Source organism: Ambystoma mexicanum, chromosome 12 (assembly GCF_040938575.1).
Source record: "Ambystoma mexicanum isolate Mex_15411 chromosome 12, UKY_AmexF1_1, whole genome shotgun sequence".
Classification (NCBI taxonomy): domain Eukaryota; kingdom Metazoa; phylum Chordata; class Amphibia; order Caudata; family Ambystomatidae; genus Ambystoma; species Ambystoma mexicanum.
The window spans coordinates 32,966,751-33,110,929 of record NC_090936.1 but is presented as its reverse complement, the minus strand read 5'-3'; the positions used below and the strand labels follow the sequence as shown (position 1 = coordinate 33,110,929).

Genomic DNA, 144,179 nt, shown 5'->3' with positions numbered 1-144,179 from the left:
TAGTTTTAATCTCGTCCCAAAATCTAAAATCTGTGCACTTCCGGGCAAGTCCAGAGCATGTGTAGCAGCCCCGCTTCCACCTCCCCACACCTGGGACATTTCTGCGTAGCCGAGCCTCCAAACCTTGCAATTTTCCGGGGAGTCAAATAAGCCCTCTGAGTGACATACAATTGGAGTTGTTGGAGTCTCGCATCCCGGGATACCTTTTTATGGTAACTTTGGGCTCTCTCCCATTGCCCATCTGTCATGGGTCCTCCTACTTCCCCCTCCCAGTCCCGCCTCAATTGAAGCAGCTCCTTCCCTACCTTTGCTCTTAGAAGCTCGTATATTCTAGATATCTCGTGCCCGCCCTCTGAAACATCATTCATCGTTTCCAGGGAGGCATCAGGGTCATCCGCTAGCACTGTCTCCGGCCATCTCTCCCTTACCCGTTTCATGAGCTAAGCGTGGGTTATATTCGGGCCTCTATGCACCCCTGTCTCTTCTTGCAACCTCTGAAATTCCAATGCCTCCCCTTCCTGCCATATGTCCCGAAGGGTGGCCAGGCCCACCGGTTCCCAATATCTACGGACCGCTTCGAACAGTTGTGAGTCGTTCCCGCATAGTGCCACCAGCGGGGCCTGCTGAGAGAACGGCTCTATGTCACCCATCATTCTCCACATTCTGCGCCAAACCTCCCAGCCCAGCCTCAACAGCCGCCCTCTTCCCACCAGTTTGTTCTTTTGTAACCACACCACTTCATTCAAAAAGTATGGGGCCGAGTCTTCCCGCAGAAGCCTAGCTTCCGCCGAGTCTTCAGTCGATAGCCACCTGGCCACATACAGCAGCTGCCCCGCCAGATAACGCATGGGATACCCTTATGGCACCCATGGGTGGGGGTACAACCCTGTGCCCCTAGTGTATGTTTTTTGGGCACCTGTGTGTGGCCCACAAAGCAGGGTATGGGCTGGTGGCAGCCCCATGCTGAATTTGACAGGTGCTCTGAGTATCCTCCATGAGATACCCAGGCCCTCCCATTGGAATCAGTTGATTCCTGATGGGAAACAAGATGGCCCCTGTGGACTCTTGCTTTCTATTGCCTGTTACCTTGTTTTCCCAAAGTCCTGGGAAGCCCTGACTCTGTCCCTTCCCCCTGACCGGTTGTTGGGTGGAAGTTCCATATATGGTGTTGTTGTGAATTGCTGGCCAGACTGGCTGGAGCCTTCCCAATGATTGTATGTTGTGGGTACGCCTGTGGGTGGGACCTGGGTGAATGGAGTGTGTGACAAATAAGCATTCTGTGTTGTGGGTGTCTAGTATCTGGTGTTTGACACAATGACTGAGACAGCCCTGCCCGAAACTGGTATGAATGCAGTGTGGAGTGGTGAATGGCTGGGTACTTGTCCCAATACACATAACTTGTTGTGAGTGTCTGGAGAGAAGTGAATGGCCTGAATACACTATGCACCTGATTGGCTGCCTGCCTGCATGAATGCCCTTCTGACGGATTGGTTGCCTGAGTGTGACGCAGCAAAATGAATGGGAGATCAACTAGTATATCTGGGGGCCTCTCACTGCTAGAATTCGTGTTCAGAAGCTGAAGTCCACTATGACGAGTAACTGGAGTAACTAAAGCTTGACCTTGAAGCCCTGCTGGAAGAGAAGAATTGCTGTTGCTTTCCTTCATCAATCTGAAAGCTACTGTGTCTCCAAGGACTGACCCAGAGAGCACCTGGTAAGGCACCCTCTTCCCGAGCTATGAGGGACCATCATGCACCAGCTGATCTTTGCCAAAGCTCCCTGGTAGACAGACTTTTGAAAGGCTGCCGACCCGAGATGGGGACTGCCGCAGAATCACAAGGAGAAGCGCCTGGACTGTTGTCTGCCACCGTCGACGACCGCCGTCGACAACCGGAGCCGCAGCCGCAGCGCTCCCGTTTGCCTAAGAACTGCATTTGCTCCAAGGACGCTCTATCTTGCAGGACATTTACGCTTCCCCGTCAACGAGCACCGCTAGAAACGAAGCTGCCACTTCACCGTCGTAGCTCACCCTGTTCTCCATCGGACGTTCGACAACCCGTGACTCCTGCCTTAACCCTTTAAGTGCCATGGGTATTTCCCCCCAGGGCCAGGGCCTTTTTTGATGATTTCGGTATGTGGCCATTCAAAGCCTTGTAACATTTTTGTTACATGAGATATCTTGGCCATATTTGGCTCCTTTTTTTCCCACATGTAGGCGGTCATAAAGCCACCCATGATTCCTAGGTTGCTGTAGGGGGGTGAGACAAAATAAGCAAAAAGGGCAAACATGTTGTGTTTTTTCAAAAAATGCAAAAAAAATGATGTACAAATAAGCCTGTGGTTTTTTCTTGTAATAGCTAGGAACAAATGGTTTGCTGTGCTGAATTCCCCAATTTCCTGGCTTTCAAGAACAGGTTGAGTGGAAGCGGAAAAACATTATTTTTATGTGGTTATCAACCGTTTTGTGAGAGGTAGGCGATTTTGGCGATTTTGGCCAATTGGACATGCATGGACGGAATAGAAGAAAAGGGTAGGAAAGCCGAATTGGAGGACAGAAAGGCATATATTTCTGAAAAGTAGAAAAAATTCCAAGTTTAGGCAGGGGTGATTTGCATAGGTCAGGCAACAACTAGGTAGGGGAAAATGCCGTAGATTGGGAGAAAAGCGGGAAAATGACCGAAAAAAGGTATGTGTTGGACATGGTTTGCTTGGTTCGGCAATGGCTTCTATGAATTTTGAGAAATGCAATGCTCCGCTACATTCCCCCAACTCTTGCAGTTAGGAAAGCACACATTTTTTGTAGTGTTTTACAAAACAAGCAATACCACAAGCCAAACGCTGAGCCATGGTACACAGGAGTTTTACGCTCATGGCCTGAACAGACGCACTTAGCATGTGTAAATCGGGAAAACCAATGTGGTGAGGAACAGCAAGCATACATTATTTGAAAGAGCACATGCAGACCTTTTCAAGGGTAGGTGACTTGTACAGGTTACAAAAGTGTATGGTGCCTAAAGCACCAACTAAATGTAGGTCACATTTGGGAAATGAAAGGGTTGTGTGACAAAGGGCACCAGCAAATGGGCCAAAATGTTATGAAAACCACACAAACACAACAAATGTTATACCTTCCCGCGTTCCCACAGGTGTTCCGATGGAAACAGTACCTCACATGTGTGGGTGCACCTACCTGGGCGCCAAGGGGAAAGCCTAAAACACAAGTAACCCCAAGTCTGTTTTCACACCTGAATTTCAGACTCTCCGCCGACTAGCACACCATACAGATATGAGCCTCGGATGTCCAAGCCACCAAAGAAAACAGGGAACCCTATGCATTTCTGAAAAGGGGTCACCCGCAGTGGTCGAAGTGTACGAAAAGAAGTAGTGGAGCTATGTTCCCTGCCAGCCTGCCCCACTCTCCACAAACCCCCTCCCACACATAGTCCAAACCCCTAAACAAAAACACACCTATTATTTAAGGGAATGTTCAGTGCAGTGCACTGAAGTGCAAGCTTCAACTTCTTCCTACACTTTTATTTTAAAACGTTTTTAAAATAAAAGTATAGGAACAGTGAAACTGAAAAATAAAAAGTATAGGAGCACCGCTCCTGATCGCTCCCGCCCACTTTGACCTCAGGTCACCCGTGGGAATCAGCAGAGGTATGATTTGCGCAAATCGGCCCAGAATTTATTACCCAGACACCCCGCAAAGTCCGAAATGTGGGGAAAAAAATGCATTTCCGCACATTTCACTCGGCTCACCCATCGAAGCACGCCCTCAACAACACATGCCCTACCGTCATGTGTTCCCACATGTGTCCCGATGAAAACGGTACCTCACATGTGTGGGTAGACCTACCTGGGCGCCAAGGGGAAAGCCTAAAACACAAGTAACCCCAAGTCTGTTTTGAAACCTGAATTTCAGACTCTCTGCCGACCGGCACACCATACAGATATGGGCCTCGGGTGTCCAAGCCACCAAAGAAAACAGAGAACCCCATGCATTTCTGAAAAGAGGACACCGGTGGGAATCCGCAGAGGTATGATTTGCACAAATCGGCCTAAAATGTATTACCCAGAGACCCCCGCAAAGTCCAAAATGTGGGGAAAAAATGCATTTTCCGCACATTTCGCTCGGCTCACCCATCGAAACACGCCCCCAACAACACATGGCCTACCGTCCCGCGTTACCACGGGTGTCCCGATGAAAACGGTACCTCACATGTGTGGGTGCACCTACCTGGGCGCCAAGGGGAAAGCCAAAAACACAAGTAACCCCAAGTCTGTTTTGACACCTGAATTTCAAACTCTCTGCCGACCGGCACACCATACAGATATGGGCCTCGGGTGTCCAAGCCACCAAGGCAGTATATCACATACAGGGGTAGCCGCCTGACGATAATTAATGATTATTTTTAATGCTATATGCCGTTATTCAAAACACAAGGGGATTAGTTGGTGTTTACAAAGATCACCACTATTCTGAACTTGTGTCAAAGTCTAAAGGATCCCAACAGGGAAAGGAGTACAATGCATATTCATTCGTACATGTAGACACAAAATTTGTACATGGTGTAAGTTTATTACAACAAATATATTCACCAGGGTTTAATTAAGGTAAAAGAATTGGATTCTTACAAGAGTAATCAAGTAACATTTTCTAGGAACAAAAAGCCCTACAAAACCTTCTGCAGCGAAAAGTTTACAGAAGTATAGGTTGTTCACAGATATATATATTCCATCAAAACATCATATTAGTTGTAAACTGATGAGTATAAATGCAAAATAGAAAAAACAAACAATTAAATACAAAAGAAAACATAAAATTCATTTACAAAAAGTTAAGTGCAGTGAAGTATGGTGATAGACTGTAGTAAAGCAAGAACATGTCTAATGGGCGCTTTTCTTTAGTGCAAGCGCAAGCATGTAGAAAAGGTGCTTGTCCTTATATAATCAGGGCAAAACCTTTATGTATCTGGATATTAGTCTATTGGCTGTAGGTGACCAATCCTTGGTCTACGTCGGGAACAGAAGAAATTCCCAAAGGTGTACTTGGGGCAACACGATTGAAGATGGACCCATGGACGTTTCGGCTTCCAGGATTTGGTGCCTTCTTCTGGGCCAAAGGATTGTGTCTCCCTTTGGGTGGTAAACACAAGGTGAGGGAGTGTTAGACTTAGCACAAAGTGCGAGGGTGTCACAGGAAGTGTCAAATGCACAGACATGTGTAGTTAAAAGCAATCAATTGTCAACTTTAGAACAGAAAAGCAAGCCAACCTTGAGCTTGTGTCCAGGCAAACAGGGAACCCCATGCATTTCTGAAAAGAGGACACCCGTGGGAATCTGCAGAGGTATGATTTGCGTAAATCGGCCCAGAATTTATTACCCAGACACCCCCGCAGAGTCTGAAATGTGAGAAAAAAACACATTTCTTGCACATTTCGCTCGTCTCACCCATCGAAACACGCCCCCAACAACACATGGCCTACTGTCCCGCGTTCCCACAGATGTCCCCATGAAAACGGTACCTCACATGTGTGGGTGCACCTACCTGGGCGCCAAGGGGAAAGCCTAAAAAACAAGTAACCCCAAGTCTGTTATGAAACCTGAATTTTAGACTCTCTGCCGACCGGCACACCATACAGATATGGGCCTCGGGTGTCCAAGCCACCAAAGAAAACAGAGAACCCCATGCATTTCTGAAAAGAGGACACCGGTGGGAATCCGCAGAGGTATGATTTGCGCAAATCGGCCCAGAAGGTATTACCCAGTCAGCCCCGCAAAGTCCAAAATGTGGGGAAAAAAACGCATTACTCCAGCATGGGGTCTGGCATGGATTCACATGCTCATGAATATTCCCTGTCATCAGGCTGGGAATCCTTGGTAAAGAAAAAATCAGTATCAGTTTCGTTTCTTATCTGTCTTTCTTAGTAGTAACCAATCACTGGTCCCTGGGTCATACTGTCCCCAGCCAATGACTGCCCTCTCTCTAAGCCCCGTCCTGGCAGCCATCCTCAGATTTTTACCGCACGTTCAAGTGTTTGGAGCTATAGCTCTCGAGCTTTTACTGCGTTTTGCGCTTTTTCTAAGAGATTTATCTCATTTTTCGGTTTAATCGAGCCTCAAGCTCTACCGTTTCTACTTCCGATCAACGGGGACCCGTTTCGGATTTATCTATGCCCCTCAAAGGTGAAGTTTTCATCGAGTTACGTTTCTTGGAGGGTTCCAGAAGTTTCTGAGGCCTACCTCGCGGACGAGAAGAACATGGCCCAGGAGAAGGGAAGCTCGACTCCCGGCAAACCGTTGAGGATCTGCCCTCGATGCAACCTACAGAATGTGTTCAAGGAGGACGAGCATTCGAAATGCCTTTACTGCCTCCATGAGGAAAAAACGCACGTGGAGAAGGACTGCGTTTTTGCATGAACATGTCGGACTGGATTATGAGGGATCGTCAGACCGACTCTCCAACTGGCTGGAAGGCAAGAGCCCAGCAGGTGAGAAGAAGAAGTCTGAGCGGTCTTCTAAGTTCTGTGAGGGCGCCCCGGCGACGGGGGCCCAACAGAAAGCAAAGCAAGTCCGAGTCCGTGGGCAACGGGAGCGCCGAACAGTCGGGCTCCTCGGCTGCCAGGCAGGGTGCTCCTTCACCGACGCCATCAACCACGAGCCAACGCTCTGGCTTGGGGAAGAGAAAATCCGAGAAACCGGCTAAGCTTCTGGAGAGGCCCCGGTCGATCTCGAAGGAACCGGCCGAAGGGGAGAGAGGTGGTGACCCTCCCCCTAAGGTGAAGGCCTCAAGCGTGCCCAAGGTGGTAAAGGCCTTCATTCACCCGGCTAAGGCCTCTATCGAGGGAGTCGCTGCGGCCCTGGTGAAGCCTGTGGAGGCTATACCAGTGGAGGCGACCTCGGGGCCCAGAGATTCCCTGCCTCCGCGCAGGGAATCCTCTTTTAAGCCCATCCAGAAGATCCCCATGAAGACCCCGGTGGAAAAAGAGGGGGAGAGGGCGCATCCGAAGCTTGCACAGGCGCACCAGATAGATGCAAGAGAACATCATCCCGAGAAGGGACTTGATGGACCTCACTCTGGCCACGTCAGTGGCCAGCAGACGTTGTACCTTTCTCAGGATGGCCTGCGTTCTTTCCTCTGACGCCGAGGCCAGTCGCGCCAATGTATCGAGCTTCGCTCCCAGAAACAGCGCGACCTGCGATGGAATCAGGTATGATTTGGGGAAGTTGATGGCGAATCCCTGGTCCGTGAGCAGCCGGACGGTCTTTGCTGTGTGTTCGACGGCGAGTTCCCTTGTCCCTGCTCGGATGAGCCAGTCATCCAGGTAGGGGTAGACGTGGATCCCCTGCAGGCGCTGCTGCGCCGTCACTGGTGCCAGGCACTTGGTGAACTCCCTGGGTGCCGACTTCAATCCGAATGGGAGGGCCTTGAACTGGTAGTGCCGCCCTTGGACTACGAACCTGAGAAACTTTCGGTGTCCTTTTAAGATGGGGATGTGAAAGTAGGCATCCTCCAAATCCAACGACGATAGGAAGTCGCCTTCCTCCAGCTGGCCCAGCACGTGCTGGAGGGTGACCATCCGGAACTTCTGTGCCTTGATGTATTTGTTTAGCCGACGCAAGTCCAGGATGGGACACCAACCTCCTGTCTTCTTCCTGACGAGGAAGTATCTTGAGTATACTCCGAGCCCCGGAGCCTCTTTGGGACGAGCTTGATGGCCCCTTTCTTGAGCATCGCCCTTACCTCTAACAGCACTTGAGGGATGTGGTTTTCCTTCCTGGCCACTGGAGGAATTCGGGGGCACTTCTTTAGAAATTCCAGAGTGTGTCCGTGGGCCAGGGCATCCAGCACCCAACGGTCAGTGGAGATGGACTCCCACACGCTGATGAACTGCGCCATCCGGCCTCCCACCGGGTTGCTTCGGTGGGGGCCCGACGCAACGGCCGGTTCAGTCTTGCTTGGAAGGGGGTGGGAGTGGAGAGGGCCCTCAAAAATGGTGGGACAGGCCCCCCAGTGGGTGGGGTAGTAAGGTTTGGGCACCCCAGGCCAGATTGGCACACCAATGTGCCCCTCTGCGCCAAGAAAAGTTTTGTAAACAAAGAAAAAAATGGAAAAGGTACTGTAAACTTTAGGGCGGGCTGAGGGGCACCCTAAACCGCCAGGTAATTTTCTAATGTAATGGGGGGTGACCCTCTACCCCCCACACCAAATGCGGGGGGGGGCATCTCATTCAGCCCTCCCTGGGGGCAGATAAGAGGGGGTCATCTCATGCAGCCCTCCCTGGGGTCAGATGCCCCTTCCTTAGGAGCAGATATCTGCCCCCAGGGAGGGCTATAAGGGGTGCCTCCATTTCCCCTTGGGGTGAGGGGGAGAGGGCCACCCCCCCTTTTCTGTAAAATATATCTCTGGTGGCTAGTGGCCCCCCACTCCCACCCAAAATTCCCCTTTTGTTTTTGTGCTTTTTGTTTTTTATTTTTTTATTTTGCCCCCTTCCCTGGGGACAGATGATCAGCCATCTGCCCCAAGGGTTGTACACATATGTGCCCCCATTACTGTAAGCAGCCCCCACCTCCCCCCGCATTCAAAGAAATCCCTGGTGTCAGGTGTGGGTCATTATATATGTGCCCCCATGCTTTGGGGCCCAGGGGGAGAGGGCTGCTTACTGTAAGCAGCCCCCACCTCCCCTCGCATTCAAAGACATCCCTGGTGTCTAGTGGCCATTGCTGCCTGCGCATCGAGTGCCCTGCGCCCGATCCGCGGGCAGCAATGCTGTCACACAGAGTGTCCTTGGAAAGGGGAGAATCTCCCCTTTCCAAGGACACCCTTTTCGAAAAAATCCCTGGTGGCTAGGGCCCCCAAAACCCCCTCCCCCTCCCATCACTTTTTTTTTCTTCCCGATTTTTTTTTTAATGCCCCCACCCCTGGGGGCAGATGGTCCCCTGTCTGCCCCCAGGGGTCTTTATATATGGGCCCCCATGCTTTGGGGGCTGGGGGGAGGTGGCCGCTTACCTAGTAAGCAGCCCTCCCTCCCCCTGCATCACAAACGGATTTCTATTGATCCTGTGAAATTGCTGCTCAAGGATCGAGCGCCCCGCGCCCGATCCGTGAGCAGAAATGCCACACAATGGGTATCGTTGGAAAGGAGAGAATATCCCGCTTGAAATACAGCCGGAGATCGAGGCGGAGAAATGTGAATACTCACCTTCTGTTTTCACTGCAGCAGCCCGAAATGGCTGCTGCGGTGAAAATTACTTTCACTTTCACGTCGGCGTGCTTTACGCACGCCGACGTGAAACTGAAGGTAATTCAGCCCCCTGGCAGTGAGGGAGGACCTCCCCCTCACATAGCCCAGGAGTTGGATTACTGTTTTGTGCGATAACTGCTTTGCAGGGATCACACAAAACAAGGTGCTGTCATGTCCAATCACTCACCTACTACTGTTCCTTGTTCTCCCACACATTCACCTGCTACTGTCCCCCGTTCCCACATGCACTCCCAACGGCAGCGACAGCGGCAGCAGTGCAGTCGGAGGGGTTTTCCGGCTGGTGGACCAGTGTCTTTGCGCCCCTTTCCACGGTGGTGGTTGCCATGGCGACTCCTTCACGCTCCGCAGCGAAACAAGGGATACTGGATACTGGACTTGGTACTTGGATTTCCCTGTCTCCAGTTCTGACTTTTTGGCTCCTGATCTCGGATTGTGTTTTGGATTGATCACGGATTACATTCTTGTTCCCTACCGAACTCAGGTGTCTCCCGGAGTGTCTTCAGAACACCTCAGCCTGCTGCTGCTGTCAGCATTACTACCTGCCTACGCCTACAGCTTCCCATCTGCCCACTATAGGTAAGCTGCTGCTGCCTTGTCACTACTGTCCCTATCATTGTTGCCAATTAACACTGCTAAACATAACCCTTCATTGCCTTACAGTGGTCAGGGGGTTCTTCCGGCGTTCCCGGTTCCAGGCTGACGACACTCTACACCTCTTGCCTCAAAGATTGCTCGAGTAGTGTTTTTGCTCTTACTCGTGTGGTACTTGGGGACGGAGGTATTATTTATCTACACGACCATCAAGTCAGGACAGACTGTGAAGCCTTGCGGTCGTCCAGATAATGGATACCTCAGCCAGGGACCCTGTGACTGCTCTAATGCAAGCAGTTACAACACTCAGGACTGACATGGCCGCCGCCACCACTGCACACAGGACTGACATGGCCGCCGCTACTACTGCTATACATAACCGCCTTGACACCCTACAAAGCTCCCATCATGCTCTGCCTGCAGATTCCGAATTTGGGGATCCTTCCCTGTCTCAGAACCCGACTCCTGCCACGCCACGCCCTACATCAGATGCCCCTGTGGTTATTCCAACGCCATTTCCTCTTGCAGCCCCCGAAAGATACCAGGGAGACCCCAGAAAGTATTGCACTTTTCTAAACCAATGTAAACTCCACTTTTTGTGTCGACCTCAGGCATTTCCTGACTGAGTAACGAAGGCTGCATTTCTGCTTTCCCACTTATCAGGTGTGGCAGCCACCTGGGCTAACCCTATGTTAGAGAGTGATCACCCTGCCCTTTACGATTTCGATCTATCAGTCAGCGAAATGGCCAAGGTTTTCAATACTAGGTACAAGGCACAGTCCCGGGATATGGAATTGTTGGATCTCACTCAGGGCAGACAGTCGCTCATAGAATACATTACTCGGTTTAACCAACTCTCTGCTGAAACCTCTTGGCCCGAAAACAAAAAGGCAGTAGTGTTTTATCGGGGTCTGTGTAACTCCATGAAAGACGCATTGTCAGTTGTACCATCTCTCCCCGCCATCTATGCCGACCTGGTTGACTTGGCATTACAGTTGGACGCGAGACGGATCAAACGCAGGGCGGAAACAGGGTTGTCACACCTCCCACCACCACCCACACCAGACCCTACTTGTGAACCCATGAAGATAGGTGGGAAACGCAGTCCCATCACCCAGGCCGAACGAGAACGTAGGAGAACAGACAATGCCTCTTTCTACTGCGGTCTCAACGGTAATTTCGTTAAGGAGTGTCTCCGTCGCCCAAAAAATAAGACTCCGGGTTTTCAGAAGACTTGCCCTTGAGATCAGGGGTTGGGGCGAGTCCTTCACAAAATCCCTCTGACTCTGCCTTTGGTCCTGACCGGCCCGTGGTGGTACGGGTTCATTGAATCCTACTACAGGCAACACGCATCCAGTGCACATAGTGATTGATTCAGGGGCTACAGGATGCTTCGTAGACATCGCACTAGCCAACTCGCTAAATCTACCACTGATATCCAAAAGACATCCGGAGCCGGTTCAGGCGGTTGATGGGACGTCTCTCGCTTCAAGTCCGATTAGGCAAAAAACACCCCCGCTGGAGGTCGTAATCCAAGAAGTTCACAAGGAAACTCTGTCTTTTGACCTCATTGCTATTCCCCAGTTTGGGATTATCCTAGGCATTCCATGGTTAAAGAACCACAACCCTTTAATCAACTGAGGCACAGGCCAGGTTTTCTTTGAGTCTGAGATATGGCAACACTATTGTCTAATAGAGTCCCCTCTGATCTCCAACCCGGCGAATGCACTTGGGGCAGTAGCTTCTATGGTCCTGGAGGATGATCCTGTGTCTTTGGGCCCACATGTGGTAGGAGCGGTCATGGCAGGAATCCCCTCGATGTACCATGACTTTCAAGCTGTGTTCAACAAGGGTTCCGCGGAAGGCCTTCCTCCACGTAGACCACACGACTGCCCCATTGATCTGGTCCCCGAGGCCCCTGTTCCAAAAGGCCGGATGTACTCTTTAACACAGGCAGAAGAACGAGCCCTACAGGAATACATTCAGCAGGCTTTACGTTTGGGCCACATCCGCCCTTTGACTTCGCCAGTGGCGAGTCCAATCTTCTTCATCCCAAAGAAAGAGGGGGACCTCTGTCCCTGTGTGAACTACAGGCAGTTGAATTCCATCACTGTAAAAAACCGTTACCCCATCCCTCTCATCTCCACGCTGCTAGATAAAATCACCCATGTTTCTATTTACACTAAACTAGACCTCTGGGGGGCATATAACCTGATTCGCATGTGTAGTGGGGATGAGTGGAAAACGGCAGGGATTGTTCGAATATACAGTGATGCCATTTGGCCTCTGCAACGCCCCAGCCACTTTTCAACGTTTCATAGATGACATTTTCAGTGACATCCTGAATGTCTACGTGGTGGTCTATTTAGACGACATATTAATCTTTTCCTCTTCTTTGGAGGAACACATTATACATGTCAACAAAGTGCTGTCCCGACTCCAAAAAAACGCGTTGTTTGCCAAACCCGAAAAATTTATTTTCCACACCAGTCAGGTCGAGTTCTTGGGGTTTCACATATCACCTGGGGTCTGTCCATGAATAAAGCCAAAGTCCGAGCGATCAGCGATTGGCCGGTTCCAGCGAACCTGAAACAATTGCAATCATTTTTGGGGTTCGCCAATTTTTATCGGCGACTCATTGCTGGTTTCTCTTCTATTGTTGCCCCTCTCACTGCCCTGACCAGCCCTCTAGTCCCTCATTCCTGTTCCGCAGAACAGCAAAGTGCTTTCGATTCCCTTAAGGCAATGTTCACTACAGCACCAGTGCTTCAACACCCTGACCCAGAGCTCCCATTTGTCTTGGAAGCGGATGCTTCTTCGTACGCATTGGGTGCTGTGCTCTCACAACCTTGTCCAACTACAGGCCGACTGCACCCCGTGGCATACCACTCACAGAAGTTCACGTCAACCGAACTGCACTATGCAGTCACAGAGAAGGAGCTTTTAGCCATTAAAGATGCATTAGAGGTCTGGAGGCACCACCTTCTGGGCGCAAAACACCAGACTGTGGTGTTCTCAGATCACAAAAACCTACAAGATCTTGCCTCCCTCAAGTGCACGAACAGTCGACAAGTGCGTTGGCATATTTTCTTTGCTGCATTCGATTTCGGGATTAAGCATAGACCCGTAGAGGTTCACGAGAAGGCGGATGCCCTGTCTCGCTCCCCTGTGGGGAGGCCCTCCCGTCTTTTCCTGATACCCTACTGGGAAAGGGGCATGTTTTTTGCACCTGTACACCATCGCGTTCCATGTTGTCCACCATACGTCAATGGGTCTCTCAATAGCCGCACACGGTAGCAGACTGGGATCCGGTTATGCAAGACGGGCTACCTTTCGTACAAGGGAAGCTCTATTTACCCACGACTGAGACACGAAATCAGGCACTAGACTGGTCCCATGATGCTGCCATTAACGGTCATCCCGGACAACAACGTACCCTAGACCTCCTCAAACGTTGGTGCTGGTGGCCAACCATGAAACGCGATGTGGAGAACTATGTAAACACCTGTTCTGTTTGTGCTCAGGGTAAATCCCGTAGGGGTCTCCCTGTAGGTCTTCTTCAACCTCTCCCCATTCCCCCAGGACCCTGGCATACTGTTTCAATGGATCTGATCACCGACCTACCCCGTACTCAGGGTTATGACACCATCTGGGTGGTGGTTGACTCCTATACGAAGATGGCACGCTTTATACCATGTATAGGGATACCCTCAGCTCCAATGTTGGCCAAGCTATTCTTCAAGTCCGTGTTTTGCCTTTTTGGGTTACCCCATGTCTTGGTATCCGATCGTGGAACGCAATTCACGTCCCGATTCTGGCGGGCCCTCACCAGACTACTTGGCATCGATGCTCGATTTTCCTCCGCCTACCACCCAGAGAGTGATGGACAGACAGAAAGGGTTAACCAGGCATTGGAACAGTATCTACGCTGTCTGTCTCTCCAATTCTAAGACACCTGACCCAATCTGTTGCATCTTGCTGAATTCGCATACAATAACACGCTACATTCCTCCACTGGTTTTTCTCCCTTCTTCGCCCTCCATAGTCAACATCCCCGTACCCTTCCTTTTCCAGATTTTTCTTCCTCCGATACCCCTGCGGCCACGGCTTGTGCCCGTGATCTGGTTTCAGTCCATGCCCAGATGCTAGTCCATCTGCACGAGGCACAGGCGTCCATGAAAACAGCGGCCGACAGAAAACGGGTGGATGCCCCTAGCTACCGGGTGGGGGATCGGGTTTGGCTTTCTTCTCGCCACTTGCATATCGCTGGTTGTCGCAAGTTGCTCCCTCGTTTTTGTGGGTCCTTATCGGGTTTCAAGATCCTGAACCCGGTGGCCCTACGCCTGGCGGTTCCCTCCTCCTGGTGGATCCATCCAGTCTTCCATACCTCATTGATCAAACCTTGTTTGGGGCCCACCCGACTGGTTGCTCCTCCCGCTCCTGTCTCTGTCTCCTCTACGATGTGTTTGAGGTATGCGCCATACTGGGTTCCCGTGTCTTCAGGGGTGGCCTGCAATACCTGGTGGACTGGGTGGGCTACGGTCCCGAGGACCGCTCATGGGTTCCCTCACGGCATGTCCACGCCCCTCGTTTGCTGGCCCGCTTTCACTGTGACCATCCTTCCTGCCCACTGGGCCTTTGGGGAGGGGCTCTGTCATGTCCAATCCCTCACCTACTACTGTTCCTTGTTCTCCAACACATTCACCTGCTACTGTCCCCGACTCCCACATGCACACCCAACGGCAGCGGCAGCGGCAGCAGTTCAGTCGGAGGGGTTTTCCAGCTGGTGGACCAGTGTCTTTGCGCCCCTTTCCACGGTGGAGGTTGCCATGGCGACTCCTTCACGCTCCGCGGCGAAACAAGGGCGTATGGAAACCCACGCGTCACATGCCCAGAAGACGCCTGCAACACCAATCCCTGTCTGCGTTGCGTTCCACGTAACACGCAGCTGCGGTCACATGACCGCGTCACATTACCACGCTTGTATTTGAAAAAGGGCGAGCAAACGCGGAAACATTGCTTCACAGCTTCTTCACGGAGAACTGCTTGGCGTTTTGGTTACTCTTGTTATTCTCGTACTACCTCGATCACGGAACGTTTGCTTGGACTGTCTTTTGGATTTTCCCTACCTGGATTTTGGCGCGCTCTCTGAATACCTGGATTATTGACCACTGGCTTGGATACTGGACTTGGTACTTGGATTTCCCTGTCTCCAGTTCTGACTTTTTGACTCCTGACCTCCGATTGTGTTTTGGATTGATCACGGATTACGTTCTTGTTCCCTACCGAACTCAGGTGTCTCCCGGAGTGCCTTCAGAACACCTCAGCCTGCTGCTGCTGTCAGCGTTACTACCTGCCTACGCCTACAGCTTCCCATCTGCCCACTATAGGTAAGCTGCTGCTGCATTGTCACTACTGTCCCTATCATTGTTGCTAATTATCACTGCTTAACATAACCCTTCATTGCCTTACCCTGGTCAGGGGGTTCTTCCGGCGTTCCCGGTTCCAGGCTGACGACACTCTACACCTGTGGCCTCAAAGATTGCTCGAGTAGTGTTTTTGCTCTTACTAGTGTGGTACTTGGGGACGGAGGTATTATTTATCTACACGAACATCAAGTCAGGACAGGTGCCAAAAAGGACGAGCTATCTCATCCTTGGCACTGTGCATGCACTTCCAAGGACGAGCTATCGCGTCTTAAAGGGTTAAAGGGAGGGCACTCAAGAAGGGCCGTCGATTCCCTGATGAGGAACGCTACAACGCCAGGTACTTTGGGGTTGCAGAACTATTGGGAAGTCTCTTGTGAACAATATATGGACTGGGCTTCTGATATATCTTTATTCCACAGGTTGCCCAGGTGGGGGGATCTCCACACAGACCCGTGTCTCGGTAGCAGGGCCAGTATTCTGCCAATTGTTCTCACCAACTGCTTTCTCTTACCTCTATTGTTGGTTTCCGTTACGAACTGATTTGTGTGCCATTTAACTGTCCAGTTCATGCACTTTAAAGAGATCTAATAGTAACTGTGGTGCCACGTAGAACTGTATATTTGCCATATAGATAACCGAGTACAAATTGAGTTATCGTGATATTGTACATAACTTTGAATATTAATTATATAAAGACTGTGTTTCAACTAATACAGTGTGCGGACATTCCTTTGTGGGTGCTTGGGGACTACACTGTAGTTAAGAACCAGCCCGCATCACCTCCTGAGAAGCTAGGCCTTGACTGCTCGACTATGTTAGCAATAATAGAGAATCTTGGCTGGGGTCCTCTGTGCCTCTCCTCTACCATATAGAGAGCAGAAGTACAAACCCCCCCCTCCAGTCCTTTACACGCTCTCCTTCACTCTTATAGAACTTCACAATCTCAAAGGCATGTGTCTTCTTTGAGATTCTTTTTCCTTCTATACACACTTTAGCCTTTACACACACTTGACTCTGCTTGGTATACTCTCCTGCCAGGACTTTCACAAAGTTACTTTTTGTTGTTGTTGTTACTTGTTAATACTTATCTTCACCTGCTATACTCTTCTGGCAGGACTTTCACACAATTACTTTTAAACACTTCTCTTCACCTGGTGTACTCTCCTGCCACGACTTTCACACAACTTCCTTTCCCTTTTATCCATGAAACAATATTAGCCCAACGCTGTTCCTTGCTTAACAATGTTCGTTTCAATAATAGCCCTCTTTTTTACACAATGGGCATTTGCCCCTTTTCCAAGTCCATTCGTTTTTGTTTGACTTCTTTTTCAATTCTGTCTCTTTCGGGATATGGGCTCAGCGAACCATTCATTGCACCGCTTACAGGTATGAAATCCTCTTACGTTGTTCCGGTCTTGTTTCTATAAAGCTGTGCACACTTTTAGGCAACCCGGTAACTCTTCCCTGGGCTTACCAGGTGCTTGTAGTGTCCCTTGAGCTTCTCTGCTTCATTTTCCTCTGTGTTGCTGGCTGGGCATGTGCCGATGCGTCTTTGCCATGTCCTTCTCTGCTATATGTGGTTCCTGTTGCCTTGCACTCTTGGGCGATGAGCCTACTGCATCCTGGTTTCCTCTTCCGCTGTTTGGATCAGCCTTAATACCGTTTCCCATGGCGTCCTCTTCACCAGCGTACTGGTCGGTATCCATACAAGTCACTGTGCAGCCCAGCGTCTGCAGCTCTCTCTGCTTGCTGTCAGCTGTGCTGGTTTTAAGCTGTGCTGGTTCTACACTTCCCAGCATGACTGAATTATCTCCCAAGACTAGACTGCTGTGTAGGCTTACTGGTCTTGTTGGTCTTCATTATTCTGTCCCTCTTCCTCGTCTGAGTGGTTGGAATGAGATCTTATTGGGAGTGATCATTACTGCTCCCTGTCTCTTCCTCATCTAAGTAATTGATATACTGGCCTTTGTGTCAGGTTATGGAATGCTAAGAGTGGGTATGGTAAGTGATTGAGGGAGAGTGTTACAGTATTCCATTAAGGCATGAGCAATGAAAGGAACACCTGCACACAGGAATGGGGGGCATGTGATTTCCTCCACTGATGTCATGTCATTCCCCTGAGGGTCACCTCCCCCCCACGTGGTCTTCCCTCACATAGCCACCCCTAGAGTCTGGATCAGGTAGCGGCTGCCCTCCCCATGCCACATAGGGAGAGGCTACCTCTGGGAAAGGAGTGATGATATCATCGGATTCATCACAGTTCCAAAACAAAACAAGATTGGGAAGGCGTCTTCCTTCCCCAAGCGTTATTGTTGACCCTTCTGCCAAAGGATATATCTTCCTTCCTCTGGTCTTCTAGTAACCTTTGCCAAAGGATCTCTTCCCCTTGACTTCTCATGACTTGTTCCAAATGATCTCTTTCCCTGAACTTCTTGTGACTTGTGCCAAAGGTTCTCTCCTCCCTTGGGCTTTTCATGACTTGTGCCAAAGGATCTCTTCCCCTGGACTTCTCGTTACTTGTGCCAAACAATCTCTTCCCCTGTACATCTCGTGACTTGTGCCAAAGATCTCTTCCCCTGGACTTCTCGTGACTTGTTTGTGGGTCCCGGACCCCTTTCTCAACTCAGTAAGGTATATTTCTTAAGCCTTGTTCACTAACCTGCCAGGCGTTATCTTTCATGTACAATTCTCTTGGTTTCGCAAGGTTCGAGTCCCAGGCCCCTCTTTCAGGTCTGTGATGTCTCTTAACTAGGCCTTGGTCACTATCCTGCCAGGCCTCTCTCCAAGTCTCTTTGGGGTGCTCTCTCACCTCATGCGTTCTGAACTGGTCTCTCTCTTTGATCCCACTGGGACGAGGAAGATGATTCTGCACTTCCAATCACAGCCTCTAGTATCTTCCTGTGCCTTCCCGGTCCCCGTCCACATACTTTTCCACTTGGTCCGCAAGGGTTCAGTTCCTTGGCAGTACCAGTAAGCTTCTGTGGCTTCCCCAGGGCTCCTGCGGTCTTTCTGCTTTCGGCAGCTATACCACGCTGGTCTCTCCCTGCAGCTCTGGTTTTGTCTGGACCCCTCGAATGGCTGTCTTTTTGCCACCAGACGTCAGTTTTTCCAACAACCAGGTGGGTTGTGGCATTTCTCTGCTTTCTCAATCCCCGCCTTCCTACTCGAGGAGTCAGGTCTGCAGCGCATCCTCTTCGTGCGGCTCTAGTCCTCAGTGTGATGCTGCTCTAGGGCAGTACTGACCTCGAGCAATGTCCCTCATTAGTTTTCATGGCGGATTGTTTTTCGAGCTTCCAATAACTGGTGTGTTCACATCGGTTCCAACCGGGAAATACAGGGCCATTACAACCCTGGTGGACCCTGTATTTTCCCATTGCCAGGGGCCAAAAACTTTTACTCCCCATTCCCATTGAGCCCTACAGGGCTCAATGGGAATGGGGAGGTTGGATGCACTGGCACCATTCAGAATGGTGCCGGTGCATCCAACATGCTCTGCTCGCGGGTACCGTTCCACCCAGCAGGCCAGTGTTGGTGGGTGAGAAGGCACTTGCGAGCAGAACTCGTAGTTTGCCGGTCCGGTAACTACAGTACCAGCAAGCTTACCGGTACCGTAGTTACCGGACCGGCAGACTTGTAATGAGGCCCATTGTACCAGACTTTTCTACAAAGCACTTCCATCACCTGCACTGGTAAGCAGTGACTTATTATAATGTTCCCTCACCTCTTGCCTAGACACTCTCACTATCTTCACCACTACTGCGCACCCTCGCCCTTTAGCCATTGATATATGCAGCTCAACCACAACCTTTATTACCACGAGGATTGCATGCCCCAGAGTACTGTTATGTATATGAAGCATCTAGGTGTTCTTTAAACACTGCTAACTTTTTGTTCCCATGCCCTAGAAGGCTTTATGAAAAACTCCCACTAAGCTGTTCCTTGACCTGTATAATCATCCCACTTCTAGCTCCTACTGTGCCTTGGGTAATAATGTATTAATGGTTTGTTGGGACTATATTAACATTCTTGTATTAACCCCACCTCAACATGAGGTGCAGCTTTACCATACCTTATCTGACTCTCATGCTGCCTGATGTAGCCCCCCATAACATGAGGTGAGGCCTTGCCTGTCCATGAAACCATACCTATCTGACTCTCATGCTGCCTGATGTAGCCCCCCATAACATGAGGTGAGGCCTTGCCTGTCCATGAAACCATACCTATCTGACTCTCATGCTGCCTGATGTAGCACACTGTAACACGAGTTGAGGCTTTGCCAGTCTGTGTACAGGTACCTTTATATGAATGTAACAATATGCTTTAGTCATGCACTTCTTATGATTGGACTTCTCTTCCTTATTCAAGAGGGATAGACCCGAATACCCTATGAAGACATCAGATGTCTTCCTTACCTCCTGTTATCCTAATCAGACACCGCGTCTCGCCTGAGTGTCTGCTGGATTTATTACCCTGGACTCCCCTACCCAGGTGATCTTCCCTCGCTTGCCATCCCCAGGGTTGGGATCCAAAAGCAATGGCCCTCCCCTGTCCACCTGAATAGAGGAATCTCTGGGCTTGCCTGGCAGAATACCCACAGGTTTCTCGCAGTGGGCATGAGTCTAATGTTGATGGGTATGAGGTTCAACCGGCTAGGGGCTGAGGTGGATCAGAAAAAGAACAGACTGATTTTCCATCTCACTACTGATGTTTATTAAATGAAAGGTGAAAACTCCCATCTTTCCCTATACTAAGCATGTTCCCTACCTCACAAAGCTAACTTAGGTGCTCATTAGTTGTCATTTAGAGTCCAAATCAAGTTCGGCCCACTGTCCAAACTAACCTATCCTAACCCTACCACTTATAGAACAATTAAAGCACAGAAAAAAGATTCCCTTCTCCTGTGAGGTGGTTTTTCACCAATTTCAGTTCGATAAAGTATCCTTAGATTGTTCTTGGTAACTACTTTTCTCAAGTCATACAGTTCGCATACTGTTTTTTCAAGGTCTTATCTGTCTCTTTCGCTCGATTTCTTTTTCTTTCTTTCTTTCTTTCTTTCTTTCTTTCTTTCTTTCTATCTTGTTCTCTTCTTGTCTTATTCTACTTCGGATTATCCCTTTTCTTCAACGGGACAAGTTTATTCCTTTCTCTTCATTCAGATTTAGGATTTTCCTTTTACTCAACGCCCACTCTTTATCTTGACTGGGATGAGTATTAGCATTTCAGTAATTATTCTCACTCTCCTCATGTACTCTTGACAGTTTATCTCAAATGGGGCGAGTTAGAGCATCCAGTAATGATTCTCACTCTCGCCATATACTCTTGATACTTGGTCACAACTGGGACGAGTATGAACGTTCCAGTAATGATTTTCTATCTCCTCAGGTAATCCTGATACTTTGTCTCGACTGGGACAGGTATGAACATTCCAATAATGGTTCTCACTCTTCCCTGGTACTCTTGATACTTTATCTTGACTTGGACCAGTATGAGCATTCCAGTAATAATCTTCTGTTCCCCTCCCGGGCCTCCCCCTTTCCCCGTTACCTTGGGTGTTCATTGATAATGTCACCAGGGTTTCTAACAGGCTGGCACACTCTCCTTCGCTTTTCAGGTTGGCTTCTCGTTTCTTTGTTCCTTCTTCAGTCAATGCGCTCTGTGATACATTGATGGAAGTGGTATCAGTGTTGTTCACAGACCTTCAGGTGCACCACGATTTGCTTTCGGTCATGCCATCACTTAACTCTCGCTCAGGCGTTTTCTTCTGTGTTCCCCTGCCAGCTGATTTGAAATTTGAAACTTGCAGGTTCTCTCCCTGTCAATGTCTCTGCCGCTCCATTTTATGAGGCTGCTGTGTGACTTCCCTGGCGTAGTGTCAAAGTCCTTCTTCTCTGTTTGATTTATATTCTGTATTCTTCCAGTAGTTTTCTTCATCTCAGTACCATATAAGGGTTCCTTCCTAGGTACACTGAGAGTCCATGGCTGACAACAGAATTTAGTTTGTTCTTCATATCTTCTTTCACTAGATGTTTTTGAAGGTGGGTTAGTGATATGTTGCTTAGGGTGTTCCTCATAAGAACAGGTGTCCTTGTCCCCAAAGGAGAAGTGTCTCCTGCGGAGGTACCGCTTGCCTCTTCCCTTAGTGACGGCATTGCATAGCGGGCTGACCTCCCTAGCCTCTCAGGGAAAGGCTTCCTCATGCGGAGAAGTGACAAAATCCTGCGATTTGTCGCTGGGTGTAGATCGAGAATGCGTGTTTCCTGTTTTTTTCTTTTTTATATTTTTCACCACGAATCTGGCCATATCCTAGCTTCTTGTGGAGTGTGGGCTCCAGAGATGGTGATCTTGTCAGCTAGGAGGACGGCTTATTCAAGGTGATGCCTTTTTAAATGGTGCAGCTTATCCTGAAGGCAACTCATATTTGCAGGGCAGCCAATGTTGTTTGAAGAGTGTGGGCACAATGTGGTCAAATTTGTGGAGGCCTTTAATGAGGCAGCCAATGGCATGAAGGATGCGTCACATTGGCCCCAGCTTGGAATTGGTTAGGCCGGTGAGCAGGGCATTTCAACCATCCAGGTGAGAGAGGGTGAATGGAAGTCTATGTGGGAGTGAATGGGTTAAGTTGAGCTTGCATCTTGTCAGAGAAGAAGGCATCCGAACGAACGAACGTGCAGCCTTTTATGATAGGGTATGGGTAACCCAAACTGGTTGCAGGCCAAACCAAAGAGTAATGGGAAGCGAAAGTGCTTCCTTGCCACAAACGATTGCAAACATTTTCTGATCTTGAAAAGAATGTAGCAAATGTTCATCCAGATGATATGTGAACAGTTTCCATGCTAAGAAAGGCAAACGATGGCCCAAATTCTACAAGGCCGAGGCTGCATTCCAACTGTAGTGCCTGACTGCAGTGGACACACCGAAGCCGTAGAGGTTGAGTGTAATCAAGCAAAGGCAAAATAAAACTGACTTACTGCTCCTTTCTTTCCCATTGCTGCTTCGTTTGTTTCCTTGCTGAGCAGACCAATGCTGCTCCTTTGTTTCCTTGCTGAGCAGACCATTGCTGATCCTTAGTTTCCTTGCTGAGCAGACCATTGCTGCTTCCTTTGTTTCCTTGCGTAGCAGACCATTGCTGCTCCTTTGTTTCCTTGCTGAGCAGACCATTGCCGATCCTCTTTTCCCCTTGCTGAGCAGACCATTGCTGCTCCTTTGTTTCCTTGCTGAGCAGACCGTTGCTGCTCCTTTGTTTTCTTGCTGAGCAGACCATTGCTGCTCCTTTGTTTTCTTGCTGAGCAGACCATTGCTGCTCCTTTATTTCCTTGCTGAGCAGACCATTGCTGCTTCCTTTGTTTCCTTGCGTAGCAGACCATTGCTGCTCCTTTGTTTTCTTGCTGGGCAGACCATTGCTGATCCTCTTTTCCCCTTGCTGAGCAGACCATTGCTGCTCCTTTGTTTCCTTGCTGAGCAGACCGTTGCTGCTCCTTTGTTTCCTTGCTGAGCAGACCATTGCTGCTACTTTGCTTTCTTGCTGAGCAGACCATTGCTGCTCCTTTATTTCCTTGCTGAGCAGACCTTTGCTACTTCCTTTGTCTCCTTGCGTAGCAGACCATTGCTGCTCCTTTGTTTTCTTGCTGAGCAGACCGTTGCTGCTTCTTTGTTTTCTTGCTGAGCAGACCATTGCTGCTCCTTTATTTCCTTGCTGAGCAGACCTTTGCTACTTCCTTTGTCTCCTTGCGTAGCAGACCATTGCTGCTCCTTTGTTTTCTTGCTGAGCAGACCATTGCTGCTTCTTTGTTTTCTTGCTGAGCAGACCATTGCTGCTTCCTTTGCTCTGCATCTCTGCAAACCTCTCAAAGAAATGTATTCTTTGTGGGCTGCATATGCGCCAACTCTTAGGGAGATGTCCAGGGCCTAGAGAAGTATTGTTTTAAGGCCACTATCATACATGTGATTCGAAAGAGTAGCATCACTGGTTGCTAAAATAGCTCAGCTGAGAAACTTCCCTGTAAGGAGACCGCCTTTACTATAGTATGAAGTTCAGTATCAAAGCTCTCGAGAGGAAGGTGCTGCCTGACCTAAAACCTTGTCAATGACATCTAGTAAAATCTTAACTTTTCTCATTATGGCAGGCAAACTAGCATAACGAAGAGGCAGGGAGTCAGAATCCAGAAAGTAATATCAGCAGCACACTTCATTACAACTGGGTGAAAAAAGAGGAACGTGGATGTACCCAATAGGGTCTCCTTGACACATTCTCTCTCTCTCTCTCTCTCATCTTTGGATTCATGGAACTATGATGCTTCAGAAAGTAAAGAGCTTGAAGGTTAATATTCCAGTATCTTCAGCGGGATAAAGGCTTCCATGGCGTCCTCATCTTTGGCTAGAGCTGAAACAATAGAATACATAAATGTTTGAATCAGGTATTGATGGAAAAAGTTGGAGCGGGGCTTTGGGCTGATATGCTCCCCGAGCTATTGGACTGCAGGAGCTCAGGATGATGTCGCCAGCATGATTATAATAGTGCTGGCTTGGAACAGCATCTTCCATCATGGGGTTGTGAGGTAGATAACCTATCTGCCACTGTGATGCATACAGAAGTATCAGCCAGTGCAGCAACATTGAGTAACCTGCAGTATGACCAGGGGGCAGCTCACCAGCCTGCCTTCCTCACTTTTTCCGGACACCAGCTCATAGAAAGCACTGTATTGGAGACACTAGTTTATATATGATATGGCATTTGTAACACGCCTATACACAAATGTTTCAAGGCGCGACGAGGCAAGGAAGGGGGAACAGAGGGAGGACAGAGACAACAATCTTACTAGGCCAAGTGACATTTAGATCGCGCAAGTGCAGGGGAGGGGGGAGGGGGAAAGTGCCAGGGGAAAGGGGAGGGGGCAGTGATGTACATGGGATCAAAACAATAACAGGAAGTGCGGCCAGCAGGTGGCAGGTGCAAGGGTAAGTGCAGACAGCAGGTGTCCAAAAGTGCAGGTAGGGGGACTGTAGAGTTACAGATACAGACCCAAGTGCAATGATTGCCTGGAGGTAGTGCGGGTGTGCACCTGGGCGGTTAGGGACCTGGGCCTGAAATCGGAGGGTAGCCAGGTGACCAGTGCAGTATCAGACAGGAAATCAGCATGGGGAGGAAGAGAGAAGGTAGAAGCAAAGAGGAAGCTCTTGAGGTGCTTCCAAACCAGAGATGGTTCTCCTCAAGTTTCAGAGAGGCAGGGAGGCTGTTCTAGAGGGAGGCCCCAGCCGAAGAAAGAGATCTACCACCAACTCATTGCTTGGAGAAGCGACTGACCCTGAGGGAGTTGGAGGTGGAGGAGAGAGGAGCTCAAGTAGGAAGGTATTTACGAAGGGAGAATTGGAGGTTATTGAGGACCCAGGTCCCAGAAGGCCTTGTGGACAATGCAGAGGGTCTTGAACTTAATCCTTACAGCCACTGGGAGCCAATGCGGAGATATCAGTGCTGGAGAGATACGATCCCTGGGCTTGAGGCCAAGGACAAGTCTCGCAGTCCTGTTCTGGATGAGTTGCAGAGGGCGGAGAGTAGAAGCAGGCAGATTTAGAAATATGCTTTTGCAGTAATCCACCTAGAGAGAACCAGAGCTCCAGAGACAGTGAGATTCTGGGGGAAGGAGAGGAAAGGAAGAATACCTCTGAGGTGCAGTTGGTAGTTTGACTTCTTAGAGACATCATACATGTGAGGAGAAAAGAAGAGTGTGGAGTCAAAGATGACCCAAGGTTCTTAGCCTCACAGATGGGAGCAGGAAGATGGCCAAGGGAGGCCGGCCAGAAAGTGACAGGAAAGGAGGGTGTAGGTGTGCTGATGAGGAGAATCTCTGCCTTATTGGTATTAAGGCAGAGATCGTTGCCGGCACACCACTCCTGGATAGTAGATAGACAGTCAGAGATGAGAGGAGAAGAGGTGGCAGAGGGGAGCCTAAAAACGAGCTGAGTGAAAGAGTTCGGACAAGTTGTTAGATGCTTCAGAGACGCAGGCTTGGATGTGGGCTCTCTTCTTAGTGCGGACAGAGAGCCGGTATTGCCTTTGGAGGAGGCGGCAGGCCAGTTTGTCAGAGGATGCGCAAGAAGCTAGCTATTTCCTCTCTGCCACCCTGCACTTGCGTTTAAGGGTGACGAGGTCAGAGTCATACCAGGAGTTGCACTTGGCTTTGGGCTTCACGCGGATCCTCATGACAGGAGCACGAACATCAAGAGTATCAGAGATAGAAGAGTGGACCATGAAAAGGGCTGTGTCAGGATGTGAGTCAGCCAGAGGAGGAGGAGGGGGAGAGAAAGTAGTGGTGAAAGCCTCAACTGACACAGGCTTCATGGGTCAGATGACCTAGAAGGTAGGTGGCAGTGCTGGAGTTGGCTTGCCCTGAGAGGGAGAGATGGGAAGAAAGGAGAAAGTGATCACTCCAGGAGAGAGGAGTAGTGAGGGGGATACAGGGGGGGTCTGAGGAGATCAGAACATCCAGAGTGTGCCTGCAGAGTGAGTTGGACCAGAGGGGAGAATAGAAAGAGAGAGAGTCACAGAGGTTGTGAAAGAGTCCAGAGGAGGGACAGGAAGCATCCAGGTGGATGTTAAAGTCTCAAAAGAGGAATAGTTCAGTGGTCGAGGCCAGGAGAGAGGAGGAGAGGTCCGCCCACTCAGAAAGGAAGGAGGTGATCTGACCAGGTGGCCGATAGACAGTAGCCACGGTAAGAGAGTGGCCAGGAGAGAGAGCCTGCAGACAAGACATTCAAAAGAGGAGTAGGCCTACATAGGAATGACAGAGGCACTCTGAGAAGATCAAGGCTACACCCCTTTCAGAACGGCTGGATCTGGGCGCAGAGAGGATCTTGAAACATTCAGGGAGAAGAGTGTCAAAGCTTGTGCCAGAGCTGACCATGATCTATGTCTTGGTGAGACCGAGGACATCGAGACCAAGTACTTTCAGGGGGCGGCAGATGTCAGAGGAGTGTTTGACAGCTGAGCAAGAGTTGAGAGTGGCGATATGGAGCAGGTTGCCAACCTTGAAAGACTTCCGGGGAAGGGTACAAATCAGAGGTATGTCCTGCAGAGGTGTAGAAGGAGCCTGGGGGCTGAGGGGGCAGAAGAGGAAGGAGGAGAGGGCAAGGTAGCCAAGGAGGAGGCAGAGGGGGTAGGCCAGATAGCCGAATTAGGGAGAAAGGGACATCAGGAGGAGAAAGGAAATTGATGAGGCGCCGGAAGCGTCTATCAAAGAGGAGACGGTTAGCCTGAGTGCCTTGGACCAAGACAGTGCCATTCAGGTAAACATTAATGATGACCTTAGAGGAGTGGAAGGGGACCCGGAGGGCCACCCATCGGGTGCCACCATTAATGTGAGAAGAAAAGAAAGGAGAGAGATCTCAGAGACCATATGAAGAGTCCCTAGGTCTGGCGAGGGAACGACATAGAGGATGCCGGTGAGCGTCTGTCTGGAGGAAGCACTGGTATAGGTGTCAGCGATAAGGAGGCCTGGGTTAGAGGCCAGGATATCCTTTTTGAACTTCTTCCTACCAGACTTAGTGAGGAGAGCAGGATTGTCGATAGAGAAGCAGTTAGAAAAGATAGGAGAGACAGAGAGCACCATAGAGTAGGTCAGGGAAGAGGAGAGATGAAGAGGGGTGGACGGGAAACGGGGGGGATACACTAGGGGAGGATACAAGGAGGGGTTCAATCAGACAAGACAGAAAGGGACAAGACAATAGTAGTCGATTGACTAAGTAGACAAGAACTCAGATGGAAGAGCAGGCAGAAAACAAGGCAGTCCGGTAAGCAAATCAGATTACCGGGGTATCAGGAACAGAGCAGTCATCAAAAAGAAAACCTAGAGGAGGGTGGAGCACAGCAGAAAACAGAACAACATACCAAAGAACAAAGCAGTTGACAACTGTAAACCTAGAAGAAGGGAGAATGCAGCAGATCACAAAGCAATACAATGCCATCTTTTGAAGTTGGACTATTTTACACCCTACATTGATTTTTTAGAGAGTAAAAATTGTACTGTATTTTTAGGAGGACAAAATAATAAAACAGGTCGCTTTATGTAATCCACGGGTGATCAATGGCTGGACAGTACCCAGCGACTGCATTTGAGCTAATTTACATACCCACAATGCAGTGCATATATGGCTCTGAACTGGAGCTGAACTTCGTGGTTTGGGTACTGGGTGGCACTGTGCTGTGTGGTGTGCCACTTGGCTAAAATGGACAATTCTGCTTTCACATTGCACGTGGAAGAGGTTTTCTCAGGCCCTTGAATCCCACCATAACTTTGCTGGCGAAGGCCCAGAATGCAAACAGTTGTTGGTTTAAATCCCAGGAGTGAGTCAAGGTTGCCCAGTTTGCAGCATTGATGGCAATTCGCCGTATTTCTGCTACAAATGTACGGGTTTTGGTATTGTGACAAGATAAGTGTCGCTATATATTTAGAACTCTGCAAAATCCCCAAAAAAGAAACCGAGAATTCTGCACAAGTGTGATAAGTTTTGGAGTAAACCTTTAAAATGATGTCTATGTGCATACAGCGAATGCAGAAATGTAGGCAGGAGCAACAGGCACCAACAAGGATGTGTGCAGGAGAAAGGCTTTGCAAGCAGTCAGCACTGATATTATTTTTATAATCGAAAGAGAAAAGGACACATTCAGTAAGCACGTTAAACGTTTGCTAGGTATGTGAAACAAAGTCATGCATGCATTGAGGTGTGATGAACAAATGACACTGGCCTAAGGAGCATACAATTATGATGTTCTGGCTGATAACATCAACATGGTTCCAACAGTTGCCCTTGTATGGGCAATGTATAATTAAACAGTTCCAAGCAGTCTACCCCAACAAATGAACATTGGAGGTTTTTGAAGTTGAAACGAGTTGTAGGAAGGCATTGCTTTTCAATGAATTGGCTCATGGCACACTTGATTAAGACGTTTTTGTTACAAAAGAAGCTGGTTTACAGATGCAATTAAGCCATTACCTTTCAGAAGATTGCTTAAAAATAACAACGCCAGCTCCATAACAGCACATGGTTTGAGGTTACTGCAAGACCGAGGAAGCTCAAAGGGATCCTAGGGAGTATTTAACGCCGGTAACGAGCAGGAAGTTGGTTGGAAATGGGAATAGAGTGTTCTAGTGGTCAATGGGTGGACCGCACCCATAGGCTGCGGACCCCTCATTCCATCTCCCTCATTTACCAATGGTTTTGGATCATAGGTGGCACCTGCAGCGCCACCTAATAACCATAAATAAAAAAAAGGTTACTGTCAAAAATAGTTCTTGCAGAGCTCACTTACACACCACTTTTTGCACGCGGAAGTGTGTGTCTTGTTATGCAGTGCAAAATCAGGCCATCAAAAATTGGCAAAGGTGGACAACCTTACATGCTTTGCAACGCTGCAATGTGCGTTATTTTGCATGACGCAGGCTTTGCGCTGTTGCAAAGCTACTATGAATCTGGCATAAAGTACACAACTAGTTGTAACAAGGGAATCATTTGAAGGTAATTATGTTTGTTTCAATGCCTCTTAATTTTAATGTTTTTTTACATATGTTGTGTGTTATCTTCTGTGAATTAGTTTTAGTTGCTTTTTGGTATTTTTCTTCCTTTTTAAGGGTCCTTCCTTTTTTAACTTGCATAGTAAATGTTTTCTTTTTAACCTTGGTAGTGTAAAAAGTTAATGCATATGCTATGGACATTCTCAAGGGTATCCGGCTTTTGGAGTGAAGTCTTACATAGATCAGACATTGTACTGGGAGTGTCACTCCCACGCTCTTCCTATTCCACGATCTTGTTATCGAACACAGAGAGAGGGGTTAAGGCCAGAGTGAGAACAGACTGGATTAATAAGGTTTTGGTAATGGCGGCTGAAAAAATACTAAAAGTATGGAAATCAAGAAAAAAGCCAAATGTAGATGAGTGGCTGTTAGGACATCTAACAGCCACTCATCTACATTTGGTTTTGTATTTGGCACCATGTAAAACTACGAGAAAGTAAAGTTAACAAAACAAGGACGAGAGGGGCATTCTTTTCGAATTTGGGGTTCTTTTAATGAATTATACAGCTGAAGCTCATTAGCCACATGTATTGTTTTCTGTATACAGTAGTTGGGGGATTATTGTAATCGTTATACGCGTTGTGTGTTGTTTTTTGTTGATGTTGTATTGTCTATTATAGTTAGATGTTTAAAATTTGATTGTGAAATAGAGGTTTGTAGTATTTGATTAAGGTCTTACTTTTATGAATTTCTAGACTGTAATATTTGATTAATTAGCTGATTTACGTATTTTGCAATCTGGGTGCAAATCCATGACGTTATGGATATGTTGATGTTACTGTTCTTTGTATGTTTCATTCTGAAATAATAAATAAAGTGATTAAAAAAAGTTTTTTTCAACTGCATGCACTCAAATAAAGAAAAAATAGAATAAAATAATAAAGTACACAAACTTGTACAGTTCCCCCCCCTTTAAGGTACAACAAAAATACAAAAACATTTTGCTCTGCAGCACATACTTTATTGAATTATGTTAGAATGTATACATATAATTATAGTAAATATAGGTTCTTAAGACAATGACGACACCATTCAGGGATGCCTATATGTTGGAGGTATAGTACTAACGCTGCATAGCTTGAAGAAAGTTTACAGTCCTGGCAAAGGTCAAATTTACATCTCCTATACTTAATCTGAAATGTCATGCACTTCCCCAGCCTGTCCCTTGGGCAGAACTGCAATACCACATCTTTGGTATTCCTACTTAGTCCAGACTTTGGGAAAGTGTCCTACCTTTGCCCTGGCTCACAGTGAACATTCACTGCCCAGGCTGTGACATTTCTACACGGATCTGGCTTAGGGGAAACTACTTTGCACTGACATGACCCAGGTTACACAATAGGGCAAGTGCTCTGGCACAACACACCAACACAGGATGAAATTCACTATGCCATGGGACACTACACTGTTCCACCCCAGGTCAAGAACCACAGCTGCAGAATAGGACAGCATGTTCACAGCCCTCAAAGGTACATCAACAAATCAAACTCAACATTTTATAACATTATATCGAAAATGTTTCGCTTGTTTTCGTTACTACAAGCTTGCACACAAAAAAAAAGTACACATAGCACATTTCACTCCAACATTTAGAAATGTCGGTTAGCTTGTAGTACACCCTGCCCGCATAGAGAACAGCGATAATGAAAGCAGTGGCAAACATCATTAAGATTTGGCTAGCAAACTACAGCCTTTGATTGTATAGGAACAGTCTGTGTTATTGTGCCATCTGCACCACAACAGCTTTCCACGCTTTTTCTTTGTCAAAATCCCTCATAGTGCCGTTGGATGCCTGTAGACAAATAGTTTTGAGAATGTTAGTTTGCATTGTTTTGGACTTAATGTAATTATTACATTTTAAAATTATACTTATACACACTAAACATTGCAACAATCCATAGGAATTCTGAAGAGATGTGTCTATCAGTTATACCCAACAAGGTCATACTTGTTACAATTATTATTAGATGTCATTTAAACGTTTACAATGCAGTGTTTTCTTTGAGTGTGTGTGCTAGTGGAAAGTCAGTGCAGTGCAACATTGCAAAATATTGATCAGATTTCTAAATTTTGGCTGATTTGTGGGACAGCCACCAATGGCAAACGTTTATGGCCAATACTGTTTTTTGTTGTTTTCTTTTTGCTTGATTCACAACTACTTTATTCAATGTACCATCATACAAACATATAAAAAAATACAAGCCAGTGATAACATCCTAACCATATGTCTTAGAAAACATTTGAAACAAGAGAGTATGGCCAATATGTGTTAATGCATGTCTAGAGGGCTTGCAGATAGACTGGACTGAGTGCTATACTTGAAGCTTTACTTGCTGACGCGTTTTCACAGAGAGAGAGATCAATGCGTTCCAAGGGTCTTATTTAGGACAACCTAAGGCTAAACGGTAGAGTGGACTGGGGTGACTGGGCGATTGTTCAACAGAAACACGAAAATCAAATTCTCTATTGGCCTGTCGTCCATCAGTCCTTCCCTTTCTCCCTTAGTGTCCGCCTTCCTGGTGGCCTGCAAGATTCAGTCACGCGTTTTGGAATTCTAAGTACCCATGTACTTCTTTCTTGTACACTCACTCTTTTCTGGTCAGGATTTTGTTTGTCTGCTTCTCATCCTCATTACTGTGGTGCAAGGCCAAATGCCACGCGCATAAAGCCTGCTAGCAGGGATTGGGGCATTAAAACTTCTCGGGCAGCTAGAAGTCTCCTCGACTCATCCTCCTCCACCATTAACCAGTTTCTCTACAACTCCGGTCCTGTCTCCGCCCTCTCTCTTTCCCTCACTGCACTCATCCTCTCAACCTTTGTCCTGGTTACCTCCCCTTTTCTCTGGCCCGACTGTTTTTCTCCTCCGCACACTACCTGTCTTGTGACTCCACCACTTGCCCTTTCGTCTCCTCCTCTCTTCTTCTTTCTTCTCCTCCATAATGCTTCTCTGCTCATCTATTTTCAATGCAACTTTTACCACCTCTCACTTCCTCCACTTTATTTCACTATCATTTTGTCTCCTTCTTTCTCCATGGTTCTGCTTTTCACCTGCTCTCCTCCCCTTTCTTGTAGGCTCCTCTCCCCTCGATCGTACCGTTCCTCATCTCTTTCGTTCCCCTTGCTTTCCCTGTCACCACCTCCTTTCCTCCTCTCTCTCGTCTTCTCCTTCTCTCCAACCCTAGGATTATCTCCCAGTGCTTCCTCTTCCCCTTTCCATCCTTCTTCTTCCTTCGCCACTGCTCTGATGCACCCTGCCCCAATCATTCAAACTCCAACTCCTGACTCCCACCCAATGCTTGACTCCCTGCCTCCTTTTATAGTCACCATAAAGGGCCGTTTGATCAGGCAATCGCATGATTTCAGTCAGATGCAGGTTTGATGAAAGTGATCCTCACGACTGATTGGCTCATCAAGTGACTACTATTTCGCCAGAAGTACTTCTTTTGTTTACACATTCTGGCACAGGCCCAATGCCTGAGCCTTTAATAAGGCCAGCTGGAATCTTAGATTCATTTTGTTGTGGTCCGCTGATTCATCTGCTCGTCTTTTGATTGCTGACATCCCCACACATTGTATAGATTAGTTGTGAGAGCAAGAATAGGTTTTGGACACAGACCGATTCTTCATTCTAACTCTTTGACTCAGACTTTCCTTAGTTTTATTTAGGTTGGGAAAATCTACCTTAGCATAGGACAAGTTGGGCTTTTTTCCATCCTGACATTTACGTTAATAAAATGATTTGTTTTGAATTCTGAAGCTGTTGTCTGTGTGCTTCTTCATGATGCCTTCACAATGCCTAGCACAATCTATAATGCAGTGGCCCAGTAGGACTATTACCTACTGTGTGTACGTTTATGTAGAGGATGGGCCGAGGAGCGTAAAATGTAGAGTAATCCACCAAGTTCAAGAAGTTTTATACGCCCACTCCGAATGGAACGAGGACATAAAAACACCCGAAGAAAACATCTACCACGAACACTGTACCAGGACAAAACGAGAGCGCAACTAGGATGTAGGAGAGTAAATCCGAAAACGGTTCCAATACCAGGAGGCTGAATTAAAGGGTCCAATCCTATAAGGAATTGATATGTTAATGCTGTCCTTCCCTTTAATCCAGAACCACATTTTGTGTTGATACCTTCTGTGGATTGCTGTCTACAATTATACCATGAACTGCTTTCTCAAAAACTTATATCAGTGTTGTCAGGCCTCTGGCAACGAGACTGTAGTTGATGGGTCTTACTCCATTGATGGGATCTTTGCTGTTGATAAGCCTGCCAATGAAAGAGCTGTAGTGGACGGGGCCACTGATGGGAAAGGAGACAGTCAACTGATTGCTTTGGAATGCCTAAGTAGAAGGTGCCTCACTCAATGATGAGAGAATAATCCTTATCCATAGAAAAGGGCTTGCTAGTCGATGGTACAGTCTTGTTCAGAAGACTGATGAGAGGTCAGGCCCAATTTTAACAGTCTTTTTATGACTCTTGGATTTTGAACATGTATGTGCAGAAGATGTCTGAGATTGAGGGCAGAGCTAGCGGGTCAGGGAGAGCTTGATAGTGGTATGTGCTTGGGTCAGATCCAAGCCTTCCCCCCATTTCTCCTCTGGAGATGTTTGCCCTGAGTGACTCTTCTCTTCTGATGAGTTTGCTTTTTTTTGGATCCCGTCCTTGTCCTGGATCGAGGGGCTGTTCTTGTAGATTCATCCACAGAAGAGGGAATCTTAACTTCATTGAGATATAGCAGGGGGTACCTGCATGTGTCAGCAGGTGTCTCAGAGGAGAAGAAGTTACAACTCTCACACTCTTAAGTGTCAGAAAGATGAAGGTAGCAAATGCAATCTTTATAAAGATTCTTGAGAAAAACGTTCTTCTTCCCCGCTTACTGTTTTTTATAAAGAGACATCTTCACGTTGAAAGGTCGCCCTGTCCTACCTTGAGATCCAGATGGAGTGGAGAGGTGTGAAGGCAGACCTCAGCTTTGTTTGCACAACAACTAAATTATACAATAAAGATATCAAATTAGCGGAGAGAAAAAGTAGCTTCTTGAGAGAGAACCTACCATGCACATGATCTGTGGTAAAGCATCTGCAGATGGCTTCCAGGAGCAGAGCCAAAGCCTCTCTCCCCAACTGGACAGGGCAAAGGCATTCAATGATGCCACGGAGTCCCCATCTAGCGAGAGGGGGGTCTTCAAAGCATGTGCATCTATTAGAGGTTCAATGGTGGGGCAGCTCTGGTAATGGACAGGTTCCAGGAAAAACCCACTGCCCATATAATGCCTATGCAAAAGCAAGACAATATTGTTGTGGCCAATGTTTGTTTGTAAACAGTTGCTAATACAATATGTGCCATTTGGTAGTGCCCAGTGTACTGGTACTCAGTTTCTCAGTCTCTGAAGATGAATGGTTCACTAGTCCCTGCCAAGACTCAAGGCCTTAGCCTGCTGCTCGACCAGATGTCACAGCCGCTTGCGCTTAACTCACAGAGCTACCTGGTCTTTCACTGACATTGGTCTCCGGAACCTTGAGAGGGTGCAAGCAATGTCTTAGATGTCTTGCGGTTCTGTGTGGCACAGGTATGTGAAATTGACAAAAACATGATTGAGAACAAAAATACATGAAACAGCTACTTATGCAAATTGATTTAAAGGCAACAATTACTGTTCTGTTAAACACTAACCTCCATGGTTCTATAATCCAGTTGGCTGATGTGTGACATGTCCCACGATGCGCTGTGTGCTTTCATGTGTGATTTGTAGCTTACACAGTGGATGACTGTTGCCAGGGTAAGGGAGGCCTGCGTCAGCAGCATCAGCATAAGCAGTAAAAGAAGAATGTCATAGGACTGCTAAAAAGAAAGAAGAGAAATAATGTTACGTAACCAGACGTTTGCTTCTTTGCTACACACTGTATGGGGTAAATGCCATTTTTTAGTTTTAGCTAATGGGTGTGTTTCTGCTAGCATGGGTGGGTGTGTGTGATTGTAAATGGCAGGTGTATGTATGCATGAACAGAAGAGTGGAAGCGAGTGTGTTGCTGTTTTGCAGGAGCGCATGTGTGCCTGTGCATGTGTGTATTGCCTGCGTGAGGGCATGTGTTGCATAACAGCATGAGGACACCACAGAGGACTGTGATACCTGTAGTTCAGCATGAGGCTTTACCTAGGTATGTGATGTGTCAATGTATGGACATATGAGGCCTTTCCTGGCCCTCCATCTTCACCTTCCCTCCTCTTCTCCACTGTGCCCTCCTCTGCCCCCTCAAGTGTCCCCCACGCTAGCCTTACAGAAACCGCCCACAGACAAAAGTTCAGCTGCCTTATTTTTTTATATTTTGTATTTGTTTATTATTTGTATCGCGCACCAAACCTTGAGGTAACTGGGCGCTTGAGAAACTTATGGGCAATGTACAAAGGTGTAGGCATAATTCAAACATTAAAGATAACGATGAAGGACCCTGGTTACAGGTGGGTCGGTGCTTGAGAAAGGAGGCATAGAGTCAAATACGAATATGAGGAACACAAGATGAGTAAATTCTTAAATACAGTTCTTAAATACACAATGGCACGTATGCAGGGTAGCGTTCTACTGAAGAAGAGACTTGCTGCTCAGCCAATTCTTTATATTGGCTTTGAAGGTGAGGAATTAGGGTTCCTGTCTGAAAAGGATGGGAATGGAATTCCAACATTTGGCAGCCTGTACTGGAAAGCTGGCTCCTCCAGCTGTTTTTAGCTTGTATCTAAGTACTATCGGATTATGTGAGTGGGCTGATCTGGTAGTACGAGTGGGAAGGTGTTTGCAAAACTTATCAGCCAGATATTTTGGGGCAGAATTGGTTAGGCATTTGTGCGTGATGGCTAGGGTGCGTAACGTGATTCTATCCCGGATGGGTAGCCAGTTGACATTCTGTCTGTGATGGGAGATGTGGCAGGCTCTAGGGAGGCTGAGTGCTGCTCTCAAAGAGTTATTCTGAAGTACCTGGAGTTTGCTTAGGTTTTGTTCAGAAGAGCCCAGGAAAAGGGTGTTACAGTAATCGAGTTTGGAGAGAGCCAGTGTTAGGCAGCTACTTGTTGACAGGTAGGCTTTACAACTGTAGATCAGTTTGTTGGTGTAGGCAGTGGAGGATACTAGGCAGTTTACCTGTTTTTTGAGGGAGAGAGTTGAATGAAGGTAGACCCCCAATGTTTTTATTTCTCTGGAAACCCTAATAGTGTTGCCATCAATGGCGAAGGAGGAGTAGTTGGAGTCGAGTTTGTTCAGGCGTGCCTGAGTTCCCACGATCATCAGCTCTGTCTTATCGTCATTGAGACACCAGACCATTGGTTGCCATCCAGGCCTGAATTTCGTGGTAGATAGTGTTTAAAAGTGTGGAATCATGGTCATCGCAGCCAGTGAGGGGGATGAGGACTTGGGTGTCATCTGCATAGTTGGTGTAGATGACACCCAAGTTATCCAGACGGTCAAAGAGTAGCTTTGTAAATATATTATACAGTGTGGGCGACACACAAGAGCCCTGAGGGACGCCACATAGGATTGGTGTAGGGTCAGCTGAAGCTGATGAGGAGGAGACTCTGGTAGTCATGTTAGATAAGAAATATTTTATCCAGTCAGAAGCATTAGTGGAGAAAGCTGCTGCTGTGATCAGATGTTTGGTCAGGATCTGATGGTCGACGAGGTCGAAGGCTGTGGAAAGGTCTAGGAGTAGGAGGATAGAGAGCTTACCCTTGTCCTTTGCCTCGTCCATTTGGATCTTTAGGTCTAGAAGGGCAGTCTCAGTTCCATGTCTGGGTCTGAAACCTGATTGTCTGAGACCAAGGAGTTTGTTATCCTCGAGGTGTTTCTGTATTTGCAGATAAGCCACCCGATCCAGATTTTTTAGAAGGAAAGGGACAGTGGTGATTGGTCTGTAGTTCATGGGAACATTTGGGTCGAGATTGTTTTTTTAGAAGGGGCATAACCCATGCTTCTTTGAGGTTGTTGGGAACTTGATTGGTGGCGAAGGAGGAGTTTATTAGTGCAGCGATGAAGGGGGCAAGGTTTTTGGCACCTTCTTTGATTAGTGTAGCTGGACAAATGTCACCTTGGCAGTGAGAGGGTTTCAGGCTTTTAATAATGTCCTCTACTTCCTTCGGGGTGACTTGAGAGAAGCTGAAGGGGATGCATGTGAGTGAGGATTTCTTAGGGTCCATGGGATGCTGGGCATTACAAGTGAGGCTTGCCTTCTTGGCCTTGATCTTATTTTGGAGCAGAGTGATTTTATCAGCAAGTGCTTGCTGAATTTTGCTGCACCACTCTGCATCTTTGATGCAGTCTTGTGAAGGTGGTGCAGGGGATTCAAGCTCTTTTAGGATACTGAAGAGTTCCTTTGTACTGGAGTTTGCATACTGGATTCTGGAGTTGTAGTTATCTTTTTTTCGCTGAGAGGATAGTCTCTTTGTAGATAGCAGAAGCTGACGAGAATGCTGTTTTATTATTGGGGGACAGGGATTTGCGGCAGGTGGATTCGGCTACTTTTCTTATGTTTCTGAGACTTTTTAGTTCTGGGGTGAACCATTTGTTAAGGTGAGCCTGGGGTTTGGCTTTTCTGAGTTTGAGAGGGGCTACAATATCCAGAGCAGATTTGAGAGTATTGTTGTATAAGTCGACCAAATTAGATGGGTCACGGGTGCTGAAATTGTTCTTGTTGAGGATGTCGCTAATGAGAGGCTGGATCCTGTCTATGGTTATGTTGCGACAGTTCCTGGAAAGCGAAGGAGGTGCTAAAGAGGTTTTGGTGGGGGAAGGGCCTGGGATGGAGAATAAGATGAGATGGTGATCTGACCAGGGTACAGGTTCATTTTGGGTAATGGATATGGAACAATTTAGATCTGCGATCTAGTCTAGCGTTTTACCTTTGGAATGGGTGGGTGCGGAGATTCTATGTAAGAAACCCAAGTTGGAGATGGTATTGTCCACTGCTAGGGTGTGCGGATCATTGGAGACTAGGAGGCCAAGGTTCATGTCTCCTAGGAGGATAGTTTGAGATCTTAATTTAGTATGCGTGGAGAGGAGGTTCAGGATATCCTCCTCAAAGGAGAGAGGTGGGCCGGGAGGCCGGTAGATAAGGTGTAAGATTATGGTTTGGGTGGGTGAGAGGGTTAGTTTCACCGAAAGAAGTTCTGCAGATGGGAAGCTAGCAGATGGGGTGGCTCTGAGGCCTAGCTGGGTTTTGGCAATGAAGGCTAATCCTCCACCTCTGCCGACAGTTATATCTGCCTTGATGATAGTATAGTCTTCAGGTAGGGCAAGGGAGAGTGCGGGTCCGGCTGCCTGGCGTAGCCAGGTTTCTGTGACTGCCAAGAAGTCTAGGCTATTTGCAACGATTAGGTCGGCGATCTCTGCGGCATGGGTTACCAGGGATCGAGCGTTGATAAGGGCTGTTTTAATAATGGGTGGTTGTGGCGCAGTGCTGGGGGATATCGACGTCAAGGTAGAGGGGGTGGGGGTTATATTGTGCAGTGTGGGGTTGCAGTGTTGGGATTTGTAATGCGATTTTTTGAGCAGTACATTGTCATTGTGTTTGAGGCATCGGGATCTTGTCTTTGGTTCCTGACGTGGACTGAGAGAGGGATGAGTGGTGTATGGGGTGTGGCAAAGCGGTGTAGCCATTTGAGTGGGCTCAGTGATTCACTCGAGGCAGTGTTTGCAGACATGCTGGTTGGTATAAGAAGAGAAGTAGGAAGCAGAGGTGATGGGGGGCGGTATGGGGTGGCTGGGTGTATTAAGGGAAGTAGTGAGGCTAGGGCCAGGGTGGCTCTGTGGAATGAGGACATGGTGAGTTGTCTGTAGAGAGGATAGAGTGCGTTAGGGAGATGATCCAGGCAGACATGTACTGGTTCGACGTGAGCTAGAGTGTACACAGAGGGCAGGTTCAGAATTTACCCAGAGGCTAACAAAAGGCACACAGTAGGTGGGTTCGAGATTAGCTAGGGTGCACACAGTGGGCAGGTTCAACATTAGCTAGGATGCACACACTAGGCAGAATCAAAATTTAGCTAAGGTGCACAGATTCAACATTAGCTAAGATGCACACAGTAGGCAGGTTCAGCATTAGCTAGGATACATACAATAGTCAGATTCACAATTTAGCTAAGATGCACAGATTCATCATTAGCTAAGATGCACCCAGTAGGCAGGTTCAGCATTAGCTAAGATACATACAATAGTCAGATTCACAATTTAGCTAAGGTGCACAGATTCATCATTAGCTAAGATGCACACAGTAGGCAGGTTCAGCATTAGCTAGGATACATACAATGGGCAGATTCACAATTTAGCTAAGTTGCACAGATTCATCATTAGCTAAGATGCACACAGTAGGCAGGTTCAGCATTAGCTAGGATACATACAATAGTCAGATTCACAATTTAGCTAAGATGCACAGATTCATCATTAGCTAAGATGCACACAGTAGGCAGGTTCAGCATTAGCTAGGATACATACAATAGTCAGATTCACAATTTAGCTAAGATGCACAGATTCATCATTAGCTAAGATGCACACAGTAGGCAGGTTCAGCATTAGCTAGGATACATACAATGGGCAGATTCAAAAATAGCCCAGAGGCTAAAATGCACACAGTAGGCAGGTTCAACATTAGCTAGGTACACACAATAGGCAGGTTTAAAATAGTCCAGAGGCTAAGAAGCAAACGGTGGGCAGATTCAACATTAACTAGGGTGCACACAATAGGCAGGTTCAAAATAGCCCAGAGGCTAAAATGCGCACAGTAGGCAGATTCAACATTAACTAGGGTGCACACAATAGGCAGGTTCAAAATAGCCCAGAGGCTAAAATGCACACAGTAGGCAGATTCAACATTAACTAGGGTGCACACAATAGGCAGGTTCAAAATAGCCCAGAGGCTAAAATGCACACAGTAGGCAGATTCAGCATTAGCACAATAGCTACAATGAACAAAGTAGGCAGATCCAACATTAGCTAGGGTGCAGATTCAACAATAGCTGGGTGTACACAGTAGCTAAAATGCACACAGTAGGCAGATTCAACATTAACTAGGGTGCACACAATAGGCAGATTCAAAAATAGCCCAGTGGCTAAAATGCACACAGTGGGCAGATTCAACATTAGCTAGGGTGCACACAGTTAGGATGCACACCGTAGTCAGAATTAGCTGGGATACACATAGTGGACAGGTTTGAGATTAGTTATAGTGGGTACAGGGCTATGATTTAGCTTATGCATCGATATTTACCTGAATGTTGAATACCTGAAAACCTGAGTATGTTCAAATAATGGCATTATGGACTGGCATAGCCTTTTCAAATATTAGTGGTTATTTGCTAAAATAATTGAAAGCCAATAGTTCAGCTGCCTTATACAGAGTATGTACAAATAATGGCATTATGGACTGGCGTAGGCTTTTCAAATATTAGGGGTTATTTGCTCAATAAAATTGAAAGCCAATATCGCCAGACTCTACTTGATGTATAGTCATCCCTTTTTAAGCATGCCTAGGCCCTAGGGAGAGCTTTAGCTCATATCCAGAGCTCACAAAAATGCATATTATAGAAGGTCTCTGGTGCTACTCCGCTGCCCTGTAAAAGAAAATAACTGTATTCTGGTGAAAGCTCTGTTATAGCAGTGGCTTTTTTCTTGGGGTGAGCTTAGAGTTCAAGAATTAATGTGAATTGCACTTTTAAACTGCATTACACTGTGTTTGTCTTTGCTTCTCGTTATGTTGCAATTTGTTTACAAACATAGTATTACTGATAGACATCGGAAAAAGACACTGGCCCTTATTACGACCCTTGCGGAAAGCGACTGACCGGACCGCCACAGCGTAAATAGCGTTTCCGCCATTGCACGAAGGAGCAAAGTGCGGCCCATTCCGACCCATCGAGCACGAGCACCACGGCATGGCGGAAGTGCAAAGTCCGCGATGGCGGAAATGACCCCAAAACGGCCCACACCGCCGCCGTACGGCGCCCCAGGTGCAATACCGCCACCCCTCTTAGCGGTCACCGCAGTGTGCGCCTACCGGAAAGTACGGTGGCCGGAAATATACGGAAACGGAAGTTAAAACACGGGGCCGGAACGGGAAACATCCCGGCGTACACCTATAAATACACTAAAACCACACAACCACTAAAAACACTACCCTGAGACACACCCCACCCCGTCAACCACCCTAGCGAAACCAAGAAAAATGGGAAAAGTAGCGAAGAAAGCGTGCGACCGCAAGCGGCAGGTCCACTTCTCCCGTGAGGAACTCACCGTGCTAACAGAGACCCTCCAGGAGAATGCTGCCGTCGTCTTCTCCACGCAAATGACCAGGACGGCACTTGCAAACAAGAAGGCCATATGGGCTCTGGTGGCACAGCGGGTAAGTGCGGTGGGGACCGCACCCCGCACCCCACAGCAATGCCGCAAACGATGGGACGACCTGCGGATACGCGTCCGCAGCATACTCTCTGCCAACCGCAACATTGCCACAGCCACCGGGGGAGGTCCTGAATCACCCATCAAGTTGACCCCCTGGGAAGAAATCTGTGCCTCCACCATCGGAATGGAGAGCATAGAGGGAGTCGGAGGGATGGAGAAAGGAGTGCAGACATCCGAAGATTCAGGTAGGTGGGCCAGATATAACAATCCACACAGTCCATCCATGTGAAGTACCATGCGTCCACATAGTGCAACAGAAACACATGTCCAGGAGAACGTCCACACACATCGGCCTGATAGCGCACGTTAAAAACCACAATAAATAAATAAATAATTAAAAACCCCTAAAACACGCACTACACGTGCAGCAGGCACCCCCTAACTGCAGGCTGCCAAACAACTGCACCCTCACTCCACACACAAATCAAAGCACCTCCAAGGCCCCGACCCAAATCACCCTCAGGTACCACCCCAATGCATGTGATACAATGCCATTCCAATTCCCACAGATCCATCAATAACACTCGCCCTCCTTTACTCCACCACAGGGTCCGATCCAAACGACGAGCTACAGGACACCCCTACCAGCACACCTGCAAAGAGGGCCAAGACCAACGGCCAGAGACCCTCCACCTCAGCTGCACGCATCAAGACACGGCAGCAGCACAAATCAGGTGGCAGCACAGAGGAGGGAACATCAACAGGCACCCCAGCAGCCAGCATGCCCACAACACCACCACCACAGGTCCCCCCAATGGATGCCACAGAAGGCACTGCCTCTGGTGGCAGCAGCACCATAGGTGACACCCCATTGATGGCAGCATGCTCGGACACAGAAAACGGGGATGCCGAAGTCAGATCCATCCATGACCTGTCCCAATCCCCCTGTCTGTCCCATCCCGTACAACATGAGGATACCACGCAGGGGCACCCACAAGGCGACGACTGGCCATCCCCCCCAAGCCCTGTGGCAAGGCAACATGAGGACAACAGCCCCTCTGCGACACCCCCGCAAATGGCCATGGCCCAGCAGAGGCAACAGTCCCTCGACCAGTTGATCGAACAACAGCAGCAACTGGCCACACTCCTCAAGGACCATGCCGATGAATGTGGGGGCACCAAGGCAGACATAGAAACATCAACTGAGACACTTAGGGCAGAAATGGAGAGAGGCACAGAGACGCTAAGGTCACAAATTGAGAGAAGCACCGAGAGCCTGAGGGGGGAACTGCATGCGACGTCCAAAGACGTATGTGCCGAACTTGCCGCAGTGCGCCGTGTGCTCACTGAGCTCTCGCAAACCCTTAGGGACATGCATGGACGTGAGCAGGCAGACACATCATCCGTTGCAAGTTCCGTCCAGGGCAGCCCCCAACGTAGATCTGGGAGGACCCGGCGCTCCACAGGCAGGGGTGCCCCTGATACCCGCAGAGGGGGCATGCAATAGCGACAGCCCACTGACAATGAGCATCTTTGGACACTGGTGTTCGGGGGGGAGGTAGGAGGGTGGAGGGGGTGTGTTGGGCTCACTTGGGTGGCGGGTCGATAGGGTGTTCAACATGATATCACATATGCCATAAACATTGCACGATCAACCAATGAGATGTGTGGACATTGATCTTTGTGTACTAGGCCATCATAGGCGTACAGTCCATATTGTGCATGTCCCAGACACACACAGTGCCACGTGTCCCGTGTCCATGTATCAGCCACCAGGCATGAGTGCTAGAAGCATACATCAATGAGATGCTGACGAATGTCACGGCCCTCCGGTGCCTCGCAGACTCCTTGAGGTGCTGCCACATCCCCACCCTCATCATGACCATCATCCGGTGCTTGCAGTTCTGCGTCAGGGGGCATGGGCACATTTCTACGTACGCACATGTTGTGGAGCATGACACATGCCATCACCATCTTTGCAACCTTCTCATGGCGGTACAGGAGTGCCCCGCCAGACCTGCTGAGGCAGCGGAAACGAGTCTTCAGTAGGCCGAATGCCTGTTCTATGACTACACGGGTACGTGAGTGGGCATGGTTGTAGTCCTCCTCATGCTGGTCCCGTGGGTTCCGGACTGGTGTGAGGAGCCATCTCTTCAGTGGATATCCAGCATCACCTGTATGTGGACGAGAAACGTAGGATGTGGAATGCCATTGATACGTACGCACACCCCCCCCCTTCCTGCCAGTACATTGCCAAATCACATACCCCACATCATCATGCATGCAATGAGACTCACCGAGTAGCCAGGATCTGTTCCCTGCGTGTCGCTCCATGTAGCGTGGTATGGTAGAGTTCCTCAAGACCATGGAATCATGGGTTGATCCAGGGAATCGGGCACAACAATGCGTAATGATCCTGTTGGAGTCACACACCATTTGTACATTCAGGGAATGAAATTGTTTTCGGTTGCGGTACTGGGCCTCCATGGCATGTGGGACGACCAATTCAACATGGGTGCAGTCGATGGCACCAATGCAACCCGGTATGCCGGCAAGTGCATGGAATCCCACTTTTGTGTTGGTAATTTCCTGCTCCGAGCGTGGTAGAGAGATGTAGTCGTCTGCGTGCTGCAGGAGGGCATCGAGCACTTGGAATAGTGTCCGTGAGAACAGTGGCTGAGAAATGCCATGCAACTGTCCGACTGTGTGCTGGTAGGTGCCTGTGGCCAGGAAGTGGAGTACAGACACCACCTTCAGTAGGGGTGGGATGGCGGTTGGGCTATCTATCATGCTGACTAGGTCAGCCTGTGTCATGTCCACAATGGCGGCTATGGTGTCCCGGTCCAAACGGTAGAGGGTGTGGATCTGCTCATCAGTGAGGTTGAACGGATGTGCTCGGAGGCGTGGGATTGCGGGCTGCCTGCGTGGTGGTAGTGGCTGTGCTGCTGGGCCTTGCTGGCCCTGCCTTGGCCTCCTCCTCCTCCTGCGTCTCCTCCGTGCGGCTGGTTGTAGTTGTTGTTCGTCTTCTTCTTGGAGTCGGAGCACTTGCAGTGCTATCAGGTCCCCCAGGGCCAACATCGCGAGTCCTGCCGGTAGCATTTCGGTGTGGTTGTGGGAGGAGACTGGGTGTGCAATTTATGTGTTTCCAGGCTGTATGGCCTCCACCTGTGGTGATTGATTCCACCTGTGCAAACTGCTCTCCCCTTTGGCCGAGCATGTCCCGCGCACAACGCTGCAAATCGGGTAATTGTATCTTGCTATTGCATTCATGTATTTGTACCCGATGGCCGTGTAAGATTGGTTGATATGTTCATTCTGCTGTGGTCCCATTGTTTCCCATACTGTCTGTGCAGTCGCGAACGGACTTGTGAAGGGTCAGTGGAACGTAGTACTCGAGTAACGGTGGGCCCTCATGCATCACTGTACCGAGTTGCAACGACGGGCGTGGCTTCCCATTTGTGGGTGAAGGCAGTTGCCATTTTCACACACAGCCGCACTCGATGGAATAATTAGTGATTTCAAACGGCCACAGATGCCTTCTCGACGTGATGTTGCAAATGAGGAATTCGAAGGGCGGCGCTTTCGGTTTCCAGCTAGCGGCGAGGAGATGCCCACAGGTCTGACTGCAAATATAACGTTCTATTGTTCTATGTCCTTGAGACAGGGCCCATGGCGAGGGGGCAATGATTGATATGAATAGTTTGGGATGCGCAATAGCTACGTGGGCGATGAGGCCGGCCATTCCCAAATACATGTTACTTCACAACACTGGATTTACGGGCTGGGGCACTGTGGATTTAGCAGGCTGCATAACGCACAGACTCAATGGATGTTTCTAATGTCATGTGAGTAATTATTCAGGCGTTTTGATCCCGTGATGAGGGAATGATGAATGGATGCATGGGCAGGTGATTTGATGCAGAGTTTGCCTTGTACAGGGCTTCTTGGGATCTATCCGCCTCCCCTACGCTATGTGATGCAGGGCTGCCATAGTGGGACCATCGTCTATCTGGCCTTGTTGAGCCCTCCCTGTCTCGACGCGCACTCAGCCACTTGTGTCCATGCACGTTAACATTCCCATCTGATGGATTCTGTTATGGCAGACGCATGCACAGGTACACTCGTTCGTGATGGTGTTTACACCTAGGTATAGATGGTTATGAGTCGCAAGTGGCTTTGGGGGGGTGATGATCCTTTGGAGTGGGCTAGCATGCATATGGCTGTGGATTTCGTGTGCTCATTGAAGTGAGTTGTTCGAATGTAGTTCTGATGGCCATTCTGTTCTTGTTCTTTTCTTTTGGTTGACAGGTATCTCCTCCCCTTTTGCCACTGCCATCTGTATGCCACTCCTGCAGATGGATTTTACTCCCGACACCTGCTGCTTCGTGTTAATCGGTGGAGCAGCATTACGATCTTATGGGACGATCGCCAGTGGCCCACATGCCCTTACGCAGTACTGGTGGCTCGGAGCAACATTTCGGCCTTTCAGCTGGACTAGTGCCTCCACATTGGGACGGCCCTGCGGTTGTGTGCGCTTCCATGTTGCCTTTTCGTACGTGAATGTGGCTCTGTGTACCATGATGGAACAGGGCGTCACACAAGTAGTGGCTGGTCATTTCTTGCGGATGCAGCCCACAATGGTGAAATGTGTTTTGGAGTTCGTGGCCTGATGGCTGTATGGGCTTGGTGATTTTGTTGTGCATTAAATTTCTAATCTGATTTGGCCCGTGTAGCGTTTTTCGTTGCAAGTGATGTGGCATGTGCCTATTTGTGGGGCGATGTATTGTGAGGAGATCTGCATTGGGTTCCTGCTTCGGGGTTTAGTTGCGTGGTACTGTACTGGGCGCGTTTGCCTACTGAGCCCGTGAGGTCAGGGATGGGGGCTGCCAATATGACAGTTTGAATGTTGTCATGCTCAGGGGCGGGGGATTGGGTTTTGTGTAACAGATGGCGGTCAGCCAGGTGGACTGGTGGAATGATGTGATTTTCGGAATGTTGCTGGGCACAGGTGCCTGTGTTTGCGTGCGTTTCTTGGTGGGGGACTGTGGTCATGTCCATTGGGATGGCTTCTGTATTCGTGCCATCTGTGCCCTGCAGCTCCCATTGGCACCTCTTGTGTTGCTTTTGTTCGTTGGCATGCATGGGTGCTTTGTGCATTTCAATGGTTGCATTGTGACTTCTTTGCACCTACAGGGAGTTGTACTTTGTGGGCAGGGAGCGGTGTACAGGCACTCAGTGGGGCCGTTTACGGTTGATTCGGGATGCCGTACTTCTCGCCATGGCGGAATGGTCCATTCCGCCATGCCTGATGGCGTTAGGTACATGTCCGCTAGGGTCGGAATTGGCGTACCGTTGCACCATGGTGGTGTTTGCGGTTTGGCATGGCGCGCGCGCGCGTGCTTAGTGCAGTTAGCGTTGGCGTTCACTACGGTGTCGCTAATGGCTTCGTACTTTGCGGTGACGGGTCATAGTCGCACCGAGCGCTATTCGATGGCGGTATTGCATTTCCGCCATCGTTTTCCCCTTTCCGCAAGGGTCGTAATGAGGGCCACTGTGCCTTATTACAAGGTTGTCGGTACCGTTGTTTCCAGACCCACAAACTACGAGTTCTGCAAGCGGTGCGGTGCCTTTCCGCCCGCCAGGTCTGACCTGGCGGGCGGAAAGGCTCCCGCTCGCAGACCTTGACGGATGCACCGGCACTGTTGCAACAGTACCAGTGCATCCGTCCGCCCCATTCCCATTGGGTCCAATGTGACTCGAATGGGAATGGGGATTTTCTCTTTCCTGGCGCCTGACCGTAGGGACCGCCGGGGCCGTAATGCCCCAGTAAGTCCCCATTACCGGGCACCGGAAAAAAAATGACATACGGCGGCAGCAGTGCTGTTTTTACTGGCACGGCTACCTCCAGACTCATAATGAGGCCCACTGTTCCATTGCACACAACATTTTTTTTTACTATGCCTAATTGTATCCTCCTACTTGCAGAACGTAGCTTAAACGTGTTCAGGACCTTTGCAAGGGATTGCCTGGCATGTAGGAAGTAATAGTGACTTCTTAACGTCTTTTGATATGCGATCTCACCAACTAAAAACACACTGGCAGCCCTAGCAAAGAGGTCATTATTGGCTCTGCTGAATATGGGTAAAGGAAGAGGGAAACAGTAGGCCTCATTACAAGTTTGGCGGTAGCCTTGCCGGTAAAACCGGCAGGCAGCCGCCAAACTTGCAATTTTTTGTGGCGCCCGCAAATGGGCAATTACCGGGTCATTACGGCCCTGCCGGAGCCGGTAATTGCCCATTCGCAGGCTCCGGAATGGAATGCGCACCATTCCCATTTGAGCCCAATAAGGCTCAATGGGAATGGGGACATCAGATGCACCGAGAATGGTGCCAGCGCATCCGACATGCTCTGCTTGCGGGTGCCGGTACGGCCGCCAAGTCAGACCTGGCGGCCGTAATGGCGCCCGTAAGCAGAACTTGTAGTTTACCGGTCCGGGAACTACGGTACCGGCAAGCTTACTGGTACCGTAGTTCCTGGACAGTCAAACTTGTACTGAGGCCCAGTGATAGTAAAAGTCCAACTTCATCATTGCCAAACCAACAAATGCTGTTGCTCACCTTTTATTTATCACTACATTTTCGTAGTCGAGCAATTGCCGGCATCTTGCAGTAGTACTTGTACATGGTGTAGTCCACTTATGGTAGGACTTTATTAGGTATACAGAGCCCCAACTTCTAGTATAAGTCTGGACTACTCAAGGTTTTGCTAGTGTGGCAGAGCAGCCAGGCTTATTTTAGGAGGGAGATGTGAGTTGTAGCTAAGTACATACAAGACACATTTATACACTTGTAGTAATGTCATAATAGGCATTTCTTTTATATATACACAATGGGGGTCATTACGAGTGTGGGGGTCCGGAATATGGGTGCCAGTCGCACTGTACCGGCACACATTTCCGGACCACAGCACTACAACCAAGCAGGTGGGGGCCGTCGCGCCCGGCAGGTCAGACATGCAGGGTGCAATGTCAGCCGCACACAGGGTTTTCACAAAAGCACCGGCACCGTTAGCAACGGTGCCAGTGCTTCCATCTCCCCACTCCCATGGAGTCCTATGGGGCTCAATGGGAATGGGCATTAACATTTGCCGGCGCCTGACCTCCTGATCCGCCGGGACTTGTATTGTCCCGGTGGCACCGGGAAGTCAGGCGCCAGTAAAGTGTTGCGAGTATGGCGGCAACCTGCCGAAAGCACCGGCAGGGTTACCGCCGGACTCGTAATGAGGCCCCAAGCACAGATAAATCTGTAGATAAGCTAAGTACTATTTTATCCAATAAACACAATAGAAAACCAATTCAATGCTTCAGGTGAGTAAACCACAATGTAAAGACTTATTGACGGAAGGGAGAGCATCTTTCACGTTACGGAAACTGAAGCTGCTGCAATGGAAGAGACTCGTTTTCACTCTCCACACACCACTGCTTTAGACTCTTGTCTGGAAGCAAGACGACGCAGAGTAACACAGGTTCGATTCCCGGGTCCGCACTTAGAAACCTCTGTGTGCGCGTTGTAAGTAACCAATTACAATTGCATGGAAAAATATTTGCCATTGCCTTCAGAATCCCATACATGCTAATATAACACATTCGCACCATATTACGAAGTACTTACTTTGACGTCGGGTGCAAAACTTTCAAAAATGTCAACCATTCGCAGGATGCTGAAGGATAAGTATCCAGAGGCTGTGAACAATAATGGAGAAGTGATACTGCTTATAACAATCAGTCCCTCAACCTACAAGAAACAACATAGTCCATGAGTTGCATAGAAAGGGCTGCTTACAATCACATTCTGTTACAGCAACTTCCTTCCTAAATGCTTGTGGATTCCCTGCCTTATCTTAATCTACTTTTGCAACAGAGCAATCTATCTCTGTTGCTTTCTGACCAACACACGTCACAAAAGGCGAGTCAAAATATATGCAGTGTGTGGCCCAGGCAAATTATCCTCGTGGAAAAAAGGCAGAGTACAAGTAAATATTGTTGGCACAAACTTGTTTCGATAGTAGACATTCTAGCTTTTATGCTCACAAGACCTAGTAGGACCGCCTCTATCTTTCATTGTTATGTTTGACTTTCATTCCCATGTTCCCTCCCTGTTGCCCTCTGGGCGCTTTGAAACACAATTTACTTGATGTGTAAATGCCTCACAAATGCACCATGGACAAATAAATATAATAGGTAATTGCAGCTCCATGAAATACAGCGCCCTTAAGGGCGGTGATACATTTTCAAGAGCTTAAGCTTAAAATCCACTGCTGAATGTTTCTTTGGGAAAATGAGGGAAGTCGACAATGCCAAAAGAGAAGGAGACGCATGCTTGAGTGAGGTCACCACATCTTTGATTTGTATTAAGCATGATTAATAAAGACGAACTGCAGGCTGGTCAAAGAGTAAAGGAAGGCTAGGTGATAGCCTAGGGAGCCACCTCCAAGGGATGTCGAATTCCATCAGCAGACAGAAAAGGGTGTGTGAGCGAGTGACAATGTCACTTCCCCCAGGGAGGCAAAATCATTCCATCAGGCTTGATCAACATCCTGCAGGCAGCAAGGTCTGCAAAGAGCATGATCACCACGCCGTAGAAGTAACTGCTTGCCCCGAAACCTGAACAAACGGATACATACATTTCTTCCTGCGGGAGGTGGGGTGCGTGAGTGTGGCAGCAGATGACCATTCACGGCACAGAATGTGAGGAAGGGTGCCAAACTCTAGACAAGCATTCAATCACTTGCATAAATTCTTCCCTGCTGGAGATATGGTGTGGAGGGATCCTTTATTCAGGCTCTCTTGGGGTACTGAGCGCTTAGAGGCTTTTGGATGGACATTAGATGCACTACTAAGGATTTAGTGTGGTACACAATTCTCCCGGAACAGGGTTCACATTCCAGGGGGGGGGGCGTCACGAGCAACATATGACATGGAATCCAGTGTGTGAATGCATCTGGCTCTGAGCAGCCCTCTCACCACAAAATGCTGTGTACCTGGACTCTGGAGCTGGAAATAGGCCTGGAAAAGGTCTTCTGCTTTAACCAGAACATTGGGCACTGTTGCTATGGAAAGACTGATTTTTCTTTTGCCTGACTTGTCTGCTTAAGCCACTTTGAAGTGGTCCCCTTTCTTGACCCATGCAGTGAAGGATGGCATTCCTTTCTTTTGCGCCACTAAACGTTGTGCCCTAGACCTCTATGATGTGGAACACATTATGACTGAAGCCCAGTATGTCCAGGTAACCCTGTCATTTGTGTATGCAAAGAGCAAGGGATAGGGAGATGGGACTAGAATAATGCAAGCGTTGCAAATTAGACGGTTTAGCGATTAGGTCCTTTGCATTTTGTGTTTCAATAAAATAGAGATAAACAAAGAACAATAATGAGCACAGATTGCTTCCCTCTTTCTCTCTTAGACGTTAAGAGGTAACAATTCATAGTTATGTTTAAGAAATACTTTGAATAACAATAGCATCATATATAACAATGTTACATGTATAACACCTGTGCACTGCAGCGAATTGCAAAAGTGGAAGGAGCAATGGGAAAAGAGAGAATATCATTAAAATCCATTAGGTGTGAGTGTAAGAGGTGTCTAACTCCAAAACTATGTTACATAATATTCTCTTCACACATAAATCATCTAGGTAAGCTTTCGCTTCACTGGCAACAGCTGTCCACGGGATGGCAGAGGTGGCTGCAGTTATTACGGGACAGCTATTCCTCTTAGAACTATCCTCAGGTTGGACCATTCTAAGCGGGTGCATACCAACCATGGCCCCTGACAATCCTTTCCCTTTGCTCCTTCTGCTAGGATAATCTCGCGCTGAAACCTGCCCATTATGAGGCGATCAATGTCACGAGTTGGGTGCAACATGTTCCTCGTCTCCAGTGCAATCACCGGTGTGCTATCGTGCCTAGCACACTGAACAGTCCGCCCTCATGTGGCTCTTTATTTGTTTATTTGTCAAAGCCACTTCCAGGATGGATAGGGAAAAGGGTGTATTCCAACCAGGCATTCTGAAGTGCTGGAATGCTATCCAAGTCCTATCGAGATCCCGTGACTCCATACTCTGTTAGCCTTCCCTAAATCTTAAAAGACACATTTGTTTAGGCTAGCTTTCCCTGAGTGGGTTTAGAAAGTGTCTGGTTAGGCTTTATCTTTCTTGATCTCTTACCCTTTCTGGTTTTCTCTTAATTATCATTGTTTCCCCATTTCTTTTTTTTTTACTTTGAGGGTAGTTGACATTGTGTAATATCTTGTAATTCTACTGGTCATTTATTGCACTGCCTTTGTGGTTAAGTGGGGGAGGCAGACACAACACGTAAGAGGGCAAACAAGACAGGAAAACAACCAAACCACTTGCAGCTTAAGATAACAGACTTTGCAAAAGGTTTTACTGAAACCTCAAATAGCCATAGCGATAGAGTTTTCTGTGATGGGGTCTAGGACATCCCCCAGATGTGCCTTGTGGATCGAGAGATCCTAACAAATCCATTTACAAAAATATACATTTTGATAGCATGTCTGAATTTGGAAAAGCTTTCCTGGGATCTCATATCAACTGTCTAGGAATTGTAGAGGAGGGGCCCTAAGAGGTCAGGGTCAATTGAAGGTCTTCCAGGTACTTCATTTATATACTTACTAAGCATTTACTCGGATATTCTGCTGCTACGTGGCTAGCAATGGCACTTGGAAAACACTAAAAAAGAAAGGTTTCAGACATTCAAAATCATGTTTGCAAAAAGTATTTACCAAACACAAAATATCAACTGAAGTCAAAGTCTCTGACAAAAAGCGATCTATATAACAGTACGTTAGTGTTCTGCTGCTCCTTCTCATATATGACCGATAAGGGTTTGAACTAATTTAACAGCCATATCTAGGATTTTATTTATGTATTGCATGTGTGGAGTTTCCAAACCCGAGGGTACCACGGCACTTGTACCAATACAGAGTAGGAGGTGTGTCAAGACAGATCAAATCTTACAGTAGGTATTAAGGACAAGATGGAGAGGCTGAATGTCACATCAGTTATATCTGTTGAACAGCCAGGCTTTTAGCAGTTTCCAGAATGTTGGGTAGGAGGATTTGTCTTTGATGCGCGGTGGAAGGGAATTCCAGAGGGTGGGTGCGGTGACAGTAAAGCTGGATCCTTCTGCTCTCTTCTTGTTGAATCTGGGTGTGAGGAGGGAAGTGGAGGGGGAAGAGCATCGGGTGCATGGGGTGGCCTTTCTGGTGACACAGTGGTTGAGGTAGGTGGGTGCGGTGCCGTGGATGCAGTGATAAGCGATAGTCAGGATCTTGAATTCAATGCAGCATTTGATGGGAAGCCAGTGGGCTTCGTGCCTAGCATGAGAGATGTTATCAGTGCATCCTATGCCCCAAGCTGGTTGAGTGCATTGTTTTGAAGTTGTTGAAGTTTAGAAGGTTCTTGGTAGAGGTGCCCATAAGTAGAGCATTGCAGTAGTCAACTTTATAATGGCTCTTTCGAGCGTTAGGCAATTGTCAGGTGACAGGAATGGTCAGCTGTGCTGGATGAGTTTAGTTGTGTAAGCGGCAGAGGACGAGAAGGCATTGACATGTTTGTACATGTTGATGTTTGCGTCAAGGTAAACCCCAAGCGTTATTACATGGCTCGAGGATGGGATAGAGTGCTATCGATGGTCAACGATGAGAATGCACGGTCAACTTTCTTCTGGCGATGGGGGGATTCCACGATGAGTATCTCTGTTTTTTCATTGTTTGGGCAAAGATGTTGACTTGCCATTGTGATGAATCCTGCAGAGTCCTCACAGAATTACCCCACCTAGAGTCTCCTCTGAGGTGGCCAGGGGAAGGCAGCTGGTACCTGGTCCGAACCCTGGGGGTGGTATTAGCTGGGTGGATGTCCTGGGAGAAGGCCACGAAGAGAATTGGATGCCTCTGTTAGTAGAGACATGATATTCAACCTCTTCTTTTGGGTGAGTTTTCTCTGATACTGGAAACCCTAATGGCTTGTTGTCATAGTAAGGCTTCCCTTCCCAAGATTACCCAAATAGTGAGCTCTGAAAACTCTTATGATAAACATTGGAATGATGTATCTAAGGATAAGGGGACCAATACCGCCACTTCTGATGATTATAAGTCCACCTTAGGTTTGAATCATAAAACCAAGAGTCAACCATTAATTCCTCCGAAACCTTGTCCTGAAATTTCTTTTTTTAAACCATTAAATCAGAGGGGATTAAATAATGTTAATGCCCTAGGTAATGGGATGAGGAAGAGGGAGTCCGGTGTATGGTGTTCACTGGAGTGCAAGCGGAGCATTAAAATCTGCAACTTCAGGAGACGAGAGCAAGGGAAACGTTACCAGAGCAGTCACACGCCAGTGCAAGTACGACAAAGGAAGAAGGAGCAGGGGGTGCAGTAGAGGCACATGTACATACCAGTGAGTTGGCCTGTGTCAGGTGACCCCTGGGCGCTCCACAGCAGACCGCTGACATCTGATAAAGATTTTGAAAACCAAACTATTGAACGGAAGACAATTAAGCACAACTCATATATTAAGAGAGATCATGTTGATGAACATTGTATCCACCATTGTCAAAGGGGCCGCAACTTGTATAGTAAGCGAGATCGAGTTGAGGAACATTGTAGCCACCATTGTCAAAGCCAAAAGGAGATAACATTTTATCAGAGCGTAAAAGAATATTGAAACTACCTTTGCCAAACCCAAAAGGGAAGAATATTCAAACATGGTGAATGTGCTTTAAAGGGAAGAGTACTTGTAGAAGAGAATTGTAATCAATATTGTCAAACCCAAAGAGGGGCAAGTAAGGAAACTCAGTATTGCCAAAGCCAACGAAAGGCAATTAAGGAAAATCAAGGATGGAAGAACAGAAGCCCTCCACCTGTGTATAGGCGCGTTACAAATACCATATCATATCATATCATGTAACAATTATCGAGCGGGAGAGGAATATAATCTTCATTGTCTGTGGTAAATGAAACAGAGTGAGAAATATTAAACTAATGTGTTGTGACCTATTCATGAAACAGTTGTTGGGTTTTACTTTTCCACATTAAGGACTGAAGTGTCAAGGGGGTGCTGTTGCACGAATCGAAAATGGCCGCCTGAGAGGAGAGCTCTGGATCGAGAGAAATTCTTTTTACAAATATATCCTGCCAGAACCAACATCCATAGAAGGAAATTGGAAAAGACGGTTGTAGATGGTCCACGGAACAAACCCTGGGAAAATCGGACATTTTCGCCGTATAACAACGGAGATATCCTATTTGAAGTTTACGGCGGCTGAGGGGCTGAGGCGCAGCCGCCTAGTGGCACCACGCACCGCCCATGCACAGCCAAGGACTCTGTAATTGCGAGCAGGCCAGGCGGGGGAGGGGAGTTGTGCCTACAACGAGACACGCTGCAGCGGAGACAACACACGGTGCAGTGGTGCCCCCCCACCCCCGTGAAGGAACATCCAACAGCAGCCGACTCGGCACAGATCGAGGAGGCTGTGAGAGCCGCCCAGCTGCACATCCAGATCCAAACGCAGCACTGTAGGAGACCCGCTTGGAGGCGCGACACGAGGCGCAGCGGACGGCTGCACACCCGGGGGCCAGAGAAACAGCAACGAAGGGGAAGCCGAGGGTGCATCGGACCGGGCCTCCCCAACCTCAGACATCCTCTTGGGTGAACGCACCTGGTGACCTACGGCGGAGGAGAGGTCCGTGAGAGTGGCAGACACCGCCATCCCCCCGCCAAGTAAGTGAAGAGCAGACACATCCTGGGCCCGGGGGAAGCGGCTGGGAGGCACCGGGGCCGCAAGAACAACCAAGGCACTATAAAGCCTAAATGAAAGCTGGGGAGAGCCATACATATAACGCTGGGGCGGACCAGATACAGGCACTCTACAATAATAAGGGTGTACTTTGGCTGTGGGCCCCCGCTTGCAGGAGGTGGGGTGAAGCCAACCCTACATCATGTACAAAACACCCTGTGCTGGGCAGAGGGGCTGGGGCAGTGACACCTCCCCCCATACTCATTCAACTCTCTTGCAGAATACTAGACTTACATATGCGGGAGAGCACAGTCCACCCTTAAAACGGGAGCAGTGACATATGGGCCGCACCAAAACAAAGGGAGCAGGAGGGAAAAAGACCGTCCCAATCGACTCCTTTGCCAGCTCCCAGCCGCATGCCATGACCGGGGGGACGCCTCAAACATCCGACAGCCAGGAAACGGATCCTTTGGATCGCCTGGCTACAATAGTGCAAAACAGATTCCTGGTGATAAACGTTAAGTTGGATGATATTGTGGCTGAAAGCACGGGTGGAAAAGGAGAGCACACGCATTACGGAGGCAGAGAATAGAATAAGCACAAATGAAGACACGATCTCACAGCACGGCCGCGATATAACCCAACTCAAAGCAGAACTGCGTAAGACCCAGAACAAGTGCGAGGATCTTGAATCTAGATCACGAAGAAATAACATTCGATTAGTCGGGGTTTCGGAAAAGTTTAGCAAGGGCTCCATGGAAAGACAGGTGGAAGATTTGCTTAAGGCGGTCCTGGGGACGAAATCCCTCTCAGACCACTTCCTCGTTGAGAGGGCTCACCGCACCCTTGCCCCCCCTCCGAAGCCGGGTGCTCCACCCCGCACCATAATAGCACGACTCCTCAATTATAGAGATCGGGACACAATACTTCGACTGTCTAGAGAAAAGGGAACCCTGCAATATGAAGAAAATAGAATACACATATATCCGGACTTTTCAGCAAACATACAATCGCAGCATAGATCCTATGAATTGGTCAAGAAACAGCTACGAATGCGCAATGTGCCCTACGCCTTAATCTTCCCTACATAAATGAGAATTCAGCATGGAGGAAGAGCCCATTTCTTTGAGAACCCTTCGGAGGCCATGGCATATGTGGAAGCCTCCATCCCACTTCCTCCCGAAGATCGAGGGGGAGATCAAAATACAAGACTAGCCGAGGGAAGAAGGGACCCTGCAGACTGAGGAAGGAACATCAATCCCGCAGCGAAAAAAGCTTGAAGAAATACTGTTATAGTTGGACTGGATCAAAGTTCATTGTTTTCCGAGCCATATAGCCTCCGACGAAGGCGGCCAGATGACCACAGCGGCAGTCCCTCAGGAAAAGTGCACCAGTTCTGGGGAATGCCCGGTGGGCAAGTTATGAGTGTTATGGGGCAGCATCATCAAGTTTGGGGGGATGATGCGGGTGGGGGTCAAGACACCAAGAACTGTTTAGCTATGTTGAGCTATACATGGAAGAAGAGGGAGGGGGTATGAGGAGAAGTTGGAACGGGGCAATTCAGGTTTTGAGTTTAAAAGTTATGTAGTCTCGCAGACGCAGTTTCTGCTCCCATTATGCGAACACTGGGACCGTTAGACACGATGGCTGGACATAACACACGTATGTGTAATGCCACAGATGGGTTATGAATACCACTTCTATCCTGGAACGCGCGAGGGCTAAACAACCCGATGAAGGCCAGGAAGGTCGGGAATTACATTACCAGGTATAGCCCTCAGATTGTGATATTGCAGGAGACTCATGCACAGGGAGCCGTAATCATGAAAATATTGCCTAAATGGGGGAAGCTACGATACTATACGGACTATTCATCTCAGTCCAGGGGAGTTATTATTCTAATACACCCCTCATTGGGGTTCCAGACTAAGGGGCATAAGATAGACCCACTGGGAAGATATGCCCTGGTATGGGGAGAAGTAGCGGGTAAACAAATAACACTGGTCAACACATATGGCCCCAACATTGATGATCCGGACTTTTACTTAAATATATATGAAATAATAAATAAACTAGATGTATCCATGGTCATATGGGGAGGGGATTTCAATGTGGGACTAGACCCCACATTAGACAGATCCAGCACGAAAATGAGAATGCCCACCAGAACGGCGCTCACATTGGGCCAACTACTCACACAAATGGCAATGGTGGATGCATGGCGTATATTACACCCTGATGCCAAACGATACACCTATTACTCCTCTGTGTCACAAGACCTATCGGAGGCATTGCAGACCTTTGAAATCCTACCCCGTACACTATCTGACCTTTCCCCCGTGCTGTTGGAGCTTAAATTTAGGGATATCCCCAGACCAGCAAAGAGATGGAGAATGCCGGGAGGGATACTTAGTGACCCAAATGTGGTGGAATCTTTGCGAATTGAAATAGATGAGTTCTTCGCCAACAATATTGGGACGGTGGAACGGATCTCCACGGTTTGGGAGACCTTCAAGGTTTGGGCTAGGGGGACATTTATCTCGAAATCCACGGGTCTCCTAAAGGGTGTAAAAAGAGAGCTCGAGGCGGTGGAGAACACATAAAAAAACCTAGAAGAAGTTTATAGCCGCACACATGATAGAGATACCCTTGCATCAATTTACAAACACATAAGGGACTTCGATGACCTGGCCGCCAGAGAAATACGATATCTGGCAGCCCCTGCCAGAGCACGCAGATATGGTGAAGAGAACAAGGCGGGTAGAACATTGGCCAACCTTATCAAACATGAGAAGCAACCACATCCGATCACCAGCATACAAACGGCACAGCAGGATGTGGTGACAAGTGAGAAGGGGATAAACGGGGAATTCGTCAAATTTGACCAAACACTATATGCAAATAAAGACAGGAAAACAAGTGCTGAGATAAAGGCCTATTTGGCGACACTGGAGCTCCCCAAACTTCCGCTCGAAAATAAATTGGCTCTAGATCAGCCGATCACTGTGGAAAAAGTTAACAAGGCGATTAAGGACCTCTCATCAGGTAAAGCACCTGGCTCTGACGGTCTGGGGGTCGAATTTTATAAGGAGTTCCGTGCACAACTAGTGCCTATAATGCTCAGAACCTGGGAGGCAGCGCTAGAGGGAAACATATTGCCCCCAACAATGAGAGAGGCTATAATAACCGTACTACCCAAACCCTGATGCCCACCCTGCGATGTGTCGTTGTACAGACCCCTTTCGCTTATTAATGTGGATGCCAAAATTTTTGCGAAGGTGCTGGCGAACCGAATGTTACCCTGTCTCCACGTTGGTTCACCCTTACCAGAATGGATTCATCCCCCAAAGGTCCACGGCCTTAAATCGCCGCAGATTATTTAGTATAATAGCACAGATCGATCCAGACAGAAGTGCAGTCGCAATAGCCCTCGACAACGAGTAGGCGTTCGACTCCGTCTCATGGGTATATCTCCTTTTGGTTCTCGAAACGTTTGGGGTGTCTCCGAATTATTCCAACTGGGTAGGGGCACGCGGCAGGGCTGTCCATTCTCGCCCATACTGTTCGCCTTGACCATTGAACCCATGGCAGCGGCAGTCAGATTGAGGCATAGAGACAAGGGAATAAATGAAAGGCCCCATCCAGTTAATCTCACTATATGCCGATGACACACTCTTATATGTCCGTGAGTCAGAAAGAAATATAGCACCCATAATGACCGACATACATGAGTTTGCCGAATACTCGGGATATACCATAAACAATGCTAAGTCAGAAATATTCCCGCTCACCCCCCTACTAAGTGCCCAGCCAATACCTGCGAACTTAAATGGTCGGAACAACACTTCAGATATCTGGGGTCTTAATATCCAGTAGTAGACACACTCTGTATACTGATAATCTCAAACAGGCACTGCTAACACTGAACACTAAGCTACAGATTTGGAGGCACCTCCCCATATCGCTGCATGGCAGGATAGCACTCCTTAAAATGGTAGCCCTCCCTAAGCTGCTATTTTTTTTTTGTAAATATACCCGGCACTGGTGGACTTCTGGAGAAAGGTGGCCGAGATGCTGACGGAAATCACACAGATACCCCCACAGCTGACTCCTCAAAAATATTTATTTGGAGACATTGGTAAATTCTCTGAGAAAACCAGAAGATTATTTAATATCTCATGTGCGGTGGCTAAGAAGTGTATATTACAGGCCTGGAAAAGTGCTACACCACCAAGCATGACCACTTTCCTGCGGGAACTGACCTATGTTAATGAGTGCGAGGAGTAATACGTTCTAACCCAGCCGGGGCAAGCAGGCCAAAGGACATTTGGGGCCCCTTCCGCATGTACCTGTGTGTAATGCTCTCTGAGGTTGAAACCTCCATGTAACAATGTTTGTAAGAAATGAAACTGATATATAACTTGTGTATATTATGGGAATGTAGCTGCTGTAACTGTTAGGACCACTGTTAATCAATAAAAAGATTTTTTTTTAAAAAGGACTGAAGTGTGGACAGTTGGAAGCGACAGTTGGAAGCAAGCCTCACCACAGAGTACTTGTAGTAGTGGTAGTACTTTTATCCTGGCTGGCGAGTATACCAGTAAAGTGGTTAGCCCTGGCAGGTTAGTGGACCAGGAAGAAGATAATGGAAGTACTGCAATGTGGTAGAATGCTGTGGTGGCAAAAAAGTGGCAACCCCATTTATTGAAAACCGAGGAACTGTGGTAAAACCATCCTGACAGAACTTTGTTTGTTTATCAAGAACTGATGTGCAAGTTGTTGTGTTTTTCAAAGAAGACAAATTATATTGAAAACTGATGAACTGTGGTAAAAACATCCTGACAGAACTGTGTTTGTTTATGAAGAACGGATGTGCAAGTTGTTGTGTTTTTCAAAGAAGACAAATTATATTGAAAATTGACTGGAAGTGAGAAGACAAAGGGTGTCATCACGAGTTGGGCCATATCCCGCTGGCATACCAACTGGGCTAATAGTGTTACCGCCACCAGGTCCGGCGCTATCAAGGGTTGGGCGGTAATGGGTATTCCCAATTGGGGCCATTGATCCCAATTGGGCATTTTTGGCGCAATTAGCATGCGCTAATAGCGCGGCGCTAATTGTGCCCGAAAATGGGCGTTAAGTTGGTGCATTTACTCCCAGCGTAGAGCAGTAATAGCGTTACTGCTGCATTTAGGGGGCTATTGCCCAACTCATGATGAGGCCCAAAGTCTTTTGTTTATTAAGCAAGAACTGTGAAACTTTGCAAGTATTTTGAGGAGTAACAAATTCTGTTTAACACTAAGACATTTCAAGTGCCAAGTGAAAGACTTATGGAGCGAACACAAGTTTGTGTTGTATTTGGAAAAGAACTTGGCTATTGAAAGGAACTTCCTTGATTTGAACTTTGGTTTGGGCAATCCTGAATTAATCCTGGGGAAGGGGGATCCCACCCTGGTTAGAAGGATACATGTTTGCAAAGTTTGTTTGAATCTAACTGTTATTTCTTGCCATAGGGTACCTGTATTATTTGTTGTGTGTATAAGTGTAAGGGGAAGATACCTTTTTATAGTGTTTTCCTTTAGTTTTAGTTGGACAGATAGGCAAATCCTCGTTAGGTTAGGGAAAGTGAGGCATTTAATCCACCCTTATTATTTAATAAAATGGCGACTTATGAAAAAACTCTATCTACTTGTCCGCTTTGCGTTTCTGACCCCTCACAACATCCAGTACTGGATGATGCCATCGATCTGATTAATGGTGGCAGTGTCTTTGATGTAATTACCCGTGGTGAGTAGGAGAATCGTCAGCCGAGGTTGTCTAGGAGGTCAAATAAGGGTTTGGTGTATATGTTGTACAGAGTGGAGGAGACGCAAGAGCCTTAAGGGACGCCAATGGGAACCGGGTAGGATCAGCAGCCGCTTCACCGATGAATACTCTGGATGTGCGTTCACTCAGGAAGGATTTTATCCATGTGGATGCCTCTGGGGTAAAGTGGAACTTGGTGTTGAGGTGCTGACAATGTATGTAATGGTCGACAAGATCAAATGCAGCAGAGAGATCAAGGAGGAGCAGGAGGCCTATTTTGCCCCTGTTGCTGAGAATCTCTAGTTGTATTTTAATATCAAGGGGGGCTGTTTCAGTACTGTGTTTGAGTCTGAGGTCTGATTGGCGGGATCCAAGCATGTTAATATTCGAGAAAGGATTAAATCTGGGTATACGCTGTGCGGTCTAGTATTTTGAGGAAGAAGGGGACTGTGGTGGCCAGTAATTGGTGGGGAGGGTGGGATGAAGGGTCGGTTTCTTGAGTAGTGGAATGACCTAACCTTCTTTGATGCATGGAAGGATAGTCCCTGTGGTAAATGAGGCCTTGATGAAGTAAGCGATGATGGGGGTTAGAGTTTCCAAGCAGTGTTTAAAGATGTGCGCTGGGCAGATGTCCCCTTTGTAATGGGTGGGTTTGAGAAGCTGGATATTTTTGGTGATATCTGTAGGGGTGACTAGTGAGAATTTGGTAGGAAGTTGGGATCAGAGGGGCCAGATGGGAGTCAGAAGTATGACCAGGTAGGGCCAGGGAGTATGACAGAATGCATTCTTGCAACTTTATTTAACAGAACTTGGACCTTTTTGTTTTGTTCCTGAGTTACTTTGATCATTTTTCCAAAACCTGCATGCCAGTTTATATCTATTTCTATGACTTTCCAGTAAATGTTGGTCATTGCCTTGTCTTTCCTGCATGTTTATTGCTAAGTGTTACAAAAGGTATAGGTTTTATTGTTGCAGAGATTTTATATCCGCTTCTCAAACTGTCTCTCATTACCGGTGGATCTGCTGCTGTCGGTTTAAAGCCCCAGTCTGACTCACCCTGCAAAGTCACCATTCAGAAACCACAGGTTTACATGGGACTGACCAATACAATCAGGCATTTTCTTTTCAATGGGGATTCTTTTGTTAAGGGGAATGGCTGACATCCATCACTAATACATTTCCCTCTGTTGTTCCCCCATGCTTAGATCTTTTGACATAAGAAGACCTGACTTCATCCTGTGAGGTGCCCAGGAAGTTCCTTTTACATACAGGCGGGATCTGGGGGGAAAGAGTTCTTCCCAGAGTTCTCAGCACCTTTTATTCCGTAGATTCTGCTTGTGTGTGCACACTGCATGGTTTCCAAGAGCTTGGTGTGTCACAGCTCCTGACAGTTTCAATTTTCAGATAATTTAGATGTACTGTGGTAGTGTCCACTCAAACAAAATATGTTTCTGCCTGTCCCTGAACCTTTTTAACCCTTAAACAACCTTACACATTTTGGGTTGGATTGTGGTCTGTCATAGTGCTAGAACGAGTAAAAAGTATTCCGAACACACGTGGCTTGATAATGTAAATTCGTAATGACTTACACACCCAAAACATTCACACACACTGCATCCTCATTCACACAACACACGCACTCACACCCATACATACATACACCATTCACATGCATGCATGCACTCATATACATACATAATCACATCAACACGCATGCCCACACTCAGACATGCACACATAAAAAAAAGACATTCTTACACCTTCTCTCTCTGTCACACTACATTCTCCACACGTGCACCCACCAAGAACATTCACACACACTTCATTCTTCTTTACACAACGGCATATGCACTAACAACCACCCATCCATAGACACATTCCATATATTCATACACATTAGGCAGACACTCATCTGACACACATATAAACATTACACAAATGCACAAAGAACACAATCTCTTACCTGTTTCCCCTGTTGGGTCCTCCGCAATGTTCCGTCTCCAGGCCTCCAGCTCCTGCACTTCACACAGACAGGAACCGCAGCTCTCCAGAGCTTCCTGGTCCTGTATGCGTGGAGGATGGGAGCACAAGGCCTGGAGACTGGGCCACTCTGGCAATAATTCTGACGTGTGCGGGGAACCTAGAGGCTGCTCCGTCCCCCCAGGGCAAGTCAGGCAGTGCCCATGACGTGCCCATGGGAGGCGAGGAGCCCCTTCCCATACTGTCAGAGAGCCACAGCCAACCCCATGCCAGCCATCACCCTGACTTAGGCCAGTCAAGTTAAGGGCTATGCTGCACCCCCCCGCCGCCCTTGGACATGGGGCAGCAGGGTTGCGGGAGACCGACTACACTAGTGGAGGGGTGCTAAGTGAGGGGGTCCAGGGTGCCCTCCCCATAATGTCCCCATATCCATCATCCACTACCTACGGGAATTTACAGCCTCCCTTGATCACCCCCACTTGATGTCTCCAGATTGAGGCTGGGGACTTCATGACACGTCCCCCGTCCCAGGAGGGGAATACAACATTCAGAAAGGTGTGTTGTGGCGAAGGCTTCCTACGGAATCCTTACTTAACAACTCAATCTTGACTGTAAGGAAAGTGACCAAAATTGGCCAAAAAAAAGTCTTTTCAATTTGATCAGACAAGCAGGATTCTAGTGGAACTAGAACGTTAGTTAATTTGAGGTGCAAATAACATTATAACATTATATGGCAAAGTCTTTCGAGAAGCAAAAGGTTTTATACTCACAGCCACTAAGATCCAGAACAATGTCACAGAAAGATACGGGCTAGGGGCTAATGCATCAATATTCACTGCAATTATTCCACCAAACACTGCAGAGATCCCAACAACCAACTCAATGACCTGTTAATAATGTGCAATAAAAAACAAGAAGAAGAAACGTTCAGATTCCGGGAAATAGCACTTTATTTAAAAAGTTCAAAAGTTTTAACTCTTGTATGTTGAAATGATTTCCCTTATCTGGATAGTAAAATATGTACAACTGTTATATCCAAAGACAGATATACACCAAAAATACGCCAAATGTTATATATTCAATTCCAGTCAAAAGTAATTGGACGAAAATATTTTCCCCATTAACCCAGTATTTCACCATGGTTTTCACTTCAGAAAACAAATATATGTATTGTTTTTTCCACATGGGTGATCTCACTGTGCCTCATCTATTAATTATAGATAGACGTTGCTAGAGGTACATACAGGTACCATGCACATGCTTGTGGCGAGGAGGAAGTCTCTGGATGTCGTAGAAACTCCATGGAGCAATAGAGAATTTGTCTTTGATTGAGAAATTGGGCCTCATTACGAGTTGGCCGGTCCGGAATCAGTTGTTTCTGTGAAGGCGGTGAAACCCTTTCCGCGAATACAAGCATGCGGTAATAAGGTGCAATTACGGGAGGTAGGTCGCGCACACCAGACCATTGCGAAAACGGTGTCATCGCCATAACGCAAACACCGACGGAGACGGATGCACCGTGCAACATGGCAGCGGTACATCCGTATCTGCCACCGCCGTCCCAGAAACGGAAATACCGGTCCCAGAAACACTCTGATCGCAAAAACCGGAAAGAGAGCAGAGGCCATTACTTAAACCACAATCCACTGCCATACTCAGCAACCATTGGGCCTACACCTACTGTGAGTTGATCCAGACAACCAACAGGATGACATCCCGCATACGAGCCACACGGCAGCGCAAACCCCACTTCAGCAAGGCTGAACTAACAGTGCTGGTCGAGCACATTGTTGACAATGCGCCACTGTTTTTTAGAACCGATCAAAGGTGCAACACACAGCAGCGGCACAAGGAAAATTGGGCAGCCGCTGCACAGAAGTGCACAGCAGTCGGCGTGACAGTGCACACTGTCAAAGACTGCCACAAGCGCTGGGACGATCTGCGGCTTTGTGTACCCAACCTAATGGCAGCACACCGGCAGCACAGTACCAGCACAGGAGGAGGACCTGCTTCGCCTCTGAAGCTGCAGACCTGGGAGGAGAGGTGCAGCAGTGTCATGCACCTCGAGGGGTGAGTTCACAGAGTGCAAAGCCATGAGTGTGAATGATGGAATCCCCCTCTGCCCCACTCAGGGGCTAGAGGCACACAACACATCCACCAATGACCCACAACCCCCTGCGCCCCAGTCAGGGGCTAGAGACACACAACACATCCACCAAAGATCCACAACTCCCCCTCCCCTAGTCAGGGGCTAGAGGCACACAACACATCCACCAATGACCCCCACCCAGTCAGGGGCTAGAGGCACACAGCCATGTGACAACACCACCAGGACAGGCAGACGGCGTGCAACTGTGTGAAAGCCGTGATCCACACACCTGAGTGCATCACCCATCAAATGTGTGTACATGCAAGTGGACCAAGTATGAGGAGTGTGTTGCATGTGATTGCCCCATTCACATCCTGCCTCATAACTAACAGCATGCCCTCCATTCCCCCACAGGCACATCAATCGACAGTGACTCGGCACAACAGTCAACATCAAGGGGGCCTGCACGTGGCCATCGTACACAGACATCCCGGGATGCCACTGCCACCACCTCTGGCACACAACCATCTGCCACACCGACGGTGGCTACGGACACCTCCATTCCCGCTGCACCTGAAGTGCGGCAAGTGGCAACCGAGGACACACCTGCTGCCACTTCTGTCACACCCATCAGTGGGCGGCCAACTCAAAGCGACAATGACGCAGCCAGCGTCGACAGTGCGCCAGGGGAACAGGGCACTGATGCACCCGACAATGTGGATGACGGGGGCAACATCACTCCCGAACAGGTGGTCATATTCAGCCCCATGGGACCCCACAGTCCATTCCGCTCCCCCACACCTTCACTCATGGAACTCAGCGCCCGCCTTCTGTGCATTGAGGAGCACCAAGCAAGCCTAACGCAGCTTGTGGAGCAGCAACAAATGGAGGCCAGACTAAAACGTGAGGAGGCTTCATTCCAATGGGAGAGCAGTGCCACCTCTGTGCGGCGGCTATCACATGCAATCGGGCGATTTGCAGCAACGAACATGGTCCTATCACGGAGTGTCAGGGAGGGTAATAATATTATGTCAAATATCGCAGAGACAATGCTTGTTGCCCAACAGGCTTTCCTGGGTCATGTGCCACCTGCGAACCCGGCAGTGCCATCTGCCAGCAGCACACCCTCCAGTTCAGTGAGCAGTAGTCCCCGGAGGAGGTCTTCACGGCTGTCAGGACAATCTGGAAAGGACATGTACGGGCACAAGCGCGGACGGAAATAGGATGTGCATTGTTGAACTGTCGTCCAAACAGTTGTGATGGGGGCGTGGTTGGTGGGTGGGTACTTTGGGGAGGGGAGGGTGGTCCTTAGCGTGGTAAGTAAGTTGGGGCCTGGTTGGTGGGTGGGTACGTTGGGTAGTGGGGCTGGTTCTTAGTGGCGTAAGTCAGTTGGGGCCTGGTTGGTGGGTGGGTACGTTGGGGTGGTGGGGATGGTCCTTAGTGGGGTAAGCCAGTTGAGGCCTGGTTGGTAGGTGGGTACATTGGGGAGGTGGGGGGGCACGTGTGTACTTGATTCCTATCCAATTCCCGTCACCCCTGTTAACTTGTAAATACACTATTGTGAAAATGCAAATGACGAGTGGACAATCTTGATTTCTTGTGTCTACAAACCATTTAATGTTGTGCCACCACATGAAGTGCTGAATGTGCATAAGAAGTGTATAAAAAGAAATTGTGGATGAGTGCTGCACGTGCATGTTGTCCATCAATGGCACCCCGGCCTGGCAGTGCACCCATTCCATCACCATCACCATCGTCATCATCATCATCATCAGCCTCGATGTCCGAGGGCAGTGGAATGTTCCTGCGTATGCACAGATTGTGCAGCATCGCAAATGCAATTACCATTTTCCCTGTCTTCACCAGGCTGTACTGCAATGAGCCACCAGATTGGCTCAGGCAGCGGAAGCTGGGCTTCAGTAGTCCAAAGGCACGCTCCCGTGTGCGTATGCGTGACCTGTTATAGGCCTCCTCATGCCTGTTCCTTGGCCTTCGTATGGGCGTCATCAGCCAGGGCGTGACTGCGTATCCAGCATCACCTGCATGGAAGTGTAAGCAGGGGCACATGTTAGTGTTTGTGGTATTGCTGTCTGAATCAGATGCAGTACAAAGATGCCCAGTTTGGTAATCCGTTGTGTGATACATCTGTAGAGCACACTTGGATCACATTACCATGCAGGGGTCAGTGATGGTTGCATTTGTGGATTGATATCGGGCAAAAGACATGTTGCGCACATGTCAATGCCCATGGGTTCAGATGTGGTGGGTGACTATGGCATTGTGATGTGATGGGCAGACCTGCATCAGGCAGACACAGGTCACTGTGCAGATGTGAGCAATGCACACTGCACATCGTGTGCATGGAGGTAGCACAGGAACATTGGACGGGGGAGGGACTCACATCCTCATGTCAATATTGCATGTAGTGCCACCAGATGGCTAGGGTGTGCATGGAGGTAGGCAGGGCATGTACTCGCGTGCTGAGGCAATTTCAAATTTTATGCGTTGAACTGTGTAGAATCTGGTGCTTGTCCATTACATTGAGCAGGGGTCATGCATTGGCAGTTGTACTTACCCTAATGCCTGGGACACTGTGGCCCTTCACTACCCCCTCCTCCCCCCAATACACAGAGGTCATGCAGTGGCAGTTGTACTCACCCAATAGCCATGTGTTTTGTCACGCATGTCGTTTCATGTAGCGTGGCAATGTAGAATTCCGTAAGACCATTGAGTCGTGTGTAGACGGCAGGAAACGTACACAGCAATGGGTGATCACTTGTCTGGCTTCGCAGACCATCTGGACATTCAGTGAATGGAATTGTTTCCAATTGCGGTACACCGCCTCGATTACATGTCCAACCGTCAACTCCATGTGCGTGCAGTCTATTGCACCTATGCAAATGGGCATGCCTGTATTTGCATGGAAGGCCAACTTGGTGGCAATGACCTGGGCAGGGGTATGGGGTAGGGAAATGTACTCTGACGCATGGCGCAGCAGCGCATCCAGTACCTGGACAAGTATTCTGAAAAAACAGGGTTGGGACATCCCGTGCAGCTCCCCAACAGTGTGCTGATATGTTCTGGTTCAGAGGAAATGCAGTACCGAGACTACCTTCAGCAGGGGGGATTGCAGTCCGGATGGCAATGCGGCTGCTGATGTCCTCTTCAATCAGGGTGACGATGGATACGATTGGGGCCCGGTCAATCCTGTATAGTGTGTGGATTTGACCTGGGGTCAGGTTCCAGGGTGAGGCCATGTTGCGGGGTATTGCTAGCTGCCTGCGGGGAGGTGCTGGCTGCCTGCGGGGAGGTGCCAGCAGCACGTTTATGTTTGGGATGGGCACGGAGTTCACGTTTTGCCTCCTGCACCTGCGCCTCCTTCTTCTCTGCCCCACTGCTGCCACGATGTGCACTGCCGCTTGTAGGTTCCCTAGCCCAAATGCTGCTACAGTGGCTGACAGCATGGTTGTGCTGGAAGGTGGCCTGGGTGTGGCCCTTTTGTAGGCTCCCAGTGGCCTATGCGGTGCTGCTCCCCTCATTTTGCACATCTGGGGCCTGATTCAGCTCACCTGCCACTGTTTAACGTCATGTCCGCGGTGCCGACGATACCGCCACAATGTTCACGGTGTTTCCGCCACTTTAGTGGCAGTGTTTCCATGTCCGTACTACTCGTAATGTGCACAGTGTTGCGCAACGCCGGTGACTGGGGGTGCGCCGGCGAGTCGTCACGCTGTTTCCACAAACGGAGCTACCGGGTGCATTGACACTGCGGGGGTCGCTTTGCAGTGATGGTTTTTCTGGGAGCGCGGGTCGGGATGAGCCGGTCCGGTATATGTTGCCGGTAAGGTTTTACCAGTAATGTAGAATCCGGACTGCCCAACTCGTAATGAGGCCCACTGTCTTTTGGAAGGTTTGGTACAGCAAATGTTGTCCATTTAGAGCGAAATAAAGGATGCAGTGGCCTGTAGTTGGATTAGTGAAGGTTGGGGGCAGCAGTGCTTTCTAGGGTGGAAGGAGGTGGGATAATGTGGTGTAAGGCTGCAGAAGTAAGGCTCGGACACAAAGGTGACATAGGTTTGGTTATAAACTTTTATTAACTATCAAAGGGGTTGGAAAAACAGCCTCTCAGTCCCTAAAGCTAAGAGGGGTTTTCCTGCCTCTAGGAAATCTAATGACAATGCCCTGATGTCAATTAAATTGGCAGTCACTGTTGTGTCCAAAAACCCTACTTCTGACCCTAACACTAGTAACTCAAATCCAGTGTGCAATGAAGACAGTTCGTGTCAACAAAAAAGTCCCAATGTCTCTAGTTGTCAAACTAAATAAATGCAACTTTTTTCTCAATTTAAGATTCCAATAATTAGGGATTTGCTCCTTTCCTGTAGATTTCTTCTTATCCCATCTGGCAAGCTAGGTGCTCATCTCCCCCTCATGTAGTTTCCTTTTCATTAGATGCAAAATACAAAGTTTCCAGCTTTCAGCAAACATATCTGTGGAAATTATAATGGACAGTCACTGTTAAATGTATATTTTCCTCTTCTTGAGTCCCGGACACAATAAATCCATGAATGTTGTTTACTTTACTTTTACACCTTCAAATGGGTGCAAGGCCCAGACTCACAATGATGAATTATACCAGCTTGGTGTACTCTCCTGCCAAGCATATAGTCCTTCTTGTTTATCTCTTTTGGTTTCAGGGTCTCAGACCCTGTTATTAGTTGGCTCTCATATGGGTGCAGGTCCCAGACTCGCAATGCTGTTTCACAATAGAGCCAGGCAAATAGACATGAACCAGCTGCGGTTGTCTATTTAATTATAGAAGAACATAAACTATTATTGTGATGATCTGCTACAAGAGGTTGTGAAATAGGACCATTTGCCTCTCAGGTCCACCAAACCATACAATTTACAAATACACAACTGCACGGCGCATGAACTGACTTTTGACGGAAACACAATTTATTCAAACGAACCAGCCGGCACGTGTTTCGGCTTCCCTGTCTTTATCTAGGCTGTGTGGTAAACAAAATAAAACACAGTACAGAAATATTCACAGCAATTACCAAGATTTGGAACAATTAGGATTGAAACATAAATAACACAAAGTATCATTGGAACAACCAAGGGAAACAAAACCAAGACATGTAGGGTCGAAGAACCAAAAATAGTCATCACGTGAATTTAAAAAAACTATTGTCAGCAAACAATACACACACACTATCCACAGAAGTTAGCACATAAATCATACAGAGAGAACCAATCAAAAGACACATCCCAACAAAAAAATCATAGAAGAGAAAAGAGATAAAAGGTTAAGGCAAGAGACAAAAAAATAAATACATGAGTTACTCCACAGATCAATTCAACAGAACCACTTGTTAGCTAAACCATAGATGGCATCTGAGCCATGCAATGGGGGGACATGCTTAATCATGCATTCAGGCCAAAGTGAAGATCATCTAAATGAGAAAACCACAACTGTCCCAGATGTCAGTCAGCAGAGCGTCCGTGGGGTCTCTGGAAGGTTTGTTCATTGTGGTTCTTGAGTGCAACAGAGAAATAGCAAAGTTTTGGTATTCACGGTTAGCACAGAATACTTGTATCCCGTGTGAGAAGACTGAAGTTATTACGTGGCAGCTGCACACAAAACTGAACAGAGGTGTGCCAACACACTGCGTCGGTGCTCAGAGTGGGACAAAAGTATCTGAGAAGCACGAAGAGCAAAATATGGGGCTAAGCAAAACAGAGTCGGATGGTAAGCCAGGGTCCGGTAATAAAGGCAAGCATTATTGAGGAGGAGACAGAAACGGGGTAATCCAGATTCTGAAGTCGAATAACAGTCCAAAATTCAGGATACGAGGAAATCCAGCAGATATCAAGCGTGACTTAACACAAGGACAGAAAGTAACGGTTAAGGAGCACTTAGGCAGCGTTCACTTCCTGTATATGTAGCCGCACAGCAGGGAAAAGGGAAAGCATGTTGCGTGTAAGTCACGTGACTATCCCCGACCCGGGAATGCTGGGAGATGCAGTTTTTACGGTATTGGCAATCTCCAGACCCTTGTGGAAGCAGATCGTAGTGACGGCGGGATGGAGCGAGTTACGACACCATGGAGGTCATTACGACCTCGACGGTAAGGAGTTGACGGTGCCGGTAAAGGTGCTGGAGCCGTCAACCCCTTACCGCCCTATTACGAGGTCTCGTCGTGGGACCCGCTAAGGACGTCTGGTAAAACCAGGCGTCCTTAGCAGGTCCCGCGAGGAGACCAGCATGCTAACAACGGGCACGTTATGAACGGGTCCGTTGTTAGCATGCTCCCCATTCCCATTGAGTCCTATGGGGGCTCGAATGGGAATGGGGATGTACCGGGTCCGGGTTCCTTGAATGAGGAATTACCGGGCTCTTCAAGGTTGGAATGGCCAGGTAATTCCTCATTCAAGGAACCCGGACCGGTACCCGGTAAGGGGGTAGCCATGCCGCTATTAGCGGCCTGGTTACCTCCTACCGTGTAATGACCCCCATGTCTTTTAATGAGCTTGATTAGTGGAGCCAGGTATATGTTGAAATGTAATGGGAGAAAAAGATGATACTTGTGGTACTTCACAGGTGGATTCCCTTTCGGTGGATTTGAAAGGTTTGATCCATATGGTCTCTGTTCTGTTTGTTAGGAAGGATTTAATCCATAGTAAAGTAGGTCAGTGATTCCTATTTCTTCCAATCTCCCGATGAGGATGTCGTGGTTGACTGTGCCAAATGCTGCGGGGAAATCCAGACGTATTAGAGCTGTGCTTTTGTCTGAGTCTGCCTTTCTCTTTAGATCGTCCCAGATTGAAAGCAGTGCTGTTTCCGTTCCTCTCATCGGTCTGAAACCTACTTGTGCTTGATCCAGCAGTAGGTGTTCTTCTATGAATTCTTGTGTTATACTATAGACGTACGTTTCGAGTAGTTTTGCTGTGTACGGGATGTTAGAGATGGGTCTGTAGTTAGAGAGGTCCTCCAAATTGCCCGATGTGTCCTTGAGGAGCAGTCTGATGTATGCTGATTTGAAAGATTGTGGTACTTTCCCTATTGAAATTGATTGGTTGAAAAGGTTTCAGTAGTATTTAATGGGTGTTCCTTGTGTGCGAATTGATTTGTGTATGTTTGGGGGCATGGATCTATGGGGGAGTATGCTTTGTTGCTATTGCTTACCAGCATGATGAATGTCTCCACTGATATTTGGGGGAATTTTTGGAGTTTGTTCTCGCAATCCTCGGAAGGGTGGGTGGGTTGCATGTTGAGGTTGCTTGGTCTACTTGGTCTGGTCTACTACAAAGTGCATCTGTTGGATGGTGCTGATTTTGTTTTTGAAGTGGTCTGCAAGGTTGTTGCATAGTTTCAGTGAAGGTATCATTGTGTTGTTGCAGCCAGGGGGAGTTTTCATTTAATTTATGAATTTAAACAGTTCGTTTTGGGTGTTGGGAGCTTTGGGGATTCAGTTGTCGAAGTATTTCTTTTTGGCTTTTTGAATTTCCTTTTTGTATGAGTGGATTTGTTGTTGGAATTGAAATTTCTTGACCCGGTCCTTTTTATTCCTCCATTCTAGTTCAAGCTTCCTGTTTTTTCTTTTCATGAGCTGAGTAGCGGGTTAAACTATTTTGCTGTTGCTCTTTTGCACAATGGTGTGAATAGTTTTCCTTGCAGATCTCGTCTATTGTTCTGGTGATCCACTTGAGGAATGGTTCTGTTTTTCTGTCAAGGTCAACTCATCCATTGTTGTTGCCGGTGGTTTGTTGATTTCCAGTAGTTCAATTAGGCTGCTATTTTTGATGGTCCTCCAGTTTCTTTTCATGATGCTCGTCAGTTTGTCGGGTTGTTTGGCTGTTGGTCTAGTCAGCATGATTACGAAGAGTATGATGAGGTGGTCACTGCAGAGCATCTGTATTGGTGGTGCTGTGGTAATGAGGTTTGTGTTGGCAAAGATTGCGTCTAGTGTATGTCCCGCTGTGTGAGTTGGTCCTTTGACTAGCTGATGTAGTTTCATTGTCTTCAGTTGTTCGGCTAGTGTTTTTTGTGTTTGTGGTTTCTTCGTCAAACCAGATGTTGAAGTCAGCAAGGATTATCAGGTGTTCCTGTTCAATGGATAAGTTGGTGATTGCTTCCGTGAAGGCGTCCACGAAGGTTGCATCGTATGTCGGTGGTCTGTATACCAGAATTAATTTGAGGTTTGTTTTTTGGTTTGTTGATAGTTGAAGGATTAGGGATTCACAGTTTTCGATGCTTAATGGGTCTTCTGTTTTCATTTTCAGGTGTTCCTTGTGTGCTATCGCTGGTCTTCCATCTCTTTTATTTTTCCTGTTTGCTTGTGAGCACTTGAAGTTGTGTGCAAAGAAAACAAAGTGCACCGTCGTGTCAAAGCCTATTTCCAGGCCATACACTAGGAGCTTAATCTAAGGTGCACGGTGATCTTATTTGGTCCAAAAGAATGTCTTTTTTTAAAAATTGTTTTAGCTGAAATGTTTCAACTTTACAATATTTTATACACATTATTTAAACTAAAAATTACAAAGTAAAAAAATAGTAAAACATTCAATAATGCAATTAACACCTACAATAAATACTCATGCATCTTACAAAAAGACTTTGACAAAGAAAAACCAAAAACACATGGAATCACACATGGTCAGTCACTATAAGAAAAACCTACTAAATCCATTCTTTACGTTGTACTTAAATATTCATCTACTTTCAAGGCATGAAGAAAACCAAGTGCTCCAATTCTCACTCGTGTGAGATAACCACTGTGGATCAAAAGCCCTAAAAAATCACAATCAACATTTCTATATTCTTTCAAAACATGTTTAAAATGTTGCTTTCTCAAGTAATCTAAAATGACACACTCCACTAATATTATGTGTCTTAATGTCTCTTTCTGAGCGAAAGAACAACACAACCTACATCTTTTGTCAGTCTGCATAATTATCTTCCTTTTGGCTAGGACATCTTTCGTCAGCCACAAATTGAATCGAAGGGCGCATAAATTCTAAACAATGCCTAATTGATGGAAATTTTCCATTGTAAGCCTCCAATATGCCATATTTTTTTGGCTGAAACGGGTTACGGCAAAAATCTTGATAAGTATTGCACCTTGTTATCGTTTGGCACCAGTCCCATTGGAATAGTTTAATCTTAACCCTTGTGGGATCCTGGATAAGAGTTAGTAAAGCAACCTCAATGGGAGCCATAGTATGAACAACTATTTTGCGCCAACTCGATATACAGTTATCTTTTGAAGCGAATATATAGTCGGCCAAAATGCCAACAACCATTATTGACTGGACTGCAAGAAGACATTTCCTAAATAAGGCAATAATCTGCCATATTTAACAAGCATGCAGTGAGATCAAACCCAACTCGTGCCTCACCCACAAAGTCGGTACACAATTAGGCAAATACAGAACTCTACGCCAAAACCTTCCTTCTAAGACAGTCCATATTTTTTCAGCTATAATAGGTTTTGTCTCAGCAGCATATAAGAGGGTAGGCGTGAGTTTCTGCCTGTAATAAGTGAGGGCTGGAGTAGTGGTACATTTTGCATATTTGCTCTGAATAATCTTTGCTTGGGATATCCCTGTGTTTAATTTAGTTTTTAGAGTGTTGATGCATTGTCTCTCATTGTGCACATTTGCAACAGTGACTCCCAAATACGTATACAAGGACACACATTCAAGCACTTTTCCATCTAAAAACCACCTATAGTTTTTAATATTAGTCTTCCTACTTCCATGTCTTTTTTCTTCTGGATGTGGGTTTTAAAAGTTCCTTTCCACCTCGTAAAACTAAGTTCAAATGGTGCAAGCACAAATTTCCTTCTCTTGGCTTTCCAAAATGTTCTCAAACAACAGGGGAATGACGCCCTTCCCCTGATGTATCTTCAGATTCAATGCGCCAAGAGAATGTCTTCCTTCTCTCGGCTTAGTAGAATCTTCTCAAAACCCAGGTGGAATATTTCTCTTTCCCTGGTTCCAGCTTCTCTCAGTCAACCTGGTTCACTAACCTACCAGGTACTGTGACTATGAAGTTGTCCAATGATGTAATCCTCATAGACTCGCCTTTCTTACTTATTGTTTTCTGCAATACTTGATAAACTCCCCTGCCAAGTATCATAGGGCGGTTTTGGAAATGTTAACGTTCTCTTCCTTCTGTCAGAGTCCCAGGCCCTGTCTTATGGATTTTGCTCACACTTCGGGGTTCTTGACCAACTTCTTGGAGCTCCTGCACCTCCCCAACAACTAGCATACCTTTTTTACCGGTCTGTGAGTCTGTGATGTTCTTGGGTCTTCCTGGTGCCTGCGGTCTGTTGTGGGGCTCCCCTGACATTTGTGGTCGTTCTGCAGTCTGCCGTGGCTCTGCAGTCAAAATCTTCTTCTGGGGAATGCAACATTTCCCTCTCGCATCCTCCAGTCTGCTGCGACGCCAGGAGTTTCTCCTCCCAGGTTTGTGGAACGGTCCTTCAGCTAAGTTGCGCTCCGCTTCTGCTGGCCCTCTCCTCTGCATCTCGGTCGGCGTTCTTCCTTCTCTCTGGTCTACCTTACAATAATACATAGAGGTTTGTGGGACTAAGTTGCCCTGAATAGGGTAAGAGGGTGAGGGCGTGAATAATGGGGTATTTACATAGTGCTGTCACCCTTTAACATGGTCCCTCGTCCCATAAGGGATTTCCCCACCCATGTGATCCTCCCACGGTGCACCACTCCCAGGGGCACTATTGGAATGTGGCTGCACTGCACTGGCCCCATGGGAGAAGGGACAAGATCCAAGGACTCGTCACAGATCCTTTTTCCAAAAGGCAGGAATGCTACCGGACACACCCCCTGGTTCGCGGAGAGGGGAAAAGAACACTTTTTGTGAATGGGAAAATAACAATAGGCAGGTAAAGGCTAGAGAGAGCATAAGTTCTTTCTTACTGTCTAGTATACATAAATAACAGGTAATATTTAAGGACTGGGACAAAGAAGAGACAAGAAGATCTGGACACAGCTAATTTAAATACCTATTGACTATGATGGCTTGGAATCTATGAAGGTTCTCTGGTCTCCGGCAATGAAGATTGTTGTACGAACAACAAATTGTTGGCTTTCCTCCCCTTTTATAGGGAACTCCTAGTTATCGCGATGGCAACGCAAAATGCAATCAATGCACATTGGAGGAAAGTACTTTGCAGTGTGATCACGTTCCACGTGCCATCCTAAAACAGAGGAAGGACTCCTCCATTTCTTGCACATTAACCGTCTTTGCTTCTGAAAGCACTGCAGTCATGAGAAGTGCATCCGTGGGCATCGGGATTGCCTCTCCTTCCCTGTATACGGTAAGCCGTATAGAAGGGCCTGAGGTAGGGGTAAGTCTATCCCGGGGTATCACCTTGATGGAGACACCCCCGCTGTTCGGAATAAAACAGGATTGCGGGGTGCAATCCTGACAGTCGTGAACCATTCCACTAACACAATGGCTTTTAAGTCTAGGGGAGGAGGGCAAGTATAGAAAAGGAGCGGGAGTGAGAGTGGTGCAGAGGGAACGGGGCAAAAGCTAAAGGAGAATGGAGGATCATAGACTTCAGGATAGAGTACAGGTAGATGCGGTCAGGAGGGTAAGGTAATGGAAACATTTGAAAACGGGGAATAGGGATTTAAATAGAGTGTAATTTTGCAAGGAGAGCCATCCTGCTTATTCGTGGTGTGCAGAGGTGTGGGAACATCTGTGTGTATCAAAGCGGAGAACTTTGTATAATGGAGTGAAAGGGAGAGGGGAAGACCCAGGAGTAGGCTCGAACTATCAAGTTTGCTGAGCAGAACATTAAGTGATTAACATTTTGGCAGAATGTTTGGTGATGTTGGCCGGATTTTGTAGTATTACTAAGGATAATTATGGCAGCAGTGAAGGAGGGAAAGGAGAAAGAGATTGGGTGTCTTCAGCAAAATGGAGGCAGGAGATGCCAAAGTTTGGGATATGTTTACCCATGGTAGAGGTGTAGAGCATGAAGAGCAGCCGGCCCCCCAAACGACAGATCCTTTGGAGGGCCGGGGGGGGCTACAGACAGAGTGGGTGGGGGGAAAGCATTAAGAGTTCCATGAGATAAAGAAGGAGTGGTAAGAGAGATCGGAGACAATGCAGATGAGTGCACTGTGTTTGAAGCCAAGGGAGGAGAGTGTTTGTCAGAGGGACAGATGGAACACACCCGTGCACAGATGGTCCATAGTGTCTAAGGCTGCAGGGAGATTAGGAAGGATTTGCAGTGCTTAAGATGTTGGAGACCTTGCTGATAGCAGTTCTGGTGGATCTTTGCTCCGGAAACTGATTGGAGGGGTTGCAGAGTGAGTAACCCTCAAGGTAGATGACTTTGCGTTTAAAGACAACTCGCTTCTCGCTTAGGACTGGTCTGCAGAAGGAGAGTTGGTAGGGTCAGCAATGGGTTTCTTGACTATGGGGATAACAGTGGCCATTTTATAGCAGGCAGAAAAAATGCCAGTATAGAAAGAAAAATATAAAAAATGGAGGGAAGTGGGAGTAGGTGGCCAGTGCCAGTTCTTTCATTTTTTTGTGCTGCAAAGGGGTCATTATGAGCACAAATGGCTTGACTGAGCTGGAGATGGGTACGGGTTCAGTGGGAGAGTTGGGGGTTAAGTGGGTGTGGTGCAGTGGTGGGGAACAGCAGTGGAGAGCAGACGGGAGGAGGTTTGAGAAATAAGAGGGCTGACGAGGCGCCTCCCGTTTTTGTGATTTTCGAGAAGGAGGTAAAGTTCTCAGCCAAGGGGAGGTTGGGGGGGGGGGCTTTGCCTGGAGGGTCATAGAAAGTGTAGAAGAGTGAGCTCAGATTGATGATATAAAGTCTGCAATGAGATGATTTTGCAGTATTGGGGGCAAAGACAGAGGGCCTCATTACAACCTGCCAGTCCGGGACCGTGCAAAATCCGTGACGGCGGTAAAAACGTTTCCGTGTCCGCAAGCTTGCGGAAAAACCGTCCGATTACACGCTGTCGGTCGCGCGCACCACACGGACTCGGAAACGTTGTTACCGCCATCACGGAAAACCCCACGGAAATGGAAATAACGCTGCCACAAGTGGTGCAAAACCTGTGTCCGCCTCCGCCGCCACAGACACGGAACCGGAAATACCATGATCGCCAAAACAGGAAACAGAGAGGCAGCCATCAAATAAAAGCCCAATCCATTGCCATCCAGAGTCAGCACAAGCACAATCCTAACTCTGAGAAGCCAAAAGGGACCACCAGCATGTCTGCCAGGATTCCTGCTCAGAGGCAGCGCAAACAGCGCTTCAGCGAGGCGGAGCTAACCGTCTTGATGGAGCACATTGTGGACAATGCGGAGATGCTGTTCAGCGCCGACCAACGGCGTGCTACACAGCAGCGGAGGAAGGAGGTGTGGGCCGAAGCTGCACGCAAGTGCACCGCTGTGGGCGTGACAGTGAGGAGCGTGAAGGACTGCCACAAGCGGTGGGACGACCTGAGGTTGAGGGTACGCAACCTCATTTCCACGCACCGCCAACGCAGCAGTGGGACAGGCGGAGGACCCCCCTTCCCCACTGAGGCTGCAAGCATGGGAGGAGCGTTGCAGCAGCGTCCTCCACCTTAAGGGAATCCATGGGATCGGGGAGGCTGAGGCAGGAGTGAGCCCACCTGCAGATGCCGGTAAGTGCCCAAACATGAATGCCACATGAAAATATGCAGTTGTGAGTACTGGGCCAAAGGACCCATTAACAACCCCCCCGCCCCAGGCAGTGCATGTGTGGGCCAAAGGACCCATAAACAACCCCCCCCCCCCAGGCAGTGCATGTGTGGGCCAAAGGACCCATTAACAACCCCCTCCCAGGCAGTGCATGTGTGGGCCAAAGGACCCATTAACAACCCCCCACCCCCAGGCAGTGCATGTGTGGGCCAAAGGACCCATCATGATCCGTATGGCAACCAATATCACAGAATGCATACACCAGCAATCAGATGCATGTGACTAACACTATTCAATGTACAATCTTAATGACGCATGTGATGCACCCATCTGCCACCACAACAACACTAATTGCATGCCCTTTGTGTCCCCACAGCCGTTTCAAGTGACAGTGATACTGCACAACAGGCCAGCCAATCTGCACTGGCAAGTACACAAGCCACCGCCACCACACAGGAGGATGCTGCCGGCAGTTCTGCACCTCTGGCCACATTACCAGCCACTACAGATGTGCCGCCCACCACCACCACCGACATCCCCACCGTCTCCACACTGCCTGAGTCTAGACAGGTGCCACGGGAACCTATCATGGCCACCCAACACAACACCGAAGGCAGCAGCACTGCAGAGAAGCCGGCCTGCAGTGATTACAGTGCCCCGCAAGAGCACTCGGAAACGGGGCCACAGGGGGAGATGCCCACATTGGAAGGCCTGGGCTCCTTCCATGAGCTGGAGTTCAGCCCCACATCACTGAGGAGTCCCATGAGGTCGCCCACCCCATCCATGGCCGAACTGAATGCCCGCATGCAGCGGATGGAGGAGCAGCAGGCTACCCTCACTCCGCTGCTGGTAGAGAGGCAGCTAGAGGAATCCAGGCTGCAGAGGGAGAGCTACAGCGCCTCAGTGCGTCGCCTGTCGAGGTCCATCGGACGCTTTGCAAGCACTATAGTAACCCTTGCACGCCATGTGCGGGAGGGCAACGACCACACCTCCAGGCTTGTAGAGGCCACGTTGGTTGGCCAACAGGCAAATCTGGCACGGATGCCCTCAATCCCAGATTCTGCGCAATCAAACACAACCACCCCATCCAGCTCCACTACTGCCAGTCCAAGGAGCCGCACGAGTAGGCTAACGGGTCCCTCGGGCAAGGTTGCACAGGCACAGAAGCGCACACGGAAGTGATGGCATGTGTGTGTGTGGGGCAGTGCAGGACACATGTGGACTACAAGGGTGTGAGAGGGGTGGGCACGTTTGGGTGGTGGGGTAGGTAGTTTTGGGGGTTTGAACAATGGGGCCTGGGTGGAGGTGGGCACGTTTGGGTGGTGGGTGGCGCCGGGTATACAGCTTCCCTAACCAATGCACCTCCTTCCCTGTTGTTATTACATCAATACATCACCATTTCGAATCAAGACATACATGTGTGGACATTGATAATTTATTTTGCAGTGCAACTATTAATTCATTGTCGTCACCATGTTCCTGCATTTCTGTGAATGTGCTGTGACTCAAAAGTAAATGCGAATCAGGGCATCCCGTGCTCTCTGGCCATCATGTGGACCCCCAGGGGGAGGCAGTGCCATCCCATCCCCATCTCCTCCCCATCCCCATCCCCATCTCCATCCCCATCCCCATCCCCATCTTCCTCATCTGCGTCTGGTGGCATTGGGATGTTCCTGCGCAGGCATATATTGTGCAGCATGGCACATACGAGCGTGATTTTACCCGTCTTCACTGGGCTGTAGAGCAGTGATCCGCCAGATCTGCTCAGACAGCGGAAACGGGCCTTCAGCAGTCCAAATGTCCTCTCAATCATTCCACGTGTGCAGATATGTGCCCTATTGTATGCCTCTTCATGCCTGTTCCTTGGTCTCCGTACAGGTGTCATCATCCATGGCGTGAGTGCATATCCCGCATCACCTACATGGGATGTAGATGGGGGAACATGTCAGTGTTTGTGGCATCATGTCCTCATCTGCTGCTGTGCATTCTTGTATCATCATTCATTCATGCATATGTACCATGCAGTGTATGGAGGTATGTTTTGGGCATCACGATGTATGTCGCTAACTGGATATGGGCCTACACATTAACTTGCATGTTTACTGTGCCCTGCGGGTGACATTTGATTGCGTGCATGTCACATGGCAGAGTGACTCCACTGTACGGAAGTAGTAAATACACGTCGTCTCATTTACACGCCTATCGTGCCTTTTGAGGCAGTGTTTCAATTGAGAGTGGGTGTCTGCAGTGGCACAAGGTTCATGGGACAGTGACGGGATTGGCTGTGCCAGCGTGTGCACGGGCACATTGTGGTGCCCTGTCATGTCTTCCTTCATGATGTTTGGCATCCGCTGTGTATTTGGTAGATGGAAGGGGGGTGATGCATGTGCAGTCACAGTGGCACACTCACAATGCTCATTGGCCTGGACACACACACACCAATTCGACAGGGTTGTAGCATTGTCAGCTTTACTCACCCAATAGCCATGTGCTTTGTCCGGCATAGCGTTCCATGTACCGTGGCAACGTGGAATTCCGCAGTACCATTGAGTCATGTGATGAGCCTGGGAAACGTGCGCAGCAGTGTGTAATCAGTTGCATGGCATCACAAACCATCTGGACATTCAAAGAGTGATACTGTTTCCTATTGCGGAACACCGCCTCAATTGCACGTGGTACTGTCAGCTCAACGTGGGTGCAGTCAACTGCGCCTATGCAATTTGGCATGCCTGCTATGGCATGGAAGGCCAACTTGGTGGCAATGATCTCGGGGAGGGTGCGGGGTAGGGCTATGTGTTCCGACACATGGCACAACAGGGCATCCAGTACCTGTACCAGGATTTTTGAGAAACAGGGTTGTGATATGCCGTGCAGCTCACTAACAGTGTGTTGATAGGTGCCAGTGCCAAGGAAATGCAGTACTGAGACAACCTTCAAGAGGGGGGGGATGGCGGTGGGGGTGTCAATTTGGCTGCTGATGTTGTCCTCAATCATGGCGTTGACATGCAGGATTGTTGCACGGTCCAGCCGGTATAGTGTGTGGATCTGTCCTGGGGTGAGGTTCCATGGTGAGGCCCTGATGCGTGGTATTGGTGGCTGGCGGCGGGGTCGGGCTGGCTGGGCAATGGGGTTTGCCATAGCTGCAGGGTTGGCTGGTTGCCACCTGCGCCTCCTCCGCCTACGCCTCCTCCTCTGCGCCATTACTGCCACCATGTGCAGTGCTGCCTGTTGGTTGAGTAGGCCCAGTCCCAGTGCTACTAGACCTGCTGCCTGCATGGTTCTGTGTTGTGTTGGGCTGGGTGTGGCCCTTTTGTGGGCTCCCAGTGGCCTGCTAGGTCCAGCTGGGCTGATTTAGTGCAACTGTGCCCTGATTCAGTTCACCAGGCAGTGTATAATGCCATGTTCGCGGTGGCGGCGGTTCCGCAACCATGATCACGGTATTTACGCCATTGTTCTGCCGGTATTTCCGTGTCCGCGCTAGTTGTGATGCTCACAGTGTTTCGTGTTGACGGTAACGGAGGGGTTTCCGTGCAGACGGACTTAACGGGACCCCTATTTCCGTAGTGGCGGTTGAGGGTGGTGCTATTACCGGGGCCGCGGGTCATGATTGGCGGACATGGAAACGGTGCCGGTATGGTTTTACCTGCAGTGTTAATTCCGGACCGGAGTACTTGTAATGAGGCCCAGAGTCTTTATAGAAAATGAAAATATTGGTTAAGTGATATCTTTTGCACTGGTGGAGATGGAGGGAGAGGCATTGATGTCTTAAGCTCCTTGAATGGGGGCGTCAAGGGGGGTGGGTGAAGGAACAGGCAAGAGAATTAATACTTGCGCAATACCCTAATAACCATGGTATACTTCACTTTGCCAGCAGGTAATCATACTGTTCAAAAGACAATATATTGTCTCCCTATAGAGCCCCCACTCCAGGTCAGAGAGAAGACCACCCAAGAGTAGGGGCTAGGGAACCCCAAGTCCCACAGGCCTAGATCGCTGCATGCTTTTTCGTGGCTCTGTGTCCGCCCAACTTGACAAGTGGAGGCACTGAGCACATGTTGAGCATGGCCCATATCCAGAAGATGACACACTGGTTGGTGAGGGGTCTTAAAAGACACTCCGGCAGGATGAGCCCATAACCCTTTTCCTGTGCAGCGAAGGGGGCAGAGCCTGCTTAAAGCAAGCCAGGGCCCCCCAGGATTGCATACACTGAACAGAGAAAGAAACATTATACTTCTGCATCATTTCCCACCTGTTTCCAGGCAGAGACAGACCTTTCAACACTTTCTTTAAAGGCCAAGCTGAGGGCAGCCATGCATCTTCTAAGGGCAGCTTATATCTTGTACACCTGCCATTAGCTTCGTTGGCCTCAAACATTCCTTACCGAATAGGATTTCAGGATCCGGGCTGGAAAACGCACCTGCTTTGGAATATTGCTCATTTCATATGTTGTTCTCTAAATGGAAACAAACACACATTAATCTTAAAGACATTGGAAAACAAACCAAGGTGTCAACCTTCTTCTATAATGCTATCAATCAAAACTGTATGATATATGCTGTATGCCTGCTCAGGGGTAGACTGGCCTATAGGGAACTCTGTAGATTTCCCGGTAGGCCTCTGCACCCTTGTCTGGGGTGGACTGGCCTACAGGGAACTCTGTAGATTTCCCGGTAGGCCTCTGCACCCTGGGCCTCTTTTGTGTTGTAATCTATTTCATTTCCAAATGTTCTCATAGGAAAGGTGTTGGGTTTACCGAAAATGTGTAATAAGGGGTCACTTTGAACATTATTCCCAGGGCATCTTTTCGTTCCCAGTGCACCTCTGTGCCTGCTGGGTACTGCCAGTGAGTATGCTGTGGGTCCTCAGAGTACAGCCACATACTGAATAAGCACAGCAAAGTGCGGTGTGAGTGCTCTGTGCTCGAGTGTGAGTGCAGTGTAAATGCCACGGTGTGCATTGCGAGGGACATGGGGTACCATCGTTCCCAATGCACTGTGACCCATACCATTCTTGCTGCAAACATCAGCACTCATGGAACACCCCACTCTAGCTACGCCGCATCCTAAATTGCTCACATTGTGGATCAGTGCCCTCACTCTGGCCTCATTACACTCAGACTGCCCCCCTTAGCGCTGACACCTCACTATACTCATCCCTTTATTTTTACTTTCCCGGATCACCTATTTCCCCCAATTCCTTTTTGGATAAGGGCTGAATATCTAAAGGGCTTGTGTTACGGTTTTCACAAGCAGCCTCTTCTCCAGTGTCTTAAGAGAGTAGCTGGTTCCCGCCGCTGCCACTGCCATCAGATCTGGTGGGCCTTCTTCATACTTTCGGGCACCTTCCTCTTCTTCCCTCAAGTTCATTTTCTTCCTAAGTCTCAAGGGTTTGTTCAGAAGGGCTCGCTTCACTCTACATATTACTCACAATCCGATACATTCCCCTATAACCATAAGAAGTGCCACCCTAAGGGGCATCCAGGACACGGAAGGGGCGCAGAAAACCTAAGCTGACGGAGGAAGGTGTTGGCAAGATGTTGTGTGACCTTTTGTGTGGGTGTGAGCTCTAGGACTAGTATAGTACCGGAAGTGGCACACACACATTCTTTTGTTTTCCTATTGAAGGCAACTAACACAACGTTTCATTATTATGCATAGTCCCATCTATAAAAAAAAGGACAAGAACATAAATGAGCATGTATAGAAATAGAAACAAAGCGTAAAAAAGAATAAAACAATCAACAATGAGAAAATAATAGGACAAGCCACTCAAGCAATGTACTCCAACGTGCTAAGAAGCTGTTTTTATGAACTGTTTAAGAATGGAGTCAGTGGATGGTTTTACATAGCTAGAGCGATTGCACTAGTGAGTGGACCGTCATGTATGTAAGCAATGCTTCAGGACATACAACCCGGCCATTTGGTAACAAGGAAACATGCACAAATATGGCGTCCATTTAGGTATTAGGCCTCCTCCTCCTTTCTACTCGATCTCTCTTCTCTTCCTCTAGCCTCTCTCTCTCGTCCTCATACGCTGCTCGCTCTTCTCCAGCCCTGCTGCTGCCTCTCTCCTCCTCTCTGTGCTCTCTCACCGACCACTCGCCTCCCCTTGACCTCCTTGGCACACACACAGCAACATGCTCTAACCCGGATGTGAGGAAACACGGAACCCAAGATGGCTTACTGGCTTTTAAAAACTGTGATCCAGTCACCGCTTGGAAAATGCCATTAGTCATACATCAAACTTGTGGGAAAAGGTGGTTTCACGGCACCCAATCAACGCACAGCAGCAATGAGGTTACACACGTGCAGACCCCAACACCCAGCCTAACCCAGGAGCAGAACGTGGGAAATGATAAAAGGGATGTCCCAGGAAGGGGAGGTGTGGGCGTTAGGAGAAAGGTGTGGTTGGAGGTTCTAGAGACTTGGCGATTCAGGAAGGAAGGCGGAGAATGAGCATGGGAAAAGGCAGGAAAGAGTAAAGACTGGAGGCAAGAGGGGAAAACACCAGGTAGGAGGGAACACCCGGAAGTGGCCGGAGAGAAATATCAGGAGGTGGCTGGGGGGAATTTCTAAAAGGGGGTTGTACGGGGGACAAGAGGAGGTGGTAGCGGTTGGATGGAGTAAACAGGAGGATGCTCAACAGAGACCCCAGGAGGTGTGATGAGATAGATATCTGTATGTGGCAGAAGGAAACCCCCAAGAAGAGGTCGAGAAGCAGGAAGGAGTCAGCACTAGTGACGCACGAGAGGGCATGCATTGTCCAAGGAATGGGCTAGGGGTGAGACCCCAATTTGATGGGACTGAACCCACACGATGGGAAGAGGGATGAGCATGTGGTGTTTCCATAAGATGTGCCTGGGCAAAGAAAGGCATAGCGAGGAAGCACAGAAGGGGAATATCAGCACCTTAGAGGCAGGAGATGACAGAGACCTCCTAAACTCCTCTGTGGAAACTTTGGGTGGCTCCATCTAACATGAGAGAAGAAACACCAGCAGTTCCTATTTCTTCTGGCATGGACAGCAGCTACAGGAGGCATTAGAGACCGCCATATCCCATCGGCAACCAGTGATAAACCGGAGGACTTTTGAAGATATAGACTGTGAGTTTGGGGTAGGACCTTGAAATCTTGTGAACTTCTTTTTCTGAAAGAGATCCTGGAACTGGAGAAGCTATTGAAAAAAGACTGTCCCGACACCTTATGTTTGAGTTTGCCTGTGAGAGGAAGACTTTTCTGTTAAATAAGATTCTATTAGAACTTAAAATTGGTGGACTGCACTTGGCTATATGACAGCCCCTAAATACATGGCATATGCTTCGGCTGCCTTGCCATGGCTGTCCGGCAGCCCTGCACAAAACCAAAAGATAAGAGATTGTATGTCTTATGATTCAAATCAAACGATTTCAGAGCCAATGGGCAGACAGTAAAAGGCCAACCTGCTACATAGGTCGACATGTCAACTTTAAAATATAAACATGTGCTAAAGTCAGACTGTCAAACACCATCAGGTTTAGCGATTTACATGTTTAAGTATGGGGTTTCACTCCCTACACCCCATGGCCTCACCATTCTGTGTCTTTTACAATACTGCCCTAGATTAAATCAAAACACTGAAATACATTCCCTTGTTTTTATCATGAGAGTTAGACCCTGTGACGATTCACATAGTTTCGTCACTTCTCCCCAAGGGGGGAGCCCTTTTCCATGAGGCTAGGGAGGTGCGACTGCTACCCAATAGTCTGCCTAGGGGTGATAAAATGCGGCAGGACCTCATGGGGAGGGACTCCAACTCTGGGGATAAGGACGATCACCTGGGGTACAGACCAATGAATGTTGCTACTCCCCAACATCCCTAGGCCCTCCCTAATATCTGGAGAAACTACATGGAAAGTAAGCTTATGTATTGTTGTAACATAGTGTCCAAGACCAAAATTACTAGGATGAGGAAGAACACAGGAAACCTAAAGATCTTTGACTGTAACAATACTGGTACAAGGTGATCCCAAGGAGGCATGAGGGTCAGTCACAGAGAAACAAAGAAGAAGGACTTGTGCAATCTGCATGGCTGGAGCTGGATACAAAGTATAAAAATGAACAAAGGGCTGTTAGAGGGGAGAAACAGCGCCCGGAGTCTCCAGTGTGGGAGATTTGAACGCCGACCGACAGTTATGGAGAAGCACAAAGCGGCAAGAGGATGCCATGGGAGTTCTCCACCCACCGAGTGAAGGCGGGCCGCATCCCAAAGACAGGAAGATGCTGCAAAGCCATGAGTGCAGAGGAGCGAAGCCCACGGAGCCAGAGAAGTATGCTCCAGTCCCAGGAAGTCCCGGCAAAGTACCAAAGCCCAGTAAGAGGTAAGGGGAGGTAAATGAAAACCGGAGTGGACACAGGGGTTGACACAGAGGATAAGGTTACTTTTACCCTGTCCAGTATTAGCAAGGACGTTGATAGGCATATCCAGGGAAGGGTCTGTGCCCCACCAGTAAGCAGGAAACCATCAGAGAAAATGTTCCTCGACACAGTGTTAACAAGGAAACCACTAGCCACCAGAGAAGGGTCTGAGAGCCCACCAATAAGCAGGAAAGCATCAGAGGAAATCGTCCTCGGCACAGTGATAACAAGGAAACCACTGGCCACCAGAAAAGGGTCTGGGTCCCCAACAGTAAAAAGAAAAGCATCAGAGGAAATCTTCCTCGGCACAGTGGTAGTGAGGAAACCACTGACCACCAGAGAAGGGTCTGGGTTCCCAACAGTAAAAAGAAAAGCATCAGAGGAAATCTTCCTCGGCACAGTGGTAGTGAGGAAACCACTGACCACCAGAGAAGGGTCTGGGTTCCCAACAGTAAAAAGAAAAGCATCAGAGGAAATCTTCCTCGGCACAGTGGTAGTGAGGAAACCACTGACCACCAGAGAAGGGTCTGGGTTCCCAACAGTAAAAAGAAAAGCATCAGAGGAAATCTTCCTCAGCGCAGTGGTAACAAAGAAACCATCGGCCACCAGAGAACGGTCTGGGTCCCCAACAGTAAAAAGAAAAGCATCAGAGGAAATCTTCCTCGGCACAGTGGCAGTGAGGAAACCACTGGCCTCCCCAACATTGAGAAAGAAATGTACCAAGTTACACCAGGAGAAGGGAGCCATTCTCCTGGCATCAGACAAAAAACTGGGATAAAGACACCAGGGAAAATGAGCCATTCCCCTGGCTATAATGTAACTTGAATAAAGCAAAACCAGGAGAAGGGAGGCATTCTCATGGTGCAGGCCTGGAACTTGTGTTAAGGACACCAGGGGAAGGGAGTCATTCCCCCTGGCCTTGTGGTGAACTGAGTGGACTGAGAGATGTACTTGAGGCACCAGGGGAAGGGAGTCATTCCCCCTGGCCTTGTGGTGAACTGAGTGGACTGAGAGATGTACTTGAGGCACCAGGGGAAGGGAGTCATTCCCTCTGGTTCTATTGGCAACTACATAAGTGTACACCAGGAGAAGGGAGTAATTCTCCTGGACATTGGGTAAAGACTGGGTGAAGCCCGTAAGCCAGGGTAAGGGAGTTATTCCCTCCTGATATTTTCTGTTGAGAGAGAACAACTGTTGGACACTGCTTAAGAAGCAAGAGTAGCAAGCCATTCTCCTGAAGAAGGAACCTTCAGTTGTTTATTGTTTAGTTTTAGTCTGAGGCCTAGAGCAGAATTTGACACAGAACAGTGAACTTTGATTTGACCGGCATTCTGACAATTCCTTTAGTTTTAGTTCGAGGCAGGGAAAACCCTCTTAGAGATAGGGACAGGGGGTCTTTTATTTCAGAAATAAAAGTTTATAACCAAAACCATGCCACATTTGTGAAAACTTCCTTCTTCGACACCCTTACCACCGCCATGCCCTCGTTCATGCCCATTAACACCCATCCCAAGTCCTCATTTCACATCTCTCTCAGGTAGATCTACGTCGACCTTTACATTTCTATATTTTGGGATGTAAAAAGATATATACTTTGAGTTTGTCTATCTTTTGTGTGTCTACCTTATGACTCCATGCCAAGGGATCTATGGGCCTCATTACGGGTTGCCGTCAACCAGTAACACTGAATCTAGCGCCTGACTTCCTGGTGTTACCGGGACTTTACAGGTCCCGGCAGCATGGGAAGTCAGGTGCCGGATTTTTTAAGTACACATTCCCATATAGTGAGGAGACGGAAGCACCATCAGCGTTGCTAACGGTGCCGTTGCTTCCATGCCGGATCTGCCTAAAGGGGCGGCTGCGCCCACCAGGGTCAGTAAAACCTGTCAGGCGCAGTAGCCCCGGCAGGCAGAGTCATAGTGTGGCAGTCCGGGAAACAAGGGTGCCAGTGAGCTTAACGCCACTCTTGTTTCCGGACCACCAAACTTGTAACGAGGCCATATGTGTTTTCATAGACAACTGTTTAAAAGTCAGCAGCTTGTTTGTCGCACTTTTGGTCGACATAAGTTTGGCCAATTTAATTTTTTTAAATGTAGGGGTTCCCATCATAAACCCGCCCCATCCCACACCTATAATTCCTTACTCCCTCAACTCCCCATCCCCTATTCCCACATACACACGTATTTGTAATTGGTTGATTTCAAACAAAAGTGCATGAACAAATGGCTGACTTTCAAACAGCAGTTTATAGAAAAACGTATTATGCATGCCAAGTTGGGTGCCTCTAACGTACCGTTCCTTTATTAAGGATGTAAGAGATACAATGAAAGTTACTGCAAAAGGACAACAGATCTTTTTATCCAATGGAAAATACAAGCAGCTCAATTGCTTGTTAAAGATGGGGGACAGATAAATGGAATGTGTGCTGTGACAGGGCCAGTAAGCTGCTGCTATCGAGAGGAAATAGGAACCCTTCCTAGCCTGGGGTGAAAGGAAGAGCCAGCCCTACCCCAGAGGAGGAATGTGGCAGTTGGGAGGACCCCCAGTCCCTGTCCCTTCTTATAGAGCCATGCAATAATATGCACACAATTCTGAGTTACATAAAATCATTCAAATTTACCATTTTTTGCAAGGAATTAAGGCTTATTTATCAAAATGGGCCAAAGAGACTCATAGGCACCCACATGAACTGTCAAGCTCACCTGCGGGCTGCCATTGCCAATCCCAGGTGGACTCACACACTAGAAAGGGGAAGTTTAGCCACCCTTTTGTGTCTTTTGCAAGTTGTACCACCACCTGGGATGGGTAACAGTACAGGGTTGGCCTGGGGAACCAGCTGGCGAGGATGGCCAATAAAAGAGGGGGGTGGAATAAAAGGAGACCTAGGAAGCAGGGCACTGTGTGTTGTTCAGATCAGGTCAGTGGAAGGAGGGACAGGCCAAGAGTCTAGGCCGGAGAAGGACGAATCAGAAGAGCATGAAGGCAGGTTATTCAGGCATTGCCCACAGTGATTCCTTGATTGGTAAGAGGAAGTGGTGCGTGAGGCTGAATGAGAATTTGTATAAGCAGTGTGAAGAGGGGATAGTAGCAGTGGTGTGAAGAGAGTAGTAGAGGTGTGGAGATGGGAGAATAGCAGTAGTGTGCGAAGGCGAGAGCGAGTAGAAGGGAGTAAGATTGGAGGGTGGAGGTAGCCCGTAGCGAGAGGAACTATGGAGGGATAGAGATAGGAGAGACGGTGGGTGGATCAGGAGGGAAGAGAGAAGTAGGAGGAAAAGGAGAAAGCGAGATATAGGGAGAGGAACATCAGAGCATGGAAGGAAATTATCAAGTGGGTCTTGAATGTCTGGAAGGCACAAACCCTGAGTTACATCATACTGGGAATTCTTTGGGTAGAGACCCCTAGATATTTCCAAGAGGGAGTTTAGACAGAGATGGCATTTTCTTTTAGGCCATCACCTTCAGATGGGCAGTTGTTAGATAGTTGGGGTTACCAATCTCCATCCTGGGGTTGAGGGATGCCTATGCTAGGGAGGGACAGCCCATCCTTAGTTCAGATAGAGAGGGATGGCCCTTAGATAGCTCTTTGCTACACATCAAAATTAAAATGCTTGAACTGTGTTTGAGAGTTGGTGTGTTCTTGATGCCATCAGTGACAGTACTCTGGACCCATGAGAAATATACAGATCTTAGACACAAGAACATAGACCCCTTCAAAGCCCCCGCAAATACTGCTGAGTGGTAAAAACACAATGATAGGAACTACACCTTTTGAAAAAGGTTTTTGTAAATAATGAAAACTCCAGTTTGGAGGTCAAATAGCAATATTTGATGAATGAATATGCTAAGATTAAGTCTGAGCCCCATCCTTAGGAAACCAATTGAGGTGTTATTAGTATTTATGATACCCTGTCTGTGATGGATTCAGTATATAAATCACTATCAAGGCATACGTATAAACTACAGGTGCAAACTAGTAACTGTGATACAGGATTATAGTGGGGGAGGTCAGTTTATACTGGCCCGTAACTGCCAGAGAAGACTGAGGGGACTAGCACTTACTAATCCTCATCCTTCGCTGTGCTACTCTGATTATTTCAGGTAATGGGTGTAAATGAGGCATGGAAATCCATGGGCTTTCTGCGCCCGTTCACACCCATTGCCAAAAACACTCATTAATGTAGCCTCTATACATGTGCTTGGCGGGCAGCCTTAACATGAAGCCCCATGGATTTCATCTTGTTTTTTCAGATGTAAAAAACAGATGAAATCCATATGTATTCTAGCATCTCTACTTGCAGCTAGTGGAGGAGGTGGGATCCGGCATGCCGCTCCGTTCCCCCACTCTGTCCTGTAAATGCACAAAATAGCATAGATCTTAATTTACTGCAGGACAGCATGTCTTTGCTAGTAAACTATGGTCTGTGCACACCTCCTGCCCGCATTAAAAAGAGCGTCTTTGTAGGTAAGTATTCGTATCCCACGAGTAATGAAGCATACAGGTATGAGCAATCTATATTGCTGCCAAATTGATTTGCTTACAATCCATAATACAAAAGCTAATGATTAAAATTAATATGAGTCATATATCATAGGATGTCTGAAGCCTACTGCGCCCAAGAAAGGATCAGTACAACAAGTTACTGGCTGTGCCGTTACCCTACGCCTTCTCCCCGACTCAGGGAAGTGGCCTTCATGATTTGTAGCACACTACAAACATTCAAATTCAACGCAACACCATATACAGTGACATAATGTCCATACTATTGATCCCATATTTTCTCCATTCACAATGAACATCTCCCCAAATTTCTAGGGCCCAACCTAATTCATTAACATAGCATCAAATAGTCAGAATTGCTCAAAAATAAGGCAAGAGGCGGGATGCCCTGTGGGAGGTTGTGCAGGAGGCGCATGTGAGGTATGTACAGAAAGTTTTGATCTCACAATATACAGCATGATACAGCTTCTGGCCCATTCTATAGGATAGCCCCATCCAAGCATGGGCTAATGGGCGGTGTTTAGGACCATGAGCATAGACCTTACCTATCCTGAAGCCCTTAGGTTTGATGGGTTCTGCCTTTGCACCCATGGAAAGCAAAAGGAAACCTACCTTGTTTCGCATGCAGGTTTCTTCATTGAACCTCGCTGACATGATTACCGTTGTGGCCATCAGGATTTCAAGAAGAATAAGAAGTAGCAAGTTAAAATTGATCTACAAAAGAAGATCCAAAGAAAAACAGAATTAGGCAGAGCTAGGCATAAGGATAGTTGGCTCAATATGTAATGCTTGTGATTCATATCTCACAAAGTTGAAGACACCAAGAAAGAGTATACAGCAACTGTCTACCGCACACTTCGAGATGAAAAAACAAACTCATGCCCTGAAACATAAACAGGCTGTGTGAACGTGGCAGCAATGACACTTTCAGCCGGCTTGTGCATCAGAAGCTGTGCATAGTTCTCTGTAAAGAAACACACTTCATTAGTGATTAAAGAAAACTCCCAAACTGAAACTGGTTTGTTTTCCTCCTTTGTTTGTCAAGGGATCTGCAACCTTTGGCTTTCCAGATGTTTTGGACTACAACTACCATCATTCCCAGCCAGCATAGTCAATGGTGAGAGATCAAGGGAGTCATAGCCCAGAACATCTGCATACCTGCAGGTTGCAAACCTTTTAGATGTATAGTTTAGGTAGTTGCAATTGTCATAGGTAGTAAATCATTACTTGATTTGGGTTAAACTAGATATAGCATGCAGATATACTATCTATATCAGGATGACGACTGCATGTACTGCCAGGAACTGCACAAATTAGTCTTGGTAAATGCTAGTGTGGACAATATAACACATGTGTGGATAGTATGCCCAAAGGCAGGCAAGTGAATTGAACCTGGACTTTTTTTTAACAACTTTATTTACAACTGGTTACAGCAAAATACATACATGTTATAGAAGAAGACAGATAAGTATTTTATGTCAGTTCTTCTGGCTTGTTCCTTTTCACCCCACGCCTCCCGCCAGGCCATGTCGGGTTCCACCTTTTGTAAGGGTTTCACCTTCTATTCTCATAGTTAGCACCCAGTTTATGATGTCAGTAGCATCTCAGCCAGTCTGTGTCTCTAAAAGCAATCCTTACCTCATGTTGGTGTCCGCCTTTCAAGATCTCGATGTGCTGTATGGTCGTGACGCAGCCTTTTGCCCTCCTGTGCTCGATCTTGCTGCTATCCACATACTTCTGGGTCACCTTTCCTCCTTAAACTGTGCCCCCACGCTTCCTCAACCACCCCTATTCCCTGGCATACTCGACCAAATGCTGCTGCCTCTGCTCCCAGACCTCCCCGGCCGTTCCCAGATAGCTGCCATGGAAAGGAAGAAAAGACTGGCACTGTTCTTTTCTTCTTTTTTCCATGGTGGACATGTTCTGTGTTAGATAGATAAATACTTTATTTCGGTTTCTCACCATGTACAGACAACACAAAATGCAATACAGAATGCACTATTAAACCAATCATGTTAAAATATACAATACTGCCAGGCTATCATGCGAGTCCATGCAAAAAGGTCGAGCATACTCGTCCTTGGCACTTAAGGGGTTAAGAACAAGACTTGATAAAAATGTACTTAACATTTTGTTTCCCTGCCCTTAAAAGAGGCGGTAATATACTTGCAAAGATCATTAACAAACCAAGCATCAGCACAAGATATAACAACATTAATTGCATCAGAAACGCGCCTAATATTGTTTGCAATAAAATGCCTTCTCAGCCAGTGGCGTCTCAAATCTAAAAGTATTTCACAAATGAGTAAAACATGAGTTAAATCCTCTACAGCCCCACTGCCACAAATACAAAGCTAAGTAATAAATTGCCACGAAGTCCGGGCCCTTAATGGTAAAACATTCAATCTCTCTTTGCGCCGGTGAGCGAATAGTATTCACAGAGAAATTCTCACGATAAGTGCGATCCCCAATGTTTCAATGAGCGTACATTTTTCATGCGATTTGTAACAAGATCAAATTCTGTTCTTCTTGCTTTCATGTTCAACTGTTGTTTGTTCATCAAGCCCCCCTCAATTCATCAAAATCTATCCCCCACTTTCTACACAATAGGGAACTTTTCTTGTACCAAGGGTAAGCGGCATAGGCGTCGGCTTTTGCTAACTCTTCCATCATATTCGTGATGTTCAGGTTCCCCAAAGGGCTCGAGGGTAGTTTCCGAAAATATTCGAGAAACCTATGTTCAGCCCGAACACCATTGATTAGAACCCCTGCTTCAAAGGCAAGAAGAAACCCTGCGGGGCTATAACTCAAACCGAGCAGCTTTCGCAGATAGATATGCAAAACGTGATCCAAGGCGGTACAACTCGTACTGCCCCAGATTTCGCTGCCATGCAAGATGGAAGAATAAACCTTTGATTCCAACACTGCGTTAGTTTTCTAAACTTGTGAAATGGCAATTGCTGTTTCCCAACTTTAAAGGAGCTATTGGCACCCGCATAAAACATGCTGTAGTGCTAACAGCTGTAACCCCTCAGTGAGGGGGAGCATTACTGCTTGGTAATGGCGCAGGGGACTGCACTAAGGCCTTCACTTCACTCAGGTCTATAACTTGTGCTCCTGCCATTACCAAGAAGAATTGTCGTCGCCCCCCTCCGTGGGGGTTATTACTTAAATAATACCACCGCTGACTCCCCAGACAATCAAATTAGTAGAATTATGGCCGATTAAAACTAGTATGCCTCATAGAAATATAGTGCGTCATTCACCACGCGCCGGGTCCATCAAAGGGTTCCATTTTCCATGGCACTCTGATCCGTGCTGCCTGGGAATGTTGCTTGTGACAAAACTAGTACCCTAAATTGCAAGAACTAGGTATAGAGGTGCACTCCAAATCTTCTTGATTTCTAATTGTTCAAATGATTGTTAACCAATTTCCTTGTGAGTTTAGGTGCTCCTATGTGAGTCCCGGCTACAGGAGTTAAATAGTAAACATGAAAAATGATCACCAAAAAACTGGTGGACAATCACAGGGCACACTGTTAACTGACCAAAGTCAGTAAACAAATTCCTTTTTTGAAAAATTCTCTCATGAATTCACATAGAAAATTAAATGTTGACAAAATTCAAATATATATGTGTAAAAAACTTAGTTTTATTTAAGCAAAAAACGTATTCATAATCATTCAAAAATAAAGACAGTATTCATTTGGTGTATTCAGTCATCTCATAGCAAATACTAGATACTTTAACATTTCTTTGTGTCTAAGTGGAAACAAATAGACAGTTCATGACATTCCAGCAAAGTGATTGTGAATTATATCACCAGCATGTTCAGAATAAGGACAATGTAATTGTATGACGCGTTTCGGGCGTATCCCTTCATCCGGTACAGTTTTCAAATTGATTCCCTACAAATAAACAAACTAAATGATATTTTTAGAATCTGTAATCTAGCTCTGGTATACATTTGATCTATAGTTGTTTGTTTTGTATTAATTAACTTGAGAGAGGACTGACCTGTGTCCTTTCAGTGTTCATTCATCACTCGAATGAGTATGATTCGAGATGATTTGATTGTGGTGTTCCAGAAGCCACAAATGTAATGGCCAATGTCCTAGTAGAAAATTATAATTGTCAGAAACCTTTTTCATGTATCGGATCTTTATAGAAACCGTGCGTGGGGCACAATCGCCAATTTACATGGTCTACATTTTCAGTTAGTAGAAGTTAGTAAAAGCCGCTGGTACTCACCGTTTTCACAGTGGTAGTTTAGTTAGCTGATTGTTGTCTGTTCGGCATCAGGGTCAGAAAATTAGTTGTGTCTCTCGCTTTGATCACATTTAATCCGGCGAACTGTGTTTCGAGAAATATGCCGTCTCATACTACTGTTCCCTGCTTCTGGTTAATGTCGGATCTGTAAATTGTATTCAAATAATTCATTTTGGTTGGCACCTTTCTTACATGAGTGCAATGTAACATGCGGTTGTTGTTCGGTATCTTACTTCTTTGTAATATGTTCATAACAATCTGTTTTTCCGACGATCTTCCTTTTGAATGTTCGCGCGACTTCCTTCAGTTGATTGTTGTTTCCATTTCCGAATAGGTTGGTTTGCTGTAAAGTATCGCCCGGACCTTCAAATTGGGAAACAATACTGCAGAGGTTTCCTGTCTGTAATCGTGTTGTCTTGAGAACTGTGGGCATGTAGGGTAATCCAATGTGTGTTTACTTCCTGTGAATGCAGGGCGCCATCTTAGAACATTCGGCCCTCGTTCATTGTAATTGAAAAATATACTATTTTCAAACTTCTGTTGTAATCAAGTTTTTATGAATTTTTTATTTTAGGTGTTGTTATTTTGGTTTACATATAGCGTCCATAGCTTTAGTTTAAATCAATCAATTTTTTGATGAGCAATTTTTTATTTCAATAATGTAAATTTTACATTGATTTAGCTAACCTGTTAGAGATCTGATCTCTAAAGTCTCCTCCGCAGTGTGTGGTTTTGACAAAACACTGAATGTATTGTGCTAAAAATAGGCATGGGTATTTGTAATTGAATTCTTCTTTATTGCTGGTAGTGGTCAGAGGGTAATTAACTCAATTTGCACTTTCACTGGATGTAGATTGAGTTGTAATTATAAATGGCAACTCATATCCCAATCGACATTCATTCCTTTCAGGTACATGGAGTTTAATCGGTCAATCCAAAATAATTCTTGTTGTAGGAGTCATTTTGTCATATTTCCTCCTCTTCTTGGCAATGTTACATGGTCTAAGATGATAAATTTGATTTGGGCTATTGAGTGAGACTCTTTCAAGAAGTGTTGTGCTACTGGAGATCGTTCATTCTTTAGTCTGATGTTCGACTTATGTTCGGACCAGCGAGTTTTAACTTTCCTTGTTGTCGTCCCTACATAGAAGATTCCACATGGACATTTGATCCCGTAAATAATGTTTTTAGTGTCAGATGTAGACGTGTGTCGTAATTTAACCTGTATCCCATGTGAGGGTGGGTGATGTATTCTCCCTTAATTAAATTGTTGCAGTTGTTGCAATTGTTACATGGGAGAATTCCTCTGTGTTTCTGATTCATCATCCTTTTGGCTGAGAAGTCCGCTTTGATTAAATTGTCTCGTATTGATCTACTTTTGCTATATGTAAAGAGGGGAGGAGTTGGAAAAAGGCTTACTAGAGTTGGATCAAGGGATAGGATTATCCAATGTTTTTTAACAATCCTTTTTATTTTGTTGCTCTGGTTGGAGTAGGTTGTCACATATACGAGATTTTCTGCTTGCTTCTTTTATTTTGGACACTAGGCTTTTTGTCTCTGGATGTGTGCAGCTTTCTGTGCGTAATGTTCTACTGTTGCTTGGTCATATCCCCTTTGTTTACATTTCTCAACTAATTCTTGAGTCTTATCCTTATAGTCAATTTCATTGGAGATAATGCTGCGATACCTTAGGAATTGGCCTTTTATAGAGGGGACGGGAACCTCTCTCTATCATGAAAAGGAGACCTACCATGGAGATATCCACAGCTAGCACTAGCCCTGAGGTAGACGGTGGCTGTTGAGTGGGCCTCAATTCCTATCTCCCCCACCGCCTTGTGCCAGTCTATTTCTGAGCAGTCCACCTTTGTCTTATGCCAAGCTTTTTCGACAAGATGCTTGCCAGTATTTTCTTGTTTCTTCGAGTGACATCTCTCCCCAACGGGAAACCAGCAAGAAGCATCCGAGGGAGAGCAGTGATTCAGCACCACACAGCAACTGCCAGAAGACCGGGACCCAACCACCAGTACCTAGTTCCCCAGGATTCTGCAATCCACCGGCAGCAGCGAGAGACCAACGGAGAAAGAGAAGAGCTTCAGCACTGCAAGTTAGCAGAATGCATGGAAGCCTCATGGTGCTGCCCTATAAATACAGCGAACATGCACAGCCGCTGCATAAACCTCTAGATCACCAGGGACAAATGCAAGGGATAGCCCCCTTCCCTGTGTAAAAAATGTGACTTACCTTTGGGGCACAAGCAACGGAACCCTGTGACATGAATTCGAACATTCAGCCTCTCGGTCACCATTGATATTCCGCGGTCAGCTAACGCGGAGGAAGTGGGCTTCACTTTGCCCACTATTTGAAGCTTTTGCTGCCTACAACACGTAACGGGAAAACAGGAACAGATTGGCTAGGAACAGAGATCCAACCCAGAGAAGGGAAGAGGGGATAAAAAGAGCCCACTGGAGGCAGGAAGTGTGGTTTATTCAGGTGAGGTCAGAGGAGGAGAATGCGGAATTCCAAAATACTAGCAGGAGGGAGGAAGAAGAGACGGAATGTGGAGACAATTGATGGAGAAGGTGACATATTGGTTGGTGAGTGAGTAGTACTGAAGTGTGAGTGTTTGTGTTAATGTGGTAAGTGAGGTTAGAAGAGTTAGTGTAAGGAGTGACTGTGAAGTGTATGGTATGAGTAGTAGCAATGTGGCGGGGAGTTGTAGTGTGGAAGAGGGAGTAGTAGTGTGAAGAGGGAGTAATGGGGAGGAGGCAGTAGTAGTGAGGAGGCAGATGTAGTAGTGAGGAGGGAGTAGTAGTGGGTATGAGCGAGTAAAATAGTAATATGGAGAAGGGAGGAGTAGTGGAGTAGTGACAGCAGAGAGTAGGCAGTAACATCAAAGGATGGAGGCGAGGTCCAGAATGAGTGAAAGACGTTGGAGGGACAGGGAAGTGGGGGGGAGTGAGGATAGGTGGGGGAGTCGAAGGAGGAGAAACGTAGATGACCAGGAGAGGGAGAGGTTAGTGTGAGCATGATAGAAGATGCTTGTCTCAAGCAGGGCATCTGCAAGGCCAAGGCACAATTCCCTAACCCTATAGCAGACTAACCACTGACTAGGGTAGGGAAAGGTAGGAAGCCCCTGATGAAGGTTAGTGTGCTAAACCCAAGGGCCTTTACATTAACAACTCAGTTCAACTAGCGATAGGTATACTTGGGGAGAAACAATCGCTGTGTACTAACCTGGGCAGTGCTCCTCTACTTTTTTTATTAAGCTCCATTCCGATATTTCTATTTTAAAAATAAAGGATTCCGGAATGGTTTTGTTTTAAAATAAAGTAGTTGAGCAGCATCAGGGATCGCACTGGCAGCAGTTTACTCTTTTGGGAACTGATAACCGTTCCTGGGGGATTAGAACCTGGGACCTGCTGGGTCAGTGCCAACCTTGCATCACAGTGAGCTATCGTAGAACTGCTCGGTCCTGTTATTTTTTCAGTGGCCTGCTTGGGACATAGCCCATTCCCAAGCTCCATTATAGCCGTGCTCCCGAAGTAATCAGAATATTTATTTTGCATTTAATCAACCTAACATGAAAATACTGCAGTCACAGCTGGACGTGTGGCTAATGGCTACCTGGGGGGTGGCTTTAATCTTTAGCATGACCCTTAAGAGGTGCGAATGATGGGTGATTAGAAAGGACACACACATACACAGATGTATATATATATATATTTCTAAATATTTAGTTAGGAAAATGCTGGTCAGTTTATGCACATCTGGAAACTGTTTTCATGTATTACTTTCTTGCAGCAGTGGGTTGATAATACATTAGATGGCAACAGGAAGAAATGCCAGCTTGGAATCCTGTTTTACTGAATTAGGTAGCCACTCACATTAACAGCTGATGGATTGAGGACAAGCTTGCACCCAAACCAAACCAGACATGTTGTGATAACAGCAAACGTTGAGACAAACAGGATCTGAAAGCTGGGAATCTGAAAACAAATGTGCAGAATATATTTCAGAAAAGAAGAAAATGTAACTATACATCTGGTTAAAGGTACATTGTGTGAGCTCAGCGAAGACACTTACCGCATTCATTCTGTTTTTGGCTACAGCAAAACTGACAACAGCAGAAGGGACACACTGAAATAAAGCAAAGGAAACTCAGATCACTATTTGCAAAGGGAATCTGGCCTTTGCATGAAGGATGGGGAACTCAGAGTTCAACCGGAATGCCAGACCTAGAATCAAAAGGCAATGGATTTGCATCCCCATGGCTGCTGACTGATCTATGGGTGTTTGCTATAGGGCTGTCATATGGCCATATGGCAGAGGTCTTCAGACTCTGGGGTGTGCCCCCCTGGGCTGCCCACATTCCCAGGGGGTTGGGTGTGGTTGCGAGACGCAGGCCTCATTAAAGTGGAGGAAATGGGCAGGGGCGGCTCAGAGGGTCGGACTGGTGCATAAAACTGTCTCGGGCACCAATGAAAACGTGTCCCAAAGTTGCAAATGGCAATTCATTCCTTTAGTGACAGACTGTTTGAATAGTACCCAAGGGGTGTTTATTATTCAAATAAAAGCAAATTGTGATATTTAAAGAATATTTATTCATCAACAATTGTCAAAATTACTAGCTGCTAAGTAGCATAAGATAGTGATCAAAACAATTATATATGCTACATTCACAGAATAGAAAAGGGTTGCACCACTTCTCTAATTGACGTACGTAAATATAATCAAAAGTGGAGTCCACTGATCGAATATCTTAATTCCTCCTCAGCAGTGTCCTTTTAATTTCTTTGGTCTGTTCTTCCTTCTCCTCTTGTGTCTTGTATTGTCCTGTCTGTTTTGTTCTTCTTTTGTGTTTTTGTAGTCCTTTCAGATATATATTTCTCATATATTGCCTCAATAAATTCCGATGTTAGAGTTTGCAAGGAACTTTTACTGCATCTCTACATTTATTGTAACCTTGATACATACGTTATGCCTTTTAATTGTTAACTCAACTTAAATGTGTATCTTGGACTGTTGGTTAGCAAGTATTATAATGGTTAATTGTTGATGATTATATCCTGTATTTATCCATTACAAAGCCTAATAAAAATTGCTAAACAAAAAAAAAACTACTAGCTGCATAGTGAAGTAACTCATCAAACTGGCCCACATTGGCCAAAAAAGGGCACATTTTGAACAATAAAACTGACCCACTCTAGCATTTTGCATTTTTGGTTTGGGCATTGCCCTATTTCCCTAAAGGTCAGCAGTCTGAGCCTAGTGACACATCCATAATGGGCGAGGGGGCTTCCACCCAGTGGCCCCCTCACGCATTATGGAGGAGCCGAGGAGCCAGCCCAGTGAAACAATGAGCACTCCCTCAGCTGCTTTTTCCAGATGAGGGAGTGCTCCTGGGCTGGCTGAACTGAAAACAGGGAAACACTGTTTCCCTTTGACAGTTCAGTTCCCCAGATGCACATGCTCACTGAGCCATGCAAGGCTGGGGTGTTTTGCTTCGCAAGCCTTGCATAGCGCATTGAAAATGCTGGTTGGGGATATATCTGCATGTCTGTATGTGCGAGGGGGAGCTCCTGCACCTCCTCGCACATACAGACAGAGCAGCCTGGAGTGGGGCATTTCAGCACCCACACGCAGGCTCCTGCATGCATGTGCAGGAAAGAGGAAGCTCTTGCTTCCCGATTCCTGTTCATGATGCAGGAGCTGGAGCACTGGTGTTAGGCAAGATTTGGCGCAGTACCCTTTGGGTGCACTACAACAACCTTGACCTCCTGGTAATAGGAACCCAACCTTTGGTATAAGTCTGTACTACACAGGTTGGTAGTGTGGCTGAGCAGCCAGGCTTATCTCAAGAGGGGCCAATGTGAGCAACAGGGGGGTTACACAGAGATTCACAGTGACAAGTATCCAAATAAACACTTACACTCAAGGTTTCTTGATTAAACAATTATTAATTTATTTAACAGTCAGTTTGAATAAGCCTTATTCAGAAGGGGTAGTATAATAGTAACACACAAATACACTCCAAAATACACACTCTTAGTTTCTCTAAATCAGCAAATACCCATTTGGGATGGCACACAGACACTTCCTACACCCTAAGGTGACTTAAATATCTAGGACATTGTGGACATTAATATATCACTGTACATTTAAAGCAATACTGAGATGAGTGTTAAAGTAAAAAGGTTTCAGAATAAAACAAGAGATCACACAAATATTCTGACGCATGTAAGTACTTTTTAACCCCCCAATGCAAAGTCAATTAACCCTTTCCTGGAGGGAAGTTAAGACACGAGCAGAGGAGAGAAGAGTCATTCAGGGAGCCAGGCCAGCCAATGTCAATTGGGCAAAAGTCTAGGTGAGCTGAAGCACTTCATTCAGGTAAGTTAAAGTCTTGCACAATGTTTTAGAAGTCTTTGTAGAAAAAGTAGTATCAAAGTAGGCTCTCAAGCTGGGAGTCTTGTGAGAGGTAGAAGATGAAAGCAACTCTGCAGAAGCAACCAAGACAGGTCGCAACTGAGATCAAGTAATATTACAACAACAAGAGGTAAGTTCTCTTAGAATGTACAGTACCTTTAGTTAGAAGAAATGGTTCCAGCTGACTTCTGTTCCTGTGTGGCTCTGCAGATCGTTTTGTTCCCTCGGGACAAGAGGGAGGACTTCAGGGGACTGCTGAAACACAACGGGACGGGTGGCAACAGAAAAGGACCAACTTCTATTCAGCGACACTTTGCGGTCCGGAGGATCTTCCACAAGCTCGGGTCCCACTTAAAAGTGATGCACTCCGTTCGGTGTTCCTCTCCCTGGCCCTTCGGTTCCAGCAGAAGCAGTAGTGGAAGTACAGCCAGCTCCGAGAGGATGTCCAAATGAGATCCCACCAACTCAAGGGGAGAAGTTGTCCTTGCAGGGCTTCTCTAGTCAAGGCGAATTCGGAGCTTCAGCTCAGCAGCAGGGCTTCACCGGGCAAACCAACGGTCCAGGAGTTGCAGCAGGCGTCCTCTTCAAGTTCTTCTTTGGATTCCTTGATCCAGTGGGCGATTCTGCCTTCCAAGCCAAAAAGTTTCTCCTTTTATGCAGGTTTCTTCCATTCATTCCTGCCTAGCTGTCAATCACACAGCAGGGTGGCTGTCCTTGGCAGACAGCCAGCCGGCCAATCACTTTAGGGTGCATTACTGTAACCAAGGGGATTAAGCAAAGGGAGTTTCGGGCCCCTCCCTCATTTGCTGCGCCTGCCAGACATACTGGAGCCAGAGGCGGGCTTCACTCGAATCAAGTGACCAAACTTAGTTTGGTGAGCAGAGTAAATCTCAAGAAGGACCTTTTTCAGCAAGAAATGGTGAAAAAAGAAGACCGGGGTCATTTTGACAAAATGGGCAACCATGGGTGCCTTACTGCAGCTGCAAACCCAACCTGCGGTAAAAACACACAATGGTAGTAAAAAGTAAACAACTGCTACCAGCCATTAATTGTAGAAAGGTTAACATAAAATTGTTACACGAGAAACTAGACAAAGGGGATACTAGGTAACCCCTCCAGCACCCTATTGTAAGATAGTGTGTGCTGGGTCTAGAAAGTTACAAACGTAAGTAAAGTCAATTTCAATTCACTACTCTTGGAAACAGTAGTTTATCCAAGAGAAGGTATTTAAACCTTTGGGAAATCTGAAAGACTTCCCTGTGTCACTGCACTGAAGGTGCTGTGTGTCACAATGCAAACATGATACCTATGGAGTTTGACTCCAAAACCAAAAAGAAACACAGAAAACACATAGAATTGAAAGTACAAAGTCCAAAAGTTGAGCAAAAGAGCTTGGGGTCTCTAGGCTGGGAGGAATTTAGCACTAAACTGAAAATTCTCCCTAACAGCTGGGAAAGAAACTTCAGGACCAGAGCATAAGGTACGTTTATATTGATTTATGTTTTATCTAATATGTGTATGGATGCGTGTATGCTTGTGTTGTGAGTGATGATGTGAGTATGATGATGTGAGCTTGTGTGAATAATAAAGTGCTTGCTGTGTCAATGCTGTATGAATGTGTGTGTCTTTGTGTTGGTCCATGGTCAGCTCTCCTTCTGAGGCGCTATAGAGCCCAGGGGACACGGATGCGGATAGTATTGTTTTTACTGGACATCTATCATAGATGTCCAGTCAAAATACCATGCTTTCCCTCTGGGCCCCCCAGCGCCTTGCATACACAAATAATCATGTTGATTGTGTTAGGCACTGTGGGGCCCAGGGGACAGGGGTGGTATCTTTTTACTGGACATCTATCATAGATCTATGCCTGCCCCCTTGCCCCCACCCAGCGCCAATTGCAAACTGCTTGACTTTTTACCAATTTTTTTAAGTATGCTCTAAAATGCATCATTTTAACCCATTACTTAAAAAGAATTTCCAGCGGGAAACCCCCCCCGAAAATCCCTTGATTGGTTTGGGCTCCCTCGCTATACTCGGTCGCTATGGCATATCTAGTAGAAATATTTATGCCCCTCCACTTAAAAAAATCACCAGCCGCCACTGGCCCTGGGACTGTGCTGGGAGCAGGATGGGGGAGCTCAGGGACTGTGGTGGGAGCAGGATGGGCGGGAGCCATGGGATAGGGGTGGGAGCAGGGTGGGGAGCGCCCAGGGTCTGTGGTGGGGTGAGGAGAGCTCAGGGACTGGGTAAGAGTGGGATAAGGGAGCCCAGCGACTGTGATGGGAGCAGGTGGGGGAGCCCGGGGACTATACTGGGAGTAGGGTGCTGTGACGGCGCACAATAGTTCATCGCCATTTGGCATTTTGGGGGGGGGGCCCGGTCTGCCCACATTTTGCTCCGGGGGGCCTAGGCCCAAAAGGTTTGAAGGCCACTGCCCCATGGGGATTCACAGGAGTTGGTCTTCTGCTATCGCTGCTTGTCCGCATCTCTATTGTCCGCTCCCTTCATCCTCTAATTCCCTGGCATGGGAGATACGGTGGTGGGGACCCACACAGCGCTAATCTAGTGCCATGGGCCAGCCCTTCCAGATGACCTATCTATCCAAATAGTGGCTGCCTGATGGTGAGAATGTGGGCTGCATTACTAGTTTTGTATAGTAGTGCTAATACCACCAAAGATAAATGACCATTACTGATGGTGTTAACTGCTGAAGCTCTTATTGATTATGAGCTTTTGCACATGCCCGCTCTGAGGTCCCATATGAATTAATTCAGGAATGGAGACGTTACCGCTGATGGTAACACGCCATTAGTGGTAATACAGCCAATTCTCCAAGGGCTATACCTCCATATGCCGGCTGGAGGGAATACCTCCTTATGGGTGTAATAACTCATAATCTGGTGGACTGAAAAAACAGGCGGTAATTCTGTTAGTGCGTATCTGTCTGTTAAGGCCCAATTCGCAATGATATGATATGATATGGCATTTGTAACGCGCCTATACACAAGTGTTTCAATGCTGTGATGTTTACCAGCTGTTAACTGTGAATTTATTTTCTCCCAGGGGCTTAGAAAATTGAAAAAAAGGTCCAATGGATGGTGCAAGTAGGGATGATTTTAAGACACCAGGATGCAGTGTCATTTTCCAACCGTCAATGACTAGTATTGAAATTGACTCGTGTTTGGATAACCCCACTTTGCATAGGTTGCAATTGTGCCTAGAGCTATGATGATATAAAGTTGAAACAGTGCAGACATAACATCTCTACGCGTTCATGGACTGATTATTCAAGGGTATTGTCAGGTTCAAAGAGAATCATGGTTTGTGTTCAGCTCCCCTTTATATGAAGGATCCGTTATGTGAAATATCAACTGCAGATCTGCAACACAGTGCGTCCATTTCTGAGGTGTGCACTGCAAGAGTGTTGGGCAACATCTAGTGTAACCTAACTCCACAAAGGAGTGCCATCCATTGGAATAAAGCCACCAAGACATATTGGCATAATCTAAACTTGATAGGAATTTCACTATTAATATAAACAACGAATAATTATTGTCACAGGTGGCACAAAACCCCCTAAAACATGAGGACAGATCAAAGGTTTTAATTCGTTATTTTGGGGGGCCTTAGGGGCATACCTCCCTTCCCTCTTGTCCCCCTATTCCATTACTCCCTAACCCAGGCATCCACAACCCCAGCTTAGTCCTACCTATGTTTTGGCTATTGATGACTTCCTAAAAAGATGCTCTCTACACACCCTCGGGAACTCTCTGGTTATCCCTACTGTATCCTGGTGTTAGTGTTCTAAAAGAGTTGGAAAGTGCTTTGCACTTACTCAATATACTTCATGCAAATGCACTCACATAGACGTCTCCCCCTCAACCCTCAACCCTCTTCTTACTCCTCCTGACAATCCTCTATCCCTCCGATGTGTCACTCCTTGTGTTTGCTTGCACCCTTTGATCTCACCACTCCTCTCATTCTACTTCACTACTCCCCTGCCTACCACCACTACTACTGTCCTCCAACCACTACTACCCTCCTCTAACCATTCCTACTTTCTTCCTATCACTCTTACCACTACTACCCTCCTCTTACCAATTCTACTCTCCTCCACCACTCCTATCCTTCTTTTAGCACTATTACTATCCTCCCACCACCATTACTCTCTTTCCATCACCACTACTCTCTTCCCACCATTACCATTCTCCTCCTCCCACTACTGCACTCCTCCTTCCAAGCTACGCAAACACACTCCTTCCACTTCGCACCAATTACTTCACATTCACTCCTTACATGAACTCCTTACTCAGTCACCACACAAACACGCACATTCCCCCTGTTGTACCTTTCCTTAGAACCATCAATACCTCTACTTCTCCACAATCTGCTTCCAAGCTCTGTTACTTCCTCCACCTTCATGGTCTCTTGGTCTACCTCCTTCTCCTCTTCTGACCTCACCCGAGTAACCCACACTTCCGGCTTCCTGTTGCTTCTTTTTATCTTCCTCCCACTCGTTAGATTCGGCCTCTGTCTCTAGCCACTCCTGTTCTCCCTTCTGGTCCGGGTCACATCGCATTTCCCAGTGGTTACCTGCACCGCTCGTGGTTATGCTACAGCAGCTTCCCTGCTGGCTCGCTCTCCTCATGGTGAAGGGTGAGCTGGCAAGTACAGGGTGGCCAGTCCTCTGGTTCTTCGAGTTGGTTGAACCCCTTTTAGACCATATTGTGTAGTGCTGGATGGTGTTCGGTTGCCAAATGGAAAAGACCTTTGGTTTATTTGCCATTGATGCTATGAAAAATGGAAAGAACCTGACAAGTGCTTGGAAACAGAGGTAAGGATTTTGAGACAGGTACATTGCAACACCGCATTCTAGAACAAGGGAAGGATTAGAAACGGTGTCTCCCTCGACTGCCACTGTTCCCTCGCAGGGGTAGAGCTGACTTTGGATCTCCCTCTGGTAGGTCCTTCCACCTCGTCTAAGAGGGGTTCCTATCCCCCCGCTTGACAAAGCCAGGTTAGTAGCCTTGTTGCAGTATACTAAAGCAATTTGTAGCTGCTGTATTAACCTGTTAAAACTGCATGCCTCTATCTTCACCGAGTGAATATCACAGCATGGCTTTCTATCAGAAAAGTTGCATTGTAATTGGTGATTTTTAACACAATTCAAATGAACTCCTTTAATTTCCTAGTCTTACCTTCCAGGATAAATAAACGGATACCATTTCTGTATCCAGTCCTTACTGAAAATAAAAAAATCTGATTTTGAGTTTAAGAAATTTGCTGTACTCTTATTTAAAAAAATGCAGACGTCGCAAAATCTTCGGATAGAAATCATGCTGTCCATGCCACGTACCAGGAGCCTCCGGCGACCTCACCACAACTGAACAGATTGGGCGTCTTTCAAAGATTCTTAAATTCTCCCAGAAAAAAAGGATATTTAAAAGGCTTACTCCCAACCCATTTGGAGTTAATCGCTGTCTGTCCAATGAGGCAAAAGATATACAAAAACCATTAACGGGTGAACAGAATTATGCTACTGCAATGTTACTCAAGGGGTTTGCTTCTCAACTTTGTAAACAGTTTTCCAGGAACAAAATGTTAAACATTTACTGTAGAGCACTGAATTGTGACTCACTTTTAAACTCAGGTTTTAAAAGTAAAGAACACTCCACTGGGCCTACTTCCTAAACTTGGACGGTCTAAGCATTGACCCTTTTGAGATCTGTATCTACCCACATCACCAAATAGTGCAATGACTCCTTGGTTATTTTTAGCTCCAAACGCGCCAGCCATTCTGCATCGCATCATGTAGCGGACAGAGCAACAATTTTAAGCGGTTCACCCAGCAGACCTGGAAATCAGTCTCTACTCTATTCAAACACAAGAAATTAGAAGGCATGCTTTTCTCAAGCTTTCTAACTTTGATTCCTTTGATATGATTTGTAGGATCTCGCTGCTGGTGCTCTCTGAGTTTTGGGGCTTAACTGGGGACTATAACATGGGAGAGGACAAGGCACAACAATCAGTTATGTCGACTCTCTTGACAGCCAATATACAATTACTGTCCAAACCACCCTTCCTTCCGCTGAATTTTCCCTCCCACATTCAATCTTCTGTTGCAAGAGAGCTTCTGTTGAGGGCCTTACACAGTACTCACAAACTGCATTCTGGGTAGGTTGGTTCCTGTGCAACTCCCAATAGAACACAAATGGGATAATATGAATATCGGTATTGTACGATTGCACCGAAAAAAAAGGTCCGACCGTACAATACGACCGAAAAGTGCTACCACCAAAGGTTCGGACACCAAAATTTCAAACCTTTGGTGGAAGCATTGCAGGTAAGTAAAACAACACCCCACTCACTATACTGTGTGGTATAATGAGCGGGGTGTTGCGGGGGACACTGGTAGGATAACGCTAGTTTGTCTTTCCATTTGTATGAACCTTTTTTCAACATTATTAAAAGTTGTGAGGGGGGTCCCTTCCCAAAGAATCACGCTGACTCTTAAAGAATAGTCCAAGGGTGTTTATTACAAAAACTGTTGTCAGAATGGCTTGTGCTCTCAGGTTCATTGGATTTCTGGGTCCTTTGGGGGTGGCCTGGGTCCCACCTCCCAATCCCAGACATCCCTAACGGATTGTTAGAAACTCAACGATCAGTAACACCTATCTGTCTTTCACTTCTCTAAACATCAGGTGTTTACCCTAAGACATTGGCTACCTGACTCCCTAGGGAACGGCTAGCTTTCCCTCTCCTATCCCCGCTTAGTAGTCTCAGGAAACGGGGAATGGTGCCTTTTTTCGACCAGCGTCACTCTAATTTCTTTCAAGCCCTCTCACTCTTGATCCTTCGCTATACTGGTCCCTTACACTGCTCTCCTCCCACCACGTCACTGTTCCTCCAAACTCTCACTCTGCCTTTCTACCTCCACCCTTCGATCTTACTTCCTTTCTCACTCCTATTCCTATTACCACTTGTATCCACAACTGTTCTATATCTCCGTTCCTCCTTCTCCGTCCTCCCTCTCACTCTACTCCACTGCCTCCTGTTGTGCCTCCAGCTCTACCTCTCCTACTCTCTTTACTCTGCTACTACCACCATCTCCTCTCTACTACCACTGTCCTCCTCAGGGGATATGGTGCCCTGCTCACCCCTCTATTACTGACTACCACTCTACCAGTTCTGTCCTTCTCTTACTACTCCCGCCACCTTCTATCTTTACTCCCAACTACTACTAACTCTGCCACTACCTCTGCTCCACTCCACTCCACTCCACTACTCCTACTCCTACTCTTACACTCCTACTCCCACTCTTCTCTCTCTCACACTAACACTCCACAGACCCCCCTTTCACCAATAGTTTCTGCACTGATTTCTGCTTTCGCCTACTCTGGTCTCGTAAACGTCCTTCTCCACTGCCTGTCCTCACCCAACTAACCCGCACCACACAAATCACATGCACCTTCTTAAATACACCACCCCTTCCCAGGATTGGATACTCACCCTGTCCAATCACATACCTGGCTCAAGGGGGGTGGCAAGGGGAGTGCTTAGGGAGGCTTCAAAAAAGGGCTTGTAAACCCTGCACCCTTTTCTGGAAGCATCTCTATCAAGGAAAGTGAAGTGTTTCGTAGGAACTGGAGTCCCTGTTTTTATATGGTCTTCTGATGGGTCTTTCAATCTTAATAAGGTCTCATTTTCTCAATGGTGTGTAGATTCCTGGAGACTTTGCCACACCCCTTTCTCACGTAGCCCGTGTTAGGCTGCTGGCTGTCTGCTGTGACAAAGTGCGGACTGCTGCTGTGTAGTGGCTTTCCACTGCTGCTTCCTGCTGCGGCTTTCCCCCGTCAGTGTTCGCCGTCATCCTCATCTTCATCCTCATAGGTAAGGTGGGGAGTGGCGGGGTCTGTACACACTTGCGCGAGCACCAGGGAATATTTGAGGCGGACTCCCTCTCTTCCCTGACACGGTCTGTAAGCAGTCCTTGTCACAAAGTCTTTCTTTACATGGACATGGCTAAGAGACAAACAAAATGGCATCCGTCCCTCCAACTCCTGTTACTTCGCCTGATCTACATGGTCACATCTCTTAACATGACATGGGCAAACTCCATTAAAGCGGGACCGAAGGCTCCGTCCCTCTATATCACAATGAAGTGTGAGGATGGAAAATATAATGTGGGGTGGAAAATAGTTCCAGCAAAGAAATCAAGAAATGAATTAACAGAAAGAGTGCCAGAAACACAAACATCAAAGGAGTGCTTACGGAACCTGCTGCACAGCGTAGATAGTCCATTTCAGATGGGAAGACATTTCCAAGGTAAAGCGAGAATCCAGATGTTAGAAGAAGGCCACTCTGTAATGCAAATGCATCTATTCAGTTATTGTTCATATCTTGAAAGTCTTCCTACGGCTGCCAAATTATACATACATTGTATATTCTTTCTTAGGCAGGGGGGCAATGCTAAACATGCAATGCTTACTGCACTTCTAAATAGCCTCCAGAAACACAGATCAAATTAGCAACTTTAGGCAGCTGGAAGCTCATAGCAAACCAGGACAGTTCCACATACTGTTAGGCAGAAACCTGTGCAGTTCCCTTGGGGAACACTGCAAAAGATTTAAGACTACAGGTATAGCAGTAAACCCACTTGGTAGCAGTCCGCACCACCCAGATTTACCTGGTAGCTGTGGCTGAGCAGTCAGACTTCCCTCAAGAAGAGTTAGGCAGTATGCAAAGTATACACAATATGTACTCAGACACAATAGCACAAGCAAACACTGACCAGAGCTTGGTTTCAAAAGTATATAGTTATTTATTTTCAAGAACACATAAGTTGAAATCACTCTAGCAAAATATAGTAAAAACACTTCAAACACAGTTATAATGAAAGCAGTTTCAACCCTTACTCCTATCTAGACAACTCTAAGTTAACACCACATAATTAAAACAGAGGTGAGCGCTTAACGTTAGATGACACTCTAGTAGGTTCAAGAAAGGGGTAAAAAGAAACAGCTATGGGTTAAACACACCACTCTAAGGTCCAGAACACTTGCAATAGGCTCAAAGAAGCACAAAGTCACAGGTGAGCAAAAGTCACTAGGCAGGGCCCACTCTTAGAGTAGCCGGAGCGAAAATGTGCCCAAGATCACACTTTTATTAGGGATTCAAAGTCTTGCAAAGAGTTAGAAAGAGTTTAGAGTGGTTTAAAAAGTTTAGCCAGGGTGTCCCAGGCACTCCCAGGGTCGAAAGCCGGGGGCTAAATCTACCCCGTACAGTCGGTAGCAAGGGAAGCCAGGCGGAACACGGTACCTTAAGCGGAAAGGATCCTCCAGCGGTGGCAGTTGTTCCAGGCAGTGGCAGCAAGGCTCGACGTCGGTCAGGGGAGAAGAAGTTCTCGCTGAAGAGCAGAAGAAGAAGGTCGTTGCACTGCCCGGGAAGAAACCAGCCGAGGAGTCCTCCGGTTAAAGGGTTGTACCGACTTTCGTGGTTGGGGTAAAAGTGGTGGGGTTCTGGTTGCCGGGGTGCTTGGCACTGGCAAGGCGGCCACGAGATACCTCGAGAAGCGAAAAGAAGGCGAAAACTGGTTGTCCCCACCAGTCAAGGGAAGGAGCCACTCCGTTAAGAGTTCTCCTCGGTCGCCGGGAAAAGTGGTGAGACGGTTCAGCAGGGCTCCACCGGGTGGTGTCGTCGAAGCAGGTCGGCTCAGCTCTTCCCTCGTCGGATTCTTGGTCCTGTGGCGACTTCTGAAGTTCCAGTCCCCAAAGCCCTGCTTTTATGCAGCAAACCCCCATTCACCCAGCCTAGCTGTCACTCAAACATGCTAAGTGGTGAGCCGGCCGGCTCACCACTTGGGCCAATCAGGACGGAGTGCGACTTGAGTTACCAAGGTAACTCAGTCCAGGGTGCCTAAATCCCCCTCCACCCCTCCTAAGTACCCCAGACAGAGTGGCACCACTTTGGAGGGCTTCTGTGGAGAAGCCCGCCAAAAGTGGAACAAAGGGCTCCACTTTGGGTCAGAGTTACAGAGGCGAACGCCAACGCCATTTTTGAATCAAGTTTTGGCAAAAAGTCCCAACCGGAGTTATAATAATAAATATATAAACCGGCGGTATGTTTAAGGCTACCGTAAATAAATAATTAAATGTGTTAGCCTAAAACAATGGGAAATCCCATAGGGAAATATTCGCGGTCGAATATAAAAAGTAGTTTCCACTGCCACCAGCCAAAACTCGATCAGGGGGTACGGAGACGTGCCCCCTCGACTAACAGACCCTGGGGCAATCGAATTGCCCCAGCCAGTACGTCCACAATATGATGGTTTGTACTGGTTCTGTTCAGGATTCAAGACTAGCAAAGTCTTTGGTGACTTTACATGCCCTGGGAGACAGTAGTCAGTCCCAGGGTATGGAGTCTATGTTGGGGAGTCCCTAGGACACCCCTGGGTCACGGCACAGAGGGTGCTGTGTAACCCACATCACAAAAATACATGAGGCCCTATGGAGTAAAAGACCCCATAGCCCATTCAACGCAAGGTTTAACCAAGAAAACACACTTCAACATGTCCAAGAGTGAGGGTAAAAGAGTCTCACTCTTGGCAGGAGAAAAAAAAGAAACCCCAGAAATCCAGCAAAGCTGCTGGGGGACTCACTAGGTAGGGAAATTCAGCCTAAACAGAGAATTCTCCCTAACACTCGCCCCCCCCCCAGACTAAGGGACAGGAGGATTTAATCCACTCCTGGATGAACCTCATACCTCTAGTCGATGATATACATCCTAGAGAGTCCATCAGCATTTTGATGGTGACACCCTGACCTGTGCTCAATGGTGAAATCAAACCCTTGCAGGCAGATTGACCATCTCAATAGTTTTGGATTTTCCCCTTTCATTTGCATTAACCATCTCAAGGGTTGGTGGTCAGTCTGAATAACAAAAGTAGAACCATACAAGTATGGCCTAAACTTCTTCAGTGCCCACACAATAGCAAAGCATTCTCTTTCGATAGTTGCCCACCTTGTCTCAGGATCCTTCAGTTTCCTACTGATGAAGCAAATGGGGTGCTCCCTACCCTTCTCATCCAGTTGGCTTAGAACTGCACCTATACCTACATTGGAAGCATCAGTTTGTACAATGAAAGGTTGGTGGTAGTCAGGAGCTCTCAATACTGGAGCTTGGCAAAGAGCTCTCTTCAGTTTTTCAAAGGCCTGATTGCACTCCTCATTCCATTTTACCTTTTTAGGGAATTTGGGAGAGGAGATTACATTCAGTGGAGAAGCTATGGTCCCATAGTTCTCAATGAAATTCCTGTAATATCCAGTGAGGCCTAGAAAAGCTCTCACTTGGGTTTGAGTAGTTGGTGTTGTCCAATTTTGCACAGCTTCAATCTTGCTGGGCAAAGGCCTTATTTCTCCACCTCCTACCTCATGTCCAAGGTAGACCACTTTACTTTGACCAATCTGGCACTTACTGGCTTTGATTGTCAAATGGGCCTGTTCCAGAGCCTGCAACACATGTCCTAGGTGGTTCACATGTTCTTCCCAGGAGTGGCTGAAGACTGCAATGTCATCCAAGTATGCCATGCAGAAATCTTCCATCCCAGCCAGAACTTGGTTCACCATCCTTTGGAATGTGGCAGGTGCATTTTTTAGTCCAAAAGGCATGACCTTAAACTGGTACAAGCCAACTGGGGTTGAAAATGCAGTTTTCTCCTTGGCATGGTCTGTCAGGGCTATTTGCCAATAGCCTGACGTCAGGTCAAATGTGCTGAGGTACTTGGCTGCACCAAGTTTATCCACCAACTCATCTGTCCTGGGCAAAGGGTGGGCATCAGTCTTGGTGACTGCATTTAGAGCTCTATAGTCCACACAGAATCTCAAGTCTTTGGATCCTGCCTTTGGTACTAACACAACTGGGCTAGACCATGGACTAGTAGAGGGCTCTATTACCCCGAGATCAAGCATCTTCTTGACCTCTCCTTTGATGTGGGTTCTGATATGTTCTGACATTCTGTACCCTCTGCTTTTGACTGGCAGACAGTAACCAGTGAGTATCTCATGCTGGCCCCAAGGGGTCAAGCCTGGTGACAGTGAGAACAGGGAGGCAAACTGATTTAACATAGATTTGCACTCCTCTCGTTGCTCAGGTGTCAGGTCTGAAGAGAGGTTGACTCCTTCAACTTTTTCATCTAAAGGCACACCTCTGAGGAGATCAGGGAGAGATTCACTCTCTTCTTCCTCTGCAGCTGAAGCTAGAAGCAAGGCTCCTACATCAGGTCTGGAGATGTATGCTTTTAGTCGGTTGGTGTGGAAGACTCTAGGAGCTTCCCTGGGTCTGCCCAGATCCACCAGATAGTTGACCTCTCCAAGTTTTCCCACAATCTTGAAGGGTCCCATCCATTTGTCTTGCAAGGCCCTCTGCCTTGTTGGGAGCATAACTAGAACTAGCTGGTCTTGAGTAAACTCAACCATGTTAGCCTTCTGGTCGTGCCAATGTTTGACCAGAGCTTGACCAGCTTTCAAGTTGTCACTTGCTTCTGCCATCATGTGTGACATTCTCCTCCGGAGACCTATCACATAGTCAGTCACTCTGACTGGCTTGAGGGGAGGAGCACCTTCCAATCCCTCCTTAATCAGGGCCAATGGACCTCTGACTGGATGGCCATAGAGAAGCTCAAAGGGAGAATAACCTACTCCCTCCTGAGGGACTTCTCTATAAGCAAAGAGAAGGCATGGCAGTAGAAGGTCCCATTTTTTCTTAAGGGGTTCTTCTAAAGCACCTATCATGCTCTTCATGGTTCTGTTAAACCTTTCAACCAACCCGTTTGTCTGAGGGTGGTATGCGGTTGAGAACTTGTAGGTAACTCCACAGGTTTTCCACATGGCTTTCATGTAGTGGGACATAAAGTTTGACCCCCTGTCAGAGATTACCTCCTTAGGAAACCCAACCCTGGTAAAAATACCAAGGAGGGCCTTAGCCACAGCCGGAGCTGTAACAGTCCTCATAGGAATTGCCTCAGGGTACCTAGTAGCATGGTCTACTACAACAAGGATAAACCTGTTGCCTGAGGAGGTTGGAGGATCAAGGGGACCAACAATGTCAATCCCTACCCTCTCAAATGGGACTCCCACAACTGGGAGAGGCACTAAAGGTGCCACATTCTTGGAACCAACCTTACCAGAAGTCTGGCAGGTATGGCAGCTCTTACAATATCTATCTACTTCAGCCCCCATCTTTGGCCAATAAAAGTAGAGTGAGAGCCTTTCCTTGGTCTTCTTGAAACTCAAGTGACCAGCCAAAGGTATCTCATGGGCTAGTTGTAAGAACTGTTGTCTGTTCTCTTGTGGGACTACAAGGCGTTTGTAGTCTCCAGGTTCAGACTCAGTGGGTTCACTGTAGAAGAGGCCATCTTCCCAGTGTAACCTATACTTCCCAGGCTCTTGCCCATCAGCTTGAGAAGCTGCCTGGTGGCGGAGACCTTCCAGAGTTGGACATTCTCTTTGCCCCTTACGAAAAGCTGCCCTGCTAGGCCCACCTTCTGCCAGTAAAGACTGCAGCTCAGGATGTTCCTCAGGGTCCAAATCTCCAATAAGGTTGGGGCCTCCTTCTAGCTCTTCCTCAGAGTCTAGCTCAACCACACAGGGTTGTACCTCCCTCTCAGCCTCAGCTGGAGGTGGAGTTACAGGTGTAACTTTGGACAACCTAGGGGAAGTCCTTGTTGGGAGCACTGGAGTGCTTGCTGCTGGCTTTTTCCTAGGAGTCTTGGGTTGCCCCTTTGCTCCTGATCTGGTAGTTACTGCAGTAAGTTGCTCCAGTGCGAGAGGAGTGATTTCTGTCATCATCTCCTGAGATAACCCTCTCAGGGTTTTCTCTCTTGCAGGTTTTGTGAGTTCCTGTAACCTTTTGCTAGGGGGTCTGGGGGTATGAGATACAACTCCAAGAGCTTTGAGGTCATTACCCAACAGAACCCTACCTGGCACTTCACATTGTACACTGACAGGTATTTTTACAGCCATATCATTACATTGGATGAGAACTGGTAACTGGGGACACATCTGCACAGGCCCACCAGCTAACTTGGTGAGGCATTTGGGTGCCTTAGCAACATCCTCTGCCTTGAAAAATGATTCATCCACCACAGTTATGCTGGCTCCAGTGTCCCTAATGGCAGGAGTCTCCTGACCATTCACCTGGACACTGTCCTTATAATACTCTTTAGTATTATCTGGGATAGAGTTATAGACATCTAAATTCTGTTGTTCCCACAACCCCAGAGAGACTAAAGAAACACTAGCTGAGACTCCAGTGGGTTCATCAGCTAGTAATAGAAAGTTTCCACTTGCCATATGTACTTCCTCTTCTGGAGCGAAGGCTAAGGAGGCAAGCTGGACCCCTGAAGGTTTACCCTTACATCTGGGATCTCCTTTCACATGGTCAGTAGCCTTACAAACAAAGCATGAGCCAAAGGCTCGCTGGAATGGAGGCTTGTTCTGACCTCCTTCTGGTCTGGGACCAGGAGGTACACTAGCCTGATTTGGTTTCCCTTGTGGCTTACCCTTATAGTTTTGTTTGGGGCCCTCTTTGGAATTTGTAGTATTAGAATTCTCTTTGGAGTCCTTTTTAGGCTGTTTTTCCCCATCCTTCTTCTGAGTTACCCCAGAATCCTTGTGAGTGGCCCTGTTGGCAACCCACAAGTCAGCAGCCTTAGCTAGTTTCCGGGAATCTAATTCCCTGGAATCAGCCAAGTGTTGTCTGAGCTCAGGAGAGCAGGCATCATAAATAGTCTCCAACATAAACAAATTCTTCATACCTTCATAAGTGTTCACCTTGTTACCCTTAATCCATCCCTCTAAGTTTTTCGAACATTCACTCACCCAGGTAGCCCAAGGGGTACCATCATGCTTTTTGAGGCTCCTAAACCTCTTAAGATACTGGGAAGGGGTCTTCCCAAACCTAGCTATCAAAGCTAGTTTCACACATTCATAGTCCTTCCTATCCTCCTCCCCCATCTCCATTACCACATCAGTTGCAACAGGGGGAAGCCTAGAGAACAACCAGGTGAGTAAGTCATTTCCTGTGATGTTCTGGAGCCCATGATTATATTCAAACAGAGACAACCAATCCAACACATCCAACTTAGGCTCATACATACCAATCAATTCTTTAGGCATCCGGGGTCTTTTAGGACTGGAACTTCTAGAGGAGCCAGAGAGAGAAACATTCTCAACAGATAATTTCTTCATTTCTAAGTCATACTTGAGCTCCATTTCCCTTAGCCTTAGTTCTTTGTCAGTTTGAGCATTAAGTTTCTTATACTCCAATTCTAGCTTCATTTTCTCCAGTTCAAAGTACTGAGGACTAAATGTGGGACCTGGTAAAGGTCCAGTAGGTACAGCAGGTAGAGCAGGCAGAGGCCTAGGGGGGACAGTTACAACAGCCTCACCCTCCTCTTCTGACTCTTCCTCAGAATCATCAACATTTTGCTCCATGTTAACTTCAATACTGTCATCTACAGTTGCTGGAGTGATAGGTTCCTCTGAACCATCACCCAGACTTTGGTTAGCTAACAATCTTTCAATCAGCTCCATTTTCTTGCCCTTAGTCAGGAGATCCTTATGTTTACAGAGCGCTCTTAAACAATCAGCAGTTTTGGCTGCAAGGGACTCTTGACTATAGCTTTCTATAACTGACATGTTAGAGGTTTACTTTTTCAGTGCTAAGCTTTGTGGTTAGTTGCACTAAGGTATCTAAAGCACAATAAAATGTATACTTAATACAAATCCCACCGCTGTACACCAGTGTTAGGCAGAAACCTGTGCAGTTCCCTTGGGGAACACTGCAAAAGATTTAAGACTACAGGTATAGCAGTAAACCCACTTGGTAGCAGTCCGCACCACCCAGATTTACCTGGTAGCTGTGGCTGAGCAGTCAGACTTCCCTCAAGAAGAGTTAGGCAGTATGCAAAGTATACACAATATGTACTCAGACACAATAGCACAAGCAAACACTGACCAGAGCTTGGTTTCAAAAGTATATAGTTATTTATTTTCAAGAACACATAAGTTGAAATCACTCTAGCAAAATATAGTAAAAACACTTCAAACACAGTTATAATGAAAGCAGTTTCAACCCTTACTCCTATCTAGACAACTCTAAGTTAACACCACATAATTAAAACAGAGGTGAGCGCTTAACGTTAGATGACACTCTAGTAGGTTCAAGAAAGGGGTAAAAAGAAACAGCTATGGGTTAAACACACCACTCTAAGGTCCAGAACACTTGCAATAGGCTCAAAGAAGCACAAAGTCACAGGTGAGCAAAAGTCACTAGGCAGGGCCCACTCTTAGAGTAGCCGGAGCGAAAATGTGCCCAAGATCACACTGTTATTAGGGATTCAAAGTCTTGCAAAGAGTTAGAAAGAGTTTAGAGTGGTTTAAAAAGTTTAGCCAGGGTGTCCCAGGCACTCCCAGGGTCGAAAGCCGGGGGCTAAATCTACCCCGTACAGTCGGTAGCAAGGGAAGCCAGGCGGAACACGGTACCTTAAGCGGAAAGGATCCTCCAGCGGTGGCAGTTGTTCCAGGCAGTGGCAGCAAGGCTCGACGTCGGTCAGGGGAGAAGAAGTTCTCGCTGAAGAGCAGAAGAAGAAGGTCGTTGCACTGCACGGGAAGAAACCAGCCGAGGAGTCCTCCGGTTAAAGGGTTGTACCGACTTTCGTGGTTGGGGTAAAAGTGGTGGGGTTCCGGTTGCCGGGGTGCTTGGCACTGGCAAGGCGGCCACGAGATACCTCGAGAAGCGAAAAGAAGGCGAAAACTGGTTGTCCCCACCAGTCAAGGGAAGGAGCCACTCCGTTAAGAGTTCTCCTCGGTCGTCGGGAAAAGTGGTGAGACGGTTCAGCAGGGCTCCACCGGGTGGTGTCGTCGAAGCAGGTCGGCTCAGCTCTTCCCTCGTCGGATTCTTGGTCCTGTGGCGACTTCTGAAGTTCCAGTCCCCAAAGCCCTGCTTTTATGCAGCAAACCCCCATTCACCCAGCCTAGCTGTCACTCAAACATGCTAAGTGGTGAGCCGGCCGGCTCACCACTTGGGCCAATCAGGACGGAGTGCGACTTGAGTTACCAAGGTAACTCAGTCCAGGGTGCCTAAATCCCCCTCCACCCCTCCTAAGTACCCCAGACAGAGTGGCACCACTTTGGAGGGCTTCTGTGGAGAAGCCCGCCAAAAGTGGAACAAAGGGCTCCACTTTGGGTCAGAGTTACAGAGGCGAACGCCAACGCCATTTTTGAATCAAGTTTTGGCAAAAAGTCCCAACCGGAGTTATAATAATAAATATATAAACCGGCGGTATGTTTAAGGCTACCGTAAATAAATAATTAAATGTGTTAGCCTAAAACAATGGGAAATCCCATAGGGAAATATTCGCGGTCGAATATAAAAAGTAGTTTCCACTGCCACCAGCCAAAACTCGATCAGGGGGGACGGAGACGTGCCCCCTCGACTAACAGACCCTGGGGCAATCGAATTGCCCCAGCCAGTACGTCCACAATATGATGGTTTGTACTGGTTCTGTTCAGGATTCAAGACTAGCAAAGTCTTTGGTGACTTTACATGCCCTGGGAGACAGTAGTCAGTCCCAGGGTATGGAGTCTATGTTGGGGAGTCCCTAGGACACCCCTGGGTCACGGCACAGAGGGTGCTGTGTAACCCACATCACAAAAATACATGAGGCCCTATGGAGTAAAAGACCCCATAGCCCATTCAACACAAGGTTTAACCAAGAAAACACACTTCAACATGTCCAAGAGTGAGGGTAAAAGAGTCTCACTCTTGGCAGGAGAAAAAAAAGAAACCCCAGAAATCCAGCAAAGCTGCTGGGGGACTCACTAGGTAGGGAAATTCAGCCTAAACAGAGAATTCTCCCTAACACATACTATTCACATTAGTCCCTGACTTGGCTGCTTCACAGAGCGTTTGAGTTGTAATCACAGCATCCTTTGTGTTTTGAGCCGACCTGACCTTAAGCAGGCTTCTAAAAAGGATGAAAGAACTGAAAGCATTTCTGTTCAACAGGGCATGGAAGGACAACTCGCATGCGACTGTCTCCTTTTGATCAACTCATGTTAAATGCAAGAGCAGAGCACAATTGTTCAAGGTCTGACATCATTTGGGAGTATGGTGAACTCAAATGAAGTAGCTGTTCATGTTCACTTCTGTTTCTTGGCCTTTTGGACAACACACATCATTGGGAATTAATGATCTTTTGTGGGTTTGTAACTCGCAGGAATGATATCTTTTTGTAAAGGAAATAATGTACACAGTAGGTTGTAAAAATAATTCTCTTTGTTGGTCAATACAGTGATGCTGGTGGTACTGGGCTTGGAGTACTGATTTTCTGCTTTCAATAATACTGTGTGATGGAAAAATAGGTTTATCCCAGCACTGCCATTTCACGAACTTGCTTATAACGTCCCCGCATGACTATAAAGAATCCCCTAAATGTCCCCTCAGTACCACGCTCGTCTGCCTAACAACAGTGACTGTCAGCGCTCTGCTGAAGCCAATTCTCAGTGGCAGAATAGGTCTGGTCTAATTTCTGGTGGAAAGACTACAACTATTTGTGGAGGTCCTAGGTGGGTGTAGGGGCCTCAATGCAGGCCACTCTAACCTCTAGTGCGGGTAGCCCTGATGATCCCATTGGGAGAGACAGAACCTTATTGAACCTTTGCTTGAATATGTTAAGGGGGTTACTGGACTCCAAGGGGCCTTACCCTGAGCCCTGCGGGGTAAGGATGCCTTCTGCATCCCATCAATTATCATCCAAGGGTCGGGTGGAGTGGAGTGCAGTGCAGTAGGATTCCATTTTGCAGTCCTACAATTGTTCCCATCCTACTCCACCCGCAGACATCTGCTTTCCCAGATTGGCCCCAACAGATCCGTATTGCAGCCTGTGAAATGGGTAAAACCTCTTCACCATCCTTTTTTATCTTTATATGGAGTGTGACGATTCACAAGATCTCGTCACTTCTCCTCAGAGGGGAACCCTTTTCTGTGAGGCTACAGAGGTGAGCCCACTACGCAACATTCGCCCCAGGGTTGGTAGTAAACAGGACCACACAGTGAGAGACTCCTGTCTTGGGGACAAGGACTCCCATTCTGTCAAGGAACACCTTAACTCCCTTTATGAAGAACCATTGAAACCATCAATGCTTTAGAAGAAATATCTTCCACAAACCAATGTTTGTTACTGTTATGTCATACCAACTCACCATCAGACAAACAAATATACTGAGAAGAAGAAGAGGCAGAAATAGAGATTACCCAGTGGCTGTCAGCCAACCATACTGGGACTAAGAAGATTGAGCGAGTGAGGAAGAGCGCTCATGAGAGAGACAAAGGACTGTGGTTATAGGCTGGGGAGGGTTCAGTACGTCACCTTAAAAACAGAGGAAGGACCAACGTATGCTGTTGGTGGAAACCAGGAGGTTCAAAGCTGGCGAGAGACCATGAGCCATGGGAAGTCCTCGGTCAAGAGGATGCCGGCGATCACGAGGCGGAAGCAGCACAGAGAGGGCAAAGAGCCAAAATGTGTATGCCCAAGAATGAGAATCGAGGCGGTGGCATGAGTCTGAATAGGTGGACCTGCTGGTCCTCAAACAACGCTGAGACCACAATCAAAAAGGCTGAATGGAGCTGCTCACTGGTGTTGAGAGAGGGAGAAGGCCCCCTAGATGCGCAGAAGACATAAGAGGCAGCCAGACCCCACAGGAAGAACCAGTGATGCCAATCCAGCAGAATCGAGAAAATAGGAGAGGTGGGAGCCCCAGGAGGGGAACACTCCAGGGAAAGCCTCAGGGACCTAATCATACTTGCCCCACTGGTTGTGAATACTTTAAAGAAAGTGAAGAATAAAAAGGGACTCCTCAAACCTGTCCCAGTGCTTGTGGAAGGGGACTCCTCATTCTTGTCCCAGTGGTTGTGACTACCATAAAGAAAGTGAAGAGTATAAGGGGACTCCTCATTCTTGTCCAAGTGGTTGTGAATACCATAAAGAAAGTGAAGAGTATAAGGGGACTCCTCATTCTTGTCCCAGTGGTTGTGACTACCATAAAGAAAGTGAAGAGTATAAGGGAACTCCTCATTCTTGTCCCAGTGGTTGTGACTACCATAAAGAAAGTGAAGAGTATAAGGGGACTCCTCATTCTTGTCCCAGTGGTTGTGCCTACCATAAAGAAAGTGAAGAGTATAAGGGGACTCCTCATTCTTGTCCCAGTGGTTGTGAATACCATAAAGAAAGTGAAGAGTATAAGGGGACTCCTCATTCTTGTCCCAGTGGTTGTGACTACCATAAAGAAAGTGAAGAGTATAAGGGGACTCCTCATTCTTGTCCCAGTGGTTGTGACTACCATAAAGAAAGTGAAGAGTATAAGGGGACTCCTCATTCTTGTCCCAGTGGTTGTGGCTACCATAAAGAAAGTGAAGAGTATAAGGGGACTCCTCATTCTTGTCCCAGTGGTTGTGGCTACCATAAAGAAAGTGAAGAGTATAAGGGGACTCCTCATTCTTGTCCCAGTGGTTGTGGCTACCATAAAGAAAGTGAAGAGTATAAGGGGACTCCTCATTCTTGTCCCAGTGGTTGTGACTACCATAAAGAAAGTGAAGAGTATAAGGGGACTCCTCATTCTTGTCCCAGTGGTTGTGACTACCATAATGAAAGTGAAGAGTATAAGGGGACTCCTCATTCTTGTCCCAGTGGTTGTGACTACCATAAAGAAAGTGAAGAGTATAAGGGGACTCCTCATTCTTGTCCCAGTGGTTGTGAATACCATAAAGAAAGTGAAGAGTATAAGGGGACTCCTCATTCTTGTCCCAGTGGTTGTGAATACCTTACAGAGAGTGAAGCAAATACAGGGAGTTATCAAACTCATCCCAGTGGCCGTGAATACCTAAAAGAAAGTGATGTGTACAAAGATACTCATCATATTCATCCCAGGGGTTGTGAATACTTTAAAGAGGGGGAACTACAGTTCATTAAGTCCACATAGTGGTTGTAGTATAATTCATAGACAGAAAGCAATCTAGGGACACTACAAGAATCCAAAAGGGATAAGGGTAAAAACCCTGTTGTGAGAGACCAAGTAACTCCAGTGAAAGCCTTAAGGTGAAAGCCGAAAAAGGTGGAAGAATCTCATAGAAGAATGAAAGTATTTGATTTCCATGGTTACAAAGAAGTAAAAATAGAAAATAGACTATTACGACTGGATGAATCCTGTCCAGGAGAAGGGAGTCATTCTCCTGGACCCCTCTCGTTTCCTTCGGTATTTAACTAGTGGTAGGGTTACAATATGAACGTTTTGACGGAGGGCGGATCATTACTTTTGACTGCCATACTGACAACAAGCTGCATAGTTATTTTATGATAGGTAGGGAAAACCTTTGTGATAGGGAAATATAGGCCCTTTTTCGTAATATTTTAAGTAAAGGAATAGTAAGAATGCCACCATTTGGTCCGCCTGCTTCTTCTGACCTATTACAGGAGCCAGTGGAGACATCAGTGGTAAATCAATTTGCCCCGGTACTGGTCCCTAATGGAACTCTTCCTTGATGCCATAGTCATCTTCAAGTAATCCTGAGAATAACCTAGATGACTGAACGTCAAGTGCTCATCAAGGGATCACCCCCCCAAACCTTCATTTCCCCATTTTGTTAACCCATCCCAACCTCGTCCTCACCTGTATTAACCCCTTATCCCCACTATATATACACTTTACGCTCCATGTAACTAAGTTGTCTTCTTGTAACAGCGCCTCGATGCCTGCGGCTGTTTGTGCGTTCTCTAAATTTAATAAATAAATAAATAAATAAATAGATAGTGGCTTTCTTCCTCTGAGTCATCTACTTCATTGCTTCCGTCCGGTTATCCACGTTCACAGGAGGGGGATCCAGGAGGGATAGCTGTAACTACCATTGATGACGAAGTAGCCATCATTACTATGAGGGGATCTACGTGGTCCGACCACGGGGGATTTTGCTGCAGCCGAAATGTTCGCATGTGAAATGTACGAACCACAAAAGGTTTGTACATTTCCTTTGCAAACACACGTTCAAAACCCCTACATACCCACAGCCCCCCACCCACAACACACCCACGATACCCCCCCCACCCACACCCCCAACATAACCAAACCCTACTTACCTTTTCTTCAGGCTGTGTCCCTGCGGTGCCAGTTCCTTTTCACTTCCATGATCGGGGGAACTGGCGCCGCAGGGTCCTTTTCTTTTCTTTTTTTTTTTCGGAAGCTGCTGGGTGTTCCCCCGCAACCCCCGCTCACTTCCCCCGTGTTGCGGGCAGAGGCGTTGCTAGGGGGGGGCTAAGAGTGCTATAGCCCCTGATCTTTTGGTTGTTGCCCCAGATAGAATCTCAGCAGCTACAACCAAAAGGCTAGCTAGCCCCCAGTCCTGACAGCTCAGACATCTGCGTAGCCCCGGGTCTTTTCCAGACCTAGCAACACCCCTGGTTGCGGGGAACACCCCCACAGCCCCTGTTTTTTTTTTCAGGTGTGCTGCGGGGTTGTCCCCCGTCCCCGGCAACAACCCGCTCACTATACTATAAAGTATAGTGAGCTGGGTGTTGCGGGGGACACCGCTGCAGCCCCCGCAGTCTTTCTTTTATATACTTACCTACAATGCTACCACCAAAGGTTCGATCTTTTGGTGTCCAATCCTTTGGTGGTAGCATTTTTCGGGCTTTTTGCACGGTTGGACCTTTTGTCCCTATGAGGAACAGAGGGCTGTGAAGGATGCAGGCATTCCAAGGCTTGGAGGCACCACCAGAGATGAGGCGCCGCAGCGACTGTGGAAGCATTTCACATATGATGTATTGGACTTACCCCCATCATTGAAGACAGGTGTGTCATGCCTGGAAGTTAACTAAAAAATCTGTCTCCGGATGAGTGGGGCATGTCCAAGACACAAAGTCGGCCCTACTGGGAGCTTTTGCGCCGCGTTCCCGGACGAGATTCCTGCACGACGGCAGCTGCTTCTCACGCCGGTGGGGCTCGTTGCAGCGTTAAATACGGGTCCTCCCAACGACCAGTTACCATGGACAAAAACAGGCAGACACAACCCCGGACTTTAGCAATGAAGGTAAGCACGGTGCAGGTGTGTGTGATGCCCCGCATATTTTACCTACGCCGTGATACCTTTCCGGGTTTGGGCGTATAACAAATGCTATAAATAAATAAATAAATAGGAGCTTTCTGTAAAAATAATCCTAATATGTTTTTTTATATGGGAAATCGTTTGAAAGCATAACATTTCTGAGCGAACTACCCCTTTAAGGTACACCGGGAAGGATATCTCAGGGGCAATGCTCTGGTCCTGTAATCAATATTGGCTGGGGCTTAGAGGCTGGAGTCCGGCATGAAGCACAATGCAAGGAAGTGATTGAATGTTTTTGCTTTCATTTGTGTGTGGTGAGGCGGTAGCACTTGAAGGGCACTTGAAGGGCACTTGGGATCAATCATCCCTAATAAATGAGCCCTGGTTGTACTTCTTCATCACTTTTGAAAGGCAGGCAGCAGCTTCCCACAAGCCCTAGCGCACATTCCCATGTATGCAATGGCAGTATAGCTTTTTCCGAGCTTCACGTGGCACATTTAAAAGATGCTGCTTGTTTTTCAAACATCAATCAGTAATGTGTGTTGGGGAAAATATTTCTTTGCAAGATAGGACCTGATTGAGTTCATATCATATATATGTTTTGTAAGTATACATTTGCTGCTGTCTACATGCACCACGTCGTTCGGGAATTGCTTATCCAGTACTGCTTTTCTCTGTGCATTCTGGGACTTGTAGTCCTTGATTTATAATGGGAAATGAAAAACTACAATTCCCAAAAGGTAACAAAGATTCGGAATGAATGAGCATTTCCTTAATTACAACATAAAGACAATGTCAGAGTCAGTCTGTAAAACAGTATGCAGCTCTGCAATGCCTCGTCCTAGGTAGCTTTCCATCTGTGTAGAAGGAGTCTATGCTAAAAAGCACCACTTTCAAAGTACTTTACTGTAGTCTTATAATGGTCTCCCGTTGTTTTAGCGAAGTAAATTACTTTGCAGTATTTAACTTTGTTACAATTACTTGGAATTACTTCAAATTGGATATATGTATTTAATGGTTAAAGGACATAAGGGGGGGCTGGGAGGTAGGGGCGGTAAGGGAAGTGGGGGCATGGGGAAACGCTCCCATAAAGTTAATCGGGAGGGGGGGACTGCAGCGAAGTAAGCTGCCATGAAGTAATTTAATTTGTTGTAATAACGACAGATAAATAACGTACAACAGTATCTGTAAGCTTGCAATTCGTACTGGAAGTTGCACAAGTACTTTGAAAGGACACCGTTGTTTTCCCCAATCTTACAGGAGGTCCAACAAAGTCCCCCTTTGCTTTGCCCGCCAGCACGTAGATGACGCTTGAAAAGCCACTTGAGGTAAGAGTGGTGGGAGGGCTACAGAGATCCAGATTTTGGTACATAGAGGTCTACCGGGAAATCTCCAGAGTTCTCTATAGGCCAGTCCACCCCTGCCCCCACTGCAGAGGCCAACCAGGAAATCTCCAGAGTTCCCTATTGGCCAGTCCACCCCTGCCCACAGTGCAGAGGCCTACTGGGAAATCTCCAGAGTTCTCTATAGGCCAGTACCCACATGCCCACAGTGCAGAGGCCTACTGGGAAATCTCCAGAGTCCTCGACAGGCCAGTCCACCCCTGCCCACACTGCAGAGGCCTACCAGGAAATCTCCCGAGTTCCCTATTGGCCAGTCCACCCCTGCCCACAGTGCAGAGGCCTACTGGGAAATCTCCAGAGTTCTCTATAGGCCAGTACCCACATGCCCACAGTGCAGAGGCCTACCGGGAAATCTCCAGAGTCCTCGACAGGCCAGTCCACCCCTGCCCACACTGCAGAGGCCTACCAGGAAATCTCCCGAGTTCCCTATTGGCCAGTCCACCCCTGCCCACAGTGCAGAGGCCTACTGGGAATTCTCCAGAGTTCTCTATAGGCCAGTACCCACCTACCCACAGTGCAGAGGCCTACCGGGAAATCTCCAGAGTCCTCAACAGGCCAGTCCACCCCTGCCCACACTGCAGAGGCCTACCAGGAAATCTCCAGAGTTCCCTATTGGCCAGTCCACCCCTGCCCACAGTGCAGAGGCCTACTGGGAAATCTCCAGAGTTCTCTATAGGCCAGTACCCACATGCCCACAGTGCAGAGGCCTACCGGGAAATCTCCAGAGTCCTCAACAGGCCAGTCCACCCCTGCCCACACTGCAGAGGCCTACCAGGAAATCTCCAGAGTTCCCTATTGGCCAGTCCACCCCTGCCCACAGTGCAGAGGCCTACCAGGAAATCTGCAGAGTCCCCTATAGGCCAGCCCTGCTTCCAGGCTATACCGTACACATGATGACTGTACACGTGTGGCTGCGCTTAGCAAATATCAGCAGCACTTGGACATGTGAGGCTTTCTCTTAAATATGTTGACTAAGCCAGGTATATGAGGCATTAACTGCCATTACTAGGCTATTAAGACTGCACTTTGCATATGTTGCAACACCTGGACACGTGATTTCATGTTATGACTATATAACTAGGAGACATTAGCAGTACCCGCATATATGAGACTACACTCGGCGGGTTATGGCCTCACCATGGAGTGTGGGGCTCTATTTAGCATATGCTCATTACACCTGGTGTGGGAGGCTATCATTAGCATAAAATGGCAGTAGGGGGCTGTGGCTCTGGCGTAAAAGGCTTCTTTTGTGTGAACCTCTCACTTATCGAGTCCCACCCTAGTTGTTTGTACTTAGCCGATTGTTAATTTGTCACTCTTACATTTATTATTTTTGTGTAGCTGAATGCTTCTTGTGATGTCCCTAGGGTCAAATAATAATAATACATATCATAATTTATCATGTATATAGCTCTACGAACCCTCTGGTATCTGAGCGCTGCTTATTATTACCCATGGTGTGTGGTGCTCATTTTTCGACCTCAGAAGGATGAAAGGCTGAGTTCGGCCCTTCCAGGATTCGAACCTGCGTCAGTAGGCTCTGCACAGATTCATTGATATTTTATTCCTTCCGCGCTCGTACACAAGTGTTTCAGAGCGTGGCAGGGCAAGGGAGGGGAACAGGGAAGAAAAAAACAGCGATCTTACTAGGCCCATTGACATTGAGAACGCGCAAGTGCATGGGAGAGGGGGACGGGAAAAGTGCATGGAAGGAGGGAGAAGTGGAAAGTGCGAAGCAAAGGAGAAACTGATAAATAACAATAAATAAATAATAAAGGCAACAAACAGTGGTAATGCAGCCAGCAATTTGCAAGTGCTAGGTTTAAGGCAGCAGACAGGGTAGGTCTGATAAGTTCAGGAAGAAAAAGGGGGGGGGCTGCATGGGTACAGATACAGACCCCAGTGCAAGGGGTGGCCCGGAGGCAGTGCGGGAGGGTGGCAGGGTGAGCAGGAACCTTGGCCCGGAGGACAGAGGGGTGGCCAGGTGCATGGTGCCAAGAGAGAACAGATCAGCAGAGGAGCGGGGTAGCGAAGGCAGAAGAAAAGAGGAAGGTCTTGAGGTGCTTCCGGAACCGGAGATGGTCCTCCTCAAGTTTTAGAGTGGCAGGGAGGCTGTTCCAGAGGGAGGCCTCAGCCAAAGACAGAGATCTAATCCCAGCTCGTTTCTTTGAAAAACGACTGACCCTGAGGGAGTTGGAGGTAGAGGAGCGAAGAGCTCGAGAGGGGAGGTATTTGCGGAGGGATAGCTGAAGGTATTTTGGACCCAGGCCCCAGAAAGCCTTGTGGACAATGCAGAGGGTTTTGAATTTAATCCTTGCATCCACTGGGAGCCAGTAGAGTGATTTCAGAGCTGGAGAAATACAATCCCAGGGCCTGAGGCCAAGGACAAGTCTTGCAGTCCTGTTCTGGATTAGTTGCAGGGGGCGGAGAGTAGAGGCAGGTAGATTCAGATGTCAAAGCCAGCGCTCTACTCGTTGTGCTATCGGACCGGCATGGTCATAGGTTGTGTGATGTCACATCCTGGGATGGCATTGATGTCACGCCTGCTACCCTTGGTATTTCGGTGAATTGACGTCTCTGTTGCTGCTACTTCTTTGGGTTTGGAAAGTCGTTTTGGTGCTGAGCGGGAGGACGGGAGAACAGGCCTTTCAGCGTTGCAGCTTCAGGCCAATTGGACAAAAAAAAAGCATACCACCACCTGCAGACACTCCAATCTAACTGTGTGTGGGGGGCCTGCTGGTCCCTGCTGACGCAGGACAAAAAAACTGGAGGAGGGGGCGGGCGTGATGGACGAACCACTGCATTGTTCCATTACTTGAGGGCGAAAAAGAACGAGCTGACAAAATATGTGAGGAAATAAAAGGCAAGTGAATGCTACACCGCATGCTGGTGACTCTAGCAGTGTTGTCCAGCTTCTCAGGAGATACATTTGTATACAATGATTCTAAATTCTCATGAATATTAATGAGGGATATCCTGAAAACCCGTCAGAATTCCGGCCCTCGAGGCCTGAAATTGGATAACCCTGCGTCTAGTACATCTGACGCAGAGACAAGCACTAGTGTTGGGGCGAGGCTACACACAGGTGCACCACTCTACACGAGTCAGACATTTTTGAGGATTCTATTCTGCTGTAAAAACTAGCTCTGGTAGCATTTACTTTGAATGAATCGCTGGACTGTATGAAAAAAGGGGAACAGGACGTAAGAGTCGGTGCCGAATTATCCATTAGGCCAAGTAGTCACTGGCCTATGGGCCCCACTCCTTTTAGGGGCCCCATGACAACGGATCAAAATAAATCGGTGCAGAAAATTAAAAACGTATTAGTAGATCATTTGCGAGAGGGGGTGACGCAGAGCTGTTTTCGCAAGACAGTGTGAATTTGGCATTGTAATTTATTGTGATCACTGCTCTGGCATGACCATGTGCTTAACCCGGGCAATATGTAGTGGAATGGCAATGTGGGAAATGACAGGCTGGCACAGTCAGCTAACCTCGGGAATAACTGAGCCCTTGGTGGTATATTTGACCAGCGCCAATTCCAGGTTAGCACATTGAGTGACGTATCATTAGCTAAAACGGTTCCATGTAATAATGTCGCCACAAAAATCTCGCCATGCAAAAATATCGCCGAATAATTGCCGTTTTTTGTGGCGACATTATTGCATGGAACATGCGGGGGACACCCCCGCAGCCCCCAAACATTTTTTCCCCCCTGTCCCCATATATATATAGTCACCCAAATAATATCGCCATGACATTTTCCCAGCGATATTATTTACGGCGACCATATATATGGCGATATTATTACCTGATACCGCTAAAACCATATAATATTTGAACGCCATCCCAATAGAACTGCCAGGACCCTGGACTTTTTGAGAAACACTCACAAATGCTTTGGAAGTAACCAGGCATCTCAGAGTAGCACCTTAGCTACTTTTAAAAGCAAGTCTGAATTAATTATATTTACTAGTACATCAGATTGTATTTTATTAACAAGGATGGTACGCCAAAAACACGCTCTGCCACAGTATTGAACACTTGTGTGTACTTATAATATCAATGTGTGGGATGTGTTATAAACCGGGTATGCTTTCCAATGGCATAAACTTTATGTCTGCCATTTTCCCAGATGGCTAGTACCACAGTGGCCTGACACTGCTTCAGTGGTGTCACCCCAACATACGTGTCTACCGTGAATCAACTGTGTGTGGCGGTGCACAGTTTTCTGATTGGTCCTTGCATGATTTCCCACTGTGGAGTAATACCCTGGTATGCCCTGGCCTCTGAAATATTGGAATGTCTCATTCATTGCATTGAGAACTGCTACTAGTCTTAATGTCAATTTACATATACAATTGGAAAATTGTCCTATAAAATGTAACTAGTGACAATTACGTGTATGTGTGTGTGTCATGCATGTTCAGCCTCACTCCAACTCATTAGTGGGAAACCACCCCTGCCACCCATTCCAAACTAGTGGGGTTGCCAGACTTGATCGCTTGACATGGGCAGCTGAATCTGGCCCTCATTAGGAGTTTGGCGGTCTGGGAATAAAGGCGTCAGTAGCAACGTACCAGCACCCTTTCTGGACTGCCAAACTATAGGTCTGCCGCTAGGGGCACTGAACTACCGGCAGGCCGGACCGGCCAAGAGTTCAGGGCCCCTACTGGCATCTTTTTCACTGAAGCAGCGGCACTGTGAACAACCTATAGGACTCCATGGGGATTTACCGTACCGCCGCTGCCGCTTGTGATATCCTGGTAGCACTGGGATGCCAGGTGGCGGTAACAGTGTAACAGGGTTACCGGTAACCCGCTGGCTACTGGTGGGTTTTACTGGCTACCTTGTAACAAGGCCCACTGTCTGAATTTCACCAGATGCCACTTACTAAATAGCGAGTGAACTTGGTTAGAGGGGATGTCAGGCATGGCACAAACCTCTCTCCTTGTATAATTGGTTTCTTAGAAGAGGTTTCTAAGGGCGGACCCGGGATTTGAGCCTGTGTTGGTCTGCGCCATCTTTCTTCCAAGACAAGCGCATTACCACTGAGCTATATTACCCGTGAGAAACCAGCTGGCTGGGGTCACGTTGCAAAATCTCTTGCCTGAACTAAAGTTTTTATTTCAGATGAACGGCAAGACTTGGCACAGAATTGTAATATAACTCGACCATCTCATTCAAATAAATGCTAGAAGGCATGATGTCATATGTTTCCGCTTTGTATGCTTCCATACTTTTCCAGTTAAGTTTCTCTGCTTGTAAAATAAAGCTAAAAAAGCACAAAAGAATGTGTACATTTGATCACGTAGATGTTGGCCTATATTAAAAGTCTAGCAGGATGTGTAGTATTAAAGATGGATAGTGCCCAAAAACAAAATCTTAGTGAGCCGTGTGAACAACTTCCAATATGAGAAGTAAAAATAAATAACTGTCTGTTTATCTTCATGGCAGAATTCCTGGACTACTTCCGGGAGAACTGACGCTGGGCTGCTCTGATAATGATGTTCAGCCTTAATGCATAGGACTAAAAGGGAACCTTTGCCGCGAGGGCGCTTTGTTATTTGTTTTAATGTTTGTACTGGATGGGGAATAAACTCAAAGTCATCTATCGTGATGGGAGTGATGCTACACTTTCAAGATCTTTTACCCACTGTCTCAATGTCAAATGCCAATTGCCATTCCTACTGCGGCTGCTATGCTGCATGCATCAAGTGCACTATAGTTTTGGGTATATGCTCTATTATAGCACTGCGTTAAGTGCCGGAGTTCAGAGCTATTGTGATTTAAAAAATAATAAAAAAAAAAAGCAGCAACGGCGCAGTGGATTCATCACATGAAGGTATTACTTGAAACGGACTTATATGTGTGCCAAACAGCCACCCCTATATTATTATTGTATAGGACGTTCCCTATAATGTGTGGCCTTGCAGCCTGCTGCAAGCTCCAGAGTTCAGAGCTGGTGGATAAAGACATTCAACACATGAAGGTATTATATAGTAGTGAACCTAGCATCTTGCGCTTCACCAGGACACGTTCTTTTAAAAACAAAAATTGTATTAACGCGTTAACATATTCAACTCTAGTACAATCATTACATGAACACCCCTTGTGCCTTTCACTGTCAATTGTCCTCAACGTTTTCTTCCTCCTCACCCCATCCCCCCAGGCCAGCGATCAGAACCCTTACCCCCGTCAGCAAGGAGAAGATCCAGGTTCTGTAAGTCAAACAAGGGGTCCCCTTGTCGGGGGAATGGAGATCACTCGACTTCACATCGTGGTGATAATTCCCATTTTCCGGCTGTCCGCGCTCTAACGTCTGCATTCTGTCATAGATAAAATCCTCCCCGAAGTCTTCGTCCCTGGCCATGCTGCTACAAAAAAGTTAGAAAATATTAAAACATATTATTTATTTTTTTTTAAAAAAAAACAGTGCTTAACTCTGTGACATTACTCAAAAGTGCTGTCTGGCAAAATGGATAAACAATCGAGTCGTTATCTTTCACACAGTTTGTACTTTAAGCTTTTCCACAAAATCAAGTCGGATGAAACACATTTTAAGTAATAACGTCGCACCTATTTGTTTTCGCTCTTTCAGAATGTTCATTTTTCATGATTTGCCCTCGTTAGACTTTTTGTAACTGCGTCATTGTTGAAACCACAAAATATCATTTTTCTTAAAAAAGAATTTGCTCCAAAATGTCGTCGTTGAAAACGTCCATACTCACATCATTCGGCTCGCCCGCTTTTCTGTTCCCAACTATTTTCGCAGAAGTGCTTGCCGACAGAGCCCCTGTTATCCTGCCCACTCAGTGACTCAAGAAGCCTTTGGAAAGTTTGCCCTTCCACTTTGGCGTTCACTTCATCTATTCACATCGGGACAAAGGCGGGCGCGGATTCTAGTAAAGCCAGGGAACAGGCGGATGCCGCTGGAATTTCAATGAAGACAAGAGGCCAGAAAAGCTTCTAGACACTGCACAGCACCGGATCTGACAATGGAACCCACCTGATGTACAGAGCTTCATATGATAATCTCTTTCTCATGAGACCCAGAGGATGATCTGGGAAGGTAGGCCATGTTTACTGCCAACAAACTAAAACTGGGAGTAAAATTACTCCCAGCAAAACAAATAGGAACTACATAGCTTGATGGAGACGTTCGGGTCAGTGGTAGGAGCATAGACTTGCCACTGAAAGGAGCTCTAATATTATTATTGCCTGCTCAGTGGAGGACCTTTAAGGGATTTGTATTTTATTGTTTTATATAGCGCCTTAATGCAAGGTGCTTGAAATTGCTTATTTTAATTTGGCTGAATTTCTAGGTGCAAAGAAGTATAGGCTGCAAAAAGATATCAATGATGGAGTTATATTATATTTCTATTTGCCTAAAAACACCTCCAGTGCGGGTGGGAATGTCCTTTTTACTCCTTCAAAAGTTATTCTACTGCCAACTTGAAAAAATAGGGAGTCAAATATTCCGACTTCAAAATCTAAGCAGGAGCACTGGTGAGAAGGGCTGGGAGCTTGGCAGTGGGCAATGTTAAAGGTTGCCCTGTTAGAAAGAAGGCGGCCCTGGGGCAATACCAATGTGCAAACTGTGCTGGCAAGGTACTAGTGAAATGCTTTCAAGGATATGCAAGTAGCCAGGAAACCATTTTAGAATTAAAAAGGGGGGCTGCCACCATTAGGAGGAATTGGGATACTTGGCCGCCTGGTTGTGGCTACAGAATCAGAAAGACAGACCGATCTGCATAGCAGTAGCCTGTTAAGGCAAAACCTTACCTACTTTTGCAGATGGCATTGAAACACCAACGGCTTGGTTGGATCCGTCCTTATGGTAATTATTTAAACTGATTTAATTGCGTACACATGCTGGTATCCATAGTGATAAAGATCCCCAGCACCCCCGCCAGACCTCTCTCGCACTTGCCTCAGGGCCCTACCCCCCACCCACACTCAATGCAGTGAGAAATTAACCCAAGAGAGAGGCTCTCTCTGCACTTACCCCAGTCTCAACCGACCGGGTGCACTTGATCCTCCCCTCCCTGTGACTCTCTGTGCACTTGCATGATCCTTGCGCACCACGCTTGAAGAGCGTCTGTCTGTTTCCCCCCTGTCTTCACCCCTAATTGTACGGTTAAAATAGCAGAATCACCGTCAGGCCTATTTGCTATATCCCATACTGTTATATGTATTTTATGCACTTACTCTGCCTGTGCAGACTATTATCGTCTCAGATTTTCAAGGGCTCTGAGCGACCCATGTTTTTTCCCCTGTTCCCAGCCTGCTTGAGTGCTTTGAAACACTTGCCTGTGTATAGGCGCTATATAAATAAACAATACCATACCATACCATCCCAGGAAGAAATGTGTCATCATGGCTCATTGTATGCAGAGGATTACAGAAAGTGTCATATTCATTAGGGTACGCTCAGACTCTTATCTCAGGCTGTTATTTTCCGGTGTGGCCTGCCCCTCAGGGCAATATTGCTATTAACACCCGCAAGCTCCGGAGTGGCACGCGCCACTGCTAAACCGGATTTCAAAACAGAAAAATAAGGACCAACCATTTCCTGTGTTTACTTTTTCCCCACCGTGCTATGCCCATTCACATTCATTTTCAGTCTTCGTAACGCAACTGTATTGAACAGTACCAAGGCTCTACCATGGCCCAGGTACGACGGGGAAGGGGTAAACATGGTGAAAGGTAAGTATAAATATTTTTTTAAGAAAGAGAGAGGTTGCGGACAGGAGAATATATCCAACAGCCTGCTCTGAGCGCAGGATGATCCCAGCAAAGCGCAGTGTTCCGAGACTGCTGATTGGCTGGATCTCCTGCCCTGGATGTGAATATAAAATATTGTATGCCGAAAGGGTTTAACTGCAGTACTTTAGAAAAAGAAAATTCCAGCTTTTGTGATTCAGGTGTGCTAAGACATGAAAAATAATCACTTATCCAAAGTGCTATAGTGTGCTTTTTGGTCACATGTTATTCAGCCGACACATGTTTCATGGATCATAGCATTTAATGATCATCATATCGGATGTAGATTTTGAGTAAGAGCTGGAATGTTAGCTGGAAGTGGTAGCTGGTTAGCTTTCAGTGCCATTAGGCTGGAGTGCTGAACCTTTGTACAAGCAAACAGCGACGTTGCTAGCAGGTCTGGGGGGCTATAGCCCCAGGTCTTTTGGTTGTAGCCCCGGATAGAAGCTCAGGGCCTACAACCAAAAGGCTAGCTTGCCCAGAGTCTGGACATTAGCGTAGCCCCGGATCTTTACCAGGCCTAGCAACACCCCTGCGAGTAAAGATGGATTCTTCTTGATATAGTAGATATAGAAGACGCTCCGTAGTCCGGAAACATATCGCACCCCTACCGTTCTCTTGTTCTTTCCACTATCTACAATACTTTTTGCAGAACAGGACTTGGTCACCTTGAGCCACCTTAGATGTCTAGTCATTATTGCAATTCTGAACCAAAGAGATTTCAGCTTGCATCAGAGTTTAACATCAATTAGATACAATTCAGGATTGTATGCATCTTGATGGAGGGTGAGTATTCTGATTATCTTCAGCCTATTGCTTTGTAGTGCTTCAGGAGGCTATTGAAAAGAGTCCCTTTCATTCCTCTTCACTCATCCCGGCACCATCAGTCACTGAGAATAAGAATTCCAGACCGTCCCTTTGTTTGATGTCTGGTTGCGCACTGTGAAATTGTTAAGTATCCCCTTTCATTCTCAATTCTCACGAAGAAGAGAAGAACACACCTAACCAACTGCTTTCACTGGTAAGTACCTTCTATAGACTGCACTTTTATAAATCAGAAAAGCTGATAAGAGATTTAGCAAAGTAACTACCAAAACCAGTCTTTGTTAAGATGCAGCAAGGCTGGCAATGGATGCAAGAATTGTAAACTGGAAACTGACAAAGCCGAACGAGCAAGGAAGACAGAGAGGCAGACGTGTAGGAAGTCAGTGGCCAGTGTCTTAAATATATTGGTGATTTACCTCCACTTGAATTAAGGGAACGCAGCCGAAACACGTGTAATCAGAAAGGCACACATACTGGCATACTGGATACATAAATGGTGAAACCTTAAAATGAAGTTTGGCGCCTGTCTTTAATAAGTACAAGTATATATATATATATATATACACATACATATATTAAAATACAATGGGTCATTTCAACTAACAGGCCAAGGCACCCCCCAAACATCGTGGAAAGAAAAGGGGGGGGCACTGGCCAGTGGAACAGGGTGTTTTACTCTAATAGGTGGAAAGCGGCAAGCAGCTGTGATGGCAGCCATGGTCAGTGAGTCACAGTATTTTACCCTCATTGGTGCAAAGCGGCAGGGGCCATGGAAATGTACCACTAAAGGGGATATATGATATGATATTTTATTTATATCGTGCCCATACATAAGTGTTTCGGGGTGCGACGAGGCAAGGGAAGGGTACAAGGGTGGAGAAAACAACAATCTTACTAGGCCCAGTGATATTGACAACGCGCAAGTGCAGGGGAGAGGGAAGGGGAAAAGGGGCAGGGGAGGAGTGGAAAGTGCTAAACATGTGATAAAACAAAAACACAAACAGGTAGTATGGCCAGCAGATGGCAAGTGCAAGAATTAAGCACAGACAACAGGTGTCTAATAAGTGCAGGTAGGGGGACTGTAGGGTTGCAGATACAGAGCCAAGTGCAGGGGTTGCCAGGAGGTAGTGCAGGGATGCAGCTGGGTGGGCAGGGATCTGGTCCCGAATTCAGATAGTGGCCAGGTGCCCAGTGCAGAAACAGACAGATCAGCAGGGGAGAGAAAAGGCAGAAGCAAAGAGGAGGTATTGAGGTGCTTCCGGAACCAAAGATGGTTCTCCTCAAGTTTTAGAGAGGCACAGAGGCTGTTCCAGAGGGAGGCCCCAGCCGAAGAAAGAAATCTAACACCAACTTGTTGCTTGGAGAAGCGACTGACCCAGAGGGAGGTGGAGGTGGAGGAGCCAAGAGCTTGAGTAGGAACCATTGCCTGTGGGCTACGGTCTTTTAACCCAAATGATGCAAAGTGGCCATGGTGTAAAGTGTCAGTGGACTGGGCTGAAGGCAGTCGACACTGGCCACTGCCAGTGGAACAAGGTTATTTATGACTCGAGGGTATGCAGGTCGGTGTGTCATGGTCTATTACCCTAACTGGCACAAAGTGGCAGGGTCAAGGCCAAACGCTGTGGACACTGGCGATGGCTAAAGGCCAGGAATAGTTATTTACTACTAAGGAGGATATGGGCCACAGACAAAGTCCGTGGTCACTGGCCACTGTCTTTTATCTTAAATGGTGCAAAGTGGCCAGTGGCCGTGGTTCAAGGCCATGGCCAGGGGGCCATTGTTATTTACTACTAGAGGTGGGGTAAGATATAGCATAGGAAAACAATTTGAAATTCAGTGGGAAAGAAACATTAGTTAAGAGACAGTTAAGATTACACAATGTATTGCAATGAAAGGTATCCAGAGTTGGCGAGTGTTGGAAGTGAGGAAAATCTGTATTCAGAGCCCTGGATGGCTCAGCCTATGAGCACATACATGATCTCACAGATGGTATCCATCAGCAATGACATCATGAATGACATCAAACTGGGACTCAGAGTTTAAGGTTGGGGCTATTTCCAACGTCAGCCAAATTTCATTGGTTTTGCTGTGATAAATTATGACTGTCGCTTAACTAAACTTATTTCACTGATATATATAACGTTTTAATTATATGTGATGGGAATATTGGGAGTGGATATCAGGGCTCTAGCAGCGCAGCGATTATCATGTGTTAATGAGCAGCTTAAGATGGCCGACATGTTTGACTAGGGTTGGTAGTCCGCCAGCAGGAACTGGGTAACCGACGAAGGACAATGCAACTGCCTAATCAGCATTTGCGCAGAAACCAGCTGTGTGAGCAAGCACCAAGCCGTGCAAAACACGTTGCTGTTCTTTTTTCTGTCTCCCAGAGGCTCAGGTTAATAATACATTGAATATGTGTATTCCTTTGGACCACCCTGTTTGCCATGGAATGCAGTTTCTCCTGCCAAGTTTGGGTTTGTTGCATATATATATATACATATATTAGTTTCTTATTATTTTTTTTAATATACAATATATACAGTAAAATAGGTCATTTCAGCTACCAAGCCTCCTTTGGAACAACACCACCCAGTAGCCCCCCTGGAAGTTCACAAGCAGTTCGGAGCAACTGAGCAATTAATTGTGGATATGCTAATTAGTTCAAAAAGCAAGCTTTTTGGCCCTCAAAAGTGTATTTCTCTTATAGAGGACCCCTATTTTATACCTATCTTCATCAAGCTAAGTGTGACAGATGGCCTCAATAATCCAAAGACAAAGAGGTCATGTTTATCATGCTTTATTGAATGTTTAAACAACTGGTCTGGGATAGCATCAGCAGAGCCAGGGGGCAACAGAGGGGGGCCACCGCTCCCCCTTCATCTTTCCTCCTGGTGCCCAGTGCCCCCCTAGCATCTGCTGGCGCCCTATTGTCTACCACCTTCCCTCTCCTGGCAACAAAAGCTGCCTCTGCTACTGCTCGAAAGGCTTGGATTATTGAAACAAAGGGGGTCTCTACAGCTCTCTTGACCTCCCTGTGGGATACTCCGACCATAGCTCAGGCATCCCTAACCCCCAGAATGTCCCCAAAATATTTTAACGCATGGTAAATCTGTCTAGTTTATTTCTACTCTGGGAGGGAAACTTAAATGCCATGGCCTTTTCTGTCCAACTCTCACAGGCAATTTCTAAATGCTCCTCTCTTTTATCTCAGACTGATTTCAACAGGGTTTCTCCACCAGCCCCTACCCCTTAGACACACTCTCCCTCTTTCCACTTCTGTTTGTTTCTCTCTCTACATGTATCTCCACCATCCTCCCTCTGAAAACCTCCTACTCTACCCTTCTCTCTAGTAGCCTTCAGCACTCTCCCAATCTCTTTCCTCTCTACGCTCCTCACTCTTTTCTCCCTATACTCAATACCCTATCAACGCCTCTGTTTCTTGGTCTTCTTACACTATCCATCTATCTCTTCTAACTACATTCCCCCTTTTGCTCCAATCCACCCTCACTATTACTCCCACTACTGCCGCACACTCTCTACTACACACCCTCTTACCATGCACTCTCACTCTCTAATTCCCCTTACATGTCTTCCCCTCTCTCTCTTTCACTCACATTTTACACCCTCCTCACCACTCTACCCTCAAGTGGTACCACACCCTCCTACACACAACACCCTCGCTGCACTCTCTCAGAATACTGTCACAGTCTCCTCAGCACTGCACTCAACTGTCCACCCTCCAGCCGGTCTGTTGATCCACCACTGCTCCACCTGACCTCACCTGAGCACCTTCCAATCTGCTCTGTGCTGGGTGGGAATCTGTAGCCTAGCCTACAACCTCCAAACACTCCTCTTTGCTCCCATTGGTTTGCCTGGTCACACGTTCCCCATGGCTAATTTCTGGTTAAGCTACCCCTCCGGGGTTAGGGACTTCCCCTGGAGGGCTTTAAGAAAGGCTTTAACCCTGCCCCGTCTCAATCTCCATGTGAGGGTTGGCAGCCACATGCTCGGGCTGCTTGTTTTCCTTGTGGATTTCTCCATGCGCTGGTGAGTTTCATTTCCAATTGGGTTTGGGGAGGGTATCTGTGACACCTCTGCTTGTCTGTAGTCCCTTTTCATTTGCAGTTCGTTTTCTGTTGCCCCACCATTCCCCTGGGGACTGTCTGGGGTTGGTAGATTGGTAGTTGGATGGCTCATTTCTTTTTGGCAGGAAAAACCCAAATCTATTCCATTTCGGCTCTCAATTACATTCCCCTGGTTCTAGTCTGGGTTTTCTTGGTTGAGCACCGGTGTATTCTGGAAGTTGCTGTTATGAAACAGACAAAACAGAACTCTGGCCAGAAACGAGGCTGACAGCCAGTGTGGAAGGAACAGTGGTACCATCAGTCTTATAGAATGCACACTTAGGGGGAAGGGGGGGCAGTGGCTTGCTTGTCCCCCAACTCCATCACCCGGCCTCTGGTGTAGGATTGGCTCAGGAATACACCCTGGTAGGCAGCCCACCACTGGTCGGGAGGTTTCCCCGTCCCTCCCTCACACATCTCTTAAGGATGAAGACAACCACACCCATGTTTCCCCCTCATTAGGCTTTATCTCTAAAATGGTTTGCTTTCCCATAAGCCCCTTTTCCACACTGTTTTTACAAATAGTTATTTCGCTTCAATCCCATGTCCCTGTCCAACCTTCATTCTTCTCTGCAGCTAAAATATTCAAATCTATCTGATGCCAAAGCAGGTTAGCTTGGCATTTGCAGGGTAATGCCTTAAGTAGTTCGTAAATAACGCTTTTAATGCGTAAAGGAGGGCTGTATTATAAAAAGGATAATCTACTGTTGGGAAATGTGAATTCTTAATGGACCAATCGGAATTCTTTGCATAGGATTCTCTGTTTAGGGGCATTATGCTGTATAACTCGCAGGTGAAACCCGTCACCACTAAATGCCAGTGAAACAGACAGCTGCCTAGGCATGCTCTACTACCATTGTCAAATTATTACAAAACAGCCAGTACTGACAGAACCTACGCGTAAACTCACCAAAACCCTACCATAGCTGGGACAGTCTGATATGCCATCAAAAAGCATTGAAATCAGCATTAGCCTATGTGGCCTGTGGGCTGTCCTGATCCAGACTGACTTACATGAACATTAAAATGGTCACATGGTTGCATATGCCAGCCATGCGCTATCCCACACGGACCAACTTTACTCCAACAGCGAGAGGGAAGCCACTACTGGAATTTGAAGAGTTAATTACTTCCACCTATGGACAACGTTTCAAAGCAAACGCAGACCGCTAGGCAGACATCCCTATTCATCCTGGCGCAGCTTCTCGACTTCGAGCATGCATTCAAAACTGGATGATCGAATTTCAGAGATACAGTTTTGAACTCAAGCAATGCTCAAGTGGAGATAACTCAGAAGACATCCTGCCCCGTCTTCGGAAGCCGCCTATCCCAACAGAGCTGTATGATGCTTACGATACAGAATTGCAAAGAAGTGTCATGGTCAGAAGAAAGCCTGCTACAGAGTGGAGGAGAATCGCAATAGAGACATCTGCTGCCTGTTAGAACAACTTTGCACCACCCTAGCATTTCTTTCCTTGCATTCGTTAGGCAATAAGAGGGTCTGAAAGAATGCACCCTGCAACCTTTATTTTCTTCTAATCCCCCACTTCAGAAAGACAAATATACATTTGTAGCCCCAAGGTTCTAAATAGGAACCGAACCTCCCAGAAATAATGTTGTGTAAGACATGTCGATTGTTGGGGAGCCGGTGGTAGTCACCCGGATTTACTGTTGCTGCACGGCGGGACCCTGGTGGCACATGGGAACATGGGCCTTGGGTGTCGAGGGCACCGTGGATGCCGGGAGGATCCTGGATGGAGGGTGGCCTGGGTGGACCAAGAGCACCATGCTGATCTGGGGTGCCCAGATCAGCGAGACCTGCAGGACCGTGATCACACGGTATGGGCTTGCAAGCCGAAATGAGAGACGGAGCCAACAGTTCCAGTGTTGGAGTCTGCAGCCATTCTGATGCACGTGCATGCAGGAGCTCCTGCAGTCATGGCCCATCTTAAAAGGGCAATACCCCATATTGTTATGTTGATTTCAGAATGTCATATGTTAAGTCTAATTTGGCTATATTCATCTTAAATAAATAAAATTTAAAAAAAGGCAATACCCCTGGGAGGGTCACACATAACAGTCCTCCTTTTTCATAATGAACAAAGACAAATGTTACTGAAATATAAACTGATCCCCCCCGTTACAGAACGACAATACTTAGGCCAATTGGGAGTTGTAGGGTAGACTAATCGTGGGATAGACCAATAATACATACATAGGGACTCAGGTATTTGGAGACATAGAACACTTACTGAATACTCTATACATATTCACCGGGTGATGAACTGCTTGTGATATGCTGGCATTTCTACCACATTTTTGAGAGACCCTATATTAACCTGGGGTGTGTGGAACTTCAACCACTGAATGACACTATTGTGTGCTACTGGCACTACCTAGGGCATACCAAAAATCTGCAGGGGCACAGCTTCACATAGATATCCTTACTGAGACCACTTTAAGCATGGAAATAACATGCAGGCTCAAAGCATCAAAATACAAGTTTACTGAGTCCTCTTTAAGCATTTGCGGGGCTGTAAGCAGCCAGTTCAAGCTTGCACTAGTATCAATTCAGGACAGTCGCTAGCACAGTTTAGCGGCCGGCAAAGCTGCACCCGGAGCCCCGGATCCACGTTGGCTTAGTCCCTTGATGTTTGTGCAGGCAGCGAGACACTGGTGGTAGGGCATCTATTATCCATTATCCATTATCAAGAAAGATCCCGTCTGATGGAAATGGCACGCAGCTAGTCTACACGTCTTTTTCTTCAGTGGAATCCAGACCATGACCTACTACTCTATGCTCACAAGCAACACAGGGTTTTTTCCCTTTCGAGGGTTTCCCTGCCACATCCTCTGTTTGCCGTGGCTGAGGCGAGGAGAGGGTGAAGCAGGTGAAGTCTCTATAGCTTCAAGCCGATTCCGAAGACCAGGTAGGACCTCCTTTGTTTATGTTGTTGCTGGAAAACACTGAGTGGTAAGCTAGTCAACACGGAAAGACCTTCATAATTTGTTACAGTGAGTCTGCCAACCATTTCAAAATGTTCTGTTTATCAACCATCTCTACATTTTTGCCTTTCCGAGGTAAAGGCACGGAATCCTCTCTCGTAGGTACTTCTATGTCAGTTCTAGGCCAGTTTGGATCTTCAGCATTCAAATCAGCATCAATTTCCACATCGACTGCCTTCATGTCCTCTTTATAAGCCCTAAGCATTTGGGCCGTAGCTAACAATTTACAATGTATAGCTGATACGTTTGGATTTAATCCCTTCAGTGGCTCCACAAACTGAAAATCATCCGATTTTAACATTCTCATTTGGGGTACTGAGTGGAGTCTGACCAAACATTCTTAGCGCGACAGCCACTTGTGATCTTTATCTCGGCTATAAGTTCTTTATTAGGCAGATACGGTTGCCAGAGGTATCCGCCGTATTTTCCCCTGCTGTTTCAGATATGACAGATGGATCTTTCAGTATTGGTGTTGGTCTACGAGTCAAATTGGGGGTAGAAGAGTTATTATCCTACTGGTTCTGAGGATCTGGTATAGGGGTTTCAGGAATCTCCACTAAATGCGACTCATTTCCTTTTTCATGTATGAGCCAACTGGTTAAGCGTCCCTCTCCATTGGCATTCCGTTTTCTGGACCTGGCAGCCCTTTTCTTAGCTTTCCTAG

General features: G+C 47.2%; 1 protein-coding gene across 6 annotated transcripts; it reads right to left on the bottom strand.

Moving 5' to 3' along the window:
* Positions 1–29,800: 29,800 nt before the first annotated feature.
* On the bottom strand, positions 29,801–133,655 carry MLC1 (modulator of VRAC current 1). Of its 6 annotated transcripts, none has more exons than XM_069627864.1 (12): positions 133,523–133,655; positions 132,985–133,168; positions 110,506–110,595; positions 99,892–99,945; positions 99,693–99,794; positions 92,152–92,253; positions 83,032–83,103; positions 63,609–63,725; positions 51,930–51,986; positions 48,909–49,031; positions 34,536–34,703; positions 29,801–30,646 (listed from the first exon to the last, which is right to left on the bottom strand). In XM_069627864.1, the coding sequence occupies exons 1-12, from the start codon at positions 133,525–133,527 to the stop codon at positions 30,572–30,574; spliced, it is 1,149 nt and encodes a 382-aa protein (XP_069483965.1). In that variant the 5' UTR covers positions 133,528–133,655; the 3' UTR covers positions 29,801–30,571. The 6 variants fall into 6 exon arrangements, with proteins under 6 accessions (XP_069483965.1, XP_069483966.1, XP_069483963.1 ...); XM_069627865.1 differs by having other exon boundaries at positions 132,985–133,165; positions 133,523–133,653; XM_069627862.1 differs by lacking the exon at positions 133,523–133,655 and adding an exon at positions 133,371–133,499.
* Positions 133,656–144,179: the final 10,524 nt, after the last annotated feature.

Excerpts from the sequence above, each read along its gene's own strand:
- MLC1 (XM_069627862.1), bottom strand. The coding sequence starts at position 133,408 with ATGAAAAATGAACATTCTGAAAGAGCGAAAACAAATAG. Across the intron at positions 110,596-132,984 it reads TCTTCTCCTTGCTGACGGGG|AGTGGCCTTCTTCTAACATC; the intron begins GTAAGGGTTCTG and ends TTTGCATTACAG. Across the intron at positions 92,254-99,692 it reads TCAATCCATCAGCTGTTAAT|ATCAATTTTAACTTGCTACT; the intron begins GTGAGTGGCTAC and ends CTTCTTTTGTAG.